This window comes from Solanum pennellii, chromosome 9, assembly GCF_001406875.1.
Source record: "Solanum pennellii chromosome 9, SPENNV200".
Taxonomy (NCBI): Eukaryota; Viridiplantae; Streptophyta; class Magnoliopsida; order Solanales; family Solanaceae; genus Solanum; species Solanum pennellii.
Window position 1 is genome coordinate 76,016,257 of NC_028645.1, and position 134,508 is coordinate 76,150,764.

The following is a 134,508-nucleotide window of genomic DNA, read 5'->3' on the forward strand; positions in this document are numbered from 1 at the left end:
TTTTAATGGTACCCGTGCCAGTGTGAGAAATATTAAGGGACTCACCGTTGCCAACAGTAATACCATTGGAGCCATGATATGGATTTGGAGCGTTAAGCTTGGATAGATTAGAAGTAACGTGCATGTTGGCCCCAGTATCCAACAGCCATTCAGAGGAAGGGCCGGCTTGAGATACATAATTGGCACGGTTATCACTATTTCGGCTCTCCTCATACCGAAACCAGCAACGAGCAGCGGTGTGTCCTGTTTTCTGACAGATTTGACAAGTTGGACGATCCCGCTCGTAAGTGCCCTGCCCGCCGCTGGAAGATGACTGCCCGCCGCTGCCGAAGGAGTACTAATCCTAATAGGACTAGGATTAGTACATAGTAAATACTAATATTATTTAATACAATTATTTAATACTATCTGTTATTAGTTACTAAATGGAAGTGTCAATTTAGGCTAGAATGGGCTAAAAATTGAGTTGGGTCATGAGCCGTTCGATTCAATCCGAACTTATTTAGGATTGAAGTACAACTAGATATAAACCTCAATTTTGATTGGCTGAAATGGATTGAGCTAATAAATGAAAGAATTAATAATAAAAAACTTATACAAATGTCACTAGTTTAGTTGTTAATTACTTAGATCTAGTACAATTTACATGTATCTGGGATACATGATTATTTTCCTCCACATTTTACTCGTCCCTCTCTCTATATCAATGTATCTAGTAACAAAAATATATGTATCTTCTTAAATATATGATAAAAATTACTAATTTGTGATAAGATACGTAATTATTTGAATATATATATAATTAATATATTTGGTCTGAATGTATGTCTAATAAGACAGTTTTCCAACTAATGATCAGTCTAAACTTAAACAGGTTAAGCATATTATGATTTTATGGGCTAATTTTATCACATTTGATATATAAAGCATTGTGCTTTGACAAATTCGTGTCAAAGACGATTGCTTGAAATCAATTTTGACATAAATTCAACCTTGAAGACTACATAATTACAAAAAAAAAAGAAGAAAAAAGTAGAACCAAAATAACTCTTCCAACATGTAATGCCAGATATGAGCAAAAACATAATTACATTGGGAACAAATAAAAATAATTTTGTCAAATAAATTAATCTTTCCCTAAAAGAATGAACCAATTATATTATTATTATTATCAACACACATTTAAAAGTATATTAATATCTTTGTTTAATTAAAGGTATCGTTAGATTGTTAATATAATAGATAATCCAAGGACTTATATATCTTCAATCCGTAGCCATGCCAAATGCAATTTTAGCTAACTCTTTGCGACCTACAAAGTTCCTTTGAGTCACTTGGCTTGTTATTTGATTAGGAACATTGGTTCCTGGATTTGGAGTTGGTGAACGAACAGGACGCCATTGTAGAGATGGTAACAAAAGATATCTGCCTCCCTTCAAAAAATCTACTTCTTCTTTTTCATTGTTATCTTTAAGAATTCGAGCAGCCTCATTTGATGTGATGCTGATTAGAACTATAACAAGTATCATTAGTAATATATTGCTGCATGCCAAATGAGATTTCATTATTGTTTTAGTTGGAATGAAATTATGATAATACTATATGAAGGATATGTTTTGTTTAAGAGAAATTATGGTAATTAGTATGGTTATGAAGAGAACGTATAAGAGCTATTTAAACTCATGCAATAACGTGTTAGTAAGACTAGACCCTCTTGCAAGAGTTTTGACTTGAATATTAGGGTTCATGACTAAGAATTATTGAATTGAATGAGTCACAAAATAAGAAAATGATAGTAATTCTTACTTTAATCTCTAACAATATCGAGAAGTAATTAATAAGGGTGTCAAACTGGTGGAATTGAAATTGAAGAAATTAAGAATAAAATGATCACTCAAACGTACACATCTATATTAGAATAGTTTTTAATTTTTTTCTCTCAAATATGATAGTTTGTGAATTTTTTTTTCCCTTCTACATTTTAAGTAAAAAACAAGTGTCTGGAAATGTCTCTGACATTAAAATAACAAATATTTTTTTTTACTCCACATAAGTGTATATTCTCAAATCATAATATATCACAAGTTATGACGTATATACAAGGCACAACAAGTACTTATGTCATACTGCTAATTTAATTCTTACAAAATTTGTGTTGAAAAAAAGATAAAAGTTCAATTTTAGAATCCACATGTTTACATCCCTACTCTGTCGAAATAGGGCGAAACTTCGCGGCTACTCGAAAAATGATTAATTGATTCAATTTTAACAAGGTTTTAAAAATAAACGAGTTTTAAAAAGAGTCGCCACCTAATTTTTAGGAAAACTAGGAAACCAATTATTAATCTACGAAACCAAATTGATTCTAGGTAAGGGGTTCAAGTTATTCCGAAGGGAAGGGGTTAGGCACCCTTCGGATCCACAAATGTGGTTCCCGACTGAATTCATTTTTTTCAAATTGAGGAAGAATATAAAATAATATACAGATATAATAAACATGTAATAAACACAATAAAATAATAATCATCGGCCTAAAGTTTGCCTAACGTCAATATTCACAAAATAATGAAATAAAAGTATAATTCGAGCTTTTTTCGAATGGTTTCAAGGAAGCAAGTTTTGGGTACCTGTAAAGACACTTAGTAAAAGAGTTAGTGTCAAATAAATAAAAATGAATAACTCAAATAATAACTAAAAAATAAAAATCCGTCTTATTAACATGGTAGGCCTTGGAAATCGACGGTAATTTCTTCATCAGCCAATTCCAACAGCTAAAATTATATATAAACTTAAATTAGATTTTCCGTCTTTTAATATTGGGGAGGCCTCCAAAACCAACGAAGAATTTTTTCATTGGCCAAATTTCACAATAAAAAATTAACTTTAATTAAATTTCCGTCTTTCAAAATGGAAAGGCCTCTAAACCCGACGGATAGATTTTTCATCGGCCCTTTTAACAAATATATTTAATATAACTTGAACATCAACAAAACATAACAAACTTATCCCAAGAGAATATGGAAAATAACAACCAAACTAAAACAACATAATTAGAAATGAAAACAACAATAACGTAATATATAAAAATAAAAATAACATTAAAATAGAACAATAACAAAACCCTGAAAAGTTAAGATAGCAAATAGTTGACTAACAATTTTAAAATAATAATAATAATAAATAAATAAACATCAAATCGTAAAATAATGCTAATATTAAAACTACAATAAACACAAATATTAGTTGACTTTTAGAACTACATTAAACTAAAAAAAAAAAAAGGCTACATATAATAAACAGAAAACATAAAAGAGCTGGGAATTAAATAAAACAAGGCTAAGAAAAAAAATTTACCTGGTTCTGGGCGGCGAACCGGAACTACGAGTTTGAAGAAGACGACTCCACCTCCTCAACTCGAAAAACCACAAAAACACTTTAAAATTTTTGAACTATGGGAACCAAGAATTCTCAAAATTTTATGAGTATTCTTTTGTTTTCCCCTCCAAATCCTCTCTTAAAATAGTGAATGAAGTGGGCTTATATAGAAACCCAAAAATCCTCAAAAAGGATGAAATACCGATGTGGGACTATTGCAAAATTGAAAATTGTTTGAGAGACAATGTGGGAAAGGCAGATTTTTTTTTTTTTTTTTTTATTTGACTCAAAATGTATGAATTTCAAAATCATCGGACCAAAATTTGCTATTAAATAAATAAAGCTTCAAAATCACGAATTTTTAAAATGTTAGGCCAAAATTGGGTGTCAACAGCTGTCCCTTTCGTTGTGTATGATTGATGAAAGAAATCGTGGACAGCGAAAATTGACAAACCCAATTTTGACCGAACACATGACCTTCGTAGAGAAGTGCGGTTGCATGTGGTGGAAGTCAATCCCAGACCTGTCTCCAAAAAATTATATGATGTGTTGCATCCTTGTTGAAGTAGTTTGCACCTGTTTTTTTTTTCTCTTTTTTTTTTCTCTTTTTTTTTGATTTTTTTATTATTTTTTTTTTGATTTTTTTTGATTGATTTTTTTTTGATTTTTTTTTTAAGAAATTCATCCTTTCGAATGCTCTCGACAACGACTGGATAAAACTCGTCAGCTTAAAGATGCAATTTAAATGAGAGACAGTGTCTTTCACCGTATCGACACTTAATTTCTCTCCTCGACATTTAACGTCAGTTGACGTTGAGGGATAAATATTTCATTTGAGATGCACGATCCCTTTTCTGGCAGTGCATGATTGCTTGCGGGGTATGAATATCTTCCCGCGATTCACAAATTTTGCGAGGGATGAAATCTTCTCGCGATGTATAAACTTTTGCGAGGGATGGGATCTTCTCGCAATGCATAAAATTTTGCGAGGGATGAAATCTTCTCGCGATGCATAAATTCCGCAAGGTATGAAATCTTCTTGCGATATGTAAACTTTTGCGAGGAATTGAATCTCCTCGCGATGCATAAAATTTTGCGAGGGATGAAATCTTCTCGCGATGCATAAATTCCGCAAGGTATGAAATCTTCTTGCGATATGTAAACTTTTGCGAGGAATTGAATCTTCCCGCGATGCATAAAACTTTGCGAGGGATGAAATCTTCTCGCGATGCATGGATTCCGCAAGGTGTGAAATCTTCTTGCGATATGTAAACTTTTGCGAGGAAGTGAATCTTCTCGCGATGCATGAATATTAACTCGCAATGCATGAATATTAACTAGTGATGCATGAATTAACTCGCGATGCATGAATCGACTCTCGATGCATGAATTGACTCTCGATGTATGAATATTAACTAGTGATGCATGAATTGACTCTCGATGCATGAATATTAACTCTCGATGCATGAATTAACTAGTGATGCATGAATTTTCTGCGAGGTATGGAATCTTCTCGCGATGCATGGAATTTTCTGCGAGGTGTGAAATCTTCTCGCGATGCATGAATTTTCTGCGAGATATGAAATCTTCTCGCGATGCATGAATTTTCTGCGAGGTATGGAACCTTCTCGTAATGCATGAATTTTCTACGATGTATGAAATCTTCTCGCTATGCATGAATTAACTCTCGACGCATGAATTAACTAGTGATGCATGAATTAACTCGCGATGCATATTTTGACTCTCGATGCATGAATATTAACTCTCGATGCATGAATATGAACTAGCAATGCATGAATATGAACTCTCGATGCATGAATATTAACTCGCAATGCATGAATATGAACTAGCAATGCATGAATATGAACTCTCGATGCATGAATATTAACTCGCAATGCATGAATATGAACTAGCAATGCATGCATATGAACTCTCGATGCATGCATATTAACTCTCGATGCATGAATTTTCTGCGAGGTCTGAAATCTTCTCGCAATGCATGAATTTTCTCTCGATGCATGATTTAATTCCATATGTAACGAGGTGGATAACTCGATAATAGTCCAACTGTAACGAGGTGGATGGCTCGATAATATTCCAACTGTGACGAGGTGGATGCTCGATAATATTCCAACTGTGACGAGGTGGATGCTCGATAATATTCCAACTGTAACGAGGTGGATGCTCGATAATAGTCTAACTGTAACAAGGTGGATGCTCGAAAATATTCCAACTGTAACGAGGTGGATGCTCGATAATATTTCAACTGTAACGAGGTGGATGCTCGAAAATAGTCCAACTTCAAATGAATTTTTGAGATCCTCTCAAAAATTCTGTCCCAGTTTCCATTATGAAGAGAAATGGAAATCTTACTGGGTATATGCCCGAGCCGTTGTGGCGCCTACGTATCCCATTGGAGCAGGAATCAGGTCAAACGTAGTTCCCCTCTTGTGGATGATGAGTGCTGCAAAGAATCTGAAAGATTATCAGTAGAAAATGCACAATATGAACAATGATGGAATATGCAAATGATATCTTTTGCTATATTCAAAGCCTAAAACAAGACATATCACATTTTGGGGATGGACAATCCAATGAAGTAAAATAGGCGTCTCACATATATAAGATTAACTTAACAACACCTTTTATAATGAACAACTCAAAAGACAATTTTTTTTTAATTTTTTTTTCAAAAATAAAAATGCGATGAGATAGTCAAATATTCACCACGATTGGTACCAACAGTTAAGATTGCAGGTAAATCTCTCATTTTTTTTAAAGATTGAATTAAGGTAATTCCCACAGCTTCAAGTGGTTCCTCAAATATACTTAAGGATCAACAAGATCCGTTCATCTTGTTTCAAACAAAGATTTTGAATTGTATCAATCCTCATGTTTCAAGTGCCCTCACGACAAAGGCTAGTCCTATTTCACACATATTTGAAACATTTGATTATAGGACATTTTTCAAAGTGCACTCACACTCACAAGAATGTTCAATGTACACAACTGTGATACCATATGCTTGACCCTTATGTAAATCTCCACTAATGTGAGAACATTCGGAATGAGATCATGTAGGGCTTGTCATTGGCTTGTAACGTAGGCTTAGGGATGGGTAGGATATTTATTTGAGGTAAAAGTGACTGAATTCCTCCTTGAGCGTCACACAAAAATTGTGCTCTTAATGATTGGTACGCCTTTGGCGTTAGATCCTCTTCATTGTTCTCCCACCTTTCAAATTCTTTTGAATTCTCATTTTGAACGCATTCCCTTTTTTTTCTTTTTTTTTCTTTTTTCATTTCTCATTTTTTGAGCTTTTCTCTTCTTCTTTTTTTCTTCTTTTGATTCCTTATTCGTTGGAGCTTTTCTTTATTCCCTTCTTTATTATAATAATCTTTCCTTTTTTTGTCGGAGTATTTTCCTTCCCACCTTTCACTGATCTTGTAAAGGAATTTTTTTACCTTTCTTTATTTCTTCCACTTTTTTTTTCTCTCTTTTTCTCTAGAGTCTTTGCTTCCTTGATTTTGGGAGACTCAATGTCTTTGCTTTTTGAAATTTCAAACATGGATCTACTCTTATGATTTGCACATTCTTGGTGCACTCAAGAAGGTCGGGCCAAGAGAGGATAGTGCTCGTAAGCACTCAAAAGGGTAGTGGTTAAGATGTGGTTGTCCAAATGAAGGTTTCAGGCTCAAAATGGGAAAACTAGGGATTAATGTAATTTGGTAGGCTTTGAAAGGCACAATCGGGTCAAAAAAGGCCTACAATCCTTTCTCAAACCAAACATTACTCATGATTTCGCCTCGAAAAACATTCAGGTCAAGTTCTAGATCAACAGTGTAACACCATTGAACTTTGATCAAAATCTCACCACACAATGCACATGAAACATAAGGTTAGTTTTATTCTTATCTTGATTGCATGCAAGAGAATTTTCAAGCATCACAAAAGTACAGATAAGAGGTACCACGAGAATCTGTAGTTTACCGCAAAGTCAGCCTTTTCAATCATATCGAATATATTTACATGCTCTTAACTACATAGATCCCAACCGAGCTGAAGACATGACTCTCCCAGTATAATTTTTTTTTTTTTAAAGAATGATTACCGAACCCGAGAAGGGCTGCCTACGTATCTCATTAACATGAGAATCAGGTGTGCGTAGTTCATGCATATATGACTTGGAAAATATGCGCAAACTGTTTTTTTTTTTTAAAGATAATACCGAACCCAAGAAGGGTTGCCTATGTATCTCACCGAAATGAGAATCAGGTACGCGTAGTTCGACCGATATGACTTGAAAAATATGCACAAATTATTTTATAAATCTTTTTTTTTTTGGATAAGATAATACCGAACCCAAGAAGGGTTGCCTACGTATCTCATTAAAAGGAGAATCAGGTACGCGTAGTTCGACCGATATGACTTGAAAAATATGCACAAATTATTTTATAAATCTTTTTTTTTTGGATAAGATAATACCGAACCCAAGAAGGGTTGCCTACGTATCTCATTAAAAGGAGAATCAGGTACGCGTAGTTCGACCGATATGACTTGAAAAATATGCACAAATTATTTTATAAATCTTTTTTTTTTGGATAAGATAATACCGAACCCAAGAAGGGTTGCCTACGTATCTCATTAAAAGGAGAATCAGGTACGCGTAGTTCGACCGATATGACTTGAAAAATATGCACAAATTATTTTATAAATCTTTTTTTTTTGGATAAGATAATACCGAACCCAAGAAGGGTTGCCTACGTATCTCATTAAAAGGAGAATCAGGTACGCGTAGTTCGACCGATATGACTTGAAAAATATGCACAAATTATTTTATAAATCTTTTTTTTTTGGATAAGATAATACCGAACCCAAGAAGGGTTGCCTACGTATCTCATTAAAAGGAGAATCAGGTACGCGTAGTTCGACCGATATGACTTGAAAAATATGCACAAATTATTTTATAAATCTTTTTTTTTTGGATAAGATAATACCGAACCCAAGAAGGGTTGCCTACGTATCTCATTAAAAGGAGAATCAGGTACGCGTAGTTCGACCGATATGACTTGAAAAATATGCACAAATTATTTTATAAATCTTTTTTTTTTGGATAAGATAATACCGAACCCAAGAAGGGTTGCCTACGTATCTCATTAAAAGGAGAATCAGGTACGCGTAGTTCGACCGATATGACTTGAAAAATATGCACAAATTATTTTATAAATCTTTTTTTTTTGGATAAGATAATACCGAACCCAAGAAGGGTTGCCTACGTATCTCATTAAAAGGAGAATCAGGTACGCGTAGTTCGACCGATATGACTTGAAAAATATGCACAAATTATTTTATAAATCTTTTTTTTTTGGATAAGATAATACCGAACCCAAGAAGGGTTGCCTACGTATCTCATTAAAAGGAGAATCAGGTACGCGTAGTTCGACCGATATGACTTGAAAAATATGCACAAATTATTTTATAAATCTTTTTTTTTTGGATAAGATAATACCGAACCCAAGAAGGGTTGCCTACGTATCTCATTAAAAGGAGAATCAGGTACGCGTAGTTCGACCGATATGACTTGAAAAATATGCACAAATTATTTTATAAATCTTTTTTTTTTGGATAAGATAATACCGAACCCAAGAAGGGTTGCCTACGTATCTCATTAAAAGGAGAATCAGGTACGCGTAGTTCGACCGATATGACTTGAAAAATATGCACAAATTATTTTATAAATCTTTTTTTTTTGGATAAGATAATACCGAACCCAAGAAGGGTTGCCTACGTATCTCATTAAAAGGAGAATCAGGTACGCGTAGTTCGACCGATATGACTTGAAAAATATGCACAAATTATTTTATAAATCTTTTTTTTTTGGATAAGATAATACCGAACCCAAGAAGGGTTGCCTACGTATCTCATTAAAAGGAGAATCAGGTACGCGTAGTTCGACCGATATGACTTGAAAAATATGCACAAATTATTTTATAAATCTTTTTTTTTTGGATAAGATAATACCGAACCCAAGAAGGGTTGCCTACGTATCTCATTAAAAGGAGAATCAGGTACGCGTAGTTCGACCGATATGACTTGAAAAATATGCACAAATTATTTTATAAATCTTTTTTTTTTGGATAAGATAATACCGAACCCAAGAAGGGTTGCCTACGTATCTCATTAAAAGGAGAATCAGGTACGCGTAGTTCGACCGATATGACTTGAAAAATATGCACAAATTATTTTATAAATCTTTTTTTTTTGGATAAGATAATACCGAACCCAAGAAGGGTTGCCTACGTATCTCACCGAAATGAGAATCAGGTACGCGTAGTTCGGCCAGATATGACTTCGAAAATATGCACAAACTATTTTTTATTTTTTTTTAGAAGATAATACCGAACCCAAGAAGGGTTGCCTACGTATCTCATTAAAATGAGAATCAGGTACGCGTAGTTCGGCCAGATATGATTTGGAAAATATTACAAACTATCTTCTTTTTTTTTGGAGAAGATAATACCGAACCCAAGAAGGGTTGCCTACGTATCTCACCGAAATGAGAATCAGGTACGCGTAGTTCGGCAGATATGACCTGGAAAATATGCACAAACTATTTTATAATAATTTTTTTTTCCGTGCAGATATGACTTGGAAAATATGCGCAAACTATTTTTTGATTTTTTTTTGTTTTGGAAAAGATAATACCGAACCCAAGAAGGGTTGCCTACGTATCTCACCGAAATGAGAATCAGGTACGCGTAGTTCGGCCAGATATGACTGGGAAAGTATGCATAAACAATTTTTATAAAATCTTTTTTTTTTTGAGAAGATTATACCGAACCCAATAAGGGTTGCCTACGTATCTCATTAAAATGAGAATCAGGTACACGTAGTTCGGCCAGATAAGGCATATAATAATTTAAAATTTTAGACAACTCAAAGAAATTACTAGGTCTAGCGCCACTGAAATTTGTAGTCATGAAGTGCTTTTTTTTTTTTAACCAATATGTTTTATAGCCTCTTAATCGTCAATATTTATACTGTCTGTTGAACGTAACCTACGAATTTGTACAGTAATGATTTGTTGTACTCTTTTTGGATGTTTTCTTCGATCCTTGTCTTTCCCAATTTTCACGAGATCCAGACATTGTTATGACCATCCCCGATGGATGTCGGGGACGGTATCCCTACAAAAATATGAGAAATATGTGAGAGCAGGACCATCATGCAAATAATAATAAAAATAAGTGGATGCGACCTCATAGTCAAATACTCCCCTGATTTCGTTTTGACTTCATATAATTGAGAAATGCAAGGACTCTAATTTCGCTAATCCTCTTGTCTCTTGCAACTTTTGACAAATAATGATTTCTGAATTCGGACATAAATCAACATTTCGCTTTGAAGAAGAATAACTCAAAAATGTAAAAGTGTTAGTTCCTGTACATAATGGATAATGCAAAATATCACAAAAATAATGAATAAAACACATAAATACTGTTTTAATTAAAGATAAACTGAAATATATCACATAGCATACAAACAATTATTGCGCGTCCTATACAAATATGTGACCCTTTTATGCCTAGGGTAGGCCTATCGATTTGAAGGATGTATACGTCATTTGAAATATTTCATTGTCCCCCAAAACACTTAGATTTATACAAATTTTATGAATAAAACCTAATGGAAATACATAATAGGGGAAATGTATACAAAATAATCAGTCCCACGCAGGGGTACAACCCTAAACTATGCCTCCATGAAAGATCCTTCTGCTTTCTTGATTTGTTGTCATCTTCGGGTGGCAATATCTTCGAATAGGCTAGTAGCTGGTGAAGCTCTTTCTTTAACCTAATCAAACTATAATCTAATCCTTACACTGTGAGACAATGATTTTCTCAAACAACGTATACATCCTTCAAATTTAAAAACATAAGTATGAACGTCCATTTAGGCCGTGGACCGTTTTGGACTCAGGGTGGTCTTCTAATGGGCCCAACACGCCTTGGGTGTTGAGTCATCTTAGGCCGATGCTTAAATTCGGATTTGGTTTTGCTCTATCCTAGGGTGACTAGAATTGGTTTAGAAATGACGGTTACCCGAGCCGGACAGACAACGGGGTGAAGCTAATAAACGACGTTGGATGACCGCAAGCCAACTATTCGTTTATTACTTCCAAAGATTAGACTTGTGTTTTTCTGAAGGAAGCCGTGGTAAGCCACGTAACTTCCTTTGTCCTAATGCAAACTATTTGTCATTTGACGGGATTATGCCATGAAATGCAATAAAAATATATACACAATAAAATAAATAATGAATAAATACAATAAACAAATATAAGCGAAATATAAAAATACAAGGTATAACATAACAATAGAACAAAAATTTCCTCAATTTGAAAAAAAAATTAATTTCATATTGGTTAAAACCTCTAAACTCCCCAGCAGAGTCGCCATTCTGTTTACATCCCTACTCTGTCGAAATAGGGCGAAACGTCGCGGCTACTCGAAAATAATTAATTGATTCAATTTTAACAAGGTTTTAAAAATAAACGAGTTTTAAAAAGAGTCGCCACCTAATTTTTAGGAAAACTAGGAAACCAATTATTAATCTACGAAACCAAATTGATTCTAGGTAAGGGGTTCAAGTTATTCCGAAGGGAAGGGGTTAGGCACCCTTCAGATCCACAAATGTGGTTCCCGACTGAATTCATTTTTTTCAAATTGAGGAAGAATATAAAATAATATACAGATATAATAAACATGCAATAAACACAATAAAATAATAATCATCGGCCTAAAGTTTGCCTAACGTCAATATTCACAAAATAATGAAATAAAAGTATAATTCGAGCTTTTTTCGAATGGTTTCAAGGAAGCAAGTTTTGGGTACCTGTAAAGACACTTAGTAAAAGAGTTAGTGTCAAATAAATAAAAATGAATAACTCAAATAATAACTAAAAAATAAAAATCCGTCTTATTAACATGGTAGGCCTTGGAAATCGACGGTAATTTCTTCATCGGCCAATTCCAACAGCTAAAATTATATATAAACTTAAATTAGATTTTCCGTCTTTTAATATTGGGGAGGCCTCCAAAACCAACGAAGAATTTTTTTCATTGGCCAAATTTAACAATAAAAAATTGACTTTAATTAAATTTCCGTCTTTCAAAATGGAAAGGCCTCTAAACCCGACGGATAGATTTTTCATCGGCCCTTTTAACAAATATATTTAATATAACTTGAACATGAACAAAACATAACAAACTTATCCCAAGAAAATATGGAAAATAACAACCAAGCTAAAACAACATAATTAGAAATGAAAACAACAATAACGTAATATATAAAAATAAAAATAACACTAAAATAGAACAATAACAAAACCCTGAAAAGTTAAGATAGCAAATAGTTGACTAACAATTTTAAAATAATAATAATAATAAATAAATAAACATCAAATCGTAAAATAATGCTAATATTAAAACTACAATAAACACAAATATTAATTGACTTTTAGAACTACATTAAATTAAAAACAAAAAACAAAAAACAAAACAAGCTACATATAGTAAACAGAAAACATAAAAGAGCTGGGAATTAAATAAAACAAGGCTAAAAAAAATTTACCTGGTTCTGGGCGGCGAACCGGAACTACGAGTTTGAAGGAGACGACTCCACCTCCTCAACTCGAAAAACCATAAAAACACTTTAAAATTTTTGAACTATGGGAACCAAGAATTCTCAAAATTTTATGAGTATTCTTTTGTTTTCCCCTCCAAATCCTCCTTTAAAATATTGAATGAAGTGGGTTTATATAGAAACCCAAAAATCCTCAAAAAGGATAAAATACCGATGTGGGACTATTGCAAAATTGAAAATTGTTTGAGAGACAATGTGGGAAAGGCAGTTTTTTTTTTTTTTGTATTTGACTCAAAATGTATGAATTTTAAAAATCATCGGACCAAAATTTGCTATTAAATAAATAAAGCTCCAAAATCACGAATTTTTAAAATGTTAGGCCAAAATTGGGTGTCAACACCACAAATAGTTATGTTATTAAATGCATAAAAAACTTATGTCGAGTGTGACAAAAGTTCAATTGTACAATCAACATGAAAGGGATACCCAAATTATGTCATACAACATAACTTAATTCCAACAAAAGTAAAAGTTTAATTTCATAACTCACAAATTATTATGCAGTAAATGACATAACTTAATTCATACCGGAATTATGTGAGCGAAGAAAATTTTTCTCTAAACTAATTACCATGAACGGATTAAGTTAGATTTAAATTACGAATAGGAACTGAGCTAAGTTGGAGATTAATTTTAAAATGGGTGATAGTTATACGTATCAAACATATTTAGCCTTACTAAGAGCATGTTTAGCGTTGATGTTGGGAGGTCTAAAGTTTTGTTTTGTTTTTTGTTTTTTTAGAAATATAGTGTTTCGTAAATTTTTAAAAACTGCTTTTATATAAAAGCACAAACAAATTTTTTATTGTTGAAAAGAAGCTAAAAAATTCTGTTTTTTTTTAAAAAGCAGAAACAAAAATAGAAAATTAATATTTTTATGACTAAAATAACCCTGACGTATATATGTAAGTTCGGTTGATTTCTATTCAAGAATTTAATTTTAAATATTATAAATTTTTTTAATATTTTATATTATTATTTATATATTGTACTGTATATGTATATATTACTTTATGTATGATTGTACAAAGTTTGAACTAAAAGTAGTAACGATATTTTTGTATGATTAAAAAAGAAAAAAATTAACAACTAACGATTTAGCCCCTCCCAAAAAAAGTAACAAATAACAATTTTTTCTATTCTTTGTTTTAGAATTATTATATTTAAATTTGATTTTAAAAAAAAATTAGAGTAATATAACAAAAAGAAAAGAAGATAATAAGTAAGATTGAGTCCATAAAAATAGGTAACAAATAACATAAAGATTCTGCTTTATCAATATTTTTCAAGAATATTATCTGTGTATAATATTGTCTGAAAATTTGAATATATACATTTTAAATAATTAAATTAAAGATGCGATTAAAGTTTCAGTATTAGAATAATAATATTAATAGCATACTGATATTTGTCCGTAATTTAACTCTTAAAAATATTTTTAAAAAAAAATTAATGAAAACACAAATTACATATTAAAACACTTTGTAAATAGATTTACCAAAATCACAATTATTTTTTTTTTTTGCAAAGCCGTTTTTCTGAAAAACTATTTTAAAAAAAAGGCAACTTTCACATATAGCAAACAAAAAATTCATATTTGTATGCTATAGCAAACTTTGCATAATTGCGCTCCATAGCAAAAATAAAACTGTATAATTCGCTATCAATATACAAGTGTATAATTCGCTGGCCTATTTCGCTGCAATTGTAAAATTCGCTATCCTATTTCACTGCAATTGTATAATGCACAATTGTATAATTCACTGTCTATTTCGCTGCAATATTAAGTGTATAGCAAGAAGATATATGTTCTTCTCTCGCTTTATAGAAAAACAGAAACACAATATATACACTTCTGTTGTATAAAGCTAGAGAAAATTGTATTTCACTGCAATTGTATAGTTTGCAATTGTATAATTCGTTGACCTTTTTCTCTACAATATTTGAAGTAAAATGTTTGTAAATTGTATAATTAAGTGTATAACACGAAGATATATATTTTTGCATATGTATATACAATTTTCTCTCGCTTTATACAAAACAGAAACAGAATTATACACTTCTGTGTATAAAGCGAGAGAGGCGAGCGAGAATGGAGAGTGGCGAGCGAGATTTTTGGGAGAGAGACGTTGGCAAATTTTAGCTAACGTTTGCTATGGAGCACAATTAAATTAAACCCTAGCCATTCCATTTATTTTAGATTATTAGTTTGCTATTATATACAATTTTCCTTTTTAAAAAAGCGCTTGTAACCCATGAAATTTTAGTCAGAGTCATGCATATTGATGTTTGGGCAACATTCGACACTCCAAATAGAATATAATCTTTCCATCAACTTTGTTTTCAATTCTTTCAAATCTCTAAAAAAAATGTGGGTTATGCAACTATTAATTTTTGCATCAAGAAGATAATCAAGACTATATATAAAACTAATGTAATAAATGTAGTATTTTATTATATATAGAGTAAACATTGAATTAACTCTATAATAACTAATTTGATCCAACTTTTTAAATTTTAACCATTAATTGGTTCAAGGATTTTGTTATTTTTTCAAATAGTAAAAAAAAAAGTTAAAAATATAATAAAATAAATTGTGTATTTAAGTACTAAAAAGAAATTGAACAGATTATGAAAATATAGGCTTAGCTTTATCAATTCTAACATAATACGCTAGAAGTCAATGTATGAAAGATTGTGCTTTGACATTTTCGAGCCAAATACGTTTGCTAGAAGTTCCTTGAAATCAATTTTGACATAAATTTTAACATTGAATAATATATATATAATTACAAAAAAGAGTAGGATAAAAATACTTGTTCAACCTAGCCCAACTCTTCCAACATGTTATACCAGATATGAGCAAAAACACAAGATTACAATGGGGGGAAAATGAACCAATATATCCTACATTATTAATTTTTTTGTTTAATTTAGGGTATCGTTAGATTATTAATATAGTAGGTAAATCAAGACCTATATATATATTCTAATCGTAGCCACGCCCAATGCAATTTTAGTTTGCAGGTATTCTTTACAAGGAGGTAGAGGAGCAAACTCTTTGCGACCTGCAAAGTTCCTTTGAGAAACTTGGCTTGTTATTTGAGTAGTACGAGCATTGGTTCCTAGGTTTGGAGTTGGTGGAGGAACAGGACGCCATTGTAAAGAAGGTAACAAAAGATATTTGCCTCTCTTCAAAAAATCCACTTCTTTTTTATTGTTATCGTTAAGAATTCGAGCAGATGTGATGCTTATTAGGAATATAAGAATTAGCATAAGTATTATTTTGCTGCATGCAAAAGGAGCTGGAATAATAGTATTGCTAATTTGAGATTTCATGTTTGTTATTGATGGAATGAGAACACTATATGAAGGATATATATCTTTTATTTAAGAGAGATTATGGTAATTAATATGATTTATGAAAAGAACGTACGAGTGCTATTTAAACTCATGCAATAACGTGTTAGTAAGACCCTAGCTCGTACATTTTCGTTTTAAGTTTATGCAAGAGTTTTGACTGTTGACTATTTTGAATTGAATGAGTCACATACAAGACGTGGTATTACAACAAAATGATATTATTATTATTATTATTATTATTATTATTATCTCTAATATTATAAGGTTAGAATTGAAATTAAAGATGTTAAAATGACGCTAATCATTCAAACAAATGTCGATATTGTTGGGTATTGGTTAGTTTTGCCCTTAAATATGATGCTATTTGATTTTTTTTTCCTTCAGCATTTTAATCAAATATAAACAAATGGCCGGAAATTTTCCTCCCACCGAAAAAATAAACAATTCTTTCGGTTGATATAAGTTTATATTTTCGTATCATATAATATAGGAAACCACAAGCAGTGTCATATGTCTAAAACATGACAAGTTATGTTGTACTGTATAATTTAATTCTTATAAAACTTATATCGAGAGAGACAAAAGTTTAATTTTAGATTCCACAAATATTAATATATCGTAAAATGCATGATAAAATATCTCGTGTTGCATAACTTAATTAATTCCTACAAAATTTATGCCGAGTGAGGTAAAAGTTTAGTTTCAGAATATCCACAAATTATACCGTAAATGACATAAGAAGGAAATTATATCATATTTGCATAACTTGGATTATTTCTACTTGAACTAGACAAAAATTAAGTTTCATAACCCACAAGTCTTTGTAGAGTGAAAAGTATAACTTAATTCCTATAAAATTTATGAGAGCGGAGGAAAAAGTTCTCTAAATTTATGCGGAGAGAATTAGGTTTTGCACAAATACTACATAGCTTATGCCACATAAGTTAATAATTAGTTCCTACAAAATTCATGTTGAACAACGCAAAAATTCATTAAATCCATGTCAAGCGAATTAAGCCACAAATTTTTAGTAAATGAACAGCAGGGACAAAACTTATTAAATACCATCATATTTTAGGGCAAAAATTAATTAAAACCACCGCTAAATAGGGCCAATTCTGCAAAAACTTATTGCTAAATGGAAGTGTTAGTTTAGGCTAAAATGGGCTAAAAATTGAGTCAGTTCATGAGCCGTCCAATTTAACCCAAACTTATTTAGGATTGAAGTCCACCTAGATATAAACCTCAATTTTGATGGGCTGAAGTGAGTTGGACTTAAATAGGTTGAGTTGATAAATGAAAGAATTAATAAGGAAAAAAGATAAAATTCTCACATTTAAGTTCTCTTATTACCATTATCCCGTATTAGTTTTACAAATCCCCAAAATCCCTCATTTTCATGCATCAAATTAATGTATCAGCGCGTCAAATTAATGTATCTCGCGCATCAGATTGATGTATCTCGCGCATCTGATCAATGTATCTCGTGCATCAGATTAGTATACCATGTATAAAATGTACATCAGATTAGTGTATCATGTATAAAATGTAATGTATCTTGCTAAACGATTAATGTATCTCACGCATCAAATAAATGATCAGCGGTTATATTATTGTATCAGTTTGAGGGATTTCTGTAATTATAAACTTATAGGGGACAAATGGTAATTTTGTTGTAAAAGTATGTTATATATGTCCTTTGCCCCATTAATAAAGAGTGTTAGCATTAGTTAAGTGTCATTAGAACCAATGTCGCTAAAGGCTTTAGGAATATATACAAAGAATGTCAATTGCCGCTAAAAATATACACTTAGCAGCAATTAATTCTTAATTGCCGTAAATGATCATTTTTGTTGTAGTGTATGTAGTGTGATTTACATGCATCTGAGATACATAATTATCTCCTCCCCATCTTACTCGTCTCTCTCTATCTCAGTATATCAGGTAGGAAAAATATGTGTATCATCCTCAATATATGATAGAAAATTCTTAATTTATTGTAAGATACGTAATTATTTGAATATATATATATATAAATTAATTTTTCCATCAATGATCAGTCTAAACTTTAACAATATATTATGATTTTATGAGCTAATTTTATCACATTTTGATATATACACCTGGAAAGCAGGTATGAAAGATTGTGCTTTGACAAATTCGTGTCAAATACGTTTGCTAGCAATTCCTTGAAATCAATTTTGACATAAATTTCAACCTTGAAGACTACATAATTATAAATAAAAAAAAAAAGGTAGAATCAATATACTTCTATCCCCAAGTCAACCTAGCCCAACTCTTCCAACATGTAATGCCAGATATGAGCAAAAACACAAGATTACAAAGGGAACAAATAAAAATAATTTTGTCAAACAAATTAATCTTTCCCTAAAAGAATGAACCAATTATATTATTATTATCAAAACACATTTAAAAGTATATTAATATCTTTATTTAATTAAAGGTATCATTAGATTGTTAATATAATAGATAAGCCAAGGACTTATATATCTTCAATCCGTAGCCACACCAAATGCAATTTTAGTTTGTGAGTACTCATTATAAGGAGGAGGAGGAGGATGAGCAAACTCTTTGCGACCTACAAAGTTCCTTTGAGTCACTTGGCTTGTTATTTGATTAGGAACATTAGTGCCTGGATTTGGAGTTGGTGAACGAACAGGACGCCATTGTAGAGATTGTAACAAAAGATATTTGCCTCCCTTTGAAAAATTTTCTTCTTTTTCATTATTGTCGTTAAGAATTCGAGCAGCCTCATTTGATGTGATGCTAATTAGGACTATAACAAGTAGCATTAGTATTATGCTGCTGCAATATGTTTGAGATTTCATGTTTGGTTTTTATGTAATGAGATTATGAGAATAGTATATGAAGGATATGTTTTGTTTAAGAGAGATTATGGTAATTAATATGGTTATGAAGAGAACATATTATCATTGCTATTTAAACTCATGCAATAACGTGTTAGTAAGACCCATCATGATACTTTTTCTTTTCAAGTTTATGCAAGAATTTTGACTATTGACTACTTGGGTTAATTCACTATGAATTTTTGAATTGAATGAGTCACATAGAAGACAAGGGTGTTAACAACAAAAAATTAAATTGATATCGTCTTAATTTTGAGAAAGAAAGACTTAGGTATTTACCAAACTAATTGATGGTATAATTACTTTAATCACTAACAAGATAATTAATATGAGCCTCGAATGAGTCAGGTTGAGTTGAAATTGAAGAAGTTAAAATAAACTGCACAATTTTCCCTTTTTTGGAGGGATGGGGGGTGGGGTGGAGAGTAACTTTAATTTTTATCCCTTTGACAATAAAATAACAAATAGTTCTTTTTCTCGACTAAGCTTATATTTTCATATCATGATATATTGTAAGTTATGGTTTATACGTATAAGAGAAAATAAATAATGTATGCTACATATCCTTATTCATAAATAACTTATATCGAGAGAGATAAAAGTTCAATCTCAAAATTCACAGATACTTACATCATAAAAACACATAACAAAATATCTCATACTGCATAACTTAATTTCTTTAACTTATGTCAAGACAAAAGTTTAGTTGCAAAACCATAAGTAATACAATAAAGACATAATATATAAGTTATGTCATACTACAAAGTGTAATTTAGGTAGACCTTGTGTCGAACGAGGCAAAACTTCAATTTCGTGATTCACAAGACGTTATGTAGTAAAAGACTAATATAATTCTTACAAAACTTATGAGAGCGAGGATAAAAGTTTTCTAAACTTATGCTAAGTGGATTAAGTCCAAAATCCGTTTAAATTGCGATTAGAATAATGGGCTAGGTTGGAGATTATTTTTAAGGAGAAACTACCTAATTACACAAACATGTATATCATAGTTACTAATTTTTCCTATAGTTTGAAATAATAATATTTTACCTTCACTAATTAAACTTACATAAATATACTATAACAAAAAGTATTTACCATTTATAGCAATAACATTTTTTTTCTTGATCACTTTTAATTCATCTATAATACAAGTTTAATACATATTACAAAGAATAATTTCTTATACACATACAATACAAGTTTTAATGATGAATAATACAATTATCACATATCTTAATACACTTATAATACAATGTGTCAAATTTTTAGGGGTAACAATTATATTTCATATATATTGCATACATAATTTACTTTTAATAGACATTGCAGATTTAACGTAGTATTGCTACAAATGATAATAAATAAAAAGTATGACTAAAATCATTAATTATTTATTAAAATGTACTGATTCATGTAATTTTTAATTATTTATTAAAATGTACTGATTCATGTTATTTTTCCATTACACACCATATTTCAAGTTAGATACACCTAGATACATGTTTTTTGCTACAAGATACACTGAAATAGAGATAGAGGCGAGACAGAATAGGAGGAAGACGATCGAGATTTGTCTGTGTATATATCCCAGATACATGTATCTGTTATAATCCACATGTATCTAGAATACCACATGCACGAACGAGATACGAAAGTGACAAGCGAGATTTCTATGTATCTCAAACAATATACATGCGAATCCACTTGGATACACTATTTCTAGAAGTTCATCCTGATGATCATTTGGTTGAAATTGATAATTTATCGGAAGAAGTTTATGTTTCATGAAGAGACTCAACTATAAAGAGAATGGAAGAGCAAGATCTTATCAAAAAGCTTTTCAACTTCTGAGAGTTATTCCACACTTCTTTTTATTTAGTTATTAAAGAATCTGATTCCATAGTACACATAAAGACTACATAAAATAACAAAAATTCAATCACTAAAGCTTTAGAGTAACATGTTATAATTTAATCAAAACAAACCTAGATATGAGCCCAACTCTTCTGACATGTAATGCCAGATATGAGCAAAAACACAAGATTACAATGGGAACAAAAATACAATTTTTTTGTCAAACAAATTAATCTTTCCCAAAAAGAATGAACCAATATAATATTTATATACTAGATTATTACTATCGATACATTTAAGAGTTTATTTATTTTATTTGCTTAATTTAAGGTATCGTTGAATTGTTCATATAATAGGTAATTCAAGACTCACTAAAAAAAATCTCTAATTGCCAATAGATTTTACTAACAACTTAAGTTGGTTAGTATTCTACTAATAAATTACCAACATATTTCTAACCTAATAATATTTTAAAACTTAACAACGAAATTTTATTACCAACATAAATTTTACTAACTAAGTATTTTAATAGGTAAATACGATGGGAAAAAATGGCGCCAAATTCAGCAACCTTCTATCAATGGATTACCAACAGAAATATTACTAACGCACACCTTTTGTTGGTAATATTACCAACGAAGTATATATTGATTGGTAAATATGACAAAAAATTGTTTATATAATTTATTAACATATTACCAATGAATTACTAATCAAATATTAATCAACGAAAAGATTGTGTAGCTAAATTTACCAACCAAATATAAATATGTTGGTAAATTAGTAACGAAATATAATTTGTTGGTAAACTTGCCAACCAATATCAAATTAGTTGAAAATTTTGCCGATGAATAAAGATTGTAGTTAGTAACTTACTAACATCATTAAATAGTTGGTAATATACCAACCAATCACTAATCCACTGGTAAAAAATTTACCAACATACTAATTATTAGTTCGTAACATTACATATGAATGTTTAGTTGAATAGTAACTATATTGCCAACTCTGATAAAATTTGTTGGTAAATTATTACTTACTAACTTATATTATAATAGTTGGTAAATTACCAATTGAAGTTAATTTTTTTGATAAATCAACGTCTAGTGTTGAGGCTTTCATATTTAATTTGTGACATTAGGCGTTTTAACTTTTAAATTTTAACCAAAACTTGACTTTGTTGAATATTTTTGGTAAACGTTCTCAGATTAGAACTCCGTCGGTGTCATTAGCTTCGAAAGGTCATTTTTTATCTCATGGGAAGGTTGATTCATGTTTTGAGGCTTTCATTTTTGTTTGTGTCGTTATGTGTTTTAAATTTTATGTTTAGGCCGAAATTTGACTTTGGTCAATATTTTTGTAAACGTGCTCAGATGAGAATTTCGTTAGCGTAATTAACTCGAAAGGTTATTTTTTATCTAGTAGGATGGTTGGTTTGAGTTTTAAGGTTTTCATTTTTACAGTGTGCTATTAGGTGTTTAACATATAAATTTTAGCAAAAATTTAACTTTGGTCAATATATTTGATAACGTACCCAAATAAGACAGTTAGATGCAAAAAATCATTTTGATGTAATAAAATAAAGGGTTCGCATTTTGAGGCTTCCATTTTTAGTTGATGTCGTCAGGCATTTTAGCTTTTAAGTTTTGACCAAAATTTCACTTTAGTCAATATTTTTGGTAATCGTGCTCGAATTGAAATTTTGTCACCGCAGTTAGCATATAAGTTCAGTTTTCATCTCATAGATGGTTGGTTCGGGATTTGAGACTTATTTTCAGTTTGTGTATTTAAGCGTTTTAACTTTTAACTTTTGGCTAAAATTTGAATTAGGTCAATTTTTTCGGAAAACATGCTCAAATTTGAATTTCGTCAGTGCGGTTAGCAAAGGAAGGTCATTTTTTGCTTTATAGGATGGCTGGTTAGGATTTTGAGATTTTGATATTCAATTTGTACCATTAGGCGATTTAGCTTTTAACTTTTGACAAAAACTTGATTTTAAATATGCTCTGATGAAAATGTTGTTAGTTCAATTAGCTTCGAAAGGTCATTTTTATACCTAACAAGATGGTTGTTTCAGATTTTGAGACTTTCATTTTCAGTTTGCGTTGTTAGGCGTTTTAACTTCTGGCCAAAATTTATACTTGGTCAATATTTTTTGTAAACGTGTTCAAATTAAATTTTTTGATATAATGATATGCGTTATATTGAGATTAATTTAACTTGTTATCATAGATTTTGCATTGAAAAAAAAAGTCAACCAGCGTTGGGCCCACAAGATAGTGCCACGTAGGTAAAAAAGGGGTAGAAAATTATTAATAAAATAAGTTCAGGGGAATAATAGGACCTTAGTATAGTATAAGTGTGTCTCAGAGATTACGGGAATAGGTTGAGGGGTACTTGTGCATTATCCCTTAAATTTATTACAAACAAGGGTTGTGGTGTAGTGATAAGTACTCCGGCATCTTTAACCAAGAGGTTTTAGGTTCGATTCTCGTTGGCTACATAATCATCTTTGTTAGGGAGTGCTTTACCACCCAATGTGGGACTTTCTGGTGTGAATTTAGATTTAGTCGGGCTCCAATGTGTGTACCGAACACCGGATGGAAATCCAAATAAAATTAAAAAAAGTATTTAAAATTTATTGGCAAATTACCAACACAAATTTTTTGTTACTAAAATTACCAACCAATTACCAATGTATGAATCGAAAAATGAAGAAAAAAATTTACTAACTCCTTTTCAGTTTGTTAATAAAGATACTAACAATATACTAACCAAAAATTAGTTGGTAAATTTACCAACGAAAATTTCAGGGTCATATTTCAAAATTTTGTAACAACATCTTTGGGTGTTTACCAAAAGATTTTTGGTTAGTAAGTTTATCAACAAATTAAAATCAGTTGGTAATATTTACCGACGAGCTTTTTAGCAACGAATTAATATAAATTGACATTTGATTGGTAACTCAATTTGCCAATCAATTTTATCAATTTACCGACGAATTTTTTTGTTGATAATTGAGGATCCTTTTGTAGTGACTTATATATATANTGCAGTTTCAGTCTGTTGATATTCGAATAGCCTCATTTATGTGATGCTAATTAGGACTATAAAAAGTAGCATTTGAGATTTTATATTTGATTTTTATGAATATTGAGAGTACTATGAAATATATGTTTTGTTTCGAAGAGATTTTAATTTGGTTAGGAATAAAATATTGTTTTTTAAGGGGTAAACTCATGCAATAACGTGTTAATTAGTATACTAAGACCTCATCTTTTCCTTTTTAAGTTTATGCAAGAGTTTTGACTGTAAAATGTTTGAGTTTACTAAAAACTTTTGAATTGAATAAAGTCATATATACAGAAGACGAGAATATTACCATAAATAAAAAAGAAGGAAGAGAAAATGCTTTAAGTTATACAATAACTCAGTTGTATCGAATATTTATATCAAATCAATAAATACATAATACTATACGTTTATATACATATTTTTGTCATTTATTATGTGGCGAGTACGTATTAATATTATTACTTTAATCTTTAAGAGATATTGCTACTAAAAAACAGTTTATTTTTAGAGGCATTTTTTTTAAATCTATCTAAAATGTATTTGAAAAATAATAATTTGTGGATGACTAGTTCATTTGAAAAACATGTTTCACAAACAAATTGTGTTTGACTAATTTTTTTTTTAAAGTGCTTTCAAGAGTCAAATTACGAAAAAGCAAATGTTAACAAACTTTTTATATTAAAATTATTTTATAGACAGAAACTATTTTAAATATCTATTATAAAAGTTTTAATTAAATTCTTATTTTTATTAAATTAAAATGTACATATTCAAATTTTCAATCGATATTTATACTTTATTTTCGGGAGCTTAAATCTTTAATTATTTTTTTTTCTTTTTCTCTAATTCTGCAAAATAACACATAAAATAATAAATAAAATATAACAAAATATATAAGAGTAAAATTTAAAAAAATTCATATAAAAAAATCAATTAAATTTATGAGATATGTTAATTAATTAATAAGAGATATACTGGTAAATATTTATATATGAAAGGAATATTTTAATCTTGAAAAAAAATAATTTTTTGTTTATGCTCTTTTAGAAAGCAGAAATTTCTAGCTTCTTTTCAATGACAAAAAAAAAGTTTCGACTTTCACTAAAAAATATTTTTATTAATTTTCCAAACTCTTAATTTTTAAAAAAAAATTAAAATAAATATTGTTTACCTCAAACGAGAATGTAAAACAGAGTCTACCTCGAGAATATAACGTTCCCCTCATTTTTTCATTTAATTGTGGGGTTCCTCTTTCAGAACTCCTAAAAACATATGTTATGTACCAATTAAATATTTGGCAAAAGGAAATAATCAAGACTAGAAAATTAATTATAACAAGTGTGATAGTTTATTCTAAATACAATAAATATTAATCTCCATATATATGATTCCTCAAATATACTGCACAACATAGCTTATGGTAAGTAGATATATATACTATATGTACAATAATTACATATCCACCGGTATATAGGTCTTGTTGATTTATTGAGCAACTTTCACATATAGCAAATACAAAATTTATATTTGTATGTTATAGCAAAGTTGACATAATTGCGCTCCATAGCACACATAAATATGTATAATTCGCTATACATATACAAAGAAGTCAATTGTATATTTCGCTATACATATACAAAAGAAAACAGTTGTATACAAATCAATTGTATAATTTGTGTATGTATAAAATGAGAAAGAGAGAAAGACAAAAGAAAATTGGGCAGGGAAATATTTTTATTGTATAATTATAAGTGTATAGGACGAAGATATAAGTATTTGCAAGTGTATATACAATTTTCTCTCGCTTTATACAAACAGAAACACAATTTATACATTTCGTTTCTGTTTGTATAAGTGATAGAGGCGAGGGTGGCCAGCGAGAGGGGAGAGAGAGGAACGAAAATATATGTATATACAATTTTTTCTCGCTTTAGACAAACAGAAACACATTTTATATACTCGTGTTTGTATAAAAATGAGAGGGAGCAAGCGAGAGATGGAGCGAGAGAGAGAGAGAGAGAGTGGCGAGCGAGAGTTTGAGGGAGAGAGGTGACTAGCAAACAGTTTACTACATGGCACAATTAAATCAAAGTGTGGTTATAGCATTTAATTTGATTTATTAATTTGCCATTATATACCATTTTCTCTTTATTTTTCCCTGAAAATAACTAAATTAATTATATTGGTTTATTAAATTTATAAATCAAAACAAATTAACATGAAGTCGATATTTTCGGTTATGATTTAGGTCAAAAAAAATTGAGTTTCTTTGTTTTTTTAGGCTTTCTTAATTGAAAAAGAAATCAAATATATTCTCGCTTAGCAGTGCAATAGGCTAAAACTTAAAAACATTGATTGATTAAGACTACGCGGAGCGGTGCGGGTTTAAGGTTATGCAAAATGGGGAGGGATGTGGGACGTCCAGTTGAAGTGGGTTTTTTAAAAACTAATGCAGTGTCGGGCAGGTTACAAGTCTATGCGATTTTATACAGGTTCAAACTTAAATTTAATTTTTACCTGTTATAAGAGTGATAAAGCATTCTCTATTAAGATATTTCTTTAAAGTTACTAAAATATTTAAGATAATAATTGAAAATGGTTCAATCAAAATTAATACAATTTCTTACATGCTTCTCGATAACTTCTAAAAAATAAAATTTTAAGTCATTATCTATTAAATTAATACTATAACTTAACAAAAAATAAATTTATTTTTAATATCAAAATTACCTAGAAAAGAAAAATATTAGACAATTTATACGGGCAGAGTAATATGGGTTGAAAATGAAAAGAATTGTTATATGGAGCGGCTTAATATTTTTACGGGTGAAGCTCAAACCCCCGGCCCACCTCTTCCCCGCACCGCCCTATTGCACCTTGTGAATACAAAATCAAATATTTGCAAATTAGCCTGTTTCCAATCTGAAATCTGTAACAATACAACTGCAACTTCCAGCCTGAATACAAAACAAGATGTTTACCCTCGGATTCAAAATAATATATCTAATTTAAAATATATTAATACAATAGATTATAAGTAGTAATTTTTTAGGTATACAAAGTTAAACTATATATACACTATATATTGGTCTGATTTAAACTTGGTTTGATCGTTTATTTTGTTAATATCACATTAAATCAAGAATGATCATTTATTTTTTACGTCAAATCAAACGAAAAATCATTTTTTGATTAGATTTGAGTTGTCGATTTGATTTGTACACCTCCATTGTAAGGCTAATGTCAGAGTGAGCCTTGTAAGACTCACCAATCCATCCGTCTACATAAGATTCTCATAAAGGTGTCTCAATAATTGTAGTAAAAAAATAATAATTTGATAAACAATAAACTCTATTAGTACTCTAGGTAAAAGAATACGAATAAATTTGAGTCTATGTCCAAAATATAGCACTATTTTGAGACTTTTCTCAACTTATAACAAGCACAAATAATCCTTATGCCCCATAGAGGGACTACATTAGGATTTTTTTAAATATTACAAATGAAAGAATGATCAAACCAAAATTTTAAAAAAAATTCAAAAATAAATTATGAGTTGAGAACCATGGAATTCAAGGTTCAAAAGTAGAGACAAAAATATTAAGTAATTTCTTCTCATCTGTCTTAACTTTGTCAGACAGAGTTACTTAATACATGTGTTATTAGTAAAAGTTTACAAATAACCCTTGAAATTAATCGAGGTACGCCAAGTTGAACACGACACCATAGTTTTTTTTTTTAAAAAAAACGGGTATATAGCTGTACAAGACTCAAGTCTAATGAGTTATAGATCGAGTACTAAACCGGTTAAGAAACCCTAGAGTCTCTTTTGCTAAAAGCTCTATCATAGGAAGAAGGAGGAGGATGAACAACCACCCTCCTTCCTCGAGCAGAAAAGTTCTTCTGCTCGATAGTCCTGGCACTGAACGCTTTGCCTTCAGTGCCAGGATTAGGAGTAGGGGTACGGACGGGGTTGTAGAAAGATGGTAACAAAAGATGTTTATTTCTATTTCTCCATCCTTCTTCCTTTGGAATCCTAGATGTAGCTTCATTAGGTATGCTGCTTAATAGAATAACAAATGTTATTGTTATTATAATATTCCTATTTTGGGATCTCATATTTATGATTATACAAAATAAAAGTTTATAATAGGGGGGTCTATTTATATGCATGAAATATTGAAACAACAATGTTTCAAGTCTTTTTCCTTTTTATTGACTGTTGACGAGAAGAGTTTTAATTAAAAAAAGTTGGAAATTGAATGGGTCAGGCCCATCATGGAGAGAAATGACTATCTAATGACGGGCAATATACGTAATTATTACTATCTAATTTTGATTTGAATCGTTAAAATCTTGTCAATCAGGAAATGAACTTTTTTATATATAATTACGGTAGGAACGCTCTAAATTAATATTGTCGAGATCATAAAATATTATTATTTAATTCAAGGTTTATTTTAATTAATAAATTTAGTATTCATTTAAAGAGTGTTTTTTGTTATTCAATGAAGGTTATTTTTTTAATTATATTAAAATTATTATTTCTTATTAATCTGTATATCATAATTATTGAATTAATACAAGAAATAAATAATTCATGATTTCGTTTATCGCAATAATATTAGGGGAATCATATGACTAATTAGGGGAAAAATCAGTAACTTTTTTTCACTGCCCAAATCGAAACCAAAGAAAATCTTTTTATCTTAGGAAGTAGAGTAAAAATCTAGAAGGTTCTGCTGTAGTTTTAAATTGTGTAGGGTTCATTAGAAAAAAATTACCTCAGGGGTATCAAATTAGTGCTATGGGTTAAATCTCAACGAGTTACTAAATTAATTCATAATATGTTCAAAATTTGTCGGATTATGAATTGTGATTAACAAATTTAATCCAAACTAATAAAGCTTAAATTAGTGAAACTGAGTCCAAAATTTTATCATTGTTGTCGAAAAATTACGTTGATTTATTAAAATTCAAGTTTAAAAAATTGTGAAGAGATTAGTCTTTCACAACTTTTCCTTAATATTATCTTTCAAAAATCATATATAGATAATTCTTATTTGATATTTTAATGCAACAAAAATTGGTGGCTAGCATTAATTGGACAATTGGAATGTTTGAATAAAACAACTTACTGTATTATGCATGTGTTTTTAGGCAACAAAGAAGAGACAATTAAGAAAAATAGCACAGCAGCCAAGAATTGAAGTCCGCAGACTATGGAAGTTTTATATATTTTTTGTCTCAATTTATACTATACACAGGCACGACATATTATTATATTTAGTATCAAATCATTTTATTTTTAACGTGATGATTTTAGTGTCACACAAATTGACAAACGTCTGTGACTTAATTTAAACCACAAATTTCAAATCTTCCTTACTTAAACTCCGTGCCTAGTCAAAGTACATCGATCCCCACTAATTTCTGTTTCCAGGAACCAACTTAGATAGCGCAGCCATTGACGCAGAGGCTTTTTATTTATTACTACAAACAAAGGTTTCAAATTTGTACTAAGTTTCCTATTGATTCAGTCAACCCAGTGCTACCTACATAAATAATAATACCACCAAATATTGTTACTTTTCTTTATAATTTGTGACTATTCAATTCAAGTGACTGGTGTCTCCAATTTAAGAGGGAAAAAAAAGTGCTCTACCAGAGATATGTGAACCTCATCTGTATACAGAGCTCAAACATAACATAATACTCCCTTGATATCAATTTATATGATACCATTTGACTTAAAACAAAATTAGAGAAAAAATCGGAAAACGTTTATTTATCATCGGAAACAGAACTTACACATTAGGGTGGCTACAAAAAGAACAATTTCAAAGATACAATGTGAATGTCAACAACAGTCCCTATCTAAGAAGAGAGTGACAAGCAAAAACCAGAATTCAACTACTTTTTTCGAGGAGGAAGGGAGGGGAGGGGGTTGAGGTTGGGTGATGGACTAGAACACAAACTCAAAGCAAAGCACAAAAAGTTTCCAACTGGAGGTTGGAAACTAATTTCTTATTTAGGGGCAGCAGATTCTATGGCAAAAGATGTTGCTAGAGAGGATTCAAATAACAATCAGTTGCTAAAGCAGAAGGCAACCGGATAGACAACGGAAAGAAAAGGCATCACAGTTCAAACTGCTGATGCCTGAACAGAATATAAATCCAAAACAACATAAAGAAACTGAACTACGAATCAAAGTTCAAAATATGAAGAGGATAAACTGCAGGAAGACTATAGAAAGGGAATGTGTTGTGTGTGATGGAGAGCAGAACATGGAAGTGTTTCGTAGAAACAATTGATAAAAGTAAAGAGAAAGAGATGAGAAGAATTACATTTATTACAGTTGCATTTACAGTACTAACTCCGACAATAAGAACATGTCAATGCAAGATATACACAACGCCATTCACAATAGGTAACGAAGGAGTATCCACTAAACCAAACAACTGCTTCATAGGCACACCAATGCAACAATATAGATCTACAGACGAATGGTGCACATAACTGCAGTTTTGAAATCCAAAGGGTGATGAAATGGTGACCTTGTAGTGACAGACCTCCATGACTTCGTCCTAGGATGGTATATTTGTACAAGCATAGTTGCTGACCTTTTCTGCTGCCTTAATCTTTGGCACTCCTTTGATTTAACCACGTTTAAATGAGTCATCACATGCAGCTCCCCATCCAATGCAACAAAGCCAACAGAGGATTCATCAGATGCTTTTCTTGGCAGACTTGTTTCCTTTACCCAACTATTGGAAGCCATTTTATAGCTACAAATGCAGCAAAGGACAAGAAAAATGTAAGATACGAAACACTAACTCCATGTAGACACTGACAAATTGACGAAATTTCCAAGTATTGTGCAACTAACAGAGTATAGGCGGTAGTCAGATGCTAATAGGCAATCAGACCCAATAGAAACTGTTCTAGCTAAATTAGGGTTGAATATAAATTTGATGAATCAGATGTATATGCATATTACCAAGAGCTCCAAAAGTTTTCTTTCAAAGAAAAAATCCTGAAAGCTGAAATTCAACATCAAATAACCCAAAGTTTCATCACGAGGTTTAACAGAAAATACATGGATAATACACTTCTAGTTTAGAAGCTTTCTAAAAGCTGTATACTTTAAAGACTTCATATGATAGTGGTGAACCAACACAGCCACAAAATAAATAAAATTTTAAAAGAGCACATTGTAATACACCCAAAAATATAATCAAAAAGTTATCTTTTTCCGGTTTGCTATAACCGTCCGACATCGAAGGATCTGTTGGTATCTTCCATGAAACAGAGACCAATGATGCACCCAAGAAACATTAATTTGAGAAACCTCAGAACAAACAAGCTACAGTCAGATCAACCACTTATTCATATCATACTCCTTGTAAACAAAAACAAATGTAGACATATTCCTGAAGAAATATTATGACTCATACAAAAAAAAATTGAGTCTTCAAGTTCATATTATAATATGAACAATGAGCTGTTCTTCACCAATACAACAGAACTCAACATAATGTTTCACCACTTTGTCCACTATTCGTATACCATAAAAGTTCAATAAATTTTCAAATTACATGCAATAAAACAGGACACATGAGCATTCTTGCATTTCAAAAAGATACGCACACACATACACATATATATACCACTTGCTAACTGTGTTTCAGGTAGATAGGCGAGAAATGTTTATTCCATGTAAAAGAAGTGAATTGAACCTACTTCACTAAGAAATTATTGACGTACAATTTCAGCCAATCCTTTTTTTGCCCATACCCAACGAAATCTATATGATGTCGAGGAATGATTTATCTGTTGGCATCAAAAACTTTTAAAACCCACCAATGTGGTCATCAGTTAAACAACGGTCTAAAGACGAGTCACAAACTATATCCACTTACATTTAGTTCCATTGACTAATATGGTGTTCAATAGAGGAACCAAACAGATTGCTGTAATCACAATAAGGGGGAAAAGGCTAAATACCCGTATAGCCCCTTAAACTCGGCGAGTTTTGTAAGTTAAGACACTCCAAGTTAACTAGTGACCAGATAGACACTTTTACTTGACAAAAGTGTCTTGTGAACAATTGTATCTATAAGAGTGTCGAATATTAAATGAGCAAATTAACTAATGACAGATGTAATTTTTTCTAAAAAGATATCACATGGTAATTATATTTTTAAAACGTTAAAGCAACAATAAAGAAAGAAAAAATACATGATAATCCTCAACTGCACACTACTCCACCGTTCCATCTTTTCACTACCATTTTTAGCCTCCTCCACTGAAGACCCACAATCTAAGAAGCTCAGAAACTCTCTATGAGTGGTGCTTTAAATTTTGAAGAGGAACAGAAGATGAAAGAAAAATCGAAGAGGAAGGCGAGAGGTCACCAAATTAGTTTCAGAGATGGCTAAAAATCTTACAGTTTAAAGATTACGCAAAAAAGTGGCATTCTAAATGTTAGTATATTCTTCATTGATGATTAGCTTAGGTTCCTGATGATATTATCTTCATAAAAGGATAAGTATGGTTATTGCTTAATTATTTTCAAATAATTTACTTCCCTTTGCAAAACCATAAGAGATAGAAATAACTTGAGATTTTTAGGGAAGCTTCGACACTTGTTTCCAGCGTTGAGAGGTTTGCCAAGGGGGCAGAGAGTCACAATAACAATGGCAATAAAGGAAAAGATCATTTATGGGAGTAACATACAATGGATTTGGTTGATCTTTTATTCATTAATGTTGCCCATGAATGAATTGGGTGTTGTCTGTGGCATTTGGATTTCTAATTTCTTTTCCAGTCTTGGATGAGGTATGTAAACTTGATTGAAGGAGTTAATGCAAAATGAAAAATTACAGAATTACAAAAGTCTCAAGGAAACATTGCCAACAATCATTTCAATGAGTCTACGGAAGGCATCTGGATAAGAAAATTGAGACAAAAAACCTAACGAGCTTTTATTCTTGGCTTTTGGTTGAAAACAGTTTGCAACAAAATGAAAAATATAAAGTTCTTTTTTTTGTTAAAAGTTGTACATCGAAGATCAGCATCGAGAATATTCTGTCCCGTGAATTGAGTAATCAGCATAGAAAGTAAATCGAAAGAAAAGGAAAATAATTTGGTAGAACTCTTCCGAATTTTCGACAAAACTGGGTCAAATTTAAGTACAGATAAAAAGGAGAAAAGTGATTTGTACGCATCTGTCTATACATTTATGAGAGTCACCCAATATCTCTTTTCAGTTCTCACAGGATATAGTAGCAAACCGGTTTAGTTAAGTGCACACCAAAATTGAACACCACCATTATCCAAAAGAATTAAACCAAACTTCACTCTACTGACTAACTCTAATAAAAATATTTCAACTAATCAAAAGAAGAAAACATAAATCACAAATCAGGGCATCAAACAAACATACCAAATTGTCACCTAGTGCTTAATTCCATGCCTCTTTTACTATGTTATCCACCCCTTTCCCGGTAAAAAGACACAACATCTAGGTAGGATATTTCACCAAAATTGACTCTTAGATGCACAATGTATTAGACTTGTCATAGTGATGTTGCAATGACTACGCTAGATGTGTGGCTCCTTAATTTACTGAATTTCAGTCAATGAATCAAACAAACCTCAATGCAAACTAGTCGGTGTAAGTAGTATGAATCTTCTAAGTCAATTACATAATTTTCGGGTGCATAAGATTCCAATACTATAAATTAAATCATTCTTAAAGCTTAATAAAGGATAATCTGAAACTAACAGTTTCATAAAGCTATTCCACTACTATACCTGAAAATATCTCCTCGGTCGAGCATGAATACCGCAGGAGGTTCCGAAGGCACATCCTCAAGCACCACAATCTTTCCAAGCTTCCACCTTTCCCCTTCTTCCCACATATCCCCAAGCTCCCTCCACTTCCCACCATTCTTCATTTCCATCACTAAAACATCCCTATAATATTGATCCACAGGAAACACACCCGAGACTGTCCTCGACTCGCCATATCCACCCATCACCCAAAATTCTCTCTCCTCTCCATTCCCAACAAAGAACCCAACACACCCTGCTCTAAACCTAGGTAACCCATCCAATGGAACCCACTCATCTTTCCTAATATCATACATCTCCACTGAACTCATCCTACTACCAGCCGCCCCAAACATCGTATGCCGAGACCCACCACCCGCCACCAAAATCTTATCCAAATTAGGTGCCGCAGCACAGGCAAAACTCCCCCTAGGGTTAATCATAGGCGCCAACGTCTCCCATGAAGAACTCCCAAAATCAAACCTAAACGCAGAGGATGAAGGACATGGGTAATCAAGAGGGTAAGATCGTGTATCAAAAAGCGACCCACCTAACACATACAAATGAGAGCCGATACAAATCGATGTAAAATTACAAAGCCCATATACATGAGGGTTACAAGGCATCGGTGGAAGTGGAGACCACGCAAGATTTCTAGGGTCAAACAGGTAAGGCGAAGCAATTAAAGGATCTTGTGGGAATATACAGAGAAGAGGAGACAGGGTAGATGGTGGGAGATGCTTTTGCCGCAGAGAAATGATGATTTTGGAAGAGAAAAATTGCTTCCATGATTTACAAATGGATTTAAGACGTGAATGATGAGAGTAAGGAACGAATACAAGTATAATCGCTGCTAAATCGTTTGGTAGACCAGGGATTATAGTTGGGTTTAGGGTTTGTAGTTGATTTGTAACAGTTGTTGAAGAAGGAGGAGCCATGGGTTAATCTGAATGAACCCCACGTAACAATTTTGCTTCTGTATGAAAAAAAACCCAATCTTTTTGTGGAAATTTAAACATAGAGAGGATAAGAGACTCTACCCTGTTCAATCAACAGAGTTTTTCTGGTATGTCATCAATGGCGGTTGAGACAATTGAAGAAACAGAGATACTGGGTGACTCACTATGAGAGGGGCTGCCTGTGGAGTTTGCTTCTCTAACAACTTTTTGACTTGTAAAAACAAAAAATATACCACACAGACAACATAAACTTCTGACTTTGAGAAAAAACAATAAATTATACATATTTGACATGTTTTTTTGTAAAATTGTAATTAAAGAGTTATCAGAAAAAATCATTAAACTTGTTATCTTGGGACATAGAGTTAAAATTAGAGAATTTCCCAAAAAAAAGAAATAAGCACAGAAAAATTAAAGTAGACAAAAATATTCATAAGTGATTGTGGTTTATTAAAATTAGAGAATTTCCCAAAAAAGAAATAAGCACAGACAAATTAAAGTAGACAAAAATATTCATAAGTGATTGTGGTGTAAAGTGTGAAATAGCACAAATGAATATATTTTTATAAAGAAAAGTGTAAATTACATAAATCTCATAATTTTGATATGAAATAATAATCTATTCCTCATAAATTTTTAATTATATAAATTCATTTAAAAAATATCGGATACATAATTGAAGCTCAGGTATATAATATGCAACTCATATATTAAATATTGGCTCAAATACATCAGTATGTAGCTCAGATATATTAAAAATTAGCTCGAATACATTAAATATTGACTTTAATTCATAAATATGCAGCTCAAATACATTAAAGATATAAGAGATTTTGAAAAATTTTAAAAATAATATGAAATAATAGAAATAAGTGAAATAAAAGACGTGTATATCTTTTTTTTAAAAAAAAATAATAAAAAGATTATTATTGATAGCCAAATATTTAGACCTATATAGCACTTAAAGGTAGATGAGCCACCTTCCTCTAAAGCCTCAAACATACACAAATTTAGTTACAAAATTTTTGAAGCAAGTATCTACAATTACTTGCTTTCCTATTATCCTTTTAAGTAATTCACTCTTTTTACTATTTTTTTCTTTATTTATATGATTGTAATCTCCGTATTATTATTATTTTTTTTTAATCGCTTCCAATTTTTTGCTCTTAAATGTGTGGTGGATTCAGTCTCCCATATAACGATTGATATTTTCTTTCTTATATTGCTTCTAGTGTCTTCCTTTTATACATTTTAGGGATTGTGTCACATTTTTTCTTTATATTTGATATTTGATTAAATTTTTCGTACTTTTTTCATTTTTATTGTCCAAACACACTGTAAATAAATGTACTTAAGTCTATAGTTTGCTTTCTCCATATAGACAACACTTATTATCTTCGAGTAATATTTTTAATTTGATTATTCTCTCTTTAGTTAGTAGTTTTTCCTGCCAGATAAAATTAACATGATGTTTTTAAAATCTAAAAATCAATTTAAAGATTTTTTTTTAAAATCTAGTAAATATATTATGTTAATGGAAAGAGAAATACGTACTATTGGTTAGACATCACATGTTCACCATTTTAAATATATATATATATATATCCTATATCATAAAATTAATTATAAAACTTATCGCTAATTTAATATTAGTCAGCAATAAAGAAAAGAAAAAAATTAGATAAAGTATCACTGCGTGTGATTTATTTCAACCAATATAATGCAAAGTGCACTTTGCCACTTTATCTTATTTTCTCTGTGCGAAATGCACCGACTTCTTGATGCTTCTTTCTGAATCAAAATCAAATAAAAAATAATTTTTAAAAGTAATATTGTAGAATACGAAATATATAAGTAAATAAGAGGAGAAACTCAAACACGAGTCAATTCCCTAAATGGTCATCCAAGTTAAGGGAATTGTATTAAAATATCATTTATATCTCATTTAGAACTAAAATATTATTCAATTATCACTATTTTCCTCCAAATATACTTGACAATTCAAAAACATCACTCTCTCCTAGTTGGCATGACATGTCATTAATATCTTTTTTTAATAATAGACTAATTTAATTCATTAAACTCATTTAACTAAAATAATGATCAAATTATTTTTAATTAATTTATTAAGAATAAATTTTCATATTTAAAATCTTTTATCATAATTAAACTTTTTATTTTTTATGTTATGCAAAATGCATTTTTAAAAACGTACTATAATCTCATCAATTTTCAATACTTACATTCAAAAAATATTGATATACAAATCACTCATGAACACTAATTTACTTCAATTAATAATAAATTGTATAGTAAATCAATAATATTAGAGGCCGATTAATTATTAAAAAAATAATTATTTGGGTGCTTTGAAATCCACGTATACTTACAATATCTTTTTTATAAGAAAATAGTAAGTGAATAATATTAATAGAAAATAAAATTTTGATCTTTATTTATCAGTATATTAATCTCATATAATATGTATACTATCGAATTAAATTAGCAAATTCAATTAATTATTAGTTTATATATTGATGTTTAATTGTATGAAAAGTTATAATATAATATAGAATAAACGGATAAAAATAAAAATAAAATTAAAAAAAGTTAAACAATAATTTTCTCTTTCTTACCAATTTTTTTGTCAACCTTGCAAATTTATCTAAATACTTTTATTTAAAAAATTGTTTAAAATTTTCAAATAATTTAATTAGGAATTTAAAAATTATCAGGTAATAAGTGTACATTGAGATTTTTTAATTGAATTTTGTTAGATGACAGTATATAAAGTTACTAGACTTTTTAAATGACTTTTCTTATAATCTTCGTAAATTCTCATGTAATTTATATATTTATTTTGTAGAGACATAAGTTTGATGAATTAAATATGTCTATTATTTTTTTAAAATGATTATTTAATGACAGGGCATATCAAATAGAATTTAAGGAGATTTTTGAGGTATTTAGTATTTCTAATTGATAAAAAAATATAATATCGTTCACTTTCTTCTTCTTCTTTTTTCAAAAAAATAATATCGGAAGCATGAATTGCAAAATATACAATTAATATTATTATAATAGTTAATTGACCTTTAATATTATTGATTTATTATAATACTTATGATTAATTGATGTAAATTAGCATTCATGATTCATTTATATATCAATATTTTTTTAAATGTATGTGTTTATAAGTATTCAAAACTGATGAAATCATAGTACATTTTAAAAACGTATTCATCATAACATAAAAAAAATAAAAAGTTTAATTGTGAAAAAAGAAAATAAAAAGTTTAATTGTGAAAAAAGATTTTAAGTATGAAAATTTTTTCTTAAGAGATTAAAAATAATATGATCATTATTTTAGTTAAATAGGTTCAATGAATTAAATTAGTCTATTATTTAAAAAAAAACTTTAAAGACAAGTCATGCCAACTAGGAGAGAGTGATGATTTTAAAGTGATGATTTTAAGTGTCAAGTATATTTGGAGGAAAATAGTGATAGTTAAGTGATATTTTGGTTCTAAATGAAACATAAATGATATTTCAAGATAATTCTCTTAACTTGGGTGACCATTTAGGAAATTGACTCCTTAAACACAGATTATTTAACTATATAGCTAGTTATATTATTACTCATTAACTATTTGCTTTACTTGTAAATATCTTTATTTGATTCTAAGTGTTTTCATGTCATAAGTTATTTAGTATTACAGAAACTTTATGTTCCAACAATATCATTTATTTTACTATTTTAAAATTAGGTGGTAAAAAATTAAAAGTAGAACATTAGGATTGTATCACCATTATGTATATCATGTATATCAATGTTCACCATTCATGGTTTTTTACTGAATCAAATGATAATCTGGTTGAGATTATATGTATTGTTCGATTACTGTTAGGAGCCAGAATTATATGTATTGTGTTTATATTAGGAGTAGGTTGAGCATAACCTAGAAAGGAAGAAGAACGAAGATTTATTCATTGATGATCAAATATCATGATTCAAATCATCGAAGTTATAATCGCATCAATATCCCAAATATTCCTAATCTAAGAGAAGAATCATTTTGGATTTTAATCATTTTCTAATATTAGCTAGCACTAAGAAGAATCCGAAAAGTTATAATCATAAAGAAGTCTTGAATAACCACAGTGAGAGAACACAAATAATATTACCTCTAAATCTTTTAGGCAACAAAATTTCAACAAAACACAAAGGTGTAAGTTATTACATAAATCATGTCTAGTATATCAAGTTACACAAATCTTTTAAGCGTTTCATACATAAAATTTTGAATGCCAATATTCAATTTTGATAATTTGTTATTAAAACGTAATTTGAGTGATAGAAAGAAGAAAAAAGATGATGGATGTAGTACGTGAGGGTGGGGATGATACATACAGATGACTAATGAGAATTTTATTTGAAAGAGAGTAATGGTTGATGAGAGAGAATTTTTATATGTTAATTCACCATTATTTTAGGTGTTTAAATACAAAAATAATTAATGAATTCCATTTTTAAGCAATTTGTTTATTTGATTGTATCTTTTAAAATATATGGTATAAAATATAAAAAGTGTAATATAACTAATTGTCTGAAACCAGAGATAAAATTAGTATATATGATAGTAATGTATGTCTAATTAAGTAGTCTTTCCATCTTTTAAATTCTAGGGAAAATTAGTAAATTAGTCCAAAAAAAAAAACATATTTAGTAAAAATATCCATACTTTATAAATATTAGTAACAATGTCAAAAATGTCATTATTTTTAAAAACTTATGTATCTGTTATGAAACTATATGAAATTAGAAGACGAATTAAGTAGGGAGAAGAGAAAATAATTCTTATTTTTCTTGAAGTATATTCAGTATTCATTGATCTTTCACAAATCTTATTTACAATGAAGGAAACTCTTTATTTATTGGGTAACCTTACTTGGTCCCCAAGTAGGATTCCTAACCATATCCTACAAGGACTCCACATAATTATACATTCACTATAATACAAATTGGTTATAACACTCCCCCTTGAATGTCGGTAGATTATGTGCCTCGTTAAAACCTTACTAGATAAAACCCAGTTGGGAAAAAAATCCAGTGAAGGAAAAAGAGTACACATATCTAATAATACGCATTATGGATGCCTCATTAAAAACCTTACAAGGAAAATCTAGTGGGACAAAATCTTGTGAGGAAAAAAAGTACATCGCGTATTAACTCCCCCTAATGACAACATCAATTCAGAGATTAGAATCTTCGTTTTCCAAGCTTGTGCACCATCTTCTTGAAAGTTGTAGTTGGTAGAGACTTGGTGAAAAAATCAACAATGATATTACTTGAACAGACCTCTTGCATGTTGATATCACCATTCTTGGGAGCTTATGAGTGTAGAAAAACCTTGAAGAAATATGTTTTCTTCTATTTGCTTTTATGAATCTTTCTTTCAGGATCAAAGATTTCTGCAAGTTCCTTACTTTGACTTCTTTACACAAATAATTTATTGCCTTTTGAAAACTCTTCAAGAGTTTCAATTCTAGTTATCAACTAGCATAACAATACTTGTATGTGTTCTATGCATTTTGAATCTATTTAATCTTTATGAGGATGATAGACAAGTTTTCCAAAAAATTGTATATGCTATAAATTTGAACCCATTGTATATTTTCATTTCAATTTTGTCAAGTGACAACTCAATATTAGATGTATGACATCTTCTAGTGCCTAGATTGCAAGTCAAATAAGCTTTACGCTTACCAAGATGCATCATTCCACTTTTCACTTGATAATTATTTCTATACAAGCATGCTTTAATAGATGTAGAATTCATATCCTCATAATCTTTTACAATATTGCGCGCTATTGTATCAAAGATATCGTTATCGATATACCATTTTGCATTGATTCACAATACGACATAACTTATTGAGATCTCATCACTTCATTATTTTAGGTAGCTACCCCTCTCATGAGGTTTCATAAAGTGTTATGTCGCCCAAGAGCACATTATTATCTTATTATGATCATTTTGATTCTTCGATCCTCTCCCTTTTTTATAGATTATTTTATTTAGAATTGATTAGTCTATCATGCTTCATGCATGTCGTAGACTCTATGTTTAAGGGACATTCAATAGGAGTATTTATAACTTTTGTGTTGCTTATAATCTCCCCCTTATGTTAGACAAACTAACATATATGTAAATCGTTTGGAGAATCTATCTTTGTGCATCATTGTATATTCATTGATTATATACTACATACCAAAATAATCAGATGAAAAATATTTGGTCCTTGACCATAAATCAATTGAAAGAAAATCTGATCATAATTTATTGGTTTGATTACTTTTGTATGCGGCATCATATTTTAGATCAACACATGAAGCTTTATTTTCACAAGCAATGATTTCACTATCTCAGACATTTAATATCACAACATCTTGAGTATTTATCAATATTATCAAAGATAACTTGTCTTGATTACATATTCTGAAATTGTGCTCTTATCTCAATTATTTTTGCACAAACAATTTTGCGAATATAAAACTGCAAGTTGACAACAAATGCACATGTGATTATCTTATTGATGCATCTTTTTATCATATCACATGATAGGTAAACGGGTCCACATTCACCTTTTTTTTACTTTTCAGAATTTAGAGATTTAATCTCAACATTAGTTGATCCAATCAACTTGTCATGAGAACAAACAACAAAAGAATTCTTGAAGAATCTTCTAGTTTTTCAATGTATGTCCTTTACTCAGTATGCACATCTTTGGGATGAGCAAATTGTTCATGCCAACTAATAAATTTATTAGCACTCGTTACGTCATGTGCCTTTTGCTTTAATAATTTTCTAATTTACTATTATATGAGTAAATTTCAATTTTATTAATCCAAGAGAATTATTTCTTCTCAATTACTTCACCCTTTAGGTGAGTTGTGATCCCATCATTAAATGAACTAATCTGAAGAAAATTGTGCATGTAACATATTATTTGTACCAACATTTTTGCAAACATCAAGTTGCGAGATAATAATAGGCACACATGAGACCATATAGAAGAACATTTATTAGGACCATTAAATATTAAAATAATCCACTAAGTGGATGATTAGGTCCACAAATATCTGTATACGTTCCTAGAACGCAGAGAATTCAATCTCAACTTTCGTTTATGATGGTCTCACAATTAACTTGCCTTGTTTACAAGCAGTACAAGAAAATTCACTTCTAGCATGGTGGCTTATCACCTCATTCACTCTAAAGAATGGATTTGTATTTTTACCATTTATCAAAGGCTCTCATTCTTCATGAATGGAACACAATCATCTAAGTACATCAAATTTTGATAACTTAGTACCTCGTTCAATATTCATGTGCATCATTTAATCAATTGTCTTCTTTTAGACATTTATGAACTGCTACATTCACTTTGGGGAATGGATCTGCTTCAACGAGATATATTTCATAACTAATTTTATCAAAAACTCATTATTTCCCTTAGTCATCATAATATCATCAATATGGTGCATTGAGACTCAAACCCAACGTCTTATGTCATAAATCAATGAGGGACTTGAATCCAACATCTTTCATCACAAAGCATCAAGACTTCTGATGTCTTACCCTCTTGGTGCGATTGGACGTAAATTCATCGTCTTATTCTTTTGTTGCGATATAACTTAAATTCATTGTCTTACCCACAATGAGGCTCAACCTCAAGCCTTTGAAAATAATTGCAATTTTATCACTTTTGATGATCATTAATATGATTATATATTATAATTACACACAGAATTGAGATTATTAAATTCTTATAATCAACATTAGTAGTTCATAAATATAGCTTAATAGATCACATACCTCATATAAAGGTTGAAAACATACCTTTCACTAAATTGTGCTTATTCAATTATTAAAATAAATTAAGAAATTCTCTTCCCAATCGATTAAAATTAAACGTATAAAAAGTCAACAAGTCTCTTTAAATACTTACTTTAGATGGTACCTCCAAATCTGTCACATAAATAATTATAACATAAAGATAAATCATACCTTGAAGATACAAGAATCTTATTGCATAACTTATGCAAGATCTCTTTTGCACTTTTCCCTTCTTCTTCATAATTCTTTAAGAATAGAACAATCGTGCTGATAACGTGTTATGAAACTATATGATATTAGAAGACGAATAAAGTAGGGAGAAGAGAAAAGAATTCTTATTTTTCTTGAAGTATATTCAAAATTCGTTGATCTTTTACAAATCTTATTTACAATGAAGGAAAACTCTTTATTTATAGGGAAACCTTACTTGGTCCCCAAGTAGGATTCCTAACCATATCCTACAAGGACTCCACATAAATAGACATTCACTGTAATACAAATTGTTTATAACAGTATCCCAATTTTCCTCCAATTTTATCCCCCCTTTTCAATTAATTCTATATATCCTTATTTTTTTTTTAAAAATATTCTCTCTCATATTTATCTTTTCAAATTGTTAATTATCTCTCCCATTTAAATTTTCCTCCAACATTCAAGTTGCAAATATTTTTCTGCCATATATTTTGATTGTTTCTTTTTTTTGCAAGAGTTTTTAGATTAGATTCAAAAGGGACTCCTCAAAACACATGCCAATAAGTAAGTTTTTATTAATAAAGTATCTTTATAAAATCAGTTTTTTTAAAGTACTTTCATTTTGAATTTATTTATTAATTCTTATAGGAAACCTGATGATGATAAATATCGAAGCAAATCTACTAATTTTGGGTTTGAATATATGAATTTTGTTGTCGCATTTTCTGCTGACAAGAACTGGTTTTATACCATGTCACAACCAATGAAATGTTGGACTGATCAGGTACATTATGCATTTCAATTATTTAAGTAATACAATTTAAAAAACTTTCATATTATATAGACATGAACTTACAAATTGATTTTTACTGTTATTCAATCTATCGTTATCTTTCAAAGTGTGCAGATTTTATATTGTGTTTTATATATATGTAACAGCACATAGATGTAATTTTTTACTATTTACGCAAGAAGTCAAAATCAAGAGGCTTGGATCAATACAGATACACTACGGTCAATTGCTTGTTTAAGTCATATATCAACATTGTATATAACAGGTATTATATTGCTCCCGCAGATGGAACTCTGACTATACAACAACATATTGGTCGTGGTGTTGCTATATCTGGTTATGAAAGGTCTATAAAAGACATCATAAATGGATTTTTGATACTGGTTGCTTTACCTTGGCATCTAGTTGATGAGGTTTACATTCCTGTTAATTGTGGCAAAGATTTTCATCCGACTGTGGTTGTTTTGAAGAAAATGTTAATACGAGTGTATGACTCATCTGGTGGGTCAAGGAAAAGAGTGCATTTTGAAGAGATAAAATCAGTTGTCTGTAATGCTTTTAAACTATCTACATGATAGCGGCTTGATAAAACGGATAGAATTAATTGATTGTTGAGGCGTACAAAGATAAGGAAACTGGTGAACTGTTGGGTCCACAACATTCCTTTACCGTGGAATATGCTTAAGATATTATGCAACAACAAAGCGATAGCCTGTACTATTGTGAATCAATTTATACATTCAAATCCTTTTTAATGTATCTTCATTTTTTTTTTTGCAATGATTGTGGAATGTATGTAGCTGCTTATGCAGAATACTTGAGTGACGAAATCAAAATTCCATTTGTTAGTCTTCAGAGTGACTATCTTCACAACAGATACGGAACACTGTTATGGAAGTATGGTATGGACAAAGTAAAGGCTGGATATGTTAGTGATAGCGACGATCCAACAAGACCAAAGAGTAGGTACAATACACAGGCAGAAGGTGGATTGGATGATGTTAATTAGTTAGGTTTTTATTATGTTGAACTTACGTTAATTAATTTGTTGTATTACAACTTCTCTTTTACGTTTAATCTTTCTAAGTAGTTATTAATTTGAATAATTTCTTTTGTCAAATATTTGTCTCCAATTATATATGTTAATTAACAGTAACTATAAATTATTTTTATAAAAGTAAGATCTACAAAATAACTGAGATACCATATAAAATTTGTTCACAGTATACCTGATACTATATTTACACAATTATTACACAAAATGATACAAAATAATTTAGTTAAAATATCATAATTTTTCAGTAAATAACAAGATATGACACTATATTATAATCAGATACTAAGTATCCATAGATTTATTAAGTATCTGATACATATTTTAGTATCAAAAAATAAATTTTTGTATCTTAACAATTAATACAAATTAATGTAATCAATATATTATTTATCGTTCAGCAGTTTGAATCATATAGTACTCTATATGTATTTAGTATCGCTTATTGTTTTGCATTGGATGACAAAATTTTGTTACTAGATCCATTATATATTTACCATTTTATGTAAATGAGAATAAACAAGTTAGAAATTTGTCTGTGTCTTTACACTTCATATAATACAGTTAAAATTCGATATATTTAGTATCAATATACATTTTGTAGCTTGAAACAATCACAGGTTTTAATCACATCAAATGAAAAAGTTCAAATCTTATTAGCAAATTAAAAATATCTAGAAACATTATTACACACAAAGCATAAAAAAAGAGAAAAAATCATCAAAAATCTTTTGGAAAGAAGGTACATGTTCTTTTATTGTGACCTTCTTGTGCACAACGTCCACAACAATTAGTTTTTGTTGTTAGCTTTTCATCTGAATTTTTCTTTCTCTTTTTTCATGGTCTCCTAGGAATCTTTTTGTATCTAGGTGGCAAGACGACTTCTTCCAAAACACAGTTTGGAGCTGTCCAATTACTTTTGTTTGGCATTGGTTCTATTGGAATTGCATAAGTATTTGTTAATGCATCGTGTTTATAATAATCAGAGCAGTAGAGGTGTACATCTGTTATATTTTTCTTCTTCAAGACGGCTATTGCATTCGGACAAGGTATCTCGTTATGTTGAAATCTTTCACATGAACAAATTTCCCTCTCAAGACAAACAATGTATCTAATCCCACCTTCATACACTGAAAAAATAAACACAGAAGATGCACCAACCTGCACTTTTAAAAAAAAAATAGAGACACTCAACACTTATTTTATTTTATTTTGGTTAAACAATAATATAATAAAGATAATACAAATATGTACTTTCATTTTTGCACTTTTTGATGCGTCTAAAATCAATATTTGTTCAAATCTCCTCCCCAATGTTTCTTTTGTATAAGAAGCTATTTCTCTATTTTTGCAATTCCAAGAACCAAATAGAATTCTAACTTCTTCCAAAAAGTCTATAATAGGTAGTAGTCGTGCATCAACAAGGCAACCATTGATATATTCAGCTATATTTGAAGTCATCATTCTCTGCCGGTTTACTGTTGCATGAGACCTAGACCACCTTTCATACCCAGCATCTTGAAGATACTTTTTTTACTCTTCCATCTATTTTATTCAATTTAGCCATCAATTTTTCAAATCATCTTTTCTATAAGTCTTTGCCATTGAGTAAAACAGATCACTTAGAATGGTCCCGCTTCTCTTAAAGTTTGAACACACATTTTTTCAGAGGTGCCATATGCATGCAAAATGAGGAACACTTGGATAAACAATACTTACACCTTTCTTTATGCTTTTGTTTCTGTCAGATACAACACACATTTTTTCCTCTCACCAAATGCATTCTTAAACTGTTGAAAGAACCATGTCCATGAACAATCATTTTTCGTGTCAACAATTCCGTACACCAAAAGCAATATGCAACCTTTATATAGAAACACAAAATAATATAGAATAAATAATGTCTTACTATTAAGAAAATAATAAGATAAATTCACAATCAACATGCCATACCTGCTCCATCGAGTGTACTAGCAGACACAAATGTCCCTCGATAAGCTCCACTAAAATGTGAAGCATCAACAATAACAACTGGCCTATAATATTCAAAATCTCTCATCATTGGCCTTAATGATATGAAAAGATACATAAATTCGTTGTAATCAGACTTGTGCATCCTTATATATGAATTTGGATACACAGTTTCCAGCATATATATGTATCTTGGCATGTTTCTGTATCCATCAGCAGGTTTACCCCTTATAAGTTCCAATGCAAGCTCTTTTGCCCGCCATGCTTGCTGATAAGAAATCTCAACGCCATACATTTCCCTAATATTCTCAATTATATCGTTCGGAGCATGTTTCCTTTTACGATTTTCTAATTTTGGAGTTGTCACACCACTAACAAACCCAACAGTAGCTTGTACCTTACTTAATATCCTATCTCTCAATGGACATGTATGTTCATTATTAAAGTATATCACTATGAATGTCTCTGAATTCTTTCTAATAGAGACCTTCAATTTTCAACAACAATCATCTGAATGACAAACTAATACATAGTTGCAAATGCATAACATATATTTGTTATTTCTAAGGTTGACTGTTTTAATAAATAAATTAAAAATTAGAATATAATACATTATTTCAATTTCACAATAGAAATGATACTTTTATAATAAATGTATCACATTGTGATACTTTATTCTGTAAAGTAATTACAAATTTAATCTTTATTAGTTTATACATTTATAATGTGAAAGACATCAAAACGAACAATATACATTATACATACGACTACATGTAACAGATAATATTAGTGTATCATGCTAAACATATTACAAACAAAGTATATATTATTAAGAATATTAACATATAATTCTATAACATACCTTTTGTTATCATATCTTTTAACTTTAAATTGAAGTTATTCTTTATTTTGTAATTTTCCATTACCACCTTTAGAATTTGACTTATCCTTGTACATTTGATTCTCTTCCACAACTGAATTTTTGGTATCTGATATATACTTTTCAACATTCATTTCCGATATGTAATATGTGTCACCAATTTTTGATTTAACAATATTGAGAGCTTTTGCGTCGTTTTTTTCACCTTCCACACACACGATGACACCTGTTGTTGCATCAAAATTTAGTATCTCTTCAACACCTTTATCTGAAGTATCAATGCATAGAGGATACATTCTGAATCCCACCTCATGTTTCTTAATTTCTATGTACAATTTTAAACTCATATCAGTCTGAATACACAATGGAGACGAATTACCTTCAACAACATATCTAATATCGATATTTTTTTTCCGATTCATCAATACCCAACTCAGCCGCAATTGCTGAAAATAAGATTCATGAACGAAATATTTTCCCCAACCACTATCCCATCACCTTTGTATCGCTCATATATAACAGCACTTTCCCATATTCCAGAATGTCGTAACAAGATTGAAATATTCATTTTTGAATCTTCAGAAATTGCGTTACAGAATTTTTTTAAACAAGCTCAATTTTTTTCTCGAAGCATAATGTGAAGTTTTCACCATTTGAAATTCAATAATGCAATAAATTAGTTAGATGTTTATGCAGATTAAACGCTAAATTTGTTAAACGTAAACGTGAATGTGGGATAAATGTTATCCTTTTTTTACGCCGTAACTGTTAACAACAAACTAATTATTAAAGTGTCCGCCGCTATAATTTAAGTATCATTATGTCATTTTAAGTATCCGGATTACTCTTAAAAAAAGAAATTTTTGGTAAATATTGAAACCATAGGGATAGAATGTAATTTGTCCCTTAGACTATGTGATTTGCCTAACTTTTACATATTAAAAATATTATATATATATATATATATATAAAACTAGCTAGCTTTTTGTGAGAGCAATGGTAGATAATCAATATTTTCCCGCTATTTCCTACATTGACTATTATGTATATTTGTAAGTATTCACGGAAGTGTGTAATTCATAAATGTATTTTTATAAGTATCCACCGAAGTGTGTGATTCATAAATGAAAATTTGTATGTATCGATGTCGTGTTCATGGACATTAACGTTTGATACTTTTAGATACTCTTTCTAAGAGAGTACGTAATATTGTTCACTTTTTTGTTAAAGGGTCAACCCGTCCCAATCTATGACCCGCTTAGGGTTGAGTTGAACTGTTATTTTATATGCCCTTTAATTAAAATGGTCAGCCCATCCCAACCCATTTAGCTCTCTAGCCCGTTAGGATTGAGTTGGGTTGGGTTGGGCCAGCCCATTTTGACAGCTCTACCCATAACCATCCCTCTTCTTTTTTTTTTGGAAAGACCACCTAATTACACAAATATTTCTATTTATATTTACTAATTTTTTTCTATAATTTGAGATTATTATACTTTATCTCACCTATTAATAATTTCGTATTAGATTTCAACTCAGATATACCTATATACTTATTTTTTTTGCTACCAAGTACACCGAAATAGAGAGAGAAGTGAGTGAGAACAGAAGGAAGGCAAATGAAATTTGTCTATGCATCTCGCTAATCTAGTGGAATTTGCATGTATCTGTGATTCTAAATACCCGAGTAAGATAAGAGAGTGGTGACCGAGATGGGAGGGAGGCGGACAATATTTATATCCCCATATATATGCAATTTTTGTTTCTTCGATAATTTTGCAAATTCACTTGAATACAGCGTATTCAGAACAAATTACACTTAATGTTGACCACATGTATCTCGAGATATATGTATCTAGACGAATCTGGACGCACCAAAGTCTAGTTAGATTCGCAATATTATAAGCTAGCGTGTATAATTCCTAGTTAATGATATTTAAGTAAGTTATCCTTTATTTTATTTTTATTTTTTTTGAAAAAAAACATACCCCTCTAAATCATATAATGCCACCATGCCACATCATAAATGAATCAACTTTACAGGAGGAGGATGCAGGCTTAGGCTTAATTAAGAATAGATCAATGAAAACATTGTTTGTATACTAAATGACAAGATGATTTGGTAATGTTTGAGTGCAGTAGTAGTTAAGATCAGTCACGTAGTTATCAAAAATAATCTTCTTTTGATTTTAACTTAAGACTAATCAACACTTGAGCTGGTAAAGACTTTGTCAAAAAAGATCAAATCTATGTCCATCTCATGTTATAACGTGACGTTTGGTCTAAGACAATTTCTACTATTTTTTTTTTAGTATTATTAACTTGTTTGATTATTGGTTTGTAGTGAGAGGATTGATTTTAATTTGTTCAACATTAAAATAAGGATTGGAATTAGAGAGACAAGTTAACAAAAGGATGACAAGACCACAGGTCTTTCGTTTATGTTTTTGCGTTTTGTCTTCTCATTTCTTTTGAACCACTTCAATCCTTTTTGTCTCCTCATCAAAGTCAAGGACAAAATAAATTATTTGGCAACATTTAATGAGGAAATCACGGGATCAGGAGGTCAGGAGTTTAAGTTTTGAAAATAGCCTCTAAACGTAAAATGCAAACCTGGTGGTTAGATCCTTCACTAAACGCTATGCATGCATAGCGAGATCTTTAATGCACTGAACTGTTTTTTTTTATTAATTAAAATCAAACCTGGATTTTCCTACATATTTGGCCATGGAAAACTTTATATATAGTTTATACAAATACCCAAAAAGAATGTCATGAATTTTAGAATAATGTAAGGGCACTTGCCTAGTATTTAATACTAATATATACACAAAAGTGTCTTTATAAATAAATCAGCTGGCCTGCAATAGGAGCAGATATTCAAATGAGTGACTGATTAATTAAGGCCATGAATAGTCTTTGCATAACAAGCTTTTATTTATTTTTAATTAACATAACAAATGAATGTCATATTCATGCAACCAAGTCTATGGAAAAGGATAAGTAGAAATATGGAAAATGGAGAAATATTGTCTACCCAACCAAGACTACTAAGTCTTCATGTGGGTTTGGTAGGAAGGAAAACATTTTATGTTTTTCAAAAAAAAAAATTATTGTTCGATTGGTTAATGTTTTCGAAAAATACTTTATTATAGGAAAATAAATTTCTTAAAAAATGAGGAAAATGATTATCTTAATAAGAAAGGAAAAATAAGTTACACAAGTATTGACATTTCATATTGATTGTATCACTCCTCACACGCCAACATACTTCATCTTCATCCCATTCTTGTAGTCCCCATCCCCGCTACCTAACATCCCTAGTCCACCCCACCTCTCATCAGGGCGATGCTATAGCCTGTGAAAGATAGACAGTCGAACATCATTCATCAAAAAATTAAATTGTGTATATAGATAAGATATTCTTTATTTATATGGGTATATGAATAAATAAACACTCTTAAACACAACAAAAGTCTATGGTCCAGTGATTAATGTGTCCATTTAAGAGTCTAAGGTCCCTGATTTGATTCATGCTTGCTGCATTTTAACAAAATTTTCTTTAAGAAAAAAAAAAGGAAAAACAGAAATAGTTATCCAGTATCTTTCTATTTTTAACCTTAAATTTAATTACATTTTATTCAATGATTTTATTAACCTAAGAATTCAGATTTTTTTTTTCTTTATATTTCAATTGATATTAAGTAAATTGTTAGATTAACACTCTGCTATGAAATTACATTTAAAGGTAAACTTAAAAGTCATTTTCTCTATTACTCTTTTGATTATTTCTAAATTATTCTTTTAAAATATGTAAAATACTTAAAGAATCTCAATTGAAAAGATGGTGAATATGGAGAAAAAGTTTCAACAATTGTCTTAAACTATGAAAATGTACAAATATCCTAAATTATGAAAATAATTTCAACAATTTAAATTAACTAGATGGAGTGAGTTCAACCAGTAGATACAAAAAAATTCTTGACTATTTCTGTTAATTTTGATTTATATTATTGATAGTTTTATAATTTATATTTTCGTTTGATTTAATTAGATGATATGCAATTTAATTTCAAAATTGGGTACACCCATTCACCAATAGAAAATAATTTGTGCACCTATTTCGCTAAAAAAATTCACTCTTTTAAAATTTAAATATTCTTAACGAAATTTTTAACTCTGCCATTATCTCCTATAATATTTGTCTAAATTATATTCAAATATTTTGTGGATAATATAAAAAAAAATACTTTTTTTCAGAAAATGTTTTTCTTGGTACTAAACTCAAGCACGTCAAATATGATAGATTTGCATATTTCATAAATTAGTATAAATAGTTCATTCACATACACGAGTGCCTTCTATATATTTTCTTTTATATTTTTTCAACAACACACATGCCCACATAGATTTAATTAAATTACTATATAGTTGCATTTTAATTGGAATCAGACTTGATTTTGATGCATCTGAGATCATGGCTTGAATCATCATTACCAAAACCTTTGGCATTTTATTTTTTGTTTCTAAGAAGCAGCCAGTATATACATAGTTAAACAAGAAGTAATTTTCATTAAAGATTTTTTGGAATAATTAATTAAATTGGGTGATATAATTGCATGGTGATGGAGATTGTAATGACAAAGAGATAGTGAACGTGTGTCAATTTAATTAAGCCTTAAAAAAGTATAATTAAAGAAAAAAAATCGACTCAATATTTTTTAATTAACAGACAAAAAGAAACAACAAAAGCTGTAATGTTGATGGATCATTTTTAATTTTTACATCCTATCATTATCATTGTCATGGGAAGCATCCTTTGTCTTTCCTCAGCTCTCTATAATTAAAAAAAGAGCAAACAGTTAAAAACACATTTAAATTATTTTATATTTTTAAATTTCATATTTAAATTATTAAGTGTACAAATATGTTTTATCTAATAAAGTATCACGAATTATTTATCACAATATATATTTTTCCTATATGAACTATAGTGATATTTCTAATAGAATAAGTGAACAATTGATAACTGCACAATATTATAGTTCATATATAAAATTTGCATACTTATTAATTCAGATGTGCAACTCAAAAATTGAGATTTAATATTTTAGAAGGTTATTTTACCCCATACTGGACACTAATCTAGATTGATTAGACCAGCTAATATCAAACACCACTTAATTGTCATATTTATGTTCTTGGTTTTGGCCTTAGTTTCAATCTGCAGTCAAATAATATAGACGTTAGTTTCATTTAAAAAGTCATTCAATCAATACAATATTTATTTCACTCTTCATTATTTTCTACCTTTTTAATATTACATCTTCTTTCTCTTTTAATCTATGTTGTGAATTTATTTAACTATAGCATAAATAAATCTGATCTATAAAGTAACTTAAAAAGTGTAACTCATTTTCAATATATATAATAGTGTAATGATAAAAAAAAAATTATTCGTTTTATTGGTAAGTTAATTATATAGATTAAAAAGAGAAAATAATATATATATATATATATATATATATATATATATATATATATATATAGATTAGAAGAATGAAAAAACAGTATGCACTTATTCATGAATAAGTGGTAAAAATTGACAAAAAATTAAAACTTTCAAAGGGGAGATATACTAAGAAAATAAATTGATAAGAATAATAAGAGATGATATAAATGAAATGTATTTAACTCAATGAAGATTTCTAGCTATAAATAGAAAATAACTTAAAGTATAAAAGGGGAGAAATTTTAGAAAAATAATAAGGATAATTTCAATGCAGAATTTTTTAGTCAACAAATTAGGACAATAAATCAAAATGACAAAAAATTAAAACTTAAAAAAGGGAGAGATACTAACAAAATAAATATATAAAAATAACGAGAGATGATATAAATGAAATGTATTCAACTTAAATGAAAATATCTTGCCATAAATAGAAAATAGTTATAGAAGGGGAGAAATTTTAGAAAAATAATAAGGATAATTTCAATGCAGAATCTTTTAGTCATCAAATTAGGACAATAAATTAAAATGACAAAAAAATTGAATCACTATATAAAGAAGGAATATACAAGCAAAACAAACAGAAGCAAAGTTACATCTCTTTTAATTTCGATATGAATAACTTTCATTTCTTTCTGTTTGTTGTTCTTTTTCTTCTCAATTCATCACTAGACGTTGTTGCTATCAGAATTGAGGATGTTTCAATCAAATCGTTAAAAGTCAAAAAGGTTTTTCGATCTTTGCTAGAGTTAAGAGCTTCAAAAAACTTTAAGTCATCCTTGCATGAAGTTCCTGCGGGACCAAGTCCATCACACAACTTATCGCCTCCTCCCAATACACTGAAACTCCATAGTGGAAAACTTCATATGATGTAATAATTCAACAAAATTCTTTTAAATTCAATATATTATTCGATCTCTTTCAATGTGTAGCATATTATATGAATCTGAAATAAAGTTAGTTGAAATATTCTTATAAATATTTGTTATTGTTCTCTTCATTTTCTTTCGTTTAATTCTTTTGAATATATATATATATATACACACATATTATTAGATTTGCTCTAAGTATGTATAATAAATATTAAAATTGTTTGGTTTTGGAAAGTCTCCCCCACCCCCTTCCTTCGGTCTATCGTTTTTTCAAAGTTAATAACTCTGGAGAATTAAAAAAATGGTTTATTAATTTTATGAAATAATAAATATTAAAAAAGTATTTGTTTTTTAAATAAAAACTGCATATAAATAAAAATACATGAAGTATGAATCGAAAAAACATACTTTTTCTGTTTTACAAAGAATGATTTAGTTTGACTTGATATGGAGTTTAAGAAAATAAAGAAGATTTTAAATCATGTGGTCCTAAATTAAAGTTATGTCAAATATATAAAATTCTCCTTTAATCTTGTGGCTTTAAACATGCCACGTGAAAACTTGTTATAAAAAAATAAAGAGATCATTCTTTGTTAAATAGACTAAAATTAAAAGATTATTATTCTTTTAATTAAGATACATATAAACAGCCGGCCTGTAATAACAAATAGAGCTACATAAATTATCCAAACCCTGCCCCCACATTTTTCAAAATAGAAAGCTTATAAATTGACTCATCTTCCATTATACGTTAATTACTCATTAATTTCATGATTATATAACAATCAATCAGATCAAATCAAATTAACCAAACAAATTAAGGAAAACTCCAATATTATGAAGAACTCGTCAACTCATCAAGAAGTTGACCTTCAACAAAAACATCAAGAAAACGGTATAGGTCGATTTTATGAGTGTGTTTTTTGCAAAAGAGGATTCAATACGGCTCAAGCTTTAGGCGGACACATGAATATTCATAGAAAAGATAGAATCAGAATAAGCAGATCAAGTCAAACCAACGGGCCTTACCTGACATGTTTTCCGGGCCATACACCTACGACTACTATAGGCCCGTTTGTGATGAACGGGCCTGATTGTGGATCCGAAGATAATAGGCCGCAGTGTCTTAATTTGTTAGGAGATGATTGGCGTATATTTCAATTTGGTGAAAATATGGAAAAGAATAAGGGGATATCAGAAGATGATTTGGATTTGGAGCTTCGATTAGGCCATGATCCTTAATTAATTGTACTAATTAGTAAGTACCTTCATCATTAATGGTGCAGATATTGGTAAGTAGTATATATATTGTACTAAAAGTATATGCTTGTTTATCTGAAAATTAGCCCAAACTATATATTAGGGTTTTTGTGTGATTAGGTAGTACCGTATTATTTGTCAGTTCCCTATTTTTTACTATGTATTACTAATAAATAAGAATTCAATTTTATGTTTAGCTATCTAGCTTCTTGGGTTCTCACTTTTTATTTATTTATTTTCTAGTCGATTTTGAAGTATGTATTGAAACTTCGATTAAATCTGAATCACAGTCTACATGGTCCATTTGGAGTGATGCTCCCTATGGGAGTTTCTACGTACCCAAAATTCGAACCCGAGACATCTTATAAGAGTGAAGCAACTCGACCAATGCATGACAACCCATGGTAGTGTTCTCACATTGAAGAATGCTACATTTTGCATTCAACTAATTAAAATTTGCTTATGCATATAGATGGTATAAGATCTTTGTATCTTGGAAATGCTTAGCCTAGACATACTCCATTCTCCCGTTCTTTTCTTGTTATTATTATTTATTTTATTGTTTTTGCTACAAAAGATGTATTAATTCTGTTTCAATTTATTGTCTTTAGTTTTTTTTAATCGATTAAAAAATAACGTGTTTTTCCTTATTTGACAACTCTTTAATTGTAACATCTCAACACATTTAACACCACAAGATTTAAGGTAGTTTGGTACATTCTAGTATGAGAACAAGATTCAAATCATTCAATTCCTTTGATTGCTACTTTTAATGTGTTTTCTAGTCTGCTTCTGTAAAGAAAGGAGAAAAGAGATCAGGATAAGTCTTTAATTAAACAGTCTACGTTGATCACTTATAATAAGTAAGTTATTATCCTATTAAATTTTGTTAAAGAATATATAATATTAGTGTAATGAAATTATACTCGCACATACTTATCTGTTGTAGTAGGTAACTTCTTTTTTTTTTTAATTATTATTATTTTTCTTTTATGATTCTTGGTAAATGCTTTGAAGTTTCGATGGATTTGAATTTGTATTGAGTAGGTCTTGTTAATGGCTCTTATCCATTTCATTGATTAAGGGTAGAGGCATCCTATATGAAATCTCGTATGTATTCGATTTCTGGACGACACGATTACATCTCGTAGCAAGTGTATAAACACCGATATATAATAACTATTAATCGGTGTTGGTACCAACCAATTTTTAAGAATATAAATCACTTTTATGAAGTTGTGTCTGTAGAAATTCTTTGACCTTGTAGCATAGAAAATCCTTTAAACTTAGTAGTCCCTAAATCAATGTTGGGTCTCATTTATGTGAAGAAACTTTGAGAAAATTGCATATACTAAGATAATTTATCAAAATATGTATATTCTTGTTCTCACTCTACCAAGTTAGTCTTGAACTGGATATTTGAACAATAATATGGGGAAAATATGGGACATGATGTTATGGACAATTATATTGTATGGAAACTAGTGGAATTTGGCAACTGTCTTACTAGTATAATCACAAAATATGTGGTTAATTGTATATCCTATAGATCATGGCTTAAGTCACTCTAGAGGAATTAATACACAGGTTATTACTTGGGGTGACAATTATATAGTTCCAAAATAGTGCTCTTGTAATTCCAAGGTACTTTATTGTTAACATTGACTAAAAAAAATTATATATTAAAACAATAAATAATAATTTATTTATTTTTAATAAATAATTGTTGAAGTCAATTTTCAAAGGAAAAACACTAGCAACCTATGTATCCTTTCAATAAATTAAAGTAAAGAGACTTATCCTAGGTCTAGACGAAATCGAAACTTCATGTTTTAATTTGTTTGAGTTGAGACAAATATTTTATATCATAAGCAAAGTTTTTTTAGAAAGAAAGAAATTTTATTTGTACGCTTTCATTTAAAGAAGAAGTCTAATATCCAATAAAATAGAAAGTTTTGTTAACTTCACATTTATGAATATACTAAACTCCCTCTAATATATAATGAATAAACTGTTTGACTAGGATAACGCCCCAAACATACCTATGACCAACTAAAGAAATTGAAATAAAAGTACCCTAAACTATAGAAGAACAAGAACTCAAGGGGTCGGCTTAGTTGTGTGTCATATATCATAGAGCTACAAGAATTTTCTTTAAACATAAAAATTATATTTGTATATTACAGTTATAGTTTGCATAATTGTATTTCATAATAAACATAAATATATATATTTCGCTATACGTATACAAAAGAAAACAGTTGTATAATTTCGTTGTACATATACAAAAGATCAATTGTATAATATGTTTTGATATACATATACAAAAGATCAATTGTATAATATGTTTTGGTATACATATACAAAGATCAATTGTATAATATGTGTTTGTATAAAGAGAGAAAGACAAAAGAAAATTGGGCAATGGAAGATTATATTATAATCACAAGTTTATATGATGAAAATATATGCATTTGTATTTGTATATACAAATTTCTTTCGATTTATATACACACAAACACAATGTATACATTTGTGTTTGTATAAAATAACAGAGGCGAGCGAGATCTGGGAGAGGGAAGAGAGGAGAATGTAAATACATGTATATATACAATTTTTTCTCACTTTATAAAAACAAAAACGCACATTTTATTCATTTGCGTTTGTATAAAAGCGAAAGAGGCGAGTGAGATTCATCGCAAGAGACCTGATATAGCAACAGTTTGCTATTAGGTACGATTAAATCAAACTATGGTTATAGCATTTAATTTAAATTAATAGTTCGTATAATATACAATTTTCCCAATTTTCTATATGCACACTAATATTGTATGTTAAAAACAAATTAAAAACAAGAAGCACCAGTGGTCTAGTGGTAGAATAGTACCCTGCCACGGTACAGACCCGGGTTCGATTCCCGGCTGGTGCAAACATTTTAGTTTTATCTTTTGTTTTAAAAGAAACAAATTGATTTAGCAATTGGGTTAGGAGAATGATAATCAGAGATATTTCTTAATCTGAGGGCTTTAAGAAACACATTTTGAGGCCTTTTTTCCACAATGTATCCATTTGAATATTATAGCTGTGTTGTTCGATCCATTCAAAAATATCTAACAGGTATATATTAAATTTTTCAAAATTAATATATATTTGATAAATTTAATAGGGGTGCGACAATCAAAAGTGAAAACAAAGAAGGCATAGGAGTGAATCTCATGATAATATTTTCTTCTTACTCACCAAATACCAGATCACTTTAATAACAAAATCACTTATTTCTAAAAATATATTTTCCACAATTTCCTACACACCCTCAATTAACTTTTTAGTTAATCCTAGGTCATATTTATGTTTGCACAGATTTAATGGGCATTTGGGAATTCATAAATCACAAAACTTCAAATTCCAAAGGTCTTTAATGAATGTATAATACCAAGAGGTTGATATTCCGTTGGGAGAAAAAGTGATCTTGGACCTAATTAATGAGGTTATTTCTTAAAATCAAATAAAGCAAAACATGACATTTCATTTAATTGAAACCTAATTAAGTGTTATTTTCCCTAAAGTGAAAAAGACGTTAATTAAAATTTAACAAAATATTTATATTTAATTTAATGAATAACATATGAAAAATTACATATATATAATTTCTTGATTTGATTTGATTATTTTCGAAATTATTTTAGTAAAAGATTAAAATCAAACCAAATTATGTTAATTTTTAAAATTTAAATTATAACTTAATCAAACAATTAAATTAAACATCGTTTTAAATATCTCATTATTTGATTCTAAAAAAAGGGGGGGGGGCTCTAAATTACCATGAGCTCATTATGCCATGTGAAATCATTTTTATGATTATTTTTTTTCATGTTCCACACATCTCCCATCAAATTACCTCAAATTGTTTGTCACGTATATATTCAACTAAAGAATTTTTTAATATAATAATTCGTCAGAAAAATAAATTTCGAAAAAACAACGAAAATGAAATAAAGCCCAGTTTGAAAGTCAAAATACAAAAGCATCACCACCACGTGTCATTAGATAAAATCAAAGAAAAAACTAATTTTATTTTTTTATATGAGAAAGCAAACAAATTATTTAGAAGCAGCAGTTCCCAGATGCGGCGTTCGGCGGGAAATTATTTAAAAAATTAGAAAGATGGAAAAATTATTTTAATCTACTTTTAAATAATTAAAACGTAACGTTCAATATTAACATTTAACTACATGACAAATTATAGTGGGCCCTCTTCTTTGTCACCACAACTAGCAAAATTAAAGCTGGTAAACAAACACTAAAATAAAAAAAAAATTTGGGCTTTTCTACATCAATTGGAACTAATATAATAATGCAAATAAGAAACTTAACAAATCAATAATATATACACACTCAAGCTATAAAATATATATAAAAAGATTTATTTAGTCGTTTGGTACGTAGAATAAGGTTAGGTATTATTGGATTTAATTTGATATAAAAGTTTAGTGCCATGTTTGGTTAATGGTATATATAAACCAAACATGGTATAAATTGAGTACCAAACTTGATTATGAGATGTCATATGGACGCAATACATAAATATACTTTTTAATCTGACCTAATTTATATGTATGTCTTTCTATTTTGGACATATAAACATAAATTTGTATAAAATTAAACAAGTAGATACATGAATTTTACATGACATAACACGCTTAAAACACCATGTAAGACACAAATTGCCAAGTACGATATCACATAGGATGTATGAGTCTATTTGTTCAACTTTGTACGAGTTTAAGTGTCTACAATTATGCGCTATCAAAATTAAAGGACATAAATATGAATTGAGACCAAATTAAAAAAACATATTTAATGGATTATTTCCGTCATATTTTTAGAATTATCTTATACCATATCTCAGATAGAATAAATTAATTTAAAAATTATAATCCCAAACTAATTTGATCTCCATACAAAATCACCCTCTAAAATAAAAGATGTGGTATTTCTACATTTTTTTTTGAATAATTTCCTTATTAATTTTTTTTGGACTCCACCACTATACATAAAAAGAGAAAGCAATTCCCCCAAAATAGAGTCAATATCTTAAAAGTTCACTCAACTTTAAAGAAATTATTTAGTAAAGTTATTAAATTTTATTTAATATCAAAAAAATCACTCAACTTAAATATTTATATCAATAAAATCACTCAACTCAATTTATCATTAAAAACATTAACATAAATAAATAAATTATTTTTATGCCATGTAAATATGAACTCCATAAAAAAGTTTTTTAAAAAAAGCATCGAATTTTTTTTATGAATAAACTTAATAATTATATTAGGATATTATTATAAATTAAAATGTAATATGATGAGCTTTATCCCCCCCAAAAAAAGGCAAGAGAGAAAAATTCCGTAAACAATTGTCATGACAAATAATTGGGAAGTGCATGATTTTTATCGTATAAAAAATATATATATACGTTGGCTTAATAACTGCAACTCTACAAATATTAATCTGTTGAGGCCATTAAATTATATAAAAAAAATTTGACGTTCATCCTCATACCAATTTAAAGTGCATAAAAAGATTATACTAATATTTATTCCACTAATTAAATTTATTCTTAAATATTTATATATTTATTTTGCCATGTCAACTTTTTAAATAAAATTAATTGAGTGTTTTGATGAATACAAATGCATAAATTGAATGATTTATTTATATAAAGCATAGTTCGATGACTTAACTAAACAAATTATTAAAGTTAAATGATTTTATTGATACAAAGACATAAGTTAATGATTTATTGATATAAAATAAAATTTGATAACTTTATTAGATAAATTTTTAAAGTTAAATAATTTTTTGAGATATTAACTCCCAAAAATAAAACATATGACTTGACAAATAAACTAATGTTTTCAACGGTATCTTTTTACTTTTGGTATAAAATTTTAAACTTTTTCTTAGTACTGCTCCTTCTCTTCCACTTTGCTCAACAATAATGATAGATGTTTAACATTTAAAGAAAACAAATTAAATATATATTGTCACATAAACTTTAAAGTAATATAATTTGTGATTTACATCCAATGTTGTAACTTATTACATTATAGTTTATCTTTTTTAAAACAATCTACATTGCTTATAATAAAATTATAAAAACTCAATAATTTCTATCTGAAATATGTAAGATCATAAATTTCAAAAATCTCTTATAATATTGCAAAAGCCATAACAAAATGTCCCCTAATAACCCTACACACATACCTTATATTGCCCCCTTTCATTTGACACTCCTTATAAAAACTCCCTACAAAGTCCATTATTAGCCCCACCTTAATTCACATTTGCACCATTTCCTAGTCTGTTCGTGTGCTTTATATTCATCTTCATCTTCATCTTCATCTAATAATATTATGTCTAGTACTGGGACAGGTTCATCACCTTGCGGCGCATGTAAATTTTTGCGCCGCAAGTGTGCTGTTGATTGTATTTTTGCTCCCTATTTTTGTTCAGAACAAGGTCCTGCTAGATTTGCAGCCATACATAAGGTGTTTGGGGCTAGTAACGTTTCGAAATTGTTGTTACACGTTCCTGTCCCCGATCGATGTGAGGCTGTTTTTACTATTGCTTATGAAGCTCAAGCTAGGATCAAAGATCCTGTCTATGGTTGTGTTGCACATATTTACTCCTTACAACAACAGGTAACTTTCATACTCGATTTTTGTTGCTGGTTAGAGTTATACATGCAAAATTTTCATGTTAAAATATGTGAAATTAGGTGTCAGATCCCAAAAGTTTGGCTCAAAAGGATTAGAATTGTCCACCGATGCAGGACTTTTGTCATTCTTTAACATCCCACCTCACGCTTAAAGCTTAGCACCTGGTGCGTGAACAATTTTAATTTTGGGGTTCCCAACATCGAGCTAGATGTGCCCTGCTCTGATACCATGTGAAATTAGATTTTATGTCTAACTCACACCCCAAAAATTAGCTCAAAAGAGGAGGATTGCACAAGACTTATAAGGAGTTCACCCATTTCATTAACCACCGATGTGGGACTTTTGTTATTTTTTAACAAAATATACTTCTAGTTAATAAATTTAGTTATTCATATATAATCATGGTGTTTTATTGGATATTAATAGTACATAAATTAACTTGTATGTTTATGCATGTTTTATTTCCGTGAAATTGTCAAATGCTCTCTCTAGTTTAAAATTTAGTAAATTTTTTAAAATTCAAGAGAATTGTTGAGATAATTTTTCTTCTTTTCATATTTATCGGGTGTTAATTACTTTACAATTTGTAGGAGAATATATAGTACTATGGGAATTTCTTGTTTTTTTTCATGAAGTATTTTCCTTAGTACCTAGCTAACATATATTACACACCCTCAATGTCAATTTCTTTTTTTCTTGGTACGTATATTGATTTGAATTTTGTTAAATTTGTTAGGTAGCATATCTTCAAGCTCAACTTATGCAAGTGAAGACTCAGCTGGCACAAAGTTTACTCAACAATTCAAGAAATTCAGAAAATTTTTATCCTCATCAATGGTCCAACAACAATATGACATCATCTTTCCAACCTAGTAATAACAATAATAATAATCCAACACATACTATGAATTCAAATTCATCACCACAAAGTTCACTTGAATCGATTGATCATTATAGCGATGGAATAAATAATAATAATAATAATATGCCAGAGATTCAAAGCCGACTAGATCAAGTGTTTTATCATCAAGCGGCTTACACTAGTAATAGTAATAGCAGTAGTAATAGTAATAGTAGAAAGAGGCCTTCGCAAACTGAGTTGGGTGAACTTCAAGCATTGGCTCTTAGGATGATGAAAAACTAATTAATAATAATTAGTAGTTTAATTTCTTTTGTTTAATCTTAAATCATGTGTACATAGACTATGAGAGAGAAGAAACTTTTGATCCATATTATGTTAATCAAGAGCCTACAAAGGAGGCCTTTTTTTTTTGTCCAAGGAGATATATAATTATATTATTTCAAAAATTGAACTTTTATTTTCTTTGTTCTTATTTTTATTTCATAGAATGAATATGAGCTTATTATATTATTTATTTATTTATATGTATATAGAATTTATTTTGTTTTTATATGTATATACAATAGATTAGTTAAACTTATGAAAACTTTATTTAGATTCACTCCAACTTAGCTCCTAATTACTATTATAATCTGCTTGATCAACTATACATTTGAAGTTTGCTATATGTATCTTTTTAAATTAATTTTTTATTTTCGTTAGGTGAAAAGTGTATATCAGAATTATCATTTGTATCACAATAGGGATATTGCGTAAAGTTAAAGGATATATCAAACGATTTTTTCTTATAAAATTACTCTTTTAAAAACATGGTCATTATAAATCTGTAATCCCAATGAACCTAATTACTTGTCTACTTTTGAATTGACATTCCTATTAAGAAAATAATTGACATTGTGAGTTTATGATTTTACTCTTTATATTAATTATGAAATGAATGAATTAAAAAAAATTCTATTTTTTTCAAAATAATTAATTAAGAATGTAATAGGTAAAATAAATTTTCATTTTTTGATTTATCAGAATAGATAAATAATTAGCGACAATTAATAATGAAAAAAGTGAACAAATAATTAAATATGAGAAATTATAAAATATGATTTATACGAGGTGGTCTTTGACTAATGAAAGAAGATAATTATCCCTTTTGACATTTTTGGAAGAGGTCTAGGAATTTGAGCTGTACTGATTATGATATCCTTATTTAATTTAATAAATTTTATACTCACTGCTCTTTATTTACATCGACAAAGGATAAGAAGACTTGAATTTCATTCGTTTCTACAAAGAGATCAACAATTTAATAAATTAAACAAGCTAAAAGTCTACCTTCCTGCTAATTCCTTTGCCAGAAATAATTAAATTCAGAATGTGTGATCTATGTTACACGTATAATAAATATACCTCGAATTATTATAAATAGCATTCAGATATTTTTATTATAATTTTAAGACATTGATATTTATATTGTCTAAAAATTAAAGCATATATATATATATATATATATTTTTTTTTTATACAAATAGATATGCACGTATCATAATCTTATTTGTCGACTCGACAGATAAGATTGCACCACGTCACGTTCCTGTTTAGTCTTTTGCTAGAGTGAAGGGTGTAGATGCTCTAATATTTGGAGACAGATACATCAATGTCCCAAAAATATGACGAATAATATATGCATATCATTTACTATAATTCGGGGATATATTATCCTCTGTCCCATAAATAAATTAATTTTGTTTGCATGTCGTTTGATAAAATTATTACGCTCAATATCATTCAGTATGCGGAGTGAGAAAAAGAAAAATATTTTATAAAAAATATTTAATAATCCACCACTATATATCTATAGAACAGAACAATTTTAAAATTAAATATTACAAATCAAATATAGAACAAAATTAGTTATAAATTTTATCTTAAAATTATTATATTTATCTCATGTATCAAACCGCTCCGAGATTCTTAACGTGACAATACATGCAAACTGAAGAATAGACCCTCTAAGGTACATTGATGGAGTAATAAAGTTGGACTGACTGAATACATTATTTGACAATAATTTTTTTCCTTAGATATTTAAATTATGATATACTCTAATTAAATATTTGAGTATTATTATGTTTATATTAGACACTTCTCTCTCTATAATATATAAAATATAATATATCAAATATTGAATACTTTTCTCTCTATATATATATAATATAATATATCAAATATTGAATACTTTTGGATGTATATTTATTATGAAATTTGGTTTCTTAACAAGTCGAGTTCTTTGATTAAGTATGGCAAAAACGAACTAATGAAAAATTGACTACGTTAACAACGAGATGACACTACTTGTATTATCTTGCCATGATTGTGCAAATATATGAGGAACTCATTTTTTTAATTGTTTCCAATTCTTTTGCATAAAACCTTAGTGACAAAATTTTAGAAATTTAAAATTTAATAGTTTTAAGGGCTGATTTCTTTGAAATTACGAATTCAAAACTTATGTATGTTAAGATATAAGTCAAAATAGGTGAGTTCAATTAAATCCGTTAAAAATATGAAGTTGATCGGAATTGCTCAAGTATAGCAATAATTCTTTTGACCTGATTCGACATTGTTATTTACTTTGATTTGATTTTTGTTTACCTAATAGGTCCGCCTTGGCGAGTATATTTTTGAAGTTGCAATGCGTATGGGCAAAATCTACTTTTTTTCGATTTATATAATTTGATGATTTTATCTTAAGCAAACTCCTTAAGAAATTTATTCATCTATGTATCTAAATAAGTGTATGTATGAAAAATTGACCATTGATACTTTTTTGATTATGTGAAAAAGTCATACTAATTTTCATTTGAATTGAAATAAACATAAAAACTAAAAATATTAGTATATAATATGAATTGAGGGTACAAAAAATCATGATTCATTTATTCTGAAAGGTCACACGTTTGAGATTAAAAGTATATCTACTTAATTAAAGGGTCCCTCTTGCCTTTAATTGATGTTAAATTAAGTTGGTTTACCTAACATTAAGTAATATTTTTATAATTTTAATACCCATGATTATATGCACCTGTATTCGAATTTTTAGACAACTTGTCCCCTTAATTAACTGCATTTTGTCTGCATCGTCACCAAATTACGTTCTAATAGCAATTTAAATCAAACTAATTCTCTTTAAAAATCATTTAGTTGAAACATCACATTGTGCATTTAATTACTACTAATAACATTTTGGAGTATCTGAAGTTTTTTTTCTAAAACATTATCGTAAGTAGACAAAATAAGGTTCAAAAACTCTTCCAATTTATCGAAAATGATGTGTACTATAGTATTAACATCTATGAATAAAGAAATTAAAGTTATATTAAATGCTGAAGAAAAAAAATAAAGTTCGATCGAAAATTTTAATAACTTAATACTTTATTTATATTAAAAGTTCATTAAATATTTAAAATTATTGTTATAAAATCCAGAATTGATAAAATTAAAATATTTGATTTGATTCTAATGAATGTGATGGATCTAGTGATAGACCAACTTTCCAAAGACAAAAACAGAAAGAACAAGAAATGAGTTTAGTTTAATTAAATTTAATTAGATCAATCATATTCAGGTATACTTCGAGCCCATGACCAAAAGTCTTTATAAAATAAAAAAATAGAGACAATTTATTAGTCAAGCTGCACGTAACACAATTTTCAAACTTCATTTCGGCGTTAAATAATTGAAACAAGATAAAAAGGGTTTGTTTTAAAAATTTAATAAAGTTACTTATAATATATAATTTATGTTCAAACACCGTAGTAGACTCCATTAATTGCATTTAGAAAAGTAATTATTCGTTGATACTATTAGTTAATTAAGTACACGATGGGTGGGGGCTCTTTAGTTGATTATATTTCTAATTTCATGTTCAATAAAAAAAAGTTCTTTTCTAAAAGTTGTAACAGTGACCAAGAAAAAGAAAGATGACCAGATAAAGTAATCCAACTCATTACAATTAGTATTACTATTATTATTATAAATATTTTAGCTAATATGCAATGTATAATGATAGTATAAACTATGTACTACATAATCGATGCGTATATATTATATACTAATAATAATTATTAGCTCAAAAGACAAAACGAGCGAAAAGAGTTTTAAACTTGAGACACTGGTCACCTCAGAGAGTTGTATGAATTGTTATAGCTATGCAAGTGAATATTTTTAGTAGATCTGACTAAAAATGTTTAAAACCCTGCAACTAATATATGTATACATTTAATAGGTGTTTAGACGATATGATTTTGTATTTAAAAAAAGTATTGAGAGTACTTAGAAAAGTCCTTTTGGAGCACTGGAAATAAAATTAAAGTTTTATGAGTAAAAACTTGTAATTTTTTTTAATTTCAAACTTCAAATTTAAAATTAAAATAATACTAATCTAATTTGATATAAAAACAATTATTTTGAAGCAAAATTCATGGTCAAACGAAGTCTAAATTCCTTCCTTTTGCTTTATTTGGGTCAATGAATGTCCTTTCAAGTTGAAAGAGAGGAATCTGTTATGCTGTTTTAACTGATTTCATGCTGTTGGAAATTAACAATATATTATAAAGTATAAAGTGTTCAATGGACCATTTTATTTTCGAGTCAAACAAAGGAATAGAGGGAAAAAAAAAATGAAAAGATGTGTGATACTTTAGCTTATAAAGAAAGTCAAAAGTTTAAGACACTATTTAACGGGACATCTAGTGAAAAGGTAATAATCTCTCTTCAATTCTAGGATAATTAAGAATTTTATTTTACTGTCTGTTATATGCTATAAAAAATAAAAATAATTTTGTGTAAATTGTTAGTTTAATTTCGGAATTTTTAACGGTCTTAAAATTTTTCTACTGAACTTACTAAACTTAGATTTTCTTTGATATATTCTCGATGTGTAATACGACACAATAAGTGGTCTCAAACTCTTGTACACTATATAAAAAATGAGCTTTAGCGATAATTAATTAACAATTACCGCTAACTATGTATTTTTATCGGCAATTAACACTCTTTGTATATGTCTCTAAAGACTTTATGATATTGGATCTAATGACACTTAACTACTGTCTGTGAAGACTTTAGCTCCCTTTATTTATGTGTCTATTTATTGTCGCTAAAAGTTTTTTTTGTTATAGTGATGGGAGCATGGAGTTTTTAATAAAAATATAGAGAAGTGTTGAAAACACCCCTAAATTTGACGAGAATTTAGGGGTGCATTTCACTAATGTCACAAGATCGGGGTGTATTTAGCTTTAATTAGTCAAATAAAAAAATATTTTTAAGAATGACAATAATTCCAAAATAAAACTAACAATTTGCACCAAATTTAAACCTGTTTTTTATACTTTTCTCTTTTGAATTAATTAGAAATAAAAAGAGTTAGATTTTTTTTTTAAAAAGAGATAATTATGTATAAGAGCTATAATGGGTAGGCAAAAGTAATTAGTTTAAACTTCAATAGTTAGAAAAATAAAGGAGTAGATAAAGATGATTAATTTGATTTTTGTGGACAATTATATACCTTTCTCTAAAAAATTCCTTCTAGAATCTGTGGCTAAAATTAAAAAAAAATAAAATTCGTGGCCATTTTAGTAAAAAAAAAAAAGTACTAGTACTTAATAAAATAAAATTGTAGCCTTGAGTTTTCACCAAAAATTCAGCTAGAGTTGGCTACTAAAAAGTGAAGGCCTAACAGTAGGGAAATTCACCTATCATTAAAAAAGATTGAAGATTGGTGGACTGCACACGTGAGAAATATCTCTATTTAAGTCAAGTTTTTTCATTTTAATTTGTTTTTCTATTTTTCAAAAATATTATTAAAAAAAATATATTTTTTCTTCATAACTTTGTAAACAAGTAGTAATCTCATGTTAAAGGAAATGAATTAAGAAAGAAATAATTCTAATATTGTGGTTCTTCTTTCAGAATTTCATTCTAAGACCTAAGTATGTCATTTCAACTTTTCATAAGTCATTTTTAAGACAACAAATACAGAATTATTTTAATATATTTTACATATTTTTAATTTTAAATTGTGATAAAAAATCTCTTTACCTTTCTTAAACTATAAGTCAACTTAAAGTCAGGATGAATAATTTGAAATGAAGGAATACTGGTACCTACTTTCATTTTAAAGAAAATGACATTTATATACTTGAAAAATAATTTTTTTATTTGTTAAGATCGTTTCCAAATTTTCAAGATAAAATTATGATATATAATCTAAGAAAAATCACATTTCAAAACCTAGTTATTATGATTGGAAGGTTCAAAATTATATAAAACGAATATATACTATGAAATATTAATACGAAATTCAAGTCTCATACCTTACGATGTCGTATAACAAACGTATCTATCGTTCTCGTACGACTCAATGCAGCCTACGATCCAAATGGGCTTTTAGAATGGCTTGGGCCTAATTGCCTTGTAGATGCAGAAAAAGTCTAGCCACTTTATTCAAATACTAAAATTATTCAAGAAATTAAAAGTCCTATTTATTTACTATTTCTAATTTATGTTGTAATTCATTTATTAATTTTGAGATTTGGAAATGAGATTTTTTCCTCTTTTATGTTTATAATAAATGGATTTAAGATTTTCAATAAAAGTAGATATACTTTCTCAGAGTGTAGTAACTTGCAATCTCAACGGCCTTAGTTAAGAGCTAAAGTTATAAGCAGCTTGATGCAATAGTTGATCACAATCGCGAAAAGAGACGAATGTAGAATTTAATTTTTTGACTTCTTTTTTTTTATTTTTATATTGAGCCTGTTATGTATTAGAAGTTAGCAGATTCATATAAACCAGATACCATTACTCTGCATCCGCGTTTGATTGCGAAGTCAGGTATTTTACTAAACATATTTGAGTGTTCATTAATATATACCGGATCGAAGCTCGTAAAAGAACTTCTTTCGGTAAAAAATTACACAGTTTATATATAGTTAAAATCATATGTATATATAGAGTAGATGTTCAATCTTCTTTGACCTTTTCGCGTGTGTTTTCTTCTTCATACTTTGAACTCCGTAATAAAAATTTCAGATCCACTGTTGAATATATATACATAAAATATGACTTTTTAGAAGAAAAAAAATTATTCGACTGAAACGATGTTCATCTTGTATAATTATTGGATGGATGGGAAGTGTACAATAATGTCTTCTTATTTGATGAAAACAAACATCAGGAGACTGCTCTGAGCATAAAATACAAATCAAAACATATAAAAGATATTCATTTCTTCTATTTAAATTATAATAGCGTAAGAGATCTCATTTTCTCTCGACTTCAGTATAACATCACTTCACTATTATAAAAATAAAGATTTTTCTCATTACGGATCGGTGTGAAAGTTGTGCTATATATAGAACATGCTTTTTCACTCATTTTCAACTAAACCAAAATCAGTAACAAAATGCATAGTCAAAAATAAATTCTCATTACTCAAATAATGAAATACATCCTAATTTTTCTGTATAAAAACATTACTAGTTTTTCTTTACTCGCCGATTTAAAAGAAAACCCTAGAATAATAGGTTTCTCCCTAAGAAAGTATAATGAGTACCAGCTAAGGATCAAAAAACTAATGACTCTTTGAAATTATCAACTTCTCACACAACTAGTATTTATTGAAGTTCAATTGAAACTCCTCTATGCTAATATCTGGTATGCAATAACATGAATACTAATTAACTTATAATTTTGCCTTAAGGCACAACTTATGTGACCAGAAATGACAAATGTCATAACAAGAAAAGCAAATAAAATTAGCAGATTCCTTTGTACAACATCCTTCAATGCAACCCTCAACTTTCAATATGTGGTACCAAAGTGTTGTAATAGAAGACTACAACAAGTTTCAACATTCAAAGACGGATCTAGAGTAGGTTCTGTGAACTCAACTGATATACGAACATGAAAGAAATTAAATAAGGTATACACACATATTCTTGAACCTAATGACAATACATAAAAAAATCATGGATCCGCCATTACCATCATCAACACAAAATATTGATAAATTCTACACATCATCATGATCTTTTGTGCAAGATTCTTCCTTTGCGGCTTGCAGGATTCTAAGAAGCAGAACCTGACATTTACAGTCTATTGTTGACTGACCTATCACTAGAATATTACTTAGAACTTGTCTCTAAGTTCTCATTGTCAGTATAATATGTGATGTATGTACTTTACACCTAACAAAGTTCATCTAACTTAAGGTTAAACATTAATTACAAGCTCTAGTTTCAATCATTAATTAAGTATCTCCAACAAGTAGTATGAAAACACTTTTTTAATCATAATTTCATAGGGATTGGCATTGCAGGGGATATAACAACATATTTAACTCATCTCTCTAATTAGGAACACTAATAACATTATATAATTATGTATATGCATGCACTCTACTACAAGTAATAAACATTTATATTAATGATCTAAGATCAATAGTCCAGCTTATTATTAGCACATAAGAATTATATTGCTTGGACTCTTCAAAAATATTGAAATGTGTGTGCCAGATTCATCAAAAGTAGTGTATTTTTGGAGAATTGGCATAGGTGCGGCAATATTATTGGAGAGTTCGAGCAACATACACTTGCACTCTCCAAAGTTGCGGACGCACCTCTGTTAGGATATATCCTTCTAACATGTACTACTTACACACCTTATGACATTTTTGAAGAATCTGAACAACATAACATAAGATAAATCAACCAAAAAAATTTTCAAGAAGGATTAGGGTAGCAAGTCATTTACAATATTGTAACTTAAGCTAAAAACCTACAAATTGGGAAAGCATATAAAGAGAAACAATGAGGTTCCTTTATGATAGTAAGGTCTATGATTTAGTAGGTCTTGATAGATCCTCTGAAAAGCCAAATTAAGGAGTACTGATAATTAATAAAAGACACAGATCATTAATTTATTAAAATATACTAATAATATTCTACATATATCCAAGGTTACACATGACCTAAGGAGAAACAATTGTAGGCAGAACCATAGCTAATAGGCTTATGATGTTTTTTTTTTTGAACATTTTTTCTAGGGTTTCTAGCAAATATATCATGTCAAGTCATAAAAAGGCTCTTTTTAGCAATACAAAATTGACAAGAGTAATTAATCATCTCAACTTAGTAGTAGTAGTAGTAGTACTCATGAATGTTGAAGATATCTGAAGGCAACTGATTGAAGGTCATCAACAACATCATGATCTTGAAATGTCCATTGCTTGTTGTTGTCAAATGAAGAATCTACTGAGCAAGATCCACCTTCTTCAAAACTTGACAAATTTTCCTTAATTGGAACCACAAAATTAATATTCTCATAATTATTACCCATATGGTAACTATGATCATTTGATGTCATGTTGTTGTTGTAATTGTTTTCATCATAATATGGGATTGATGATCCAATATTATTGTTACTTGTCAAACTAGAATGATCAAATTGAGGCATAGTGTTTTGATTTTCAGATTGATGATGAAACCAACTTTGAACATCTTGAAATTTGTCATAATTAGGGTTTGTAATATAATTGGAACCATTTTGTATGTTTTGAGCTGCAGCTTGTTCCTTGAGTGAAGCAAGTTGTGCTTGTAAATTAAAAACCTATAACATCAACAAAAAAATAATCTTATAAATTCATAGATCAAGTAATTAAAAAGATTTCTGATTATCAAATTATAATTAACTATCATGTACCTGTTGTTGAAGAGCAAATATATGTGAAACACAACCATAAATTGGATCTTGAAGTCTAGCTTGAGCTTCATAAGCTATGGTGACCGCGGCTTCTCCTCGATCACTCACAGGTATATGAGCTAAGAGTTTAGAGACATTGCTAGCCCCAAACACCTTATGAATAGCTGAAAAATGTGTAGCACCTTGTTCATAGCAAAAATAAGGAGCAAATACACATCCTTTAATACATTTTCTTCTCAAAAATTTGCAAGCACCACAAGGGGAACCAGTGCCTGTCATCTTAATAATAGTAATATTATTTAATTTGATGGTGATGATAATTAATCAAGCTAATTATTTTGTGAGTTCTTAGCTCTAATTGCTAGCATTATCACCATGTTTATAAACACTAGAGGAAGAGAGAGGTGGATCATAAAATATTGAATACTAAATTAACTTAATTGATAGTGGTTCCCTTATTGGGCTACATTTTTATTTATTTTTTGTAATATAAAATTCTCTTTACCCCCTTACATTCTCAAATTAACATCCTTAAAGGACAAAAGAGGTAGCAAAAACCAAACCCATACATCTATGCTTGCTGCTAATTCATCACTCAGCTTATCAATGTCTTTCAATTGATAACTACATTTATATTTGGGAGACGTTTGATCATGAAAATTTGTCACTTTTCTTTCAAAAAAATAAATTTCGAAAAACACATTCTGTCATAAAATTTCAGAATTCAATATTCGAAGTCTTCAAAAAAAATTTTGATTTTGAGGGACTTAATATACATTTACTGATAGCGTAAAGAATTTTTACACAATCAAAATAATTAATATTACTTGTTATTGCAGATGAGTTTAACTAATATCCACCGTCAATAAAAACTTTTATTATTTTACATAAGCAGGTAAGTTTTATAGATAATAAAACTTAAATGAGACAGAGGAAGTGTTTTTCAGGTAATGTAACAATATAACATTTCTTTTATGAGTATGAAGTTTAAACTCTAGTATGTTTTCTGTCTTGTTTTTAATTAGAAATTTAAAATTATCTTTTTTATCTTTAATGGAATAATTTACCATCATAGGAATATGTAAAATTTCATTTCTTTTCTAAATTTTGTGTATAATCAAATGTTTGTATATATGGTCTAATCAAACGTGTGAAAGTGGCTTATACTGTTATAGGATAATTATTCTAGGAAGGTAACCTATTAACTACAATAATCAATTATTAGTTGTTGAAAAAAGGGTAAAAAATTATTGGACATTTGGAGTATGGTACAGTTTGAGTAAGTTATTGTTTTTTATTTTCTCATGAAAATGGTTTGTTTTGCAACACAATATATATAGAGATGTCTCAAACCTGGATGTATGCTAAACGAAATTTATCTTTTTTATTTTGTGTTTTTAAAACGTTTAATTATTCGAATGTATCAACATTATTATTTTCTTATTTTTTTACTAATGATTCTAGCTATAAAAATCTATTTTTTGAGATGTAACTAGAGTTTGTATTGAAAAATGAGAGATAGCAAACAAATTACAAATATTAAAGGTCAAAGACCAAAGAAAACTAAAATGCTCAAAGACTCCTATAAGGCAATTAGAAGCAAACGAGTATTGCATATTTCTTTTCTTAAATGATTTTTTTGTGTGTGTTGAGGGTGTGAGTGTGCGCGAGGGTCGAGGTAGAGCACTGATTAAGAATTTAGGAGTTCTAAATTTTTCTTTTTCAAAATAAGAGATGAGGTTCAAACTACAATTCTAGTGTGAAAATATTTACACGGTGACTTCTTTATCACTGAACCATCAATCAATTTTGTTAGGGGTTCACAAGGTAATATACATATATATCTATTTTATTTTTTAGTACGAATACATGATCAAAAGTTACTAAATTCGTTCAAACCCACGAACTCCCACCTAGCTTTGTCTCTGTGTGGAGTGGGGTTGGGGTAGTTGCATAGCAATATTGACCATGTCTATTATTTTATCGAAAAATTATACTATTACACATATATAAAAAGAAATGTTTTGTATACAAATTAAAAAGATTGTTTTAAAAATATATATTAAAGTTTTGAATATTCTGATTAAAATTTCTAGCTTTGTCCTGGAATTAATTAAGGAAATGAGAAAAAAAAGATAAAGCATTGTTCATTTTTGATTGTTTATACAAGTTATTAGAATATGTTTGGGAACAAGAGAAAGTAGCTTTTAAACGTAGTACTTAATTAGTGAGCAGTGTAGCTACCAATATTTGTAATTTTGTATTATAGTTTTGTGTTTTTCCTAAAAGGTTTATTCTTTGACAGATGTGAAAGTCACCTATATATATATCTGGACAAACTTTCTCACATCTTGTTTAATTAATAGTACTACAAGAAGAAACATTTTGATTAGACAAAAGATAGGAAATAAATAAACTACATACGTAATATTTCAATATTTTGAAATAACAATATAACGTAGTTTAGTGTTTTTAAATATGAGTTGACTATAATTAGTTCAGAAGGTCATTCGACTACGAGACTACGAAATTAAAAGTGTAAAAATAAGCATGAATTTCATAATTATCACCGTATAAATCAAATCCCATTCACAATGGGAGAAAAGACATCATAGGAATATTTTACTAAATTATAGGCTGCAAATTCTATCTCTAATTGTGATATATGACATCTATGTACGGTGTATGTATTTTCTTAGCAAGAAATTAAATTGTTGCTTACACGCTAATCTATGTATTTAATTTAAATTTCTCTCTAATAGAATAATTAAAACAAACCTAATCTATCCTACTCCATGCTAACATTTTTGCAAGGATATGTTCGTTTGGCACATTTTTATTTAAAAGTATAATTAATCACTCTTTCCAAGAAATTATTTTGGGAAGATAAACTAATTATAAAAGAAAAATATTATCCAAATAGTAGCTTTTAGGAAACATCTTTTTCCCCAGGGAACTTTTTTTCAAAAATATCTTTAAATTAAGAAAACATTTTTAGTGGTTCTTTAGAAGAAGAAAAAAAAAGAATTAATTACAATTTGTTTATACATGTATAGAAGAAGTTATTAGGTTAATTTTATTGATATTTCAATTGTTAAAGTACTAGCTAGATTTTGTAGCCTACATAATTAATCCCTAGAAAAAAAAATTGTAAAGAGAAATAATAACTAGCTAAATTTTAGTGTTTGTCTTTTACCCTTTTTTCTGGTACAAGGCAGAATTAAAAAATAAAAAATAAAAAAGGAGTATATGCTAATTATATAAAATGGAGAAAGAAGAAAAAAAACATATTTGAGGACAGTGGAATAGAACCATCCAACGTGGGGAAGCACGTATAAACTTTGAGTTAAAATTATAATTAAAATTTCTTACATCATTATCAAGTACTTATTATTACTTATTATTTAGTTTTAAATGATAAATTTCATATTTTTAAAAAAGTTGTATTTGTAGGTATTATCTAAGAAATTTATTTATAGCAATGTTGTACGATTGTACACGCAACTTGAATTAAGAACGGAGTTAGCTAGGGTGTATGATAGTGCATTAGGCCAAATCAAATAGATTTTGTAATTGTCATACAAAATTATTGGATAATATATGAATCATTAATCTAAAAACTTAATAAATCATAGAAATATTAGATTTTTTTTAAAACTCATAAATTTCAAGTTACGACTCTCTGATCTGATATAATTTTGGTAATAAGGGATGGGAAAGGGAGAAAGAATAGAGGCTTCTTGTAATTGTGTTTGTTTAAGGCAAAGGAGGTCACAGCTTGTCGAGCAATAGTGTATTTGTTATGATTAACTAATCTTATTGTTTAATCATTAATCACTTTCAATCACTATCCTGTGTCACTCCTAGCCACCAACATGTAGACCTTACCCCAAATGTGCATTTTGGACCCACTCTTTACAACCCCTAATTATGACCCCTCACTCCACTTTTTTTTTAAAAATTTTTTTCTTATAAACATACATATAAAAGAATAATTATATTGTTGTAGTTTGAATTAATATTAATTTAAAAAAAATTGAATTTTATTTCATATACACATATATTTTTTCCATCTCATTTTATATGATGCAGTCTGACTTGATACAGAGTTTAAGATAGAAAGAAAATCTTTTGAAATGTGTAATTTAAAAGAAATGATGAATATTTATGTGGCTACAAATCATTTTATTAAGAATAAAATGAATATTTTAAAGTTAAATTACTATTCAATATAAAAGTGTATCATTCATTTTAGAACAAATTAGAATGGAAAGTGAGTTATATAAATTAAAAGAGACGGAGTATATATAATTGTTTGATTCTTAAAATTTACTACCTTGATTACTTTGAGTGAGTTGAGTTAAGTATTCATTAAATAGTCATTCATCTAATTGTTTAAACTTAAAATTATTCAGTTAATTATATAATATATGTGTAATTATATAATTAATATATAATCTATATATATTAATTAGAAAAAGAAAATAGTAAAATCTCATTTTTTTTAATTATATATGAGTGAAAGGGATTTTGGTCTATCTCACTAGGCCTCTACTTTTAATATCCATTTCCATCATTCTTCATCTTTAGCAACTACTAATTATTTTACTAACCAAATGCCGGAAGGCACACTTATATTGTTACTATAAGATATATATAAGTAACATATGTGGAATTGGAAAAAAAATATATAATATGATTAACTTTATTACCATCGTAAAGTGATTAAAGTATCGAGCACACAACGAATATACTTTCTCCATTCACTTTTACATGTTACTGTTTGACTTGATACATTTATTAAAATTCTTTTTTTATATATAAATATGTTATGACATTATCTTCCATTAAATAATGTCTTCGAAAATAATTTTGAAAATGAGTATTTAATATTGAAGATAAAACATTAAAAAGAAATTATTATTTTTTTATATGTCATAAGTGACAAAAAATAAATTTAATTCAGATTTAAGTAACAACAAAAATGAACGGAGAGTAGATTCTGAATATATTCAAGTCTAGCTAGCCATATAAACAATTTTCATTTGATTTTCGATAGCTAGAACCTATAATATGGACTTTAATTATATGTGCTTAGTGCCAAAGCCACATTTTTCTTATATTGTTCATATTTTATCAAAGTATTGAATGATGATCTTCGTATGATCATTTTGTATTATCAGTTGGTTTTTCTTGTTTTGATATTTTTCATAGTTTTGGTATATTGTCATTTGTGACTTGGGGGATGGTTGACTCAATTATCGAGGTGATTGGATGTGTTCTAAAGAAATATTTTTAATTTTTAAAAAATTTGATCAACGAGCTTAGATTTGAATGTTGAATATTTGTAAGGCCTGAAAGGTAATTTTTTTTTACTTAATTGAGTGATTTGTACAGATGCAGAGGCACTCAAGGGGGATTTGAGTCGTTAAATGGAATTTTAGCATTGTGGAAAGTTAGGTTTGACCACCATTAATTTTTGGTCAAAGAAAATCCCAAAATAATGATTTGATTAATTTAATTTGTTTAAAATGTGTGTTTTGATCAATTCAAACTATTAATTTGTGTTCGAAATGATCTGAACAAATTCTTAGGGTCTATTTTGATAATTTTTTCATGTTTGATTTTGCTGATTTTGTTGTGTTATCGTGCTGATGTCTCTTTCATCGCGTTGACAAAGAGTAATATTATTTTGATTTTGGGAGCTAGAGAGTTTTGTTTTGAAATTGTTGAAGCAACTTAGAGAATTTTTTTATAGGTTTAAGATTCTAACTTTCTACTTTGGATTTTTTTATTGTTTATTTATTGATTGTTTTGTTGTTTATCGTGTATTGATAATGAAATTTAATGATTTTTCTCTTAAAAGTTAAGAATTCATTATTTGTTATTTTGAGGGTCGATTCAAACCACATCTTTTACGAAATTTTAGATTTGAATTACTTCTCTTATGGATAAATTGATTTTGAGTGAAAACTTTAGTTATGATTTTGAAAATTAATATATATATATATATATATATATATTTAAAATGTAAAAATCTGGATCAAAACTCGTACGCCCACTTGAAGTATGACTTCCATTGATTGAAAGCTTTTCGAGATGGGTCGAAAGTATTTTCATCCTCTTTTGTAATATCATCACACTATTATTGCTTTTTTTTTTTAATGAAAAAAAACCCTATTCATTCTTTTCTATAATTTTTTGCTTTGAAAAGGAGTATGATCTATCATAATTTACTTTTCTTTTGTAACCTCATTATCATTTACATGTAGTCTAAAATAACAAAATTTTCAATTAACGAGAATCACAATTAAAATACTAAAAAACTTGCAAAGAAGTGATAGAAGTTATAAATATTCACGCCAAACATTAGTTTTACAATATTATATTTTCTTAACGACATGCTATAGTTTAATTCCAAATCTAGCACTAATATTTTCCCCCACAAAGTATAACACTACACTACTTCAAGAACCCAAAAAAGTGCATGTCACACCTAAAGCAATCGACTTGACATCAAGTTTAAAAGCAAAACTTAATTTAATATAAGATTGATGAGTAGGCTAATCTATGGTTTGGTTTTTTTTTAGGTGGGATTTGTTCTACATACATTATTAGTACAAAAAAAACTAATCCCAATATATATTTTGATAAAAAAATTATTTACTTATCATTTTTTAACATGATAAATTTATATTTACTGTAGTAAGTAATAAAGTTACTTAATATTATTTTTTAAGTGATCTGATAATATCGAACTTGTGTATGGAGTGGCCTTTCTGGCTGGCATATATCTAATTGCTTATATGAACGGCTTACTTTAATTTGTTTCATTATATATAGTTTGTGTACTTGTTGGCCACTTGTATAATTAAGCATGAAGAGGAAAGAGTGATTTTTGCAGACAAGAAGACATGTAAACCAATGGCAAGATAATAAATTATTTAATTCATTCTTTTTAAGCAATAATGCAGGATTCATTCAACTAATCACAACTTCACAACCAATATTACAAATTTATCTATCTTGTACAGAGTTTTAATTGGTGTACGTACATATCTTCCATATTTATTATAAATAAATAAAATAAAATACACGTATGTTGTCCTTTTGGCATTCCAAAGGCACTTTCTGAATTAGACCATTTCAATGTGGAAGTACTATTTGGATTATAAACACCTTAATAATTAACTAACAAATTTCATTGAGTCAAATAAACTTGAGTGAGTGCATTTGTGTTAATGGACATTCGATTTTATTTTGTGATTTGAAATTTTTTTGAGATGAAATCAGTAGAAATTTATGCGATTTCATCTTATGATTTCAATTCAAAATGATTGATTTGAAAATTTCATATCATGACACAAATATTGATTCATAAATTTACATTTAGTAAAAAAAAAAATTCATTATTTTATATTTACATAATTTTTTGTGAGAATACCAAAGAAATGATGAAATTTCACGGAATATGAACATGATAGTATAGAGTGGTACACTACCACTCATGTTTAATTTTACCGTTTTACTACGCTAAAATTTAATCACTAAGAGATGTATTATTTTTTAGAATAATTTTATGATAGTGTATTATACTTTTGTTATGAACTTCTATTTATGATTTTTTTTATGAAGATGAGCAAAAATACAACTTAAAAAAATTAAATTACATGTTCAAATAAAATCTCAATTATATCTCAAACGATTTTATCTCATGTATATACACGGGTTCATAGTTTTCCATGTGTACTAATTATGTTTTTAAAAAGGATCCTTTTTAGTCTGTAAAAACAATATAACTTTTTTATATTTATACTAATTTAATTTTCTCGTATATTCTTAATATACTTTGTATTTCGTGTTCAGTTAAATAATATTACATAAATTAATTTGAAGTAATTTTAAGAGGTATGGATGAGAAGGACGCACGAGGAGAAGAATATATTGAGAGGATGAAAACATAAACAAGTGCCACATTCATTAATCTCCCCGAAAATAATAGATTCAATCATTTACTTACTAGGAACAGAGTCTGATCCCATTCATTTTGTTCTATATAATATCATTCTTTAATTATTCCTTTGCCATGTGACTGAGTGATTGTGTCACTTATCTTATAGGATGATATAAAGGATATTATATTCATATTTGATTGGCTTTAGTAGTTTGAAAAGTATTTTAATAGACTTTTTTCTTCTCTAATTCAAGAAAAATGATATTTTTTAAAATTTCCGTTCAAGTTCACCATTACCTGGCTCTCGAATTCCAAACTCTCGACTTACCACCTTGTCACTAGACCTGCCCTGCCCTCGATACCCCACCCCACTCCCACCTTCTGCTCAGGCCCACAAGTCTTTGGCCTTGACCACTACCTAACTCAGGTTACAATTTTGATACGATCCTAATAGAAGAGTTGACCTTGCACCAATTCAAAACTCGACCATGACCTCGTACCAGGATCAAACCCTGATCCAGGACTTGACTCTCACCTCGAACCAAGACCTGGACTAACCTCGACACCTACCCCAACTCGGGAGTCACCCACGACCCTAACTCTAATGTGGTCCCAGTTATAATCGTGACGCCCTCTCCAACTCGAGGTTCGACCTCGATCCTGACCCTAATGCAAGATCCAACGTCGATCCTAATGTAGGACCTCACCTCGAGAAAGAACTACCCCCGTCAAACCCTAACTCAACCCCCACTCTGACCAAACATAGAACTCGTCAACACGGCCCCGAGTCAAGGTCAAGTCTCGGGTCAAAGTCGGATCCCAAGTCGAGGTCAAGGTTAGGTTCTAGCTTGGGTTCTAGTCTCCAATCAGGTTTTGGGGTTTGGTCTTGTTCAGTCAAGGCTAAATTAGGTTATCCAGTTGGGATTATTATCTCGGTCTCGAGTTAGGATCAAGGAGGAGTCGGGTCTTAGATCTAGGTCTGGTCAAGAGATCAAATTCAAGGTCGGGATTGAATCTCTTTTCGTCTTTACCTGGTCATGGGTCTCGGGTCGAGACTTCAATCAAGGTCATATTTCAAATCTCGGGTCGGATCGAGGGCCAAATTCTGAATTGGGGTCCTGTCCTGCATCGCCGACAGAAATTCAGCTCCATGGTAAACGTAGCCGGTTGGGGGGCAATTCCGATTCATAATATTTGCCTAAATTATACCTAAATGTTTCCGAACGATATTTTCTCCTTACTAATCAAACATAACAAAAAAATCTAAAATAATATATCCTTGTAAAACATTTTTCGTAGAAAATATTTTTTTTTCCTACCAAATACACCCATAGTCTTCTAAGATATTTTATATAGGTGATGGTTAGAAAAATAATTGTAAATTTAAGTGGTTTACATGTTCAAATTCCGTACAGTCACCAACTCATACAATATATGTATGTTATAGAGGACAGAAAGACATTCGAATCAAATATAAATTCATTTGGTCTTTCATCTTTAATCTCTTTTTAATTTCCACACTAATCAGCTCCAGGTGTTTCAATATTTCTTCAACCTTTTTCTAACTCCCTGGAGATTCTTCATATCTAAAGATGCTTCTAATTTCATTATTTTAATTATATCTCTAATGTAATTATTATTATTATTATTATTATTCTCTTTCCCACGCTAAAATGTCTTTATATAATAATTCACTAACTTGTAACTACACTATATATAATCATTTATTCTCTTTCCCACACTAACTTGTCTCTCTATATTCATTAACTACACAATAAAATCCAATAATTTGGTGAAAATCATTAGTGTCAGTGGCTTTATTAATGAATTTTTATATTTATTTTTGATTGGGTGTATTTTGAAATATAATTGACGAGGACAAACTTTAGAAGGTAATCCTTTCATCCACTCTTAACGGTAAGTAGTTGGACTTGACACACCTATTAAGAAAATGATAATTGACATGGTTATTTTTACCACAATTTCCTTATTGATTGACGTTTTACTCTCTTGACCAAGTCATTATAAGAACATATATTAGATCTTGAAAAATAATTTAGAAATGAAGTATTTAATATATTCAGTCATCTTTTTTTTTTATAACTTTTTAAATTTTGTATAAATGTGTAGTTTTCAAATTTTTTATGATATAATTTATATAACTATTTAAAGTTCATATATTTATGTTTATATTAAATCGTTATTTCGAGTTTTATCATAATTGTATAATCCATGAGTTTGTATTACTCATACACAAAAAAACGCGAATTATATAGATGTACCCGCAAATTATACAAATTATTGCCCCTTCTCGCTTGCCTCTCCTTCTCCCAATCTTGCTCGTCAGATGTACAAATACATATGTATAAACATTAAATATATACAATTTTGACAGAAATTCATACATAATTCGCCTCTCTCCACTCTCTACCCTCTTTCACTTGCCTCTCTCCTCCTCCTCCCAGTCTCGTTCGTCAGTCTCATCTCTATAACATGTAGTTTAGGATCGTAACTTGCGAACTATAGTTATAAAACATAATTAAACTATTTTTGAGTGACTACATATGAAAATTTCTCAATATATTTTTATATTCAAAACATAAACTCGAGACGTCTAATTAAAAGAGAAGCAACCTCATCCACTACACCAACAAGACATTAAACTAGACATGGACGTTGTTTGAGTTGAGCAATTGTACACTTTGAAAACATTGAACTCTGCGTCTTCCATGAAAACAAGGGAGGAAAACAACAAAAGTGGGACTATCCATACTGTGGAATTTTTTGACATTTGCAAAGTTTGGTCTTTAAGTATCCTCCTTCTATGAATATAGGTTTAATATGTCATTAACATATTAGGAAAAAATTAATGTTTTATGATCCCAAAGGTTTCCGATAAGAAAGATTTTTTTTTTTGGATAATTAATTAATCAATAATTGATTCTTGAAACCACCAATTTGAAGTTGAATATGTAGAACTCATTCTAAATTTAACAACGATAATACTCCCTCCGTTCACTATTAATGTTTATCATGATTTCTATTTTTAGAGTCAAATTATAAGAACTTTGACTAACATTTTAATATGTATTTTTTCATCATATTGATATGTAAAAAATTGCAATTTATAGTACTTTTCATATAATTTTTGAATCTCAAAATTTTTTTGCTTAAAATAACGAATTAATATAATCTAATTTAACTTTAAAAATTAGTCAAATTAACTTGCGAAAAACGCAACATGACAAACAAAAGTAAACGGAGGGAGTAGAAAAGAAGAAATTCTAGTATAATAAAAAATGTCATACTTAAATGACAAAAATCTCAAGTTAATTTTATTAACACTAAATATTTTTTTTATTATAGCGTAAGAAAGAAATCTGACACAATTTATATAAAAAGCGTTAGACAAGTCTACGATGTACAATTTGATGCATAGAGTGTAAATCTCACAAGTTTTACACATGAATTTCAAAGCATTTTGTCAATATCCCACCCTAGGACGAATCCAAAATTATCTTTTAAAACACGATGACAAATAATACAATTATTAAAAAATAATTACAAAAAAAAAAAAAAGTTGGAGATCCAAAGTTAGTGATTAGAGGACTCCACCATCCTATCAAGAATTCACAAAACACTACTTTATAGTCCACTTGGGGCCAACTACGTTATCGGCACCCCAAAATGACAAATTAGTGTTCGTTTTTCCTCTTTTTATTCTTTTTATCTGTTTTTTTCCGCAAAGTTTATATACACTGAATATTTTTTCCGTTTTAATTTATACAATATCTTGGATTTTAGAGAGTCAGTTAAATTTTATTTGAACACTTGTTCTGCTTCAATTTATGTGATGCCATTGACTTTAGAGTGATCTTTTGTATTTTTAATTGTAATTTTTCGTAATTTATAACATTAGTTTACATATTTCTTTCAAATATATAAATTTATTTCAAAAAAATAAATTCAAAGCTTCGTTATATTATATTATTTTTTACTTATACTATACCTAATAAGATAATTTGGGATTAATTTTGGAACTAGTCTTTTTATTTCGAATTATCTTCGTTTCATAAGTTAATGTTCAAAATAGTTCTCATAATCGATTAAAAGAAAAGTCGTGGTAGAATAGGGTCGGCTTTACTATTCTGCTATCAATATTTTTAACCATAGCGGATCAGATTTTAAAAACGTGAAATTTATAACTATCTCATAAAGATATTGAGACCATAGCTTACGACACGAAAGTAAAGTATCAAAATAGTCCCTCTTCTTTGGGCTAAGGCTCAAAGTGATCCTTGAGTTTTCACATAGAGCACTAATAGTTCCTCTTGTTTGCAATATTGGTACATTTTTGGCCCTCCTCCAAAATTTTACCTATTTTTTTGCATTGATTTTATCCATAACCTATGTATGGGATGTTCAATAGTCATTTTATATATTTAGTATAAATAACAACTCCATATCAAAGAATGAGAGAATTAAAACACTTTGTTTTGTTTAGTAGAAATCGTATTGCAGGTAAAGTCGAGAGGTTCATCACGATAATTTCACGTGCAATAGTACAATTTTTCTTTTCCTGCAAATTCATATGTTAAAATGTTCTTAGTTTAGCTGCAGTAATATTTCTCGTGAACAGAAAAATGTATTTTTCTTATCATTTCTCTCAGATAAAGTTATTATTTCTATTAAATATATTAAAAGACGATTGGACATTCCTTATATAAAATTTTGGACAAAATTAATGTTAAAAAATAGGCAAAATTTTAGGAGGACCAAAAGTGCATCGATATTGCAAACATGAGGAACTATTAGTGCTCCGTATAAAAATTCAAGGATCACTTTGAATCTTAACCCAAAGACGAAGAAATTTTACAAATTCAAATTTTGCCTTCTTTGGAAAGGCAACAAATGTAACTCTTACAATTTTGATATAGAAAATATTTTCTTTGTAAATATGAAAATATTAATGAGAGAGACTTGACCCAACATGTTTCCTTAAGGTTACGTAGATACAATTTTTGGTGTTTATTAATAGTTTTTTTTAAGGATATATCATATTTTAGGCAAATTTATTTTCGACAAAAATAAATAAATAAATAAAGTGTTGGAGAATGATACTGACTTATGTCTTATTCCAAGACTGGTCAAGCAGACACAGAACTTGCACGTGGGACCATCGCACGTGTACAATATATTCTACAAGAATTTTTAAATTTTCCTATTTATTTCTACATCTCAATCTAGTATATTTTTTGACCAATAAAAAAAAGATATTATTGAACCCTACATAATTAAGTTTTTTCTTCTAGATCTCAATCTAGTATTTAATTAATTAGATGCTAGTTGCTCTTTCATTTTCCATAATTAATTTATTCACATTTTTTTAACAATTCAATAATTGAAAGAGCTAAGTTTGAATTTCGAATATGATAAAATTTTTAGAGTGTTTCAAGATTTGTTTTGGAGATACATAGTCGAGTGTGGTTGTCTACAAATATTTAAAGCCATATTGGTGAACACTTGTACATACTTTATACACGTTTATACAAGATAAATAAATTGCTTATATATATATGTGTATAAATATTGTATAATAATATATAAAAAATGTGTAAACATTGTTGTAAATAAAAACTATTAGCATTGCTTGATGTAAATTAATAAAAAAAAAAAAATATGACTGCATGAGTGAAATGTTGTTTGTTGGGTTACCCCCTATTAATAATACATTCTCTCTGTTCCGTTTTACTTATTCATCATTTTTAAAATAGATTTTAATATTTATTTGTCACGCATTTAATATATTAAATTTTTTTATATATATTTTTACTCTTAGCATTAATTACTCTTTTTCAAATTATTTTTCTATACAAAATACTCTCAAACAACAATTAATACAAATATCATATCAATCATTGATTTTTAAAAGACGTCCAGAGTTCAAATATATTAAATATATGAAGTAAAAGTGCCGCTCGTGAATAATCTTGAAAAATTGGAGAAGACTAATTAGTTTAGAAATATTATGGAAGTTTTCAATGGGTCACACCGACAAGGAAAAAAAGTTTATGAATTGTTAGGAAAAATATAGAGTTCCTAACGATTAAGAGACAAAATTAGGGAACTTCATTTTCATAAAAACAATTAATTATAAAGTATATATAATGTCAAATTCACCAATATTAATATGTTTACGTTAAGGTGTAGTTTGAACAGCAGGCAGTTATTCAAAGTCCAAATCCTTAATATAAGGACTTTATTTTTAATAAAAATTAAAATTAATGACTTGCGTAATTTATGCTTATATAAACCAAAGGGGTCATTTCAACCTTAAGGTGGTGTATATTTATTTATTTATTGTCTATTTACCGATTCTTTAAAAAAAAATGTTTATGGATAAATTAAACTGGTATAAGAAATTGGAGATGTTATATTTTTAATAGAGTTACAGGTGGATATGATATGACAATCAACAATAATAATAATAATGTATTAGTAATTATATATTAATTAATAATATTGTTGACCAACAACGATTGTGCCATTGAGATGAAGTAGTAACTGATAAGTATTTTGTTATTCTTAATCAAAAGTTTTTGGGTTCGAAATTTTCTGACTTACAAAATCACGTAATAGTGCTTTACCCTTCGGTGTAGAATTTTTCAATGCAAACTCAAATTTAGTCGAATACTAGATACTAAACGGGAAATAAATAAAATAATAATAAATTGTTGGACTGCTTTTGCATTACGACGTAACAAATTAACAAAGTATATAATGCAAAGATATTGTACTATATACTTAAATATTTGTACCTTACGACATGTAACTGTTCTTTTATATATTCTCTTCTTCTAATTTATGTTAACACTCAAAAAAATTAATCTTGAAATTAATTTATTTTAAAGTTTATAGTGTATGCTTAAAATTACATATTTCAAATATCTTTCTTTTTTTAAATTTCTTTTCTAATGAATTTTGGGGTGGCCCAATGTGTAACACCAGTAATCAACTTGCAACTTTGGAGTTACTGATATACACATATTATATACTTAATGATCCTAAATTATAGTCATAATCGATCTCTAAGCTACCAACAAAGATGAGAAGAAAAAATATATTTCATAAATCATGATCGTCATTTTAAAGTTAAAAATAAGAAAAGGAAAATAAAACAAGTCATTACAGATCAATATGACTTACGAAATTATATGAAATTGTCACAAAAAATATACCTGTATAAAATTTCTTGAAATTCCTAATATGCTCCGGGGCCATGCCGACCCAAATATTAATTTAAAGAAATAATAGAAGATTTCTTATTCTTCTTGCTAGATTCTTCTTTCTTTGCTTGTTTTAAATTTTGATAAATATGTCTCATAGAAGAAAAAAAAAGAAAATTATATTTTTGTTTAAGGAAATGTATATCAACTTTATTTGACATCCAAACATGAATAGAAAAGTGTAAACAGGATTGTTTAATGGGCCGGCAAAAGTGCATTTAAATGCTTTCATTTTTTTTAATGGCCCAACCTGTCTTGTCTTGTCTTGTTCATTGTACTTGTAGTTTAATATAAACTACTATATATTATGTCCATCCCACACGAATGGATATATGCATTATTATAGCACTAAGAATAAGTGTTTTGTATAGTATTTTTGTCAAGCAAAAGCTAGATATGATTCCAGACAGGTCCATTATTTTTTGTTAATAAACTAAATTCTTAATGATTTCTACTTTTATGGCACAAATATATTAGATGGACAACTTTCACATATAGCAAATAAAAAATTCATATTTGTATGCTATAGCAAAGTTTGCGTAATTGCGCTCCATAGCAAACATAGAAACTGTATAATTCGCTATACATATACAGTTGAAGCGAATTGTATAAACGAAGTGTATAAAACGAGAAAGAGAAAGACACTTGGGCAGAGAATTGACTAAACGAAGTGTTTAAACGAATTGTATGATTATAAGTGTATAGAACGATTATATACAATTTGAATTTGTATAAAATGAGAAAGAGAAAGATAAAAGAGACTTGGACAGGGAATATACAATTGAATCGAATTGTACAAAATGAGAAAGAGAGAAATTGGATACAATTTGAAAATTGTATAAAACGAGAAAGAGAGAAAGGCAAAAGACACTGGGTAGGGGAGTATTTTTATTGTATAATTATAAGTGTATAGGACGAAAATATATGTACTTGCATGTGTATATACAATTTTCTCACGCTTTATACAAACAGAAACGCAATTTATACATTTCGCTTCTGTTTGTATAAGTGAGAAGGGCGAGGGTGGCGAGCGAGATTAGGGAGAGTGGCGAGCAAGATCTGGAAGAGGGGAGAGAGGGGAACAAAAACATATGTATTTATACAATTTTCTCTGCTTTATACAATTAGAAATAATTTTTATACACTTGTGTTTGTATAAAAAGTGAGGAAGTGAGCGAGAGATTGGAGGAGAGTGGCGAGCGAGATATTTGGGAGAGAGGCGCCTGACAATTTTTTGCAAACATTTTCTATGGAGCCAATTAAATCAAACCCTAGCTGCTCCATTTATTTTAGGTTATTAGTTTGCTATTATATACAATTTTCCCATATTAGAATAAAATATGGGTTGGACTTCCACGGTCTTAGTTGTTAGTCCGAGTTAGTTTACTTGGAGGTCCATTCTTGCCTTAGGCCCAATACTCAAATGCGAAAATATTAGGGTAGCCTATAGAAATTTCGTTATAGTTTAGGAGCTAATTACTAATATTCATATTAGTATGCAATAGAATGAATCTTACTAGATTTTGGACTTTGGATACAAGTATATGGTGTGTATACATGTATCTTAGATGTATTGAGTCAAAATTAGGTGTAATTTATCCTGAATACATTGTATTTAAGTTGTCTCACATGTATATGACTCTCTCGCTCGCCTCTCTTATCACACTTACCACTCTCCTGCCTCTCTCCTTGTATCTGGTATCCGAAAAACATGTGTCTCGCTTGCCTTCTCCCTATTTGAGGGAGTATATTAGCAAAAATGCATATATCTAATTATATCTTAACTTGAAATTTGGTATGAGATTATTAATTAGTGAGACAATGTTTAATTATTTTAAATTATAGAAAGGATTAAAAAATATGATCAAGAATATTTGACTAATTGGGTAGTTTTTCCAAAAAGTTAAGGAAGAAGATTAGAGGTGTTTTTGACAAGATTGAAGTCAAAACTCACACTTGGGAAAATGCGACTGCAATATATGTATATCATTATTATATATCATGTATATCATATAAGTATTTGGTGTGGATATACATGATAAACAGATATACACGGATATGTATGAGGGTACTAGTTCTCGGAACGTGCATCGCACGTTTGTCCCCTAATTGATATTAGAAAATTTTAATTTATATAGCTAAGTTCAAATCTAAGTCCTTTCATATGTAAGTTTAACATAAGAATTTAACTTTGCACAAAGTATAACATGAAAATCTTGTGTTAGATGTTGGAGGTCTGATATATTAAATACTTCATGAAAAATGAACATTTATTTTATCAGAGGAATTACTATATTTTAATTATTAAACATAAGTTTTAATAATCAAAAAAGAAATTGTCTATAAAAAAGATACGTATAAAGAAAAATATTACAAAATGTTTGGGCCGTATACCATCAAATTTATAGAAAAAATTAAAATTTCAAACGAAAAAAAGAATAAATAAAGACATGACATCCATAAAAAAAGACATCACATTTAAATATATAGACAAAAATATTTTCATACTGATTGAATTACATTTTGTTAAAAGTAGACTTATTCTAGACAAAACATGACTTACTCTAGACGAAACATATCATATGCATAAAAAACTATAATCATATATAATAATAAATAAGACAAACAGAAAAGAAGGCATGAATATGTTAAGAATAAAGATAAACTGTATTTCTTGATATATATATATATATATATATATAAGTGAATTCTAAAATAATATTATTCAATGTATCATTTAGTCATTTTTTACTATACATTATTTTTTATTTTATTTTTACTTTTGCACTTATTTTGTACCTCTCTATAACAGTTAAGTACATGAATTTTTTGGACATTTGAGATTACATATAAAAAGGAAAAAGTACAAATATGTGGGTTTAAAAAAATAAATGATTATCAAACAATGAAAAATACATAATTATTATTCTATGGGATTTAGCATGTTTACCCTCAAAATAATTAATGATAAATACAAAAAATGTAATTAGCTTTACTATATATATCTTAAAATAGAAGAAAGGATGAATACAAAAATACAATAATCAACTACAAAGTTATATTTAAAAACTCAAAACGATGGAGATGTGAAAAATAAATATTTACTTACAACTTCATGTTGGAGTATATTCATCTTGTAACTATCATAGTTTACATATTTCTCAACAAAAAGAAGATGAATATGTATGAAATTTTAAAGGATACAAATAAATAAAATAGTAAGAATTCTTATAATTACAAACTGGTAATGAAAATTTTACAAGGGATGTAGACTAACCTACTCTAGTATGCAAGATGATTACAAACTTGAATAAAATAAGGAATATATATAATGTGGTGTGAGTGTGTTTGATAGACTCTTCATTACCCCCACTTATCTTAGAAATTAAAGTTGAAAGGTTATTAGACTCTTCAATATCTACATTTAATTAGTACATGAATATATGATGCATTAAGATCTTATTTGATGCATGAATTTAAATATAACTTTTACTTAATATTTAATTAATTAAATAGATATTAATATTAATTTATTTTAGAGGTAAAATAAGGGTAAAATGGTAATTCAACTTTGAGGTTAGAAGCTTCCCACTTATAATAATATATGATAAAGTAGCATAATAAGAAGTCCAAAACCCTTGATTTGGACTTGTTAGAGCATTGCTTTGTTTATTAACATAGTAAAATATCAAATTGAGTTCTGTAATTCAGCAGGCATCTCAGAAATAACTAATAAGTCATATATGTTGAAGATCAATCAATGATGTACAAGCTAAAATCTGGAAAACAATCACACTGAAAAAAGCTATATGATGAAGAGCATAACCCTTTTTGTTTTTTTACTGTCCATCATCTTGAGGGATCAATACTGATTCATCACTTACCCTCGTTGTGTCTCGAACCTCTAATCTACTAGTTTGACGTGGAGGATCTCTACGAGAAAGCCTCACCTCGTCAAGAACATAATGCTTCTCTCATGAGAGCATTTTACACATAAAATACAAGAACATATAAACAAACACACCGGAAGCAAAGAATTTATCGTCCTCACACACTGCTGATATAAATAAAATGAGCAACTTGTTTGTTGAACAGAAAACCTTTGAAACATCAGTATCCTGACCTCGGTCTGACTAGTAAAATGTATGTCTATTCTGACCTTCCAGCTCTACAAGTTGATCTTTGCCTGCAGTAGCTGCATAAGAGACCATAATACATCCATGCGATGCAGGGTTCTATCATTCTGCCCCTAAAGAAAAGGTAATTATATAGATAAGAATCAAGAGTAGCGCAAAATCAAAAATGAATTAGTCGATAAGTTAAATCAGATGGAACCAAAGGGGAAAAGAAAAAAGGAATATGCTAATTCTTGATATTGGCATAACAATCTGCAACCCTTTCTTTTGGTTACTTCCATCATATTGCGGACAAAGTTATCTCCTAAGTCCTATTCGTCTTTCAATTTGGATTTCTTCCTTTTATTCCATAATTGTCTTATTAAAGACAATTATTTAGCAATTACTTAGCATTCTCTTAAAGATAATGATTTATACATTAATGTCATAAGATTACTGGAAATATTTTATAAACACAGTAATTCTTTTCATTTTTCTTTCGTATGATAAAGGACGGACTAGTTGACCCACAATCCAGTACCAACTGTGACCAACAGTCCTTATATATTGATACAACTCCTTTAAGAGACAATGAGGAATCACACAAGAAATAAGTAGATAGTGGATACATCATACACCATTAGTTGATACAATATCTAGCTGAGCGCCAAGATTAATTTCTACTTGGGTTGAGAGAACATCATATAAATAGTCAGGATTGTACCTCAACCACAAAACACATGCGCGTCCTCTCACCATAAGCCTCAGTCAGACCTTTTAAAATTGTAAGACCCAAGCTCCGGATGGCTTCTGCTATGTCAAGGAAATGGCTTCCGTCTTCAAAGATCTGCATTGGACTCACATAAGAATGTTTCATCCCTTACTGTTTAACCAAATAGTCTAACTAAAATTAAAAGGTGCTAGAATTTACAATCAAAATTATCATTACTTACTTCGACAAGCATTTGACCATTCATGCCTAAGTTTTCAACCCTCATCGGACAAACTTTTTGGTTATTTCCAACTTCCACTGCCCAGCTTGAACCAACCTCATGGGAGGAAGATCCACAGATACCCGATTCATTGTCAGCCAGCTGTAACATGTTCAACGCAAAATAAATTAGTGGAAAGAATTTGATAACCATAACCAATAAAACTAGCTACTTCCTCAGCCGATTATAGCCTCAATAGAACCATCAACAGAAGCTTAAACTAAGAAATACATTATAGCACTTCACATACAATAATTTGGGTCTTTCACAGAGCTGCACTTTCAAACGTCATCACACTGAGCACAGTTTTTCTCTGCTAATTATTTCTATAGCAATTACTCCCCAGGTGAGGTCAAATAGAAAATAAAACTAAGAGAATTGAGAAGTCAGCCTTATAGAAGTCCAAGGACCCGCATTTTAAAAATGACCATATCATTTCAACAGTATTTGCTCCACCCTTTCCCATCCCCATGTATAAAATGTCACAAAATATTGATTTTCCTTGAGCTATGATTCACTTCAAACCAGGTAAGCCACCTTGGTGAAATTGCCACAAAACAAAGAACGGAAGAAGATATCCATCAGCAAATATCTGCATTATATTATCTTAGCCCTTCTCCAACTTCCACTTGGGATATATAAAACAGAAGAAAATAAATAAAAGTACGTTAATTACCAAGAATAAACAATCCGTTTTCAGGTTGTGCCTTTCCTTTTCTCAAGGGAAAGGAGGTCTTTGGGCATCATTTTCAGTTACCAGACTTTGACTTAGCATAACAACTTAAACCATGTCAATTGAAACAAATCACTAACTTGCAAGAGAAGCTCACCTTTGACGCAGAGCACTTACTTAGCTTGTCAGCATGCTTGGTTACACTTTGCATGAAGAGCATGTGTTTGATTGTTCGTTCTAGAAGTGAGTCTATACTGCACTGTGGTATCATCCAAAAGTTTCAGCACATCTCAATAAAAAACTAAGCAACTTCAGAAAGAGAAAATTTTGCCCATTAGGTTACCTTCGAACCATTTGGAACAAGATCACGGAGCTCCTTGATGCGATCTTGGATCAATTGTCTATCCCTGGGTCTAGGTCGGCAACTTTCACCAGGTCTAGCTCTCTTTTTATGCATTTTAACGGGTTCAAGTGGCCTCTCAACATGTCCACTACCTCTGCTACAACTGGTTGATGAAAGACCCCTAGAAGACCGAATACTACATGTACCTGATGAGTTGAAGCTGTTCAATGTTTCCCGATCAAATGAATAGCCTGTGGAACTGATTGTGCCAATATCACTGCTACAAGGTTCGGCAGTTATTTCAGTGGTCAAGAGGGAATCAACAGATTTACAGAATGACTTGACACTGCTACAATCATTGTCATGGCGGTTAACATTAGCTATTACTGCTTCCAGAAGATGCTCATTGCCAGTGTTGCTCATTACTAGACTGCTGGTGCCAATACCCTCAAGCATGTCAACAGCCATTTCTTCCCGTTTCCCTGCCTCCCAGTCCTTGGAAGAATTCCCTTTCTGGAAAACTGGCCCTAATGCTTCGTATAGCTCATAGCCAGCACAAAACCTGAAAGGAGTGTGCATCGTGTCATTACACTCAGTCCCAAAACCTAAATTTGTCTCAGCACATTTATCTGCATATGCATTGGGAAGATCCGACAAACCCAACATTCTGTTTCGATCATTGTAAGCTTCAGAAGCAAGACTGTTTCTATTTCGCTGAGGGCATTCAGTGACTTGTCCAGCATCATATGAAACACTTCCAATACTTGCATCACTTCTAAAATTTGGCTCACTTTTATCTACCGAGCCCTTCCCCAAGACTCTCAAGTTGCTAGTTTGCCCTTCAAACTTCAGATCAGTTTCTTCCCACATCTGCCCTTCCTCTTGGTGTTTTATAATGGAACTTTCACAGCTTGCTGGAAGCAGATTTGTAGAGTCATCAGATCCTTGAACTGAAGTCCTGTGAAGTCTTTGGTTATTTACCACTTCAAGTATTTTATTTGGGTAACCTCCAGGTTGCGAGAAGATACAAGAATGATCAACAGATTTTTCAAAAGATGTATATAGAGGAGACCACATATTTCTCCCATCTTCACAAACACTTCTACCTATATTATTTACGCAGTCTTGAAAAATCTCTGAACCTGAGGTTCTTGTCGATATCTCTGACTGGAAAATGTAACAGCATCAGATAAAGGCGTAAATGATCTGTGATAACAGGAATTCGGTGAGCAATAGTCAATTTACCAAGCAAGAATTTTCCATGCTGTGCTGCATCGAACTCCGTAAGCAACTTGTCATCAACTCCTGGAGCTCAGAAAAGACATCTCTAATATGCTTGATCGCCCTCAAATCCTCAGGGATCTAATAGAAAGAAAATAAGATTTGCAGACAAGGCATATCTACTTACTGATAACTGCTGTAGAGATCAATGGTAACATATGATGTTAACTAAGCTACAATTGATACAACCAGTTGGAAATTCATTTCACAAGGTGATGAATTTTAAATGGAACTAATGACACATTGGAGGCAGTCCAATATATAGAGACATGTGAAATTAAACAAATACAGGTCAAGAAGAGATCAGTCACAAAATTCTCATAAACACTATAAAGAAAAAACTGAAGGTGGTTTGAAATAAAATTCTATTTGTCATGCACTTTAACCATTTACAGATCTTAAACAATGAGGTTGATCATCTTACACTATCCAAGGATCCAAGTTGTACAACTCCATGTGGAGCAACAGCAGCAACAACAATGGTCTGCATTCAAGAAAAAATGTTTCTTTGAGGCCCCATATTATGTAGCCAATAAAATTCATACGATAGGAGACGGATAAAATTACAGTTAAGATTGAGAAGTTAAACTATCTTCACAAACTTCACATGTGCAGGTTAGCATCAAGAAGTCAGTTGATTCAAGCCTTGTCATCTCATGCAATGACTGTATTGCCTTGAAGGACTAGCAGCAATGTGAAAACGATCTACTCATCAGTTGTCACATGCATTTCACAAGAATTTTGTGGAAGAAACTCAATAACCTTCCTTAGAACACACAAAAACATGGTTTACTGATTCAAGTAGGATAAAAACTTAGGAGGTATTTAATCTTTTCTTTAATTTGACAGTTTTAATACAAAAAACACAGTTCTTCGGCTTCAATCACATCACTCTGTCAATGCCAGAATGCTAGGAGCTCTCTCTATACACCTTAAGTTTAAATGTAACAGATCATCTACACATCATAGTAATGCACAACCATTTCATCCCCTCCATCTCACTGTATTGACCTTAGATGATTCAGCTGACAGATTTAGAGGAAAGGTTGAATGAAAAATGGTTCAAGTTAGTTGGAACAGTAACTGCAATATTTAAAAGGAGTTATGACAGAAGGAACAGGTATCACTTAATGGGAGTAAAATTTTAATTCAACTTGTATGCTGATTCTACTTGTGTAGGAAGTAAGCTTTGTCATTCTTGGTGGTTGTCAATCATCTTTAGAAATATCAAAATGCCCCGGAATACTCACATATTCTTCGAAATGATAAGTATCAACTCTCACACATTTTTAGTCGCTTAGTTTCTTTATACGCCAAGCATGTTAGTCCCACATCAAGAATTTTTGCACTTCTAACCCTTGCTGGACAATGGGTGATGGACTCTCAAATCAAAAATGTTATTGACATCACAATATTGTAGAGAAAGAACTTTTAACTTTTTCCATGAAGTGCTATGTCAAGAAAAATAACGGGAAGATCAGAAGCTGTTGTGAATAAAATAAGTGAGATATAAGCATCAGAGGTGAAGAATACATCAAACACCAAAATATTATAAATGAAAGAAATTCTACTCGAAAAATAGAATGAAAGATTCTAATAAAAAATAGATGTTCATTGGTGCCCTACTGAGAAACAGAAGTGATGCCAAAATCTTAAACTTCCTGACCATCTCCATATCCATAAATGATGCACATGTATGGAAGACTATATCACCATGAAAAATATTACAACTGAGAGATTAAGATAGTTAGCTTTACCTTAATCCCAGCAGAAAATTGAGCTTGCCACCCATCACAGTGCTGAAAATGAAGAACTCGTAATGAATAACCATGTACACAATATACAATCTACCCTCAAATTTACTATGACATTTTCAATTTTAAGCTGGGTAAGTCAACTTCTCTAAGATGGAATACCTTTCAAGTTAAAATCAATAAGAAGTCTAATGGAACATACTTTTACTCTATCCACCATCCAAATAGTTCAAGAAGTAAGTCCATCACACAGTTTTGGAGGTAGGTGTCACAAAGTAGTTCAGATTGAGAATTCGAGTATAATAGATCTCTCCCAAGCCAATGTACTTATTATTAGAAACTGAAAATCTTTCTATCCGTAACATTCACGTTTGCATAAAGGAAGTATATTGTTGCATCTTAATACCTAAATTCATCAGAAGCATGCTAATTGTACATATATACTAAGAAAAATTGGCTTACTTCAGGCGCCAAGCTGGTGATAGCTGCGACTTTGTTTGCTGAAAGCCATAGATGTTTTCCAGTAATTGCAACCTGCCCAACAATACTGTCCAAGGGAATAGTTAGACATTAAATTACCATAATCCATAAGCCCTATTCGTTCATTTCAGAGAGAAATTATAATCGTAGATTGAATCTAACTGGAACATATTGTCTACAAAGAATTACTGCGTGCGAACTGACTATACTCTCAAGCTTTCTACTAAAGCTTGCATGCTGAAATGAATTAATCTCATGCAGAAACAGATGGAGAATAAAATGCAATTTCTTCAACGGACATATTTATTTGCTGAAGCTTAAACATCATTAGAATTGACAGCATGAGATAAATCATAAACTTGCTTCTGGTCATCTAGATATCATACCCTTCTCCGAGAGAATAAACATGATAGGACATCTTTGCCACAGCTACTCCAAGATAATTGTTGGAATAATGTCCATCATAAAGGTTGCCTGCCGTACTATCAGGCGATTTTTTCTCTGGAAACCCATCGTTATCATAGTAAGCGTCCTCCCAAGTCAACATCCTACAATGAAATCCACATGATGGACAACAGATAAGAGAGGAATGTTGTTCTTTTATAGTCAAAGGTATTAAATAAAGGCCAAGCTATGCCGGATTACCAACCACAACTAAGAAATCTATTCATCTCAAATGGACCTCGTACTTGATAAAATCAAGTTTCAGCAATTATATTATAAAATCAATCTTCTAATAAGATTCACAATCAAGGTCCATTCTTATATAAGTCTCATGAAGGCCTAATCAGATGTTGTTATATCTGTAAAAGAGGGATACCAGAATTTTCTAAAGAGGTTGTCTTCATGTGTTTTTACTCTTTACAAATGCACTAGACTTGTAGGAGATAAAATTCAAAAACCACAAATAATGTTTCTCTATGGTATGGCCAAAATTTCCTGCAAAGGTAGTTTCTAGAGTATGCAATCATTTATTTCTCATTCGAAGGGGAAGCTATTTGTAGCTTTATATCCTGAACCTCCTGCTAAGTGAGAAAAATAGATTTTGCATCTAGATTCCTTATGTGCATTTCGGAGTTTCGAAACATCAGATTAGATTCTTTTTCCTTTAAATGAATATGAAAACACAAGTTGGATAATTCTAGCAATAAATCTGAAAGATAACACCTTTTCATTTTCTGGCTAAGCTAATGGAAATCCATAGAGCAAAGCATGTCATAGAAAAATATAGTTTGTTTCACTTCTACTCAGTTTATAGCAATACCAAAAGAAACAATATCTGAAAACTTGATGAATGAGGCAAAAGAACTCACATTCGAGCTCGATGTGTGAGCTTCCAGAACACAGCATACTTCCAAGGAGTATTGCAACAAAGGCTCCTCAGTGCTTGTTGCAGTTGGCTTGCCATATTCTTCCCTAGTCACCAAAAAATTTAACACACAAATCCCCACCACCAATTCTCAAAACAAAACCCAGTCCTAAACCTCAAATAACCCTAACAATCCCCAATTTTCTTCCCTTATCCCAATACCTAACTTCCTCTATATGATCCTCTGCCTGCCTGCTTCCTTCTCAACCCTGCTCGCCGCTTTATTGGCGGTCCTACTGTTGAAAGAAGCAGCATACCATCATCTTTTTCCATTCTCCCTCTTCCCAGAGCTCAAAAACCCAAACCCCACACCAGGAAAAAAAAAGTCAAAATCTTGATTGAACCAACACAACCAACTAACCCTATTCAGTAATCAGCAACACAAAATGAAACCAAGAATCCAAGAAAAGCAATACCCACAAACAGAATTGTACTATCCATGCATTTTTCCATACCAAACAACAATAATCTTGAACAACAGTATCAACTTGGGAATAAAAATCAAATCTTTATTACCCTATAAAGACCAAGAACAAGAAAACTAACAAAGTAATTCTTAATTTTTCTACAAAATGACAGTAACACCTCAGAAACTTTAAAAAGGAAGAATCTTTAGCTAATTTATCAACAGTAAGCTTTCTGGGATGAGTAGAAACGGCGTTTTAGAGTTAACTTGTGAATTGCAACATTCACCTCCATTACTATTTCAAGATTTTGAATATACTGCTTCTTTGTTTTAAGTTGATAAGCAATATGTATATAATACTAGTAGGAAAAAATGTGTACAGCTGAGCTAATGAATTAGTGATTTTGATTTTGATCTTCTCTTTATATAAAAACAACTAATACTACTAGTCTTAAAAGTGCAATGCTTTTGGATCCAAAATTCACTTTTAGGGACTAGAATATCACTCCCCTACATAAATTGGGTTTTTTTTTATTTTAAGTTGAAAGAATGTAGTACTATAAAATAAGTTTTTTTATCTGGAGTTTGATTCACAAAAGTTATATTTTTTTTATATAAATGTAAAAATCTCATAATTTGTAAAAACTATTGAAACATTTTTTTATATCAAATGAGCAAATTATAATCCATAAATAAGGTATCAAAATATTGAAAGATGTTGCATTAACGAATCATATATTAATATTTTTAAAAAACTAAATTTGTGTTTTTAGAAAGATCTATTGATTCAATAAATCAATAATAATAGTTGTAAAAATAGCATAAATGACACAATTCGTTCTATTAAGTATTAACCATTGAAAGTTATTAGCCTTGAAATTATGAACTTGACTAATGTAGAAAAATTAAATGATTAATTCATATTCATTGGTAAATTTAACTAATCAAAATAAATTAACTTATTTTTGTTTATTGAAAATTTGAGTTCCAGAGAATATTAAATAAGGATACAATGATAAACTTACTTAATTTCTTAAAGGACGCAAAATCTAAAATGATGATATATAAATAGAAGCAAAAGAAGTGTTGCCTTAAGATGTTTATAATTTTCAAGAATAATAAATGGTGTCTTGAATTTTACGATAAATAATTTGAGATAAATATTTTTAGGAGACTACTCCCTTCAAAGATTATTTTTATTCTTTTTCTAATTCCAATTGGTTTTAGCCTTTTATTAATTTGTAGAAGTGATGATTGAAAAAGAATAAGTGAAAAGGGTTAATGAGATAGTCTACTTATATGGCAAACAATATGATGCCAATGCCTATGAAAATGCTACTTATCTTGCCATCAATCTATCCACAAGATATACCTTTGAACTTACCCTCCAACACCCCTTTTCTAAAATGATTTCTACTACTAAAAGTTGTGACATCTACTCACCTCCCATTTCCATTGTCTCCCTATTCTTAATTAAATCTCTTCCTCTATTTTTGTATCTATTTTGTCCTAGTGGAAGTTTAGCTGTTAATTACTAGCCAATCAATCTCTTTCAACCTCACACAAATAGCTTAAAATAAATAACATATATATATATATATATATATATATGGGCAACTTTCACATATAGCAAATAAAAAATTCATATTTATATGTTATAGCAAAGTTTGCATAATTGTGCTCCATAGCAAACATAGAAACTGTATAATTCGCTATACATATACAGTTGAAGCGAATTGTATAAAACGAAGTGTATAAAACGAGAAAGAGAAAGACACTTGGGCAGAGTATTGTACAAACGAAGTGTATAAAACGAATTGTATGATTATAAGTGTATAGAACGATTATATACAATTTGAATTTGTATAAAATGAGAAAGAGAAAGATAAAAGAGACTTGGACAGGGAATATACAATTGAATCGAATTGTACAAAACGAGAAAGAGAGAAATTAGATACAATTTGAATTTGTATAATACGATAAAGAGAGAAAGGCAAAAGAAACTGGGCAGGGGAGTATTTTTACTGTATAATTATAAGTGTATAGGACGAAAATATATGTACTTGCATGTGTATATACAATTATCTCACGCTTTATACAAACAGAAACACAATTTATACATTTTGCTTCTGTTTGTATAAGTGAGAAAGGCGAGGGTTGCGAGAGAGATCTGGAAGAGGGGAGAAAGGGGAACAAAAATGTATGTATTTATACAATTTTCTCTGCTTTATACAAATAGAAACAGTTTTTATACATGCACTTGTGTTTGTATAAAAAGTGAGGAAGCGAGCGAGAGATTGGAGCGATAATGGGAGAGTGGCGAGCGAGATTTTTGAGAGAGAGGCGACTGGCAAATTTTGGCAAACGTTTGCAATGGAGCACAATTAAATCAAACCCTAGCTACTCTATTTATTTTAAGTTATTAGTTTGCTATTATATACAATTATCCATATATATATATATATATATATATATATGGTAAAAAATCAAAGTAACAATACATATTATTTAGTTATTTAGTAATAGTTGAGTGATAAATATGTGTATAAGAGACGCATGTATTGCACTCATTAGTTAATAAATAATTACAAGTGAAATGGACAGTTATAATATTTTTAATTTAAGAATTCTAGGCCTAAAACCTTAATTTTCAACTTTTGTAAACTGTTTCTAGAAGAAACCAATTACCTCTCTTATTGTGTCTTCTTTATGCACCAGCTATACTCACTTGTATCATGGTCGAATCAAGCAAATGTTATGAATACTTAATGGATTTTTGAACTAAAGCAAAAAAAGAGATGTTCTTATCGGAGGATCAAGCCACTCGAACAAAGTTTTAAATTTTATTGATCTTTGATATGAATCTTTTTCCTTTATTTGAGTATGAAAAAACTTCGTTTTTCTTTACTTTACATATTTAAAAAATATTTTTTAAAAAAAAGGGATATTTCTCCCTAGACCTCGACCTTTAATTTTTAGAATTGTATTAGACAAATCATTTTAAGTTCCTTTCAAATATAGAATTGACTTATCCTACTCCATTAAATTTGAGCTAGGTTGAATATATTGATACAACTGATCTAGCTTGAAGTCATACTTTGTGAATATTGCAATATTTATTTTCTTACATCTCCTAGTACTCAAATCAAGTTTTCTTTCATTCTTGCAAGCAATAATTCAATTGATCATAAAGTATACATTTTTCTTACTTTGTATCAACCAATATAAAAAGTTTTATGTTAATCCTATATCTATCTTCCAACACATCCTTATAAAAAGTGCATTATAATGACAATTTCACATGTTGAAAAAGGACTTGCCAAGAGTAGTTTTAATTTATCTACAAGTAATACAGAAAATTTTGATTTCTGATTTAATCAAATAACCATTAAATATATCTTTTTAATAATATAATCAAAAAAGGAAAAAAACTGACCTTAGGTGTGAAATTAAAGAGTAATGCCTGAATACTCACTTAACTCATTTCTCAAGAGAATCCCCACTCTATAGCAAATAAAAAGAACATTATTTCTAGAAATAATGATAACATAAAAGTTTTAGATTTGGAGCATGTTAATATAATATACTGAGTCATACGATTTTCAATACAGATATTAAATACTGAATGAATGAATATATATATATATATATACCGACATAATACAAAGTTCATGTGAATGGTGCCATCAACTTCATAATGTTTTATACTTTCAAACTCCAATAAATACATATAAATTTTCTATGTATTTGTTTAGAGATTCATATGTTAGTAGAATTTTTTTAAAAAAGAATCTAATATTTTCATTTTGTATTAGCTTGAAATGAATTTAAATGTAAGAAAAAATTATTAATACATTCGATATAATTGACCATAATTAACCTTAACTTATTTGAAATTAAAGCACATTTTTTGTTATATTGTCAACTCATGTGTCTCTATTTTTTTATGACACAGTTCAACAATAAAACAAAACATATTTGATTAAGCTTATTATAGTTGTACCACACCAACTAAACACTATAACAAGATTCCTTTTAGCAATGTAATCGAAAGGAGATAATTATCATCAATTTCTAATCATTATTACTATCTCTTTTATCAACTTTTTTTTTTGTGTACATGAATTAGAAGAGTGAAAATAGGTGCAGAGATAAATGACAAAACATGCTTAGGAATTAAATAAAGTTTAGAAATGATTACATGCATAACCATCACTTCTAATTAGCAAAGGGCTGCTATAATTATTTGTCAAAAAATATAAATTTGAAATTTTCATTCAATTGTGTTTTTCAACAACCCCAATACAAGATGTATGTAATTTAGTTCAAATGATGTGCTAGCTCTAAAGTTAAAATATTTGGAAGCTTTTTAAAATTCTGGGGCAATTTTTTTCATGATTAAAAATGATTTTTTTATATAAAAAAATTATTATCAATGAAATGATTTATAGCGATACGAATATCTTAGATTTATTAAACCACTTTTTTTCCTTAAATTCTGTGTCAAGTCAAATTCATGTGCCACATGAATAAGGACGAAAAGCTTTACAAAATTGATTTAGCAGCAATTGATTAATACAATAGTTTTATTTTTGCTAAATATATAATTTTTAGAGGCAATTCACAATTTTTGTAAATGTCTTTAAAACTTATAACGATATTGTATCCAATGACAATTAACTAATGTTGGTAATTAAAAGTGTTATCATTCTTTATTAATGTGTATATTTATTACCGTTAAAAGTTACTTTTATAGCAACGAAGAGAGTACTAAATTATTAGGGGTTATTTTTTATTAATCGATTGATAACAAAATTGATACCATCATTAAGCTTCTAGTGTAAAACTTCATCCTTTTGCTAGATAAAATAAGTGAGTTTTAAAGTAACCAAGAAGGTATTAATTTTTTTCCCTTTATAATTTGAGAAGAGATAAATTTAAGAAAAAAGAGTCTGATATACCCCTCAATTTTGTCATTTGGAGCTGATATACCATTTTTATAAAAGTGGTTCATATGCCCTTACCGTTATACAAACGGCTCACATATACCCCTGTCATTACAAAATGGCTCACATATACCCTTCATTTAACGGAAGTTAATAAATTAGTTTAAAATTTATATTTATTACTTCTAATTTTTTTTAAAAAATTATTTAGGGGTATATATGATTCTTCTATCAAAGTTCAAGGTATATTTTCATACATAAATTATTTTTTGACTTCTTTTATTATAACTATTGGAGTTTCTTATTCTTATTTTGTTTTTTTCTTTCATTCCTTAGTTTGAAGAAAAAAAAATTAAACTATTTTTTTTGTGTGTATTGTAATTTAATTTCGTATTCGAAGAATACATTTGGTCATCTACAATAAGTTTTACAAAAATATTAGTGAAACATAAATAAATTTGATTATCAAAATAATAATTATAAATTAGTCATTGAAAAAAAAAAAGTCAAAAAAATATGTTGACGAGGATTAAATTTACTCATATGGAATTATAATTTTTTGAAAAATAAAAATAAAAATTTAGATTAAAATTATTATTTTTTCATTTCCGTTAGAGGAAAAGGGTATATGTGAGCCGTTTGTATAACGGTAAGGGTATATATGAGCCACTTTCATAACAAGGGGTATATCAGCTCTAAATGACAAAATTGAGGGGTATATCAGACCCTTTTCCCTAAATTTAATATAGACAATAACATTTTTAATTCAAATTCCAAAATAGCTATTTTAATAGATGTGCAAAAGACTCAAAATAAATAAATAAAAAGAAAAGAATATTGAGGTAACTTTTATTTAAAAACTTTAATCTTGGGGTTACTATTATATTATTAGCAATGGTATTCCTTTAATGCATGAAATCATTGTTCTTTTGTCAAAAGAATTCTCAACTACCTTATAGAGTCCTAGGCATGAATTCTCCACTGTGTAAGATATATTATTTTTTATATAAGATAAATATTTATAGGGCACAAATATTATATATACGCAATTAAATATATGATATTGTTCTTAGTCAATGCTATCGTTGGTAGGCATGAATGCTCCACTATACTCGGATTATTGGACTTGAACTTCAAACCTACTAAGGTATATTCTAGTCAATTACCGAGTTGGGCTAGTCGAATATTCTTTATCGAAAAATTATATATTTTTTTCGTTTTATAAAGAAAAGTATAGTTTGAATGATTTGATATGGAGTGCATGAAAATAAAAGAAGTTTTTCAATCTTGTGCTTCTAAATTAAAATTATATATGTCAATTGTATTAAAATACTCTTTAATCGTGTGTCTTAAAACATGTTATGTTGATATTAAAATAAAAGCGTAGCCAAAAAAGAAATTTTTTTTTGAAACAGACTAAAAATGAAAGTATGTCATTCTTTTTAAAAATAAAGAATTATTACTATGTACCAGAAAATTATACAAAGTATATAAGTCAAAAAATATTTTTCATACATGTACATACTAAACTTTGAACTTAATGAAAAAAAATAATTCAGTAACCTCGATTAAAATTTTATATTTATATAAAAAATTATTATATATATATAATTTAGAAAGAATTCAATAAGATATCTTTTTCTTTTTTTGATAATTCAGAACTCATAATTTTTAGATTCCAACTCACCTTTACCTATAAGAAAAATATAATAATAATATAACACTACAACAAAAATGACCATTAGCGGCATTTAATTCTTAATTGCCGCTAGATATATATTTTTAGCGGCAATTGTTACTCTTTACATATGTCCCTAAAGTCTTTAGCTACGTTGGTTCTAATGGCACTTAACTAATGCCGATAAAAACGTTGACACTCTTTATTAGTGTCAATATTTAATACCGTTAAAAGTTATTTTTGTTATAGTGTAAAATCACTCTTAATCGGGAGAATGCATATGAATCTATATTATCGACCCTCATAGTGTAAACAATATTTTGTAAATTTAAATCAAGTAAATGACAATGGTGAACACTATTAATTGATAACCTAGATATACTAAGTAGTAATTAACATACAATAATATCAAATTAAGTTACACTAATCGTACAAAGAAAATTTCCAATTGTCAAATATATAACTTAAATTCAATAAAAAAAATTTGATTAGTCTCTAAACTTCACTTGTATCATACAAACTAAAATACGAGAATAACATATATTGTATTCGTGCTGACACAAACACTTATCGAAATAAATGAGTACAAAAAGACAAAGAAGAATGATACCCCTTTGCCCCAATATTTTATTCAATTTCTTATGTCTTAAATTCATGATGTGGTCTCTCATCAATTGTCCATAAATGAGATAAGCATTATGTAACGGTGCACATGATAATAAACTATCAAATTTAGGGTTGGTGTGGCTAGTTTTTTAATGTCATTTTTGCACTTAGATTTGGTAGGCCATCTTATATTTTGATCATTCTTGCAATTATTTTGCTTTCTATTATTTCTCATGCACTCAATTATATTAGTAAATTGGGAACCAAAATCATCCCAACTAGATTTTGAAGCTATGCTTTTTAATAGCATGAAATCTTAGACAATGACTATTTAGTCATCTTTGTCATGAGTTATTCTTTGATTTTTGTGTTTTTCAAGTCAATTTTGTAATGCGTTTTTTCTCCCTTTCACTTTTATATATGTTAATTATTCTCAATTCTTAAGAAATTATATTGTTGCTTCTATATTAGTAAAGGATTTAATTAAGTTCGAGATTTTGAATCATGTTGTGTTACCACTTGTTTTGAAAATTTTACATTTTTGGATTTAGAGACCATTTGAATTAATTGAAAATAGTTAATAAGTGTCGAATCATCATACTTTTAAGTGCGACATTGATTTTTTAAATAAATAATTACGTGTTTAGGTAGAAATGTTGATACTATTAATAAATTAAGGTGGTATGTTTTGATTAAATAATATTTTCTCCGTCTTATATTAGTTGACTATTTTTTTACACATGTGTTAAGAAATTATAAATAAGAAAATAATTTAACTAGTTCACCCCCTTAAAAAAACTTTTTGGGAAATTATACAAAACAAACTTGAACACTTCTAAGAAGAATTAATTGCAAGGATAATTCAAAATGTTATATTTATAATGGTTGAAAATGACTTTGTGGGGTAATAGGATCCTAGCAAAAGTGTCTACTTGAAAAGCATGTGTAAGTTTGATGGGTGTAATTGTGTATTTTTTCTCTAATTTAATTCATGCTTTGTTGATTTAATAAGTTGAACAACTAAACAACTATTATGGATGACTAATAAGATGATCAATTAATATGTAAGAGGAGTAATAAATTGAAAATCGGTTACTATATTCATATACTTTTAATTGTCATATTTTCCTTTTTAGAGTCAAACTATAAAAATTTTGACTAACATTTTACGATGTATTTTTTCACCATATTGATATGTAAAAAAATTGAAATTCGTATAGTTTTTTAATATCTAAATTTTTTGTTTAAAATATCGAATTAATATAATCTAATTTAACTTTAAAATTTAATCAAAGTGACTTTCAAAAAACACAACATGATAAATAAAAGTGGACGGATAGAATAGTTTTTTTTGGAATAATTGTATAGAATAATGTCAAACTAATAATATAAATAAATATAGTAGCTACAGTTTGATTTATTTCTGTTCCATAGCAAACTGTTTGTCAGTTCTTCTCTCCCTCATATTCTTGCTCGTCACTCTTCCTCTCTGGCTTGACTCTTTTGCTTTATACAATAGAATTGTATAAATTGCGTTTCTAAATTCTAATTGTATAAAGCGAGAGAAAATTATATATACACACAAATTCAAATTGTATATAATCGTCTTATACACTTATAATAATACGATTCATTTTATATACTTCGTTTTATACAATTCTCTGTCCAAATCTTTTTCTCTTTCTAATTTTATACTCTTCATTTTATACAATTCACTTCAATTGTATATGTATAGCGAATTATACATATATATATTTGCTATGGAGCACAATTATGCAAACTTTGCTATAACATATAAATATGAATTCTATATTTGTTATATATGAGAGTTACCTTATTTTTTTTTATCATAAGAATCTTCCATTTATAACAATATCGCTACAAACAAATATTCTAAAAATATTTATATATACTTAAAATATATAGCGAGTGAAAATAAAAATAAAGTGTATTGACAAGTAAAAATAACACAATCTATGTAAAATGTCATTTGCTTAGGATTTGTTTTCTGTACTTCCATGACAAAATCATTTTCTCAATTAGACGTAACTTTAACTTCTTTTTAAAATAAATTTAGAAAAATTCAACGAACCAAATATAAAAAAAAATTCCTCAGTAAACAAACCCTTAAATCTTAATATGAACAGAACAGTAGGGCATGCATCCTGTGGTTTTTAAATATTTTTTTTCGAAAAGTTTTTAAATTTTTCATGTGGATCGTAGAAAGCTTATGATTGATTAGGATTTTAATTTTAATTTAATTTTACTTTATAAGCAAAGTGACAATTATTATAATGATAACCTAGAAAAGGAACAGTACCAACATGTGGACCAATGTTTAGTTTTGATCATGACATGCACTTTTGAATTACATTTTTATTTATAACTAGCTATACTACGTGTTTCTTTAATTTCTTTCTTCTTTTGTTTTACTTTTTGAGATGTTTAATAATTTTATTGGATTAAAACAATTTAATTAGTATGGTGCCATATTATTTAGTTTAAATTAAGCGTATTCATTGGTTTTAAAATATGAGATCTCTTTCATGTTGTTATTGTTAAGGGTGAAGATAAATTACGCGAAAAAATAATTATTAATGAATTATATGATATGAGATTTTAGTTTTTTGGATATTTAGTTTTCTATATTAAAAATATGGGGAAAAAATGTCTTTAAACTATGTGGAATTAAACAAAAATATCATCTATTAATATCATGATAAAAAAAAAGGTAATTTTCACATATAACAAATAAAAAATTCATATTTGTATGCTATAGCAAAGTTTGCATAATTGCGCTCCATAACAAACATATATATGTATAATTCGCTATATATATACAGTTGAAGCACATTGTATAAAACGAAGTATATAAAACAAGAAAGAGAAAGACACTTGGGGTAGAGAACTGTATAAAAACGAAGTGTATAAAACGAATTGTATTATTGTAAGTGTATGGAACGATTATATACAATTTAAATTTGTATAAAATGAGAAAGAGAGAAAGAAAAAGATACTTCACAAGGAATATACAATTGAATCGAATTGTATAACACGAGAAAGAAAGAAATTAGATACAATTTGAAAATTGTATAAAACGAGAAAGAGAGAAAGACAAAAGAAACTAGGCAGGAGAGTATTTTTATTGTATAATTATAAGTGTATAGGACGAAAATATATGTACTTGCATGTGTATATACAATTTTCTCACGCTTTATACAAACAGAAACACAATTTATACATTTCGCTTCTGTTTGTATAAGTGAGAAAGGCGAGGGTGGCGAGCGAGATTTGGAGAGTGGCGAGCGAGATCTGAAAGAGGGGAACAAAAATATATGTATTTATACAATTTTCTCTGCTTTATACAATTATAAATAATTTTTATACACTTGTGTTTGTATAAAAAGTGAGGAAGCGAGCGAGAGATTGGAGGAGAGTGGCGAGCGAGATATTTGGGAGAGAGGCGCCTGACAATTTTTTGCAAACGTTTGCTATGGAGCACAATTAAATCAAACCCTAGCTACTCAATTTATTTTAGGTTATTAGTTTGCTATTATATACAATTTTCCCTAAAAAAAATGCTCTTACAGTTAATACTTTGATTTAAAAATACCTTTACTGTCAAAAAAATATATAAATAAGACAGGGCTTAAAAAAATCACGCTACAAAGTAAAAAAAATAAGGAAGAGAAATAAAAGATAATATAAACGGGCGATGTAGAACATAGTAAATATTTTGAAAAATGCTAAACAAGTCAAGATAAGCAGATCTAAATCTTAGTAGGTCTTGTCCTGCCTATTTACATCTGATCCCTACTTTATATTAATAAATCTAATCAAACTTATCTTCATAGACTTCCAAGTTTCAATGAACTTTTTCCTTAATTTGTTGCTCGCTTACAAGTGATACTCAAATGAAGGAAAACTAAGATTGATCATACAATTTTTTGGTGTCCATTGATTGTGCCTCAATCGAAGCAGTGTAACGTGACACTCCTTAGCCTAACAAAGGTTAAAAAAACAAACAAAAGCCATAACAATGACAAAAAGAGTGTTATTATTCAATATGAAAGCAACAAGTAAGTAGTTCACCATATATTAACACCAGCCATTAGGCCATCTATTCTTTGGGTCTAATCTTTTAAATACTTTCTTTTTCTTGGAACTATTACCTAGAGACGAGCTCGAGCTAGAAGATGATGGTCGTACTATATTCAACTTGTGTCGTGGTCGCCATATTAGCTTCCAAAACTTACCTCTACGAACGAGGGGGGACTCGTATTTCGAGGCCTCAGCATTCAACATGTTTAAGAACTTGTCATTTTCCAGCTCCAAAAAAACTTCATCTCTAGTCCTTATAGTATTCAACCTAACATACCTTTGCTCAAGAGACTCTTTAGGTACATTTCTTGCCAATAAAGGAGAAGCACCACCCCAATTATTTCTACCTAAACATGGATGTTGAGGTGTCCTAAACTCTTGTAAATCCCTTTGCCTCATCTCTAATTCACTTCTCAATCTCTTTGTATCTCTACATATATAATCACTCTTATATCCAAATTTGATGTCACTATAATTAACCTCTGTCCAAAAATCTTCTCTTGTGCTTTAAAAAATGGATTTATTCCAACATCCAGCTCATATGATTGGTCATTGTAGTAGCCATTTAACTTATTATTAGCCAGGTAAGATCAAGGGGTTCATTTGAATCTCCTTCAATGAAAAATTATATTGTTTATTTATGGTTAAAATTATGTGTTATGTATTATTATACAATAAATGTCCCCTTTTGACTTCTTTGCCTGTTTATTATTTTAATATTTTGAACCATAACGAAAATTCTGACTATGCCGAGTGTATATGGTCATATTCAATCTACTTTGGCACCAAATGGATTTGATTAAGATGGGAAATGTGGGTGAAAAACTCAAGAAAAGCCTTGTTAAAACGATGCAAGACAGAGGAACTTAGATTCTGCAAAATGACAACCAATTGGAACTTCCTAACAAAGCTATACCTAGAAAAATACTTTCTTTTAACTTGAGTGGTATTTTATAAATGAAGATGAGAACATTGATAATTTATTAAAGGATCTTATTATGTCTTTAATTTTGTACATTCTTTCTATAAGCTATTGTCAAGGAAAATAGCAAAAATTTTATACATAACTTACCAAGAAATGACTCTAGGCTCATCCATGTACAAGGACTACTGATGAAGCTCAAGGAGGGGCGGATATAACCTTTTGACTATGGATGCATCTAACTCACAACTTTCGACACAAAATATAAATATAAAGGTAAAAACATATAAAGCTCAATGAGGGGCAAATATAGCTCTTTAACTACAGGTTCATCTAAATTCATAACTTTCGACATAAATTATAAATGTAGAGGTAAAAACATACTAGAATGTCAAAAAATATTAGATTTGAACCCCATAATTTAACAGTATAATGAATACTATAATACTAAAATTATCAAAAATTGAACGCATTATTAAATATAAATCTTGAATCTACCTCTGACCCGAGTACTCTAACAAGAACTCTAGGTCCAAATCTTACAAAATTAATACTCATTAGCCTTACTTTAATTTGCTAGCAAACTCAAGTCTAGTTAATTGATAGTTCAACTGTATCAAACACAAGTTCTACATCCAATTTTGCATTGTGGATCAATGTATTGAATTATCAATCTAATTAAACAAACCCCGTTGATCAGTTCCATAAGAGAAGATCCCCGACTAAATGCCAATTTTCATTAATCCTTTCAAAAGCTAGTTCTCCCGGAGTTAATTTAATTATTTCAAGATTGTTATCTTATTTTTAATGCGAAATAAAAATAATACGACAAAATTCTCTTCCTCATCTATCAACTGAATCCTACTATCAAAATCTCCATTTTTCATGCCTCTCTAATAAGAGATACACTATGGTAATAAAAATTGACAAAGACCTTTTTATATCTTCGAAGGCAACATTCATAACAATCATCACTACTTTCTCCCGAATATATAGTATTATATTACTTTGATTTTTTTTTCATAATTGAACAATAAATCTAATTGTCTTCTATTTCCAGGGACATTTTTGACTTTTTAGCCAAGTGAAAAAAAAGGGGAAAACATCTTCTTTATTAAAAATGAAGCGATGAGGGATTGAACAACCTTAGAGCCAAGGGTTTTTGCAGGGTTTAACAGAAACAAAATACGAGGTTCCAATCTTGAAGATTATTACCATGAGAAAAGTTTCATCTTTTGCTGTTCCACATCTCCAGGAGTACACCAAAACTTCATTCTCTCTCATTTCTAAAGACTTAATCTCCCACTTTTCTTCTCTCCCTACCACCAGCACCAACCCCATCAATGGAAATCAACAAATTTCCCCTCAATTATCAAATACCCATCTCAAATCTTGCAGCAAGACTCAATTTTTACATTTATCCAATTTCAAAATCCAGCAATCCCAAAGTTTCAACACACTTGTGGAGCAAAACCCATCTCAGTTGTCTTCAAGACAGAGAAAGATTAAAGAAAGATCACAACTTGAAGAGGCTTTTGAGTCAGCAAAGACTATTCAAGAAATGCTTCAGGTTTTTCAAGAAATGGAGGTAAGTTTTGATGAAAGGGAACTTGGTTTGCCATGTTTAAGAATAGGTCTCAAACTTGACCAAGAAGGTGAGGATCCTGAAAAGGCTCTGTCTTTTGCTAATAGGGCTTTAAATGTATTGGATAGAGATGATAAATTGTCTTTGCCTCTTGCCATGACTTTGCAATTGTTGGGTTCTACTTGTTATAGTTTGAAAAGATTTAATGATAGTTTGGGGTATCTTAATAGGGCTAATAGGGTTCTGGATAAATTAGTTAAGGATGGTTCTTGTAGTGTTGAGGATGTTAGGCCTATTCTTCATGCTGTTCAGCTTGAATTGTGTAATACGAAAACGGCTATGGGGAGGAGAGAAGAGGCCCTTGCTAATCTTAGGAAGTCTTTGGAGTTGAAAGAGATGACTCTGGAAAGAGATAGTATAGAACTTGGAAAAGCTAATAGGGATGTTGCGGAGGCATATGTTGCCATATTGCATTTTAAAGAGGCTCTACCGTTTTGTTTGAAGGCATTGGACATACACAAGGCACAACTAGGGCAAAACTCTGTAGAGGTTGCACATGATCGGAGGCTTCTAGGAGTTATTTATACTGGATTAGAAGAACATGAGAAGGCATTGGAACAAAATCAATTATCACAGAAAGTTTTGAAAAACTGGGGTCTTGATACTGATTTGCTTCGTGCGGAGATTGATGCAGCCAACATGCAAATAGCCTTGGGGAGATATGATGAGGCCATTAATACTTTGAAAGTTATTGTTCAGCAGACTGGAAGAGAGAGTGAGGATAGAGCTATGGTCTTTATCTCCATGGCAAAAGCATTATGCAATCAGGAGAAGTTCACGGATGCAGAGAAGTGCCTTGAAATTGCATCTGGAATTCTAGGAAAGAAAGAAAAAACCTCCCCTGTTGAAGTTTCGGAGGCATACATGGAAATTTCTATGCTGTATGAGACAATGGATAAGTTTGAAGCTGCTATATTACTATTAAAGAGAACACTGGCAATGCTTGAAAAACTACCTCAGGAACAACATTCAGTTGGAAGTGTTTCAGCACGAGTTGGCTGGTTACTTCTCTTAACTGGTGGAGTGCAGCATGCTATTCCTTTCTTGGAGGATGCAGCGGAGAGGTTGAAAGAAAGCTTTGGATCAAAACATTATGCTGTTGGTTATGTATACAATAATTTGGGTGCAGCATATTTGGAATTAGATAGACCACAATCTGCTGCCCAGGTTTTTGCATATGCAAAGGATATCATGGATGTTTCTCTTGGTCCTCATCATACAGATACAATTGAAGCATGCCAAAACCTTTCAAAAGCATATGCTGCCATGGGGAGGTAACAAGTTCAATCTTTTCTTTAAGTTATATTGGCACTTGTGAGTGTGCATTTTTCTCTTTGAATGCATATACCTTTACCAAGTACACAATATGAGCAATTAAAATATGTGTTGTATGAATCCTTCATTTGTCTTTAATGTACCGGATAAAGTGGGCCTGCGAGGCAGGTATAGGTACGTCATGACAGATACAGTAAAAATTAGCACAAACTGCACATATTCATATCCAATACTTGCACACCCTGTATCGTGTACGTTTAAATGTGTCCATGCAACAAGAAGTTTAACTTGTTAAGTTGATTCTTTAAATTACCTTACTGCCGTTCTTATTTCATCTCGCCTCTTGAATTTGTTAATGTGTATCTTATATGGTTAATATTTGTGTCCATGTATTCCTCATATAAATCTTATTAATATGTCAAGGGAATAGATACTCAGTAGCCTTCAGTATCTGTTGTTTATCTGACATTTTATTTCATATGCCAAGCTTCTGCATGCTCTATATGTTCCCTTGTGTTCTCAAACGTGTTGTTGAAAACTAGTGTTCCACTTATATAAATGTAGTATGGACTGGGTGTATGCACTGCCTCATATTCTGCCACGTTGGAAGTATATCAATACCAACTTTTGGAGTCTCTTTTCTTCGTAGAGGATATTTGTCTGCTGCTATGCTGTGACAGTGACAGAACATCTCCTCAGTTTGATCATGTTGAGACAGCTTACTGCCTATAGATTTGACCAATTATCCAGATGTTCATTCATGGTTGGTATGAATTCCGAATATTTTATCAGATTGAGATATGTTAAGAAGGATAGTAGATGGAAAAAACACCAAAGTGTGAACTTATCCATCTTGACAAGTGACTTGACATAGGAATATTGAGAAGCTTTAATTGAACAATTAGTTGTCCGAGCTTGATTCGCACATATGAACCATAGTAGATCTAACAAACTCAAAAGCTTGTCTATCTAAGCAGTAAGTAGACAACTTTACATTCGTAGAAATTTGCACCCAAAGGTGCACTTAGTGGTCGAAGAAGTTGGAATAAAAATCAATGGAGACAAGGGTTCAAATCCGAATAGAGGTCAAAAGAATTAGGTGATTTCTTACCATTTGCTTAAATGTTGGTGGATAGAGTTTTCAATAGCTATATGTAATACCCGAATGGAATATCAAGGACTCAAGGTAGGAAGTTGGGCCTGACACTACCGGTATCAAAATACAAGACATATGCACCTTAGTGGTGAATAATTTGAATTAGTAGATAAGGATAAGGACTTAAACTCAGCAATAACATTTGAGGCTGAGGAAATGGTTTTTCTTTTCCTTCTGATTAACAGCACCAAGAGAGTGCTGGAAAAAACTGTACATGATGTATGACTTAGTCTCCTACTCAAAATATATGGAGTCTTGAAGTAAAACGGAGTGTCAAACAGATTAAAAGGTGTGTCAACATGATGTACATCTTTCATCTTACACCAACAAAGAAGAAAATTTGGGACAAGTAAATATTATACAATGAATTTCAGTAATCCTTTCAATAATCTGGAACTTCTTTCCTTTCGTATTGTCCACATAATACACAGGGGTAGGCAGTATGCTGTTCCATATTGTCGTCAGTTGCTTTGCAGTACTCTTCCTCTCCAGCAACTGATTACATCCCTTACTTTGCTGGTATCGTCCATCTAACTCCCAACATCCTTCAAAGCATTCTCCATAGATGGGCATGGGTACAGTGAGGAAATAGATGTTCCGAGTCTTCTTCTGCACTATTACACAGGTAGCCTCTGCAACAAGATATGTATCCCCTCCACACCTTTTTCTTTAGGGTGAAGCAGGCTTTGTGCAACTATCCATGTGGAGCACATTACCTTTAGGGGTGTCTTGTTCTTCCACAACCTTTCAGGGCTAGTTGCTTCTTCTGGCATTTGTAACAGCAGGTTATAACAAGACTTAACCGATAATGAGCTGCTCTTACCTGCTTTCCATGTAAGTGAATCTTGTGAGCCTAGGCTTGGGGCATTCTCCAGATGGTTTGGCATTTTGGGCCACTCTTTTTATAATCAGATCCTGATAATTTCATTCAGGATTATAGTTCACCTGTCATTTAATCGTCAGCCTTCAGGAGAATTTTTTGCTCCATCGCAATGCAATACTGGTCAGGAGATGCTTCCTTGATGGACTTCTTCTAACCATGTTTTCATCCACATTTGATCTTCTTTTTATTAGCAACCTTCAGTTTTACTAGTGTTTGAAATTCATGCCATAAGCTCCTTATGCTCTTCCATAGAGAAATGCAATATGTTAGGGTTATTGCCCCGGTACACCAAGGGCTGTGCATCCTATATTTTGCACTGAGTACCTTTCTCCAGAAGGCTTCTTCTCTACTGAATCTTCATAACCATTTGAACAACATACATTTGTTCCGAAGACTCTAGTTTTTTTTTTTAAAAAAAAAATTACTTCTAAGTTCCCCTCTTTTTTGGTTGCTGTTACGTTAGATAGTTTCACCGAGTGGATCAGAATTTCCTTCCCTTAGGAAACTGCTCCTTATTCTGTTCAATGTTTCTCACCATATGCAGACATATGGAACATGGTCACTATAAATGTATAAATGCTATCCAAGATAATATTAGGACTAGCATGATTGCTATGGATTCATATTATTTCCTTAATTTGAAAGTCTCTTTTCAAACTTTTCAATCACATTCACACCTTGCATATGAGGTTCCACCTGATATTTTCCTCCCAAAGGAAGGTCCAAGCATACTTTTGGTATTTCTTCTACCCTACAACCCAAAGTGTGCTAATTCCTGTTTGTTTCTTAACTGGTTCGTTTTAAACAAAGACCTCTTTCTAACATTTATATGTAACCCAAATCCTCAAATGAAATCAAAATGACCCTTAAGTGTTGTAATTTTTTCACTTCTGCCGATAGATAGTAAGAGCCTTAGCAGCATAAACTAAAGAGCCTCCGGTTTTAGTCTTTTAGGGAACTCCTAGTTTTCCTAACCAATCCTGTACTATTATTGGAATGAAATAATTCTGATTGAACCGGAATGCATACATGATTATTTACTGATTGATCTTAGGACAATAGACTAACATCAGGTTGAAGTTATTTATATTTGTCTACTACATAAAGGATACCCATGTATTGGTTAGATAAACAAACTATGTTATATAAGTTACTTTGATTGAAGAAAGATGTTATGCATGTAGTTTAAAAAAAGATGATGTTATGCATGTAAATGCCTTTTTGATTTTCCCTACATTTGGATTTCTCTTTTTTGTCAATAGAGGTCTATACGCCTGCAAAGGAAAAATAAACTAGAGAAAAATGGAAATTCAAACAAAACCTTTTCTGTCCAGGAAATTTGATCAGCGGAGGAAGTTTATTCAAAAGTATTCCTTGAGTATTATTTAATGACATCCAACATCTAATTGGTGTTGATAGGCTGCACCAATCATTGCCACCTGTGTTTTGAGCTTTTCCTACTGGTATCAAAGTAGACGTATTTCCATCTGTAGTAAATTGGCATTAAGACTTTAGTAGTTTAATTGGAGTCAACCGTCCCACTCAATACCATTTGGGGTCACTGGTCCTCCTTGCGCTAAATTATTGCAACTTGTTACTGAATTACAACACAAAAGCATCTTTCTTTATTCCTTAGCTTTTGTCGTACATTAGATTATTAGTTTGTGCAAGGATTGCAGCTCTTCAATCACCATTACACAAGAAGTTTAAACATCAAGTTACTTATGTTTTTTAAATTTTCTGGAGTTAGATAATGGCTTTGAGGAGCCACTATGCGCTCATAAACAACATTGGATGACATATTGACAGATAGATCCTGATATTGACTTTCTTTGTAATATTGCTTTATAATTAATTCTGTTGGCTAGATTCATAGTTGTCATTCTTCTCCGTGCTTTCTGCTATTGCATCTGTCTTAGACTCTTAGGTGGAAACTTGATGTGCAACATAGCGTATTCTCTGTACACTTCTAAATTTGAGGACAAGATTAATTGTCATCATAATGTTTCACAGACTGTTATTTTTAAAAAAATAAAATTGTCACAAGCAAATAGACAAAATCTGGAGAAGGCTCTGGGAAATGCAATTTGAGTATCCTGTAAAAAATGGGTCCTGTGATTATTCACGCAACTTCAGGAGCGTCAGGACCAATTATGCTTCCAGAGGTTCAGTTGTAAAATATGCTTCCATATTCAACCGCATAATTACCTAAACCTGCATTATGTTATCCTAAAACCTTAGTTATAGAAATCATATTTGTTGAGAAGTAAGTGTAAATGACCGTTGCTAGTTAGTTTCCTTATTTATACCTTTATCAAGCTCCTAAAGAGGCTTGAAACTAGAAGTCCTTTATCTTTAGAGAAGTACGATTGAACGGTTTATTCAGTTTTATGATGTTCTTAGTTGAGCGTGAAAAATATGTCTTAACATGTTACCTCGTATTTTTCAGCTATCAGCTTGCTATAAACTTCCAGGAGAAAGCAATTGAGGCTTGGGAAGGCCATGGTCCAAGCGCAGTAGATGAACTTAAAGAAGCTCATCGACTTCTTGAACAACTGAAGAAGAAAGCTTCTGGTGTATCCGATGGGAACATGATGAAGGCCTTGCCTTTGGCTAGTTCTAGTGAACAAGTTGTAGTTTCTGCCATTGAAAGGCAAAGAAATGCAACTAAAATGCTGAATCAATGATGTTCTCCGTAAGTTTATTAATCTGTTCTTTCCCTTTTTAGGAATAAAACTATGCCTTTTGTTAGTTTGATGTATCATCTTCACTGGAACCTATTCTTATAAAGTTTCGCTAAGGATATCAAAGCTACGAGATGATTCAGTCTGCGACTTTCATCTACATTGAGGTCTCTGTCATGGTTTGGTTCTGAAAACCACTTTGATGTGTTTGAATAGTCGTTTTAATAGCAAAGTTTTTGTATCCTTTTTGGTGTTGCTAATATTAGACGAAGAAAGATGAGCTTGGATGAAACGACACAGACAATTGAGTATTCATATCGTTGATTTTTTTTCCCCTCACATGGCATGGAAACAAGGAATTTGCCATGCTACATTTTCGTTTATTGTCTCTGCAATTTGTGACATAAATATTTGCAACACGCAGAATCTTGCATAAAAAAATATTGTACTGTAGAAAGAGATTTTGAGATTACTTTACTCTTTTCGTATATTGTGAATCTTGATGTTTGACTTATTTTGTTAATTAATACTTTATTAGTGCGTTCACACAGATTTAAAAAACAAAATACTCCCTAATCATCAAAGTAAGGCCTTTTTACATAGAGTTGTTTAGCTAAATAACTTTAAGAATAGTTAGATTAGTCAACATAATTAATTGAAATGCCAGTAATAAATATTTTTTCATCGTCAATATTAAATTTATTTATAATTATAATATTAAAGACAGCTTCACATGAGTTTCTGCCTAGAAAAATGTACTATGCTCTTCAAGTTTGACCAATTCATGTAGTGACAATTGTGCTAACATTATGTAAATATTTACTCTCAATAAATATAAAAATGCAATATTTTGTAATATTATTATTAACTCCGGAGAAATATTCATTGCTTTCTTTTCTGTATCGTTCTAATTTTATGAGAGTCCCCGAAGGGCTCCTTGCCATGATTGGACCCTTATCTCATTTCTTAGCCATTCCTTCTGATTCTCTCACACAATACATCATCACTCATGAAAAATCATAACTAGTACAAAATATAAATAAAAATATTTTTGCTACCTTGCCATACCATTGTGACTTTACAATGATTCTATGTTTCATATATCTTCTATATTCTATCCTATCCTATTCTTGTATTAAAATAACAAATTTATCATAAGGTAAAAGAAAATTTTGAACTTTGTGGACGTGACAGTCAGTTACAGTAGGTATACTATCAAATATTGAATCTATACCTAAGTCTAAAACCATGTTAATATTTGTGTAAAGTTGCAATAAAGAATGAACAAACAAACAAAAAAACAAATTCAAAGATCAAATTTTTTTAAGATTCAAAAGGTAAAACTGATGTCTTAGATCTTCTATGTCCAAAAGAAAAGATGGATTTTCGAATCGATCTACTACTGCTTTCACCATTGTTTCTGACCTCACTGATCATCTGCCTATTATGACGTATCATCTGTTGCACTGATAAATAAACATGTCGATCTGCTGCTGAATCCATTGAAAACGATCTCCTTATTGGCTCAACTGAAAACAGAGCATCTTTATCTCTTACATTTATACATTCATCTCCCATCATTGAATACTTCCTTGTTTGTCCTTTATCCAACTTATCAATCCTCTGTTCAAAGTCACTAACAGAGTTTTGCGCCTCTGCCTCTGTTCCAAGTTCACCACTCAATTCAATCACTAGGAAATCCTCCTCGCTTCTTCTTCTCAGAAGTGGAATATGAGGATCTTGAGGTGATGAATTTGGCGCGATAATCATATCGATTGGATGTTTAGTTGCTGTACCTGAAATGCTACTTCTACAAAGAGGACAACTAGCATTGTTTTGAAGCCAAATATCAATGCAGTCTAAATGGAAAGCATGGCTACATTTTGGAAGAAGTCTAAGCATTTCATCTTCTTTAAATTCATTCAAACAAACAACACATCTTCTAAAACTTGTTTCACCAACTCTGTTTCTGCTGTATGGATAAGTTGGAATTTCTCTTATTACCAATTCATCAAGTCCTCTGCTTTCTCTTGATGGTGTATAAGTCTCTTCATATTGGCGTGGACGCGTATTGAAGAAGCGTCTTAATGGGTCAAATTGTTGCCAGTTGATGCAGCATTTTGTAACAAAGATGTAGTAACTCACCAGCAAGAACCCTATAGCCATGATTCCTAACATCGCAACACCAATTATAGGGAAGCCGTTTTCAGAAACTGCACCCATTGGAGTTAAGTGTGTTACACTCGTATTGTTTTTCTGCTGGTTTTTGAATGAAACAAGAAACTGAATGAACATATGTTTATGCGATGCTGCTGCATCCATCACTACGGTAACGAATAAAGAATATGACGACCTATGATTAATTGAAATTGTATGCGTTTTATGAATTGAATGAGATCCAAGCTGGAAATTAGACGAGTGAATGTTATTAGTTTTTATGAAAGAGGAGAAAACTTGGAAAGTCAAATATGAATAAAGAAATAAGGGCATTGAATGAAGTGTGGAGAGTTTTGAGGAACACATGCAATTAATTATGTGTAATAATTGATGTTCAAGATTGATAAAAATATAACATAAAGTGTTTGAAAATGCTGAGACATGTAGTTGGGAGATGGAGTGAACAAAAAATGCAAGTTGACTATATTATTAAACTAATAAAAGAGTATGAAACAGACTTCACATTTCCACTTGGCCTCTGCTCCATTTCTTTTTTGGCATTTTATTTCCTCCGCGTTTACTTGTTCATTATTTTAAAAATATTTTTTTATTTTTATGTGTCACTCTTAACATAGTTAAAACTGCTAATTTTTCTTTTCTTAAAACATGCATCTCTAGTCCTGTGGAGTCCTTTTCCCTCTGTGAATTTCAAGAAATCGATTTATACAGTGACAAGCCCTGGGTTTAAATTGTTACTCCCGTGACTCAAATTATATGTTATTCTAAAAGTTCATATAGAAAATTAATATTCCTTTTGTGCGATAACAGTTGTCCATTATATTATTTTTGGAACGTTCAACAATACTACTTTACTTTATGAAATTAATGGATAGTTATATGTTTAGTTTCTAACTTACCCTTATCATTCACTGTAGTCGTTACCAATTACACATTTTTCAAGACATTGTATTTATTATATGCAAAGAGTGATATACTCCCTCCGTCCCATTTTTATATGTCACCTTTCGGATTTCACGATTCAAACAAGTCTATCTTTGACCGTAAATTTTTCATAGATCTTTAAACATTTTGAATTATCAATTATACCGGTCAAACTTTAATTGTCTGACTCTCAAAAAAATAAAACGTGTCATATAAATTGGGACAGAGAGAGTCATAAAATTACTCTTCTATTTATAGTTTCTTCAGAAATGTACAAAATCAATAATGAACAACTATTGTTGGACAAAATTAATTAGCGTCTTATTAACATTCCAAAATAGAATAGTAAACAACTAGTCAAATATAACACAAAGTAGATTGAAACTTAAATATTTGTGGGAAAAAAACAATGGTATGGAAGTATAAAAAACATTAAAATGTCACATTATTTTCTAGTGTAGATAGGGGAATGGGATGAGTCATAAATGTAGAAAATATGGGTGCCTAATCCTATAATGATTCACAAGACACAAAAAGTAGTACTTGAAGTATGTTGCACGATTCCTAATTTGAAGTGAAAAAGAGAAATGGACCCTAATATCAACATCAATACCGACCAAATGGTCCATGCAACTCTAGGCGTGGGTGACCTCATTAACACTTGGGCTTCAATCTCCACACTTCCGACTAATAAGTGAATAGCAAAATAATCGAGATGCGAAGTGAATTCAAGATTTAAATTATATTTTAAAGATTTTTATTATTAATTTGGATCATCATATGATAAATTGTTTGTCGAGTTCAAGATGATTGGATCAAGTTTGAACCTGTGAATGCAGACTAAATTAAAGTTTAGATATTGGAAAAATGAGACATTACTTTATTATTATTATTATTATTATTATTATTATTGCTTTCACTAAGACCATTGTTATAGTCTGAAGTTTTACACATTATTTGTTGTAGTCTACTTCTCTTTACCGATATGTTACATACATATTCAAGAAATTATTGTCAAAGAATAATAGTTATGAAAATTCTATGATAATGCATATCTTTGAACATAAACTAATTATTTGTTGTATATGAAAATGTGTTTCAAAATTTTATAATTATATTTGAACATGCTTTTTATTTAATTGTAGCAATTGATTATTGTTAATCTTTTTATATATTTAGTTTTCACTCCTCAAGTCTAATTGCTTCAAATGAGAAGATATCAGGTAGTTTTTTTTTTTACGTTTTGGTTAACATAATTTTTTATTTGTATATTGGGGGTATAATATTGTATATCAAATTTTTAAATATCGTGGTATATTGGGTATATTATATTGTATATCAAATTTTAAAATATCGTGGTATATTGAGTGTATTATATATATCAAATTTTTAAATATCGTGGTATATTGAGTGTATTATATTGTATATCAAATTCTTAAATATTGTTGTAAAAGGATACATGAATGTTTTGTATATTATTATACACCGGATGTATGTTTTGTATATTGTTGTAGACCACATTTTTAAGAATTACATAATTTGACAAACAGGGGATCTGTATTCAATTTATTACACATTGAATTACAATTCATAGCTATAGTTAGAATTTCATATGAATTCCCCACCCCGACCCCCACCCCGTATTTCCCGCCTAATAATTCAGATTGCAAAACAAATATATATATTACTTTGTGTGTGTTTATTTATATTATGTCAAATATAGGCTAGAGATAGTATCAAACAAGAGATGGTGGACTAGATCTCTCTTCTTCCTCTTTGATTTTCATACTCACACTCAGTATGATTAAATGAGGGAGAGATACAATATTGTATCAATTATATTCTAAAAAAGTATACAACACATAATATAAATGTATAATAAAGACTAATAAAGTTAAAAACATTGATACAAATCTATAGTCAGTTGCAGTTACACTCAAATATATTGACACAAAATATACACAAGGAATAAAAACACTTGATATACAAAATGATTAGACAATTAAGATATGTTGATCCATATTTATTTATCAAAGAAGAGCCAATTACTGTTGATATATTGAACCAATAATTATTCCATACAAAATTGTATATATGTGACTTTGTAACAACATCTACTCACAAATATTCATTATAAAACGAACATATGTTTATTTGCTCATTTGATAAGATTGTGTAAGAGTAGAAATAATCTTTTGATAGTCTTCTAAAATTAATACAACTTAAGAGATTCAAATTGCATGTCCATATAAAATTCCAACTTCAAATCAACCTAATATGATCAAATTATACATTTGAAATCATATCTAAACGCGCCTTGGATTACGCGTCATTTTGTATGACATCAGTATGAGCACCAAAAGCTTTGGAAGTATTGATAAAATCTTTGTAGAGAATGGATTTGTAGAGAGGTGGATTAGATTCATTCAACAAGACTTTTGCTGGCTCAACAATGCTGTTTGGAGTTGGATTCACAAATAGGGCTATTGATGTTCTTGCTTCCTTTGAATTTGTTACTGCTCTATGCTCCACACTTCTTAGCATCCCATTGCTGATAATCTATTTCATTCATTAAAATTACATCAAAAAAATATAAAAATTATGTGGGAGAAATCATGTACACATGTGTATAATGTGAAGTGTTCATAAATATATATAACTTAGCTTCAACTGTCATCTATGTCCTCAAATTTTGGGTGTGCATAAGTAAACACATAAACTTGTCTAAAATTGAACAAGTATACACAATGTCCTATGTGAAATAATACACGTACGACGCTACATAGAACACAAAATTGTCATGTAGGACGCCACCTTGGATGAAAGTATCTAGTTGTTCAATTTTTTGCAAATTTAAATGGCTACTTGTGTACACTCAAAGTTGAAAGATATAGTTGTCTGGTAAAATCAAGTTAAAAGATATATATGTTTATCTATTAATCTAAATAAAAATGAATGATATTGTAATTATTATAATCTTATGTATATACACATAACTTATATTATCAATTTAAAAAGTATATGATAGGTACATACCTCTAATTGATTGCCTATGTTTACAACAAAAGCATTAGGCACAGCCTCAACACACATCCACTTTTCATCTACCAAAACTTGAAGTCCATTTACATTGCCTTGATATATTATTGTTATGAGGCTTGGATCAAGATGTTTTAGTATGCCTAAAGTCAAGCTTGGATCTGGACATGGTGGATAATTATTTGCTGACAATAATTGAACTTGGCTTTGTTCATCAAAGTAGCCTGATTCAATTCCTAATCCTTGCCCAATTAGCTCCAAAATTGTCAAACTCAGCTTCCTTATTTCCGCAACATATCTTCCCACGACTTTTCTGTAATTGATGATAAAAATTTGTCAGTAATTTAATTCAATTTCTAATAGATTATTGTAGCACGTAGTCTGTTTAGCCAAGCTTCTAAAGACTACCTTATAGTCAAGCACAAATTGTTGCTCTAATATTATCAAAAGTACTTTAAAATTGATTAGCTAAACACAACCGATTACTTTTCAAAAAGTAACAAGATTTGAAATTTTAGCCCAAAAAAATACTGCTTGATCCACCAAAATTGGATGAAAAGTGGTTGAACAACTATTACACTAAAACAAAAACAATGACATTAATAGAGTATTAATGTCTTTACAGGGATTAGTTAAGTGTCATTAGAACTAATGTCGCTAAAGGTTTTAGGGACATATATCAAGAGTGCTAATTGCCACTAAAAATACATATTGAGCGGCAATTAAGAATTAATTGTCGCTAATGATATTTTTGATGTATTATTACTGTTTATTAATTACCTGTAGCTAGCTGGTTTATCTGGCCAACTTTGCATGCATTTGTCAAGAGGGTGACAAGGGTGTTTTATATTATCCCTCCATAAATGAACACCATTTTTAACTTCTTCCTCACTCCCTGTGAACATCCATCCTTTTCTGCTTGCTACATTCACTTTATCTTCATCAGTTATGTTGTTGAAAAACTCTTCAAAGGTAGATAATGCTTCAGTCGCCACGTTCTCTGAGATTCCATGGTTGATCACCTACAGAAACAGATTTCAGGATTTGAATATTATGGATTCGAGTTTGTGTTGAATGCCTTGAATCGGACCCGTTACAAACAGAAAGGACGGGGGTCTCGCTGCCCGGTTAGCGAGTCGGGGGGTCCAGGGGGGCGACGCGCCCCCTGGCCTGGGGGTCCGGGGGGGCGGAGACGCCCCCGGCCCGACGGTATACCATGTTATTGTATTGGGCCCTTAATTATCTGTTAATTCTGTATGTTGGGCCCAAGCCTGTTAGGGCGTAGCTTAGCACTATATATAGACGCTATGGCAAACCCTATTCTGTAATTCTGTTCTTGCCTCTCCATAATAAAACTGCTCTCCCTCTTCCCCGTGGACGTAGCCAATTTATTGGTGAACCACGTAAATCTGTTGTCTTGTTTTTCGCGTTTATATTTTCTCGTATTATCTCGAATTCCGCATAACAAATTGGTATCAGAGCCTCTCGGTTAATCGGTGTTCTTGGAGAATTCGAGATGTCTGCTTTGAACGTGAAAATCGACAAATTCACAGGGAGGAACAGTTTCAGTTTATGGCAGATCAAGATGCGGGCTTTGTTGAAACAGCAAGGTTTCTGGGCGCCGTTGTCGAAAGACAAGAACGCCGTCGTTACTCCTGAGATGGCGATTCTGGAGGAAAAGGCGCATTCGACGATCATGCTGTGTCTCGCGGATGACGTCATCACGGAAGTCTCGGATGAAGAGACTGCTGCTGGTCTGTGGTTGAAGCTGGAGAGTTTGTACATGACAAAATCTCTAACCAACAAGCTGCTTCTGAAACAACGTCTATTCGGTTTACGAATGGCTGAAGGTACACAACTCAGGGAACATTTAGAGCAATTGAATACTTTGTTATTAGAATTGCGTAATATCGATGTGAAGATCGAGGATGAAGATGCTGCCCTAATTCTGTTAGTATCTCTCCCAATGTCGTTTGAGAATTTTGTTCAATCGTTCATTGTTGGGAAAGATACTGTGTCGCTGGAAGAAGTCAGATCGGCCCTTCATAGCAGGGAATTACGGCATAAGGCTAACGGCACAAGTACGGACATACAGCCTTCCGGTCTGTTCACCAGTAGCGGAAAGGGAAGGAAAAACGGCGGAAAGAAAAATAAGCCGATGTCGAAGGGTGCAAAGCCAGATGATGTTTGTAATTACTGCAAGGAGAAGGGACATTGGAAATTTGATTGTCCGAAGAAGAAGAAGCAATCGGAAAAACAATCAGTTTCTGCTGCTGTTGCTGAAGAAGACACCAATTCTGAAGAAGACATTGCCCTAGTTGCGGATGAGCACACTCATCATTCAGATGTGTGGGTTCTCGATTCTGGGGCATCCTATCACATCTGTCCTAGGAGAGAGTGGTTCACGACTTATGAGCAGATAGACGGAGGCAGCATCTCGATGGCCAACAGTTCTGTCTGCAAGGTGGTTGGGACAGGCTCGATCAAGATAAGGACACATGACGGTAGCTTCTGCACATTGAACGAGGTCAGGCACGTTCCATTGATGACGAAAAATCTGATATCTCTCAGTTCTTTGGACAGCAAGGGATTCAGCTGGTCGGGAAAAGATGGAGTCTTGCGGGTCTGGAAGGGTTCAAATCTGATTCTGAAAGGTGTCATGCGTGGTACTTTGTATTTTCTACAAGGTTCCACGGTTACAGGTTCAGCCCATGTTGCATCGTCAGAAGTTCACCAGGAGGATATGACTAAGTTATGGCACATGAGACTTGGTCATATGGGTGAAAGAGGGATGCAAATTCTGTCAAAGGAGGATCTTCTTGCTGGTCATAAGGTTAAAAGCCTAGAGTTTTGTGAACATTGTGTCTTTGGAAAACTACATCGCAACAAGTTTCCAAAGGCCATTCACAGAACAAAAGGCACTCTTGATTATATCCATTCTGATTGCTGGGGTCCATGCCGTGTTGAGTCTTTGGGAGGCTGCAGATTTTTTGTGTCCATGATTGATGACTACTCAAGGATGACTTGGGTGTACATGATGAAGCATAAAAGTGAAGCTTTCCAGAAGTTCAAGGAGTGGAAAATTTTGATGGAAAATCAAACAGGGAAGAAGATCAAGAGGTTGCGAACTGATAATGGGCTGGAATTCTGCTGGTCTGAATTTGATCAATTCTGTAAGGATGAAGGGATTGCTCGACATCGTACAGTCAGAAATACACCACAGCAGAACGGTGTAGCTGAGCGGATGAATCAAACACTTCTGGAGAGAGCAAGGTGCATGCTCTCTAATGCTGGGCTAGATAGAAGATTCTGGGCAGAAGCGGTTAGTACAGCTTGCTACTTGATTAACCGCGGACCACATACAGGCATACAGTGCAAAACACCTATGGAGATGTGGTCAGGAAAAGTTGCTGATTATTCAAATCTGAAAGCTTTTGGTTGTACGGCTTACTATCACGTCAGTGAAGGTAAGTTAGAACCAAGAGCTAAAAAGGGAGTATTTGTGGGCTACGGAGATGGAGTGAAAGGTTTCAGAATCTGGTCTCCAGCAGAAAAGAGGGTTATTATGAGCAGGAACGTTGTCTTTGATGAAAGTTCTCTGCTTAGAACCATTGTGAAGCCTACAACTACGTCAGAAACTGGGAGTCTTGATAAACAGGTGGAGTTTCAAGTCATTCAGAACGAGAGCGATTTGAAAGAACCTGAAGAGGAGGATCAAGAGCCACAGACAGAAACTGATATTCCAGAATCTATGCCATCAGATATCCATCGGAGTATAGCTCAAGATCGGCCAAGGAGGGTTGGAGTTCGGCCACCTACGAGGTATGGTTTTGAGGACATGGTGGGTTATGCACTGCAGGTTGCTGAAGAGGTAGATACATCTGAGCCGTCTACTTACAAAGAAGCCATTTTAAGTTCTGATTCTGAAAAATGGTTTGCCGCTATGGGAGATGAGATGGAGTCCCTACACAAGAATCAGACATGGGATCTGGTCATACAGCCTTCGGGGAGAAAGATTATTACTTGCAAATGGGTTTTCAAGAAGAAGGAAGGGATATCACCAGCAGAAGGAGTCAAGTATAAAGCCAGGGTTGTTGCCAGAGGTTTCAACCAAAGAGAGGGAGTGGACTACAATGAGATCTTCTCACCAGTGGTCAGACATACTTCCATCCGAGTGTTACTAGCGATTGTTACACATCAGAATCTGGAGCTTGAACAACTTGATGTGAAGACAGCGTTTCTACATGGAGAGTTGGAGGAAGAGATATACATGACTCAGCCGGATGGTTTCCAAGTTCCAGGGAAGGAAAATCACGTCTGCAAGTTGAAGAAGTCCTTATATGGACTTAAGCAGTCTCCAAGGCAGTGGTACAAAAGGTTTGACAGCTATATGGTGAAGTTGGGATATACTCGGAGCTCATATGATTGTTGTGTCTACTACAATAGGCTCAAGGATGATTCATTCATCTATCTGGTGCTTTATGTAGATGATATGCTGATAGCTGCAAAGAAGAAGTATGACATTCAGAAGCTGAAGGGTTTACTTAGTGCTGAGTTTGAGATGAAGGATTTGGGAGCCGCTCGGAAGATTCTAGGGATGGAGATCATTAGAGACAGAGAGAGAAGGAAACTTTTCTTGTCACAGAGAAGCTACATTCAGAAGGTCTTGGCGAGGTTTGGCATGTCTTCATCTAAGCCTATTGATACCCCCAGTGCTGCCAATATCCATCTCACTGCCATGTTCGCTCCACAGTCAGAAGAAGAGAAGGAGTATATGTCACGAGTCCCTTATGCCAGTGCCGTAGGAAGTTTGATGTATGCTATGGTCTGTACAAGGCCAGATTTAGCACATGCAGTCAGTGTAGTGAGCAGATTCATGGGACAACCAGGGAGAGAACATTGGCAGGCTGTGAAGAGAATTTTCCGGTACCTTAGAGGTACATCTGACGTTGGTCTCATTTATGGAGGTGATACTCAGTGCTTGGTTACTGGCTATTCTGATTCTGACTATGCTGGAGATGTTGACACAAGAAGATCGATGACTGGCTATGTGTTTACCCTTGGAGGATCTGTCGTCAGTTGGAAGGCAACTTTGCAACCTACAGTGACTTTGTCTACTACGGAAGCGGAGTACATGGCCTTGACAGAGGCTGCAAAAGAAGGGATTTGGCTGAAAGGGCTGGTTAGTGATCTTGGTCTGCATCATGATCAGGCTACGGTGTATTGTGACAGTTTGAGCGCAATTTGTCTAGCCAAGGATCAAGTCCATCATGAGAGAACCAAGCATATTGACGTAAGGTATCATTTTCTGAGAAGTGAGAAGAGAATCAAGGTGAAGAAAGTAGGAACTGCTGATAATCCTGCTGATATGTTCACAAAGCCGGTTCCACAGAGCAAGTTTCAACACTGTTTGGACTTGCTCAACATCAGAAGCTGTTAATTGCCCTGCGGGGCAACTCTGAGGAAGAGGGGGAGGCCTGGCACTATCATAGTGCGTCTGAAGAATCTGTTCGGAGAATTCAAGTCAAGGTGGAGATTTGTTGAATGCCTTGAATCGGACCCGTTACAAACAGAAAGGACGGGGGTCTCGCTGCCCGGTCAGCGAGTCGGGGGGTCCAGGGGGGCGACGCGCCCCCTGGCCTGGGGGTCCGGGGGGGCGGAGACGCCCCCGGCCCGACGGTATACAATGTTATTGTATTGGGCCCTTAATTATCTGTCAATTCTGTATGTTGGGCCCAAGCCTGTTAGGGCGTAGCTTAGCACTATATATAGACGCTATGGCAAACCCTATTCTGTAATTCTGTTATTGCCTCTCCTTAATAAAACTGCTCTCCCTCTTCCCGTGGACGTAGCCAATTTATTGGTGAACCACGTAAATCTGTTGTCTTGTTTTTCGCGTTTATATTTTCTCGTATTATCTCGAATTCCGCATAACAGTTTGAAATTCTATTATCACATGATCATATACAATTTAGTAGATTCAGATAACCTATAATTATTTGTAATTTGTTCACATCAAGTAAAACTTTTTAACATATAATTAATCAAGGTCTAAAGTAAAGTTACTAAATTCAAATGAACTTATTTGACTATGATCACCTAGAATTTTTTGAGTCTAGAGATCAAGATATATACAAGATACACATATTATAAAATTTATTTACATCTAACATATAATAGAGGAAATGAAATTTCCACGCCACTTACAAATTAAATAGAAGAAAATGATCTGTTCAGATTTGTTATGTATAAAAATAAAGACCTATTATGAAAAGGCCGTAAAACTATAATAAAATTTTAAGTGAACTACAAAATCATTCTCCCCCGAATCCAGGTCAAAGATTTACATCAAATCGAATCGTTTAAAATACTAATAATATTCTTACTAAAGAAAAGTTGATCTATACATACCTGGAAAAACCCAAATTCTTGACCAGCTTGCAAGAGTTGCTTTATTGTTTCATTTTTTTGTGATTTTCCAACATCAATAATTGGGATTTTGGTGCATATTGGTATATGAGCATCACCTGGTCTTTCTTCATGAGAAAATGTAAAGCATTGAGGCACACATTCAACATTGAACCATTTTGTGTTATGTTTCTCCATAATTGTCCTCAAATCTTCTTCAATTCAAGCAAATTTAAACATGGATAGTGTATCTTATGCTATAATTTATAATAATTAAAGTACATGTGCTTGCTACTTATGCAAATAGTTTCTTTATTGATTAATTAAAAGAAAGAGACATTATATACTTTTAATTAATCAATTAGCCCATAACTCACATGACTATTTTATTGCAAAAATTATTTTCTTAGTTACATCTCACGTTATCACTCCAACTTGAATTTCTTTGACATGAAACAACTTGCGTTTTTTTTTTTTAAAAAAAAAATTGTAGCCGGCTATGGAGTTTCTTTGAAAAGAAATAATTTCGAAAAAATATTTAATTTATTTGATCGAATTAATAGATATCAAACCCGATCCATTCTTTAGATTTGATCGATAAGATGACAAAAAAAATGGATTGGATCGTTATTGATTCTAAAAATCTCTATAGTGATTTTAGCAATTCAACTTAAGATTATGATTAAATATATCCTTCAATGATGGCGACATTATTTTATATGTAGACCACTTGAAATAATATTTGTCAATTGTCACATACAATTATTATTTAACTATAATCAAAATTATATTATTTAACTAATAATTTTTCTCTTTCATACCAATAGTCATATTATTCAAGTACAAGTTGTAAGTAGTAGACATTTGAACATTATATTTCTTAGGAAAAACTACATATACTCCTAGTATAATTACTTAACTATATTGCTCTAAGTGACTAACCTTGTACTTAGGTGAGAGTTGATGGCTTTCACCAATACTGCTTTAAGTGAATCTGAGGGAGCAAAATAGAAAGGACGAGAGTAACGGTTTTCACACCGCGAATCAATGAAAAATTTATGTTATAAAAATATAATTTTAGTTTGTACTCACTTCTAGGAAGTTTTCTAATTTTTCCTATAAAAGCAGTACTATTTTTTCTTTTCTCACTGATTTAATCAGAATATTTATGTAATTAATAGCTAGTAAACATGTTTTTAGTAGAAAATAGTAAATTTTTAATAGCGAGTTATTATTAATTGAGGTAAAAAATAGTAGAAGTCACTTCTAAAGTGGATCCTATAATTCTGAACTCCGCATTTGTTGATTAAATCTACAAAAAAATGTTTCAACTTTAAATATCAAATTCTTTAAAGAGTATATTTTTGAAATTTCAAATTTAACTCATACGCATATTTTATATATAAAAAACCCACTAATTTTTTTTTTTTAAAAAAAGACTTATGCACAACATGTATTGGAAATCTTATAGCAAATACCTTATTCAAAAACACTTGTATGAAAAAAATAATCTAACGAAGATTAAAATAGTATCAAATATCACAAATGTAAATTTAGATATTAAAAAAACAATAATTCATTTAAAGATACTGAAAAATTATTCTTCCAACAACATGAAGGGATTATTTATACACAATAAAGAGTTGGAATAAAAGTTTTTGATAGTTTTCGCAAACTAAAAATATAACTTAAAGACATCCAAACTTCAAATCAACCTGATTTCAAATCACACATTTGAAATCATATCCAAACGCGCCTTGGATTACGCATCATTTTGTATGACATCAGTATGAGCACCAAAAGCTTTGGAAGCATTGATAAAATCTTTGTAGAGAATCGATTTGTAGAGAGGTGGATTAGATTCATTCAACAAGACTTTTGCTGGCTCAACAATGCTGTTTGGAGTTGGATTCACAAATAGGGCTATTGATGTTCTTTCTTCCTTTGAATTAGTTACTGCTCTATGCATCACACTTCTTAACATCCCATTGCTGATTATCTATTTCATTCATTAAAATTACATCAAATAATGTTAAATTTAACCGCGATTAACAAATTAAAGTTTTATATGCATATATATAATAAGTAATTGGTACATACCTCTAATTGATTGCCTATGTTGACAACAAAAGCATTAGGCACAGCCTCAACACACATCCATTTTTCATCAACCAAAACTTGAAGTCCACTCACATTGCCTTGATATATTATTGTTATGAGGCTTGGATCAAGATGTTTTGGTATGCCTAAAGTCAAGCTTGGATCTGGACATGGTGGATAATTATTTGCTGACAATAATTGAACTTGGCTTTGTTCATCAAAGTAGCCTGATTCAATTCCTAATCCTTGCCCTATTAGCTCCAAAATTGTCAAACTCAGCTTCCTTATTTCCGCAACATATCTTCCCACTACTTCTCTGTAATTGATGATAAAAATTCGTCAGTAATTTAATTCAATTTCTACTTGAATGTAGCAAATAGTCTGTTTAGCTAAGCTTTTGAAAAGTCAAAAGTATATATTTATATAGAGAGAGATTTAAGGTGTTTGACTTTTTTTTTGTGTGTGTGTGGGGTGGGGGGTGG

At 30.2% G+C, this 134,508-nt stretch overlaps 8 protein-coding genes and 1 non-coding gene across 11 annotated transcripts in view; 3 read left to right on the forward strand and 6 right to left on the reverse strand.

The window, feature by feature from the left end:
* Positions 1–30,559: 30,559 nt before the first annotated feature.
* LOC107029399 (F-box/kelch-repeat protein OR23) lies at positions 30,560–35,307 on the reverse strand. Its single transcript, XM_015230801.2, has 2 exons — positions 34,083–35,307; positions 30,560–31,051 (listed from the first exon to the last, which is right to left on the reverse strand). Exons 1-2 carry the CDS (start codon positions 35,036–35,038, stop codon positions 30,760–30,762), a joined length of 1,248 nt encoding a protein of 415 aa, XP_015086287.1. The 5' UTR covers positions 35,039–35,307; the 3' UTR covers positions 30,560–30,759.
* Positions 35,308–58,346: 23,039 nt separating this feature from the next.
* On the forward strand, positions 58,347–58,417 carry TRNAG-GCC. The gene has a single exon. It is a non-coding gene; the product is annotated as a tRNA-Gly (tRNA).
* A 3,439-nt stretch (positions 58,418–61,856) lies between these two features.
* Positions 61,857–63,482, forward strand: LOC107030830 (LOB domain-containing protein 16-like). The gene is made up of 2 exons (XM_015232067.2): positions 61,857–62,192; positions 62,947–63,482. The coding sequence occupies exons 1-2, from the start codon at positions 61,905–61,907 to the stop codon at positions 63,352–63,354; spliced, it is 696 nt and encodes a 231-aa protein (XP_015087553.1). The 5' UTR covers positions 61,857–61,904; the 3' UTR covers positions 63,355–63,482.
* Positions 63,483–72,127: 8,645 nt separating this feature from the next.
* On the reverse strand, positions 72,128–73,110 carry LOC107030882 (LOB domain-containing protein 29-like). Its single transcript, XM_015232101.2, has 2 exons — positions 72,832–73,110; positions 72,128–72,738 (listed from the first exon to the last, which is right to left on the reverse strand). Exons 1-2 carry the CDS (start codon positions 73,108–73,110, stop codon positions 72,283–72,285), a joined length of 735 nt encoding a protein of 244 aa, XP_015087587.1. The 3' UTR covers positions 72,128–72,282.
* An 18,676-nt stretch (positions 73,111–91,786) lies between these two features.
* LOC107031674 (transcription factor EMB1444) lies at positions 91,787–99,929 on the reverse strand. Of its 3 annotated transcripts, none has more exons than XM_015233116.2 (11): positions 99,023–99,923; positions 98,096–98,257; positions 97,692–97,776; positions 97,233–97,274; positions 95,900–95,959; positions 95,440–95,556; positions 94,195–95,361; positions 94,009–94,110; positions 93,140–93,280; positions 92,911–93,033; positions 91,787–92,314 (listed from the first exon to the last, which is right to left on the reverse strand). In XM_015233116.2, exons 1-11 carry the CDS (start codon positions 99,115–99,117, stop codon positions 92,240–92,242), a joined length of 2,169 nt encoding a protein of 722 aa, XP_015088602.1. In that variant the 5' UTR covers positions 99,118–99,923; the 3' UTR covers positions 91,787–92,239. The 3 variants fall into 3 exon arrangements, with proteins under 3 accessions (XP_015088602.1, XP_015088600.1, XP_015088603.1); XM_015233114.2 differs by having other exon boundaries at positions 91,787–92,320; positions 99,023–99,921; XM_015233117.2 differs by lacking the exons at positions 91,787–92,314; positions 92,911–93,033 and having other exon boundaries at positions 93,146–93,280; positions 94,029–94,110; positions 99,023–99,929.
* A 12,927-nt stretch (positions 99,930–112,856) lies between these two features.
* On the forward strand, positions 112,857–119,708 carry LOC107029457 (protein KINESIN LIGHT CHAIN-RELATED 1). The gene is made up of 2 exons (XM_015230874.2): positions 112,857–114,656; positions 119,146–119,708. The coding sequence occupies exons 1-2, from the start codon at positions 112,954–112,956 to the stop codon at positions 119,381–119,383; spliced, it is 1,941 nt and encodes a 646-aa protein (XP_015086360.1). The 5' UTR covers positions 112,857–112,953; the 3' UTR covers positions 119,384–119,708.
* Positions 119,709–120,416: 708 nt separating this feature from the next.
* Positions 120,417–122,014, reverse strand: LOC107030633 (RING-H2 finger protein ATL16-like). Its single transcript, XM_015231897.2, has one exon. The coding sequence runs from the start codon at positions 121,901–121,903 to the stop codon at positions 120,704–120,706; it is 1,200 nt and encodes a 399-aa protein (XP_015087383.1). The 5' UTR covers positions 121,904–122,014; the 3' UTR covers positions 120,417–120,703.
* Positions 122,015–124,801: 2,787 nt separating this feature from the next.
* LOC107030402 (hyoscyamine 6-dioxygenase-like) lies at positions 124,802–132,124 on the reverse strand. Its single transcript, XM_015231687.1, has 4 exons — positions 131,930–132,124; positions 126,299–126,540; positions 125,516–125,831; positions 124,802–125,038 (listed from the first exon to the last, which is right to left on the reverse strand). Exons 1-4 carry the CDS (start codon positions 132,122–132,124, stop codon positions 124,802–124,804), a joined length of 990 nt encoding a protein of 329 aa, XP_015087173.1.
* Positions 132,125–133,523: 1,399 nt separating this feature from the next.
* Positions 133,524–134,508, reverse strand: part of LOC107030403 (hyoscyamine 6-dioxygenase-like) — a 2,476-nt gene continuing 1,491 nt past the window's right edge. Inside the window, exons 3-4 of the mRNA XM_015231688.2 lie at positions 134,027–134,342; positions 133,524–133,925 (exon numbers count right to left, since the gene is read on the reverse strand). Of these exons, the coding sequence (XP_015087174.1) occupies positions 133,689–133,925; positions 134,027–134,342 (553 nt within the window). The 3' untranslated portion in view covers positions 133,524–133,688. The remainder of the gene's footprint in view (positions 133,926–134,026; positions 134,343–134,508) is intronic.

What these genes read in the sequence shown, in the direction of transcription:
- LOC107030830 (XM_015232067.2), top strand. Translation starts at nt 61,905, where the DNA reads ATGTCTAGTACTGGGACAGGTTCATCACCTTGCGGCGCATGTAAATTT. An exon ending in TTTACTCCTTACAACAACAG is followed by an intron (nt 62,193 to 62,946) that starts GTAACTTTCATA and finishes TAAATTTGTTAG; the next exon opens with GTAGCATATCTTCAAGCTCA.
- LOC107029399 (XM_015230801.2), bottom strand. Translation starts at nt 35,038, where the DNA reads ATGGCTCCTCCTTCTTCAACAACTGTTACAAATCAACTACAAACCCTA. An exon ending in GACCGAGGAGATATTTTCAG is followed by an intron (nt 31,052 to 34,082) that starts GTATAGTAGTGG and finishes CTGCATTTGTAG; the next exon opens with CTATAAAATGGCTTCCAATA.
- LOC107030402 (XM_015231687.1), bottom strand. Translation starts at nt 132,124, where the DNA reads ATGGAGAAACATAACACAAAATGGTTCAATGTTGAATGTGTGCCTCAA. An exon ending in AAGAATTTGGGTTTTTCCAG is followed by an intron (nt 126,541 to 131,929) that starts GTATGTATAGAT and finishes CTGTTTCTGTAG; the next exon opens with GTGATCAACCATGGAATCTC. An exon ending in GATAAACCAGCTAGCTACAG is followed by an intron (nt 125,832 to 126,298) that starts GTAATTAATAAA and finishes CATCAATTACAG; the next exon opens with AAAAGTCGTGGGAAGATATG.
- LOC107031674 (XM_015233114.2), bottom strand. Translation starts at nt 99,117, where the DNA reads ATGGCAAGCCAACTGCAACAAGCACTGAGGAGCCTTTGTTGCAATACT. An exon ending in TTGTTCCAAATGGTTCGAAG is followed by an intron (nt 94,111 to 94,194) that starts GTAACCTAATGG and finishes ATGATACCACAG; the next exon opens with TGCAGTATAGACTCACTTCT. An exon ending in ATGGTCAAATGCTTGTCGAA is followed by an intron (nt 93,034 to 93,139) that starts GTAAGTAATGAT and finishes AGTCCAATGCAG; the next exon opens with ATCTTTGAAGACGGAAGCCA.
- LOC107030882 (XM_015232101.2), bottom strand. Translation starts at nt 73,110, where the DNA reads ATGACAGGCACTGGTTCCCCTTGTGGTGCTTGCAAATTTTTGAGAAGA. An exon ending in TATTTGCTCTTCAACAACAG is followed by an intron (nt 72,739 to 72,831) that starts GTACATGATAGT and finishes TTGATGTTATAG; the next exon opens with GTTTTTAATTTACAAGCACA.
- LOC107030633 (XM_015231897.2), bottom strand. Translation starts at nt 121,903, where the DNA reads ATGTGTTCCTCAAAACTCTCCACACTTCATTCAATGCCCTTATTTCTT.
- LOC107029457 (XM_015230874.2), top strand. Translation starts at nt 112,954, where the DNA reads ATGAGAAAAGTTTCATCTTTTGCTGTTCCACATCTCCAGGAGTACACC. An exon ending in GCATATGCTGCCATGGGGAG is followed by an intron (nt 114,657 to 119,145) that starts GTAACAAGTTCA and finishes CGTATTTTTCAG; the next exon opens with CTATCAGCTTGCTATAAACT.